General features: G+C 34.1%; 20 protein-coding genes, 1 long non-coding RNA gene and 1 other non-coding gene across 33 annotated transcripts; 12 read left to right on the forward strand and 10 right to left on the reverse strand.

Moving 5' to 3' along the window:
* Positions 1 to 1,349: 1,349 nt before the first annotated feature.
* On the reverse strand, positions 1,350 to 4,116 carry LOC123201524 (30S ribosomal protein S10, chloroplastic-like). The gene is made up of 3 exons (XM_044617073.1): positions 3,685 to 4,116; positions 2,790 to 2,840; positions 1,350 to 1,882 (listed from the first exon to the last, which is right to left on the reverse strand). Exons 1-3 carry the CDS (start codon positions 3,892 to 3,894, stop codon positions 1,571 to 1,573), a joined length of 573 nt encoding a protein of 190 aa, XP_044473008.1. The 5' UTR covers positions 3,895 to 4,116; the 3' UTR covers positions 1,350 to 1,570.
* Positions 4,117 to 5,175: 1,059 nt separating this feature from the next.
* LOC123201257 (pectinesterase QRT1) lies at positions 5,176 to 7,635 on the forward strand. The gene is made up of 5 exons (XM_044616673.1): positions 5,176 to 5,641; positions 5,890 to 6,085; positions 6,700 to 6,903; positions 7,007 to 7,242; positions 7,341 to 7,635. The coding sequence occupies exons 1-5, from the start codon at positions 5,340 to 5,342 to the stop codon at positions 7,486 to 7,488; spliced, it is 1,086 nt and encodes a 361-aa protein (XP_044472608.1). The 5' UTR covers positions 5,176 to 5,339; the 3' UTR covers positions 7,489 to 7,635.
* Positions 7,636 to 8,305: 670 nt separating this feature from the next.
* Positions 8,306 to 12,802, reverse strand: LOC123202161. Of its 2 annotated transcripts, none has more exons than XM_044617950.1 (6): positions 11,744 to 12,802; positions 11,503 to 11,579; positions 11,276 to 11,395; positions 9,865 to 10,656; positions 9,545 to 9,761; positions 8,306 to 9,234 (listed from the first exon to the last, which is right to left on the reverse strand). In XM_044617950.1, exons 1-6 carry the CDS (start codon positions 12,036 to 12,038, stop codon positions 8,735 to 8,737), a joined length of 2,001 nt encoding a protein of 666 aa, XP_044473885.1. In that variant the 5' UTR covers positions 12,039 to 12,802; the 3' UTR covers positions 8,306 to 8,734. The 2 variants fall into 2 exon arrangements, with proteins under 2 accessions (XP_044473885.1, XP_044473886.1); XM_044617951.1 differs by having other exon boundaries at positions 11,503 to 11,561; positions 11,744 to 12,801.
* A 2,573-nt stretch (positions 12,803 to 15,375) lies between these two features.
* On the forward strand, positions 15,376 to 19,918 carry LOC123201985. Of its 2 annotated transcripts, XM_044617673.1 has the most exons (7): positions 15,377 to 15,779; positions 17,615 to 17,699; positions 17,878 to 17,964; positions 18,070 to 18,212; positions 19,143 to 19,230; positions 19,354 to 19,434; positions 19,566 to 19,918. In XM_044617673.1, the coding sequence occupies exons 1-6, from the start codon at positions 15,672 to 15,674 to the stop codon at positions 19,428 to 19,430; spliced, it is 588 nt and encodes a 195-aa protein (XP_044473608.1). In that variant the 5' UTR covers positions 15,377 to 15,671; the 3' UTR covers positions 19,431 to 19,434; positions 19,566 to 19,918. The 2 variants fall into 2 exon arrangements, with proteins under 2 accessions (XP_044473610.1, XP_044473608.1); XM_044617675.1 differs by having other exon boundaries at positions 15,376 to 15,779; positions 18,070 to 18,225; positions 19,354 to 19,760.
* Positions 19,919 to 21,089: 1,171 nt separating this feature from the next.
* LOC123201984 (mitochondrial import inner membrane translocase subunit TIM50-like) lies at positions 21,090 to 25,071 on the reverse strand. Its single transcript, XM_044617672.1, has 10 exons — positions 24,736 to 25,071; positions 24,048 to 24,136; positions 23,923 to 23,959; positions 23,572 to 23,633; positions 23,355 to 23,468; positions 22,650 to 22,754; positions 22,465 to 22,560; positions 22,142 to 22,298; positions 21,638 to 21,740; positions 21,090 to 21,465 (listed from the first exon to the last, which is right to left on the reverse strand). The coding sequence occupies exons 1-10, from the start codon at positions 24,956 to 24,958 to the stop codon at positions 21,420 to 21,422; spliced, it is 1,032 nt and encodes a 343-aa protein (XP_044473607.1). The 5' UTR covers positions 24,959 to 25,071; the 3' UTR covers positions 21,090 to 21,419.
* A 5,143-nt stretch (positions 25,072 to 30,214) lies between these two features.
* Positions 30,215 to 30,865, forward strand: LOC123201777 (protein MNN4). The gene has a single exon (XM_044617330.1). It carries the CDS (start codon positions 30,215 to 30,217, stop codon positions 30,863 to 30,865), a length of 651 nt encoding a protein of 216 aa, XP_044473265.1.
* Positions 30,866 to 36,910: 6,045 nt separating this feature from the next.
* Positions 36,911 to 38,188, reverse strand: LOC123201921. Its single transcript, XR_006498885.1, has 4 exons — positions 38,075 to 38,188; positions 37,853 to 37,952; positions 37,034 to 37,293; positions 36,911 to 36,958 (listed from the first exon to the last, which is right to left on the reverse strand). It is a non-coding gene; the product is annotated as an uncharacterized LOC123201921 (long non-coding RNA).
* On the forward strand, positions 37,164 to 37,235 carry TRNAC-GCA. The gene has a single exon. It is a non-coding gene; the product is annotated as a tRNA-Cys (tRNA).
* Positions 38,189 to 39,716: 1,528 nt separating the features above from the next.
* LOC123201916 (two-pore potassium channel 1-like) lies at positions 39,717 to 42,206 on the forward strand. 5 transcript variants are annotated; one of them, XM_044617520.1, is made up of 4 exons: positions 39,718 to 39,900; positions 40,634 to 40,680; positions 40,910 to 41,816; positions 41,903 to 42,206. In XM_044617520.1, exons 3-4 carry the CDS (start codon positions 40,918 to 40,920, stop codon positions 42,060 to 42,062), a joined length of 1,059 nt encoding a protein of 352 aa, XP_044473455.1. In that variant the 5' UTR covers positions 39,718 to 39,900; positions 40,634 to 40,680; positions 40,910 to 40,917; the 3' UTR covers positions 42,063 to 42,206. The 5 variants fall into 5 exon arrangements, with proteins under 5 accessions (XP_044473457.1, XP_044473455.1, XP_044473453.1 ...); XM_044617518.1 differs by lacking the exon at positions 39,718 to 39,900 and adding an exon at positions 39,907 to 40,413; XM_044617522.1 differs by lacking the exon at positions 40,634 to 40,680 and having other exon boundaries at positions 39,717 to 39,900.
* A 2,898-nt stretch (positions 42,207 to 45,104) lies between these two features.
* Positions 45,105 to 45,707, reverse strand: LOC123201920. Its single transcript, XM_044617526.1, has one exon. It carries the CDS (start codon positions 45,538 to 45,540, stop codon positions 45,205 to 45,207), a length of 336 nt encoding a protein of 111 aa, XP_044473461.1. The 5' UTR covers positions 45,541 to 45,707; the 3' UTR covers positions 45,105 to 45,204.
* Positions 45,708 to 49,307: 3,600 nt separating this feature from the next.
* LOC123201919 lies at positions 49,308 to 51,246 on the reverse strand. Its single transcript, XM_044617525.1, has 3 exons — positions 51,002 to 51,246; positions 49,878 to 49,978; positions 49,308 to 49,757 (listed from the first exon to the last, which is right to left on the reverse strand). The coding sequence occupies exons 1-3, from the start codon at positions 51,054 to 51,056 to the stop codon at positions 49,476 to 49,478; spliced, it is 438 nt and encodes a 145-aa protein (XP_044473460.1). The 5' UTR covers positions 51,057 to 51,246; the 3' UTR covers positions 49,308 to 49,475.
* Positions 51,247 to 53,922: 2,676 nt separating this feature from the next.
* On the forward strand, positions 53,923 to 54,891 carry LOC123201917. The gene has a single exon (XM_044617523.1). It carries the CDS (start codon positions 54,029 to 54,031, stop codon positions 54,653 to 54,655), a length of 627 nt encoding a protein of 208 aa, XP_044473458.1. The 5' UTR covers positions 53,923 to 54,028; the 3' UTR covers positions 54,656 to 54,891.
* A 1,250-nt stretch (positions 54,892 to 56,141) lies between these two features.
* LOC123201915 (protein DEK-like) lies at positions 56,142 to 63,206 on the forward strand. 2 transcript variants are annotated; one of them, XM_044617516.1, is made up of 12 exons: positions 56,142 to 56,279; positions 57,327 to 58,112; positions 58,212 to 58,245; positions 58,931 to 59,010; positions 59,235 to 59,294; positions 59,489 to 59,599; positions 60,378 to 60,455; positions 60,546 to 60,629; positions 61,026 to 61,488; positions 61,586 to 61,698; positions 62,302 to 62,332; positions 62,723 to 63,206. In XM_044617516.1, the coding sequence occupies exons 2-12, from the start codon at positions 57,426 to 57,428 to the stop codon at positions 62,881 to 62,883; spliced, it is 1,902 nt and encodes a 633-aa protein (XP_044473451.1). In that variant the 5' UTR covers positions 56,142 to 56,279; positions 57,327 to 57,425; the 3' UTR covers positions 62,884 to 63,206. The 2 variants fall into 2 exon arrangements, with proteins under 2 accessions (XP_044473451.1, XP_044473452.1); XM_044617517.1 differs by lacking the exon at positions 56,142 to 56,279 and adding an exon at positions 57,192 to 57,208.
* Positions 63,207 to 67,581: 4,375 nt separating this feature from the next.
* On the forward strand, positions 67,582 to 68,703 carry LOC123201918 (nuclear transcription factor Y subunit B-3-like). The gene is made up of 2 exons (XM_044617524.1): positions 67,582 to 67,701; positions 67,956 to 68,703. The coding sequence occupies exon 2, from the start codon at positions 67,995 to 67,997 to the stop codon at positions 68,556 to 68,558; it is 564 nt and encodes a 187-aa protein (XP_044473459.1). The 5' UTR covers positions 67,582 to 67,701; positions 67,956 to 67,994; the 3' UTR covers positions 68,559 to 68,703.
* Positions 68,704 to 71,070: 2,367 nt separating this feature from the next.
* LOC123202056 (cleavage and polyadenylation specificity factor subunit 6-like) lies at positions 71,071 to 74,886 on the reverse strand. Its single transcript, XM_044617775.1, has 3 exons — positions 74,728 to 74,886; positions 72,276 to 74,652; positions 71,071 to 71,573 (listed from the first exon to the last, which is right to left on the reverse strand). Exon 2 carries the CDS (start codon positions 74,586 to 74,588, stop codon positions 72,489 to 72,491), a length of 2,100 nt encoding a protein of 699 aa, XP_044473710.1. The 5' UTR covers positions 74,589 to 74,652; positions 74,728 to 74,886; the 3' UTR covers positions 71,071 to 71,573; positions 72,276 to 72,488.
* A 790-nt stretch (positions 74,887 to 75,676) lies between these two features.
* LOC123201786 (non-classical arabinogalactan protein 31-like) lies at positions 75,677 to 76,540 on the forward strand. Its single transcript, XM_044617340.1, has one exon. The coding sequence runs from the start codon at positions 75,768 to 75,770 to the stop codon at positions 76,398 to 76,400; it is 633 nt and encodes a 210-aa protein (XP_044473275.1). The 5' UTR covers positions 75,677 to 75,767; the 3' UTR covers positions 76,401 to 76,540.
* Positions 76,541 to 77,661: 1,121 nt separating this feature from the next.
* LOC123201818 (protein TIC 20-v, chloroplastic-like) lies at positions 77,662 to 78,481 on the forward strand. Its single transcript, XM_044617382.1, has one exon. The coding sequence runs from the start codon at positions 77,745 to 77,747 to the stop codon at positions 78,363 to 78,365; it is 621 nt and encodes a 206-aa protein (XP_044473317.1). The 5' UTR covers positions 77,662 to 77,744; the 3' UTR covers positions 78,366 to 78,481.
* A 3,374-nt stretch (positions 78,482 to 81,855) lies between these two features.
* On the forward strand, positions 81,856 to 88,491 carry LOC123201819 (NAD-dependent protein deacetylase SRT1-like). Its single transcript, XM_044617383.1, has 14 exons — positions 81,856 to 82,130; positions 83,041 to 83,070; positions 83,167 to 83,259; positions 83,881 to 84,000; positions 84,256 to 84,356; positions 84,564 to 84,672; positions 85,040 to 85,119; positions 85,271 to 85,349; positions 85,691 to 85,744; positions 85,997 to 86,093; positions 86,787 to 86,869; positions 87,461 to 87,528; positions 87,825 to 87,927; positions 88,064 to 88,491. The coding sequence occupies exons 1-14, from the start codon at positions 82,032 to 82,034 to the stop codon at positions 88,334 to 88,336; spliced, it is 1,389 nt and encodes a 462-aa protein (XP_044473318.1). The 5' UTR covers positions 81,856 to 82,031; the 3' UTR covers positions 88,337 to 88,491.
* A 977-nt stretch (positions 88,492 to 89,468) lies between these two features.
* On the reverse strand, positions 89,469 to 92,076 carry LOC123201821 (probable L-type lectin-domain containing receptor kinase S.7). The gene has a single exon (XM_044617384.1). It carries the CDS (start codon positions 91,733 to 91,735, stop codon positions 89,735 to 89,737), a length of 2,001 nt encoding a protein of 666 aa, XP_044473319.1. The 5' UTR covers positions 91,736 to 92,076; the 3' UTR covers positions 89,469 to 89,734.
* A 3,493-nt stretch (positions 92,077 to 95,569) lies between these two features.
* On the reverse strand, positions 95,570 to 100,908 carry LOC123201822 (poly(A)-specific ribonuclease PARN). 2 transcript variants are annotated; one of them, XM_044617385.1, is made up of 7 exons: positions 100,437 to 100,908; positions 100,175 to 100,305; positions 99,407 to 99,735; positions 97,995 to 98,108; positions 97,483 to 97,609; positions 97,134 to 97,404; positions 95,570 to 96,736 (listed from the first exon to the last, which is right to left on the reverse strand). In XM_044617385.1, the coding sequence occupies exons 1-7, from the start codon at positions 100,844 to 100,846 to the stop codon at positions 95,935 to 95,937; spliced, it is 2,184 nt and encodes a 727-aa protein (XP_044473320.1). In that variant the 5' UTR covers positions 100,847 to 100,908; the 3' UTR covers positions 95,570 to 95,934. The 2 variants fall into 2 exon arrangements, with proteins under 2 accessions (XP_044473320.1, XP_044473321.1); XM_044617386.1 differs by lacking the exon at positions 100,437 to 100,908 and having other exon boundaries at positions 99,407 to 99,716.
* Positions 100,909 to 104,303: 3,395 nt separating this feature from the next.
* On the forward strand, positions 104,304 to 120,953 carry LOC123202435 (E3 ubiquitin-protein ligase UPL1-like). Of its 3 annotated transcripts, none has more exons than XM_044618379.1 (16): positions 104,304 to 104,631; positions 106,946 to 107,041; positions 107,135 to 107,341; positions 107,577 to 115,562; positions 115,640 to 115,957; positions 116,133 to 116,334; positions 116,422 to 116,708; positions 116,877 to 117,166; positions 117,404 to 118,529; positions 118,620 to 118,766; positions 118,897 to 118,977; positions 119,149 to 119,374; positions 119,459 to 119,598; positions 120,096 to 120,202; positions 120,314 to 120,485; positions 120,604 to 120,953. In XM_044618379.1, the coding sequence occupies exons 1-15, from the start codon at positions 104,599 to 104,601 to the stop codon at positions 120,414 to 120,416; spliced, it is 11,349 nt and encodes a 3,782-aa protein (XP_044474314.1). In that variant the 5' UTR covers positions 104,304 to 104,598; the 3' UTR covers positions 120,417 to 120,485; positions 120,604 to 120,953. The 3 variants fall into 3 exon arrangements, with proteins under 3 accessions (XP_044474314.1, XP_044474313.1, XP_044474315.1); XM_044618378.1 differs by having other exon boundaries at positions 120,314 to 120,481; XM_044618380.1 differs by having other exon boundaries at positions 107,580 to 115,562; positions 120,314 to 120,481.
* A 5,230-nt stretch (positions 120,954 to 126,183) lies between these two features.
* LOC123202437 (transmembrane emp24 domain-containing protein p24beta2-like) lies at positions 126,184 to 134,102 on the reverse strand. Of its 2 annotated transcripts, XM_044618382.1 has the most exons (12): positions 133,816 to 134,102; positions 132,522 to 132,840; positions 132,296 to 132,436; positions 132,070 to 132,201; positions 131,771 to 131,983; positions 131,457 to 131,681; positions 131,030 to 131,377; positions 130,424 to 130,921; positions 128,354 to 128,563; positions 127,395 to 127,581; positions 126,814 to 126,921; positions 126,184 to 126,522 (listed from the first exon to the last, which is right to left on the reverse strand). In XM_044618382.1, the coding sequence occupies exons 1-12, from the start codon at positions 134,085 to 134,087 to the stop codon at positions 126,389 to 126,391; spliced, it is 2,787 nt and encodes a 928-aa protein (XP_044474317.1). In that variant the 5' UTR covers positions 134,088 to 134,102; the 3' UTR covers positions 126,184 to 126,388. The 2 variants fall into 2 exon arrangements, with proteins under 2 accessions (XP_044474317.1, XP_044474316.1); XM_044618381.1 differs by lacking the exons at positions 130,424 to 130,921; positions 131,030 to 131,377; positions 131,457 to 131,681; ... (3 more) ...; positions 132,522 to 132,840; positions 133,816 to 134,102 and adding an exon at positions 129,414 to 129,565.
* Between the last annotated feature and the right edge of the window lie 3,633 nt (positions 134,103 to 137,735).

A 137,735-nucleotide genomic window follows, 5' to 3' on the forward strand; every position in this document is an offset into this window, starting at 1 on the left:
CACTTTGGCCGCCTACTTATTGGGGTATGACGTCTTCAATGTTCGAGGACAAGTTAAATGCACCCAAAGAGTTTCAAATAACAACAAATACATCCAAAAAAATCAAATGGTTTACCATGTAAAAGACTTTAATACCCTTTGTCTAATTATATATTTTTTCAATTTTTGTTCTTTTAATTTTATTTTACATATATAAAAATCAAAGAAATAAATAAAAAAGGAAGCTAAAACTTGATTTCAAAAATACTTGAATTCTATTCTAGCCAAATTCAAACCAAGTCTAAATTTATATCAACTTAAATTAAAAAAAAAAAGTTTCAAGATTAATGAGTTAATGTTCAAACTTAACTTAAAAATAATTTAACTTTAAATTTAATCTAAAATTTGGTTTATTCTCATATGAGACAAAGATGCCAGAAAAGGCTATTGACAATATCAGGAGGAGTTGACCGGGAAGGAGAGACACAACGGAAAGAGAGAGACACTGTTGAAGAAATGGAAACTTAACGGAAGTGAAAATATAATTTTTTAAAGTTTAATTATAAAAGAAATTGTTAGTTTTTAAAGTTTAAATTAGAATATGAGATAAATTTTTATTTTTGTAATATCATTGATTAAATAACAATTTTATTTTTAAAATTTATGAATTTTGTTAATTTTAATAATATATTTAGGTTTTTTAAATTTAAAGGATAGAGGTGATTTGACTAAACTTTGGGTGGGAATCAGTTATTTGGCCGTTTCCAAGTAAGTCTTCATCCTTAAAGACACTTCTTCGCAAGTGACATTGAACATGGACCCAGTGGCAGATTCATGGATCCAAAAATGGAGGCGATGCAAAAAGGACAGAAGAACAGCAACAGAGAAAGGGTGGCTCAAAAGTAAAAAGCTTTACTGGTTCAGTCAAAATTGCAGGACCGTCAAGTCACTATCACTTTGTGGGACTTTTTAAGATCCAAATATGGCACCGTGAGTAGATTCTATCCCAATTGTTTGAATAAGAATTGATACTTGGCTTGAAATGAATCTGAGTCTGAGTTTAAAATTTTTACAAGCTACTTGAATTTGAGTCTAGTTAAACTTGAACAAAGATCAATTCAAACTTAAATTAAATCCAAAAAGGCTAGCTTGAACACACGATGAGCTCGCTAAGGAAGAGAAGCACCCAGAAAAAAACATCATCAAAAACCCAAAAAAAAATCAAAAAAGAAAAAAAATTTATGAAAATGATGAAAAGTTGTCAAAAAAGATAGAATTTATCAATGACTTTCTGATAACTCATTCAAACCAAGCCCAACTAGTTTGGCTCAAATCCAACTCTGTTTGGATTATGTAACATACTCATAAGATGCATGAATTCCCAGTTAGAGATCTAGATATTATGAAGAAACGTCAAGAAATTTGCCAAAAAATGGAGTTTGGCATTACAATGAATGCAAGAGAAAGAAAAAGCATCTCTTTCTATTACATGGTTCAACAGGCAAATCTACAACTGATAGCCAACTGTGAAATGGAAATTTACATAAAACAATTACAGATATGCAAGAAGTTTTACAGCAGCGCTGCTTCTTTAGAGCTTGACCTCTACATCAACTCCGGCAGGAAGCTCGAGTTGCATCAAAGAATCAATAGTTTGGGCAGTTGGGTATAAAATATCAATAAGACGTTGGTGTGTTCGGATCTCAAAATGAAATCTAGCATCCTTGTGCACATGAGGGGATTTGAGAACACAGTATATTCGCTTCTTGGTTGGTAACGGCACAGGGCCCATGGTTTTTGCTTTGGTAGTCCTTGCAGCATCCATTATCTTCTTGCACGAATCCTCGATCAGGGGCACCCAGTAGGACCTAAGTTTGATTCTGATATTTTGCTTTGGAGAGATCTGAGAACAAAAGCTTTTGGAAAATGATAAATATTCTCCTTAACCAATTGTAAGCAACAAAAATGGCAGAGTGTTAGGAACCTGGCCAATTGTTCAAGCAAAATAACCAAAAACATAAACAAATCATAAAACAAAGATAATTTTATCGATGAAACGGGGATTTACAATGATAAACTAGTAATTCAAGGAGTCAAAGCTTGCCAATTCTAGCCATTCAAAGCGGCATAAAGCTCCCTAAACAACCTTAGGACTGCTCACAGCCTAAGCTACACAAACCCTATTTTTCTTCTCCTCCCCCTTTTGACAACCCTAACTTCCTTCTAAAATTAGGACAAGTGTCTCCCTAGGTCCTAACACACAGCGAGTAGAGAAAATAGACAAACATTTATGCCAAAGAAAACTCCAGAATCCATTGATTACTCCAAAAAGTTTCCTTTCCATAAGCAATGACTCATGGAAAATTTTATTAATAGCAACAAGGTTGGAAGTCCATTGTTGGCCAGAAACTATGAGTTAAAAACCAACATTTGACAATAGGAGTTGATTATTTCCAAGCTAAGCCTAGTGCCCAATTTGAGCTCATGCATGCTGGTAATGGTATACAATGTCACAGGAATGCTGCCAGTGGTGTGAACAGTATTAGTGGAAGGATGAACGGTATAACCAGATGAACAAACAAACTGATCTCAATCCGAGCTGTCAAATATGGTAGGTGAAATCACATGTAATCCTTATGCAAGTAAAAACTTTAACATACCTAGAAGATCACAAAGAAGAGACATAATCAGAGAGTAAGAGAGAGAGAAGAAAAGCAATTGTCTTATTTTCAAAATAACAGATAATTTTTCACTATTTTCAATTGATTTGGTTCTCTCAAAACATAAAACAAATGTTAGCTTGAAAATACCTTGTCTACATCTGTGCTGATCGAGGTATCGAGTGTCTCAGGAACTTCAACCTATAACACCCCATAATAAAATGCAGCAACATTAAGCTCTGCATTTGATAGTTGATAAAACACATACATAAATCAAGATGAAAAGTTAATTCTGAACTGCAAATTTCACATTGCTTTGGAGTCTAAATTAAAAAGGCCAGCACCATAGAAAAAGGGACATATTAGGCTCCAATCTTACTGCGAATACTCTAGTTTGTTCTTTTGCCACATTTCATAAGCCCAAAATGAAGGCATAATGTTAACCCAATTTATGATGAGCACAATCAAAGTCTTCTTTATTTCAGAGATTTTTCTCAGCAGCCAAACAAAATCTTTCAACCAGATAAATAAAACCTCCGTCCCCACAAATTCAAATACTTACATCAGGCCCATATTTTCTCAGAAACCAAACAAAGCATCAACAAAGTTCTCTTAAAAACAGTTGCACTAACCCCAGCAGCTAATTAGCTCTAATTGAACCAAAAAAGATATCAAAATTTTCCATTTTCCGCACATTTTCCAGCAACCAATTGCTTCTTATTACCCAATTTTCTCAGCAACCAAACAAAGAATTTGGAGAGTAAACTTAAGAACATCCACGCTAACACACCCACAGTTAAACTAGCTTGAACGGAATAAAAAAAAGATATTAAAAGTTTCCATTTTTCCCCTCATTTTCCAGTAACCAATCTTTTCATTCGCATATTTTCTCACCAACCAAACAAATCATTATCATAGTACACTAATCATATCCCAATTGAACCCAAAAAAACCAAAATTTTCCATTATCCCCACATTTTCAAGCAACCAAGCCAAGCATTAACAAAAGCATATCTAAACCAAAAAAAATCCAACAAAGACAAACCTTAGGAGACGAAATTTCAGTTCCATCTAAGGTTTCAGGAGCAGCGAAAATCCTCGTTGAAGAAGAAAGTAAGGGCTGAATGGCAGTACTAAGCTTAAAGGTACTAACTTCACAGGGTAGAGAACAAGAGAAAGAAGACAACTTCGGATTTGAGGAACTGGGTATTGTAAGAGAAGAAAATATTGTTGCGGATATTGAATTCATTGTCATTTTCAATCCAATTCTTCTCTGTTTTCTTCTGAAGAATTTTGAAGAAGCTTCTCTTGCTTGCTCTCTTTCTAAAATTGTAATCTCGAGTGTAAGAACTATCCAATAAATTTATTTATTTTGAAATCATTCATATTAGTTCAATCGATTAATCGATCCGAGTTATAAAGCAATGCTCTAAACTCTAAAAGACTCAAACCCCCACCCACCAGTAGCAACAAAATTAATCATAAATATTAAGTAGCCCTTTGTGCATTTTAAACATTGTGATTAGAGTTGCCTTAACCAAATTAATCATAAATATTAAGTAATTAAGATTCATGCAAAGAGATCATATTCTTCTCTTATTCATTTTCAATGGTCGGACCAAGAGGAGTCAAAGGTGGTCAACTAACTCCTTAAGTTTAAAAAATAATTAATTTAAATATATAAAAAATATTAATATGTTTTGTAAAGTTTTACATATACCTTTCTTTTCTTTTTTTTATAATAAAAAAATTTTACTTGAGTTGAACAGGTTAAACCGATCACACCAAATAAATAAAATATTGCTTTCAGTAACCATTTTATAATCACTATATTAAATAAGTAAAAAATTTAATCTTAAAATATTATAGGAGATGATTTAAATACTTGTTTTCATATTTGGGATCATAGTTATCAGTATCCTATAATATAATATGATATAGGTAAAAAATAATACATATCATAAGGTATATCAAATTAACACAATACAATGAATATATTATATATATCCTTCGATACGATATATATTATAGATATAAATCGATATACTTTTAAAAAATGATAATATAATAAGAGTGTATATAAAAAATCTTAAATTTTCAAAAAAATTTATAATTTTTTTTAAAATGATAACGTATGAATTAAATGTTTTTATTATTTTATATTTTAAAAGTTACATTATATAATATAATAAGATACTTAATACATAATATAAAAAATTAAAATTTTGATATAATATACTATTCAACTACCATGTTCAGAATGACTCTCATTTGCACAGACTACCATGGACACCACTTCTTAGGACGCCAAAGGTTTTATCTTTTTTCAGTTTCTTCAGCTATAAAAGCAGCAGCAGCAGCAGAAACCGTTGTTTTCCTTTTAAATGTTTCTTTAAACTTTTCATCCACATACCTCCATTCTTTCTTCATGATCACCCCCTTAATCTATCTTTTAATCACTCTCTTAATCACCCTTTAATTATCCTTATATACTCTTCATTTTCTTTCTTCTTCTGTATTTACTATGGTTTCCTATGTCGACAATCTTCTCTTCACACCATTGCTTATTATTATTACCATTATTTTTCACCATGCAAGCGCTCCTGTATTTATTACTCTCATTTCTTTCACGCCCTTTCAGCTTCAACACCTGATGTAACTTCTCCTTTTTCCTTCTTCTTTCGGGGCCCTTTCACATTCATGGACTGTTTTTGCTTCACAGAAAGCGCTTTTCTTCTTTCCGGGTTGTTTTTTGTGGCCTTTTTGGCTGGTTTTCAGGTGGGTAATTGTGATGAAGCTGTCAGGTTTATCAGTTGGGATGATATGAGAGTTGATGTTCAAAGAGAAGGGCTGACAATGGAAGAGAATTCTAATCACAGTAGAGTGATTGTGGTGGACAAAAATGGTGGAGGACATTCTGTAACAGTTCAAGGTGCAATAGATATGGTCCCTGAGAACAATTTAGAAAGAGTCAAAATCTGCATTCTTCCAGGGATTTACAGGTATGTTTTTGCAAAGTTTCAGACTTTTTTTTTTTATACATATAACATCTCCGTTGCCATTTAAGCTATCTCTTTGGAGAATGTTTCCGAGTGGTTATTTTCTACCGGCTAAGTGGGTATTCCAGCGGTTACAGCCATCTTCTGGGCTGATAACTGCTCAGACTTTACCCTTTTTTCCCAGAAAGTTTTGTGTCTTTTCATGAAGATTTCATAAAAACTTACGCGGGTGTTTAAGATTTTTTGTGCAGGGAAAAAATTATAGTGCCACAATCTAAACCTTTTATCTCCCTCATTGGGAATGACAGTGAAGTCTCTGAAACTGTAATTACTTGGGGAGATAAAGCATCAGATAGGGACAGTAATGGCAACGAATTAGGCACTTATAACTCAGCTTCAGTGACCATTTTGTCTGATTATTTTTGTGCCACTGGGGTTACATTTGAGGTAATTGAAAATTTGAAAGCATTGCTTAGGTGAGGGATACCCAGCTAAAAAATAAGAATTATATTCAGAATCAATCGGTTCCTATGAATTAAGAATCGGAACTGACTAGAACAGGTTCCTACTTGGAGCTTATCTAGACAACTCTGGTCGGCTTTGATTTTTAAGGGTGTAACTGGAATTGGCTAGTTCTACAAAAATTAGAATCAGAACCAACTCAAGGTAGGTTTTTATCACTTGGGTTACTTTTGAACAAACTGAAAATTTGGAAGCATTGCCTAGATATTAAGGGTGAGCGACTCTAGATACTTTATTGAATAATAAGAATTGAAACCAGAATTGGCCAGAATAGGTTCCCACCTAGAACTTGTATAGTCAGTTCCAACTGATTTTGATTCCTTAGAGATGGAATCGGAACTGAGCTAGTCAGTTCTACCAAAATTAGAACTTAAACCTACTTAAGGTGGGCAAATTTCAGATAGAAACCAGAACCGAAAGTTGCGTGCTCGACGGTTTTAGTTACTACCTGATATTTTGCTCACGCCTAGTTTAGCAACATTTTCTTTTGGGGGTTTGATTGAATTAATGCAAAATTCTGATGGGTGTGTGCTTGACAGAATTCAGTAGTTGCAACTCCAGGAGAAAAAGGGATGCAAGCTGTAGCATTGAGAATTGGTGGTGATAAAGCAATGTTTTATAAAGTTAGAATCCTGGGGACTCAGGACACTCTCTTGGATGACACCGGATCACATTACTTTTACCAATGTCACATTCAAGGCACTGTAGATTTCATTTTTGGCAGGGCAAGATCTCTCTATCAGGTTCTCAATTTTTACTCAAATTTCTTTCCAGGTCCAGCATGTAATGTTTCTTCATAAGATTCCAGGACTTAACGAGGGTTTTGAATCTGAAAAAATTCTGCAGAATTCTATGATTCATTCTGTTGCTAAAAATTCCGGGGCCATTGCAGCCCACCACAGGGATTCACCAAATGAAAACACAGGCTTCTCTTTTGTCAACTGTGTCATCAATGGAACAGGAAAAATCTACCTGGGAAGAGCTTGGGGAAGGTATTCCAGAATAGTGTATTCATATTCATCCCTGGAAGATATTATAGTTCCTTCAGGATGGACTGATTGGAATTTTCCTGACAGGCAAAAGTAAAACAAAACTTTTTCTTTTCTTTCAGCTTTTTATTCTTTGGCTGAACAAATTGTGCAAGATTTAGCTGACATAAACACCAACTTTGTGTCCTCAGGACTGCTGTATTTAGTGAATACCAATGCTGGGGAAAAGGTGCTGATACAAGCCAGAGGGTAACATGGCTGAAATCTTTCAGCTTTGAGGAAGTACAGCCTTATCTGAACATGACATTCATTGATGGAAATCAATGGCTAAGACTATAAAGTCGTCTTCTTCTTCTTCCTCATCAAGCCCCAGAAAATTGTTATTCTTTTAACCATCTCAATTCTTTGTCATCCTTAGAAATTAAAAGATAAAAATAGGAATAGAAAGTTTGGATAGTTCTTGATGTCAATAGTCGATATGTTACTAGAGTTTAAAAACAAGAAGCAATCAGTATTATGGAGGTGTGTTTAAACTGTACTCACTGCCAATATAATCAAATGCAAAATACTTGTTTTCTTTGAACTTTGATTCTGTTCTGAGCTGGGCATTGATGTGTAACCACCCACATCAACTCATATATGAGCACATAATAAAGGTAACTTTGAGCCGAACCCAAACAAGGACTAACTTAAGTTCAAGCTTGATTTAGCTAATAAATGATAACATTGAAGAAAGAGAAGAAAAATCATAGATAAGAAAAAGAAAAATATCACCATTGAAACAAGAACCCTGTTAAGGTGTCAATCTCAAACTAAACTCAAACTTGATGAGCTGATATTTTTCAATTCAAACTCACCTCGTTTGAGATAAGCCCGAGCCAGATCACCTTGTGCAATAGTGAAATTATTTGCTCTCTAAAAACTGCCCATCCTTATACTAATTGTTACCAAATAGTGATTATTTTGGTATGCATATTTTAGTTTAAAAGAAATATGCATTTTTCAATACATTAAAATAATAAATTTTTGTCATACATTGACACATTTATTTATTAAAAGACTTTAAAAAAAATATTTTTCTACTTTAAAATGATAATTTTTTGTCAGATACAAGAAACCAAATACTTCACTACAGAATGAAAGAACATGATCTGAGTAGCGTTTAAACTAGTAGGACTGCATTAAAATTATACTTGTTCACAAGAAATACAGAGACAGTTATAGTAATTCTGTCATTATGAAATACAAATTTGCAGTTACAAGGAACCTTCAAGAAGCAGTAATGGGAGTCAACAAGACACAGATTTGACTCCATTAAAAGGCTTCTTACCCAAGGAATCTAATGCCAGATTCAATTTTTCTAAATCAATCAGGCTAATACAGATTGCTGAAATTCTACGCTCATTACTGTACAAACTACTAAGGCCACTAAGTCAAACGCAAAACATGACTTTCCACATTGCCAGAGCCCACTATTTACAAACATCCTTCCTCACCACCAAGCTATAAACCCCATCAAATTAGACAGCAAATAATATAACTTAACCATTCTTATTCAAGGAATTTCTACCTTCTGTATTACATTTCATGCTGGGACATCGACAAGTTCTGTAATTTTGCAATTACGCTCAGAGGTCTCAAAATCGTCTGCATCTGACCTACTTCCACTGTCATCACTATCTTCCTCCGTCTCATTGTGATCCTTTTCATCGTTACATCGGACACTGTGTAATTCATCACCACCTTCCCCTTTAACTTGTTCTTGTGATGCAGGCTTCTCCTCGTTGAAAGGATCCATGTCTTGAAGGTTATCACAAGTGGCTAAAGTGCCTAACTTTGGTTTTTCCTCTTCAGAAATGTCGAGTTTAGTACTATTAGGAACATCAGTATACAACACATCCAAACCATCAGGCTTGACATCCTTGGCAACAGTTGAAGACAAGGAATTTTTATTCTCTGGGTTAATAACAGCAGATATCGCTGAGAGTACGTCAGGTTTTGCCCCAATATCAACCCACTGGTTCCCCACCCAATCTTTGGAAATTCTGATATCCTTTTTGTGCATGTTCAAGAAGAAGCTCTCCCCTAATACACCATGACAATTATGTTTCATAATCAAAATAAGAGGAACAATAAAACTAGGTGTACTTATTTTTTGTACATAATTTATATACATAGATGATGTGTTATCATGTGATTGGATGTTTCTTTATCATATGATGACATATGTTTATAAATCACCTAATTACATCATGACACATCATTGTGTACATGAATTGTGTACCAAAAATAGGTACACGTAACATTGCTCATAAGAGGAAAGTAAAAACATTAGTAACAACAGTACATAACATCATATACTTTGAAAATAAACATACAAGTAATATACACATACCAGGAAGATAAACTTGAAGATAGTCATCGCTACCACTGTCAAATCCAGTTACAACCCCTTCCCACCAGCCATCACTCCACCACGCATCAACTGCAGCCCCAATATCAAGTGAGAGGGCCGCCAGATCATTAGAAGGAGATGGTCGGATTGTTGGGCGGTCAGAGCACCTCATACCAAGTTTATCAGGCAAAGCTACTTTATACACTGGGACCCACTCCTACACAAAGGAAAATAAATCAAGCTACTAGTATAACTCTATCATAGAGTTCACTAAGATAAGAAAATATTGTAGACACTGCTCTCAAAGTAACGAAGCATACCTCAAGATTGCCATATCCATCGTCATCTAGTAGATCATCATATTGGACTTTAATATGCTTCCGGGATACCTGCAAAACTACACACCTGAACCAGCAACCTCGAATGCTACTGTCTTGGCACAGCAACTCTATCTTTTCATCAACCTTATACACTGGACTAGACCAAGGCTGACACTCAATCTGCTTTAGGGAAACCAACCTTAGGCCCGACAAACCATATTTCAAGTTCTTGCATGATGGCTCATACCTCATCATATTGTAACCCCTACCAGATCCAACTCCCAAATTATCTGCTATTTGACTCCCCCTACCCCGGCTTGTCCTCTTGGTTCCGAGCTTTACATTCTCACCAGGAGCCAGTTCACTTTCTTCCATGTCAGTCTCCCAGAAGGGACTTGAGTTCAAGAGAGAGATAAGTGGTTGATCATAATAGCCATGCAATTTACTCAAATTAAAGGGCTTCAATCTGTTGCTTCTAAACTGTCTTGAGCAAAAATGTATTCTGGCTAACAAAGAATTTGGTAATGCAGGCAAGCATTTCTCAAAATGTTCACGAGTTAAGACTGTAGCAGGACCATCAACACATTCTGCACTAATGACCTGTGCATGGGCGGTGATGAAAATTTCTTTTGGGTGAGGATTACGTAGAGACACGGCACCTTTGACTTCCTGACAGTGGTGAAACCATCTCACTTTGACCTTTTTCTGCCCCTTTTTGTCTTCATACATATCTTCTAGATATGCAACATAGTGATTTTCTCCGTTAGCCATGACAAAGACAAAGGATTGAATCTGAATATCAGAAAAAAAGACAAAAATATGTGAGTAAAAGTAAAAAATAAAACAGTACAAAAGTTTTTAGATGCCTTAATGCTTGAAAGGCCAGCAAGATTTACACCATCAGGTAAACATAAGTCAGCTCTTGATGAGAACTCATCAATACAAAATCAATTAATTGAGACTTTAAGGCTCACAAATAAACTCATCTTTTGCTGATGAGGCATAAACTAAATATTATTTTTCTAAAACAGGTACTAAGTTAGTCAAATACGTTCTAGTAAACGTATCACTTATTTGTGACTCAGCAATCACATTTCCATTCTTGAGATGTATATTCAAAATATGACTCTTACATAGTTTAGGTTCCTTTGCAAAACACCCATCAGCCCTCTTCTGCCGTCATCACTTTTTTGCAACATGGTAGAGGCCCATTATCTCAAGGTTCCAGATAATGATGCATTAAAATTATCATCTTAATTCTACTCACTCTACAAAGTTGTATCCAATATGTTACATAAGAGGTTTTGTATACAAGAGAGATTTTAATGAAGTAGACTTGGGACATTCACCTTTTGTATTGAAAGTTTAATGCACCTTTCTGTTTCCTTTTATTTAGTTTGCAGGTGCTTACCGCTATTGTAGTGCCATTCCTGCAGAAAGTGGGGTAATGTTTGAGCTGTTTGCCACATGTCCATGCATTGCCTGACCACACAATATCTGAATTTCGTCCATTCACATTCCTTAACCGACCCTGCAAAGGAGATCAGCTGACTGTGAAAAGCTTTAATTATCAATGATTCAAAGAACATCAAAGGCATATACGGTCTCATTAGGTACTTGAATCTTTAAAGAACTGACCCCATTCTTAGGATACTCAGGAGAGCCTGACGCTTGTGCTGATTCATGTTTTGGCGATTCTGTCACAGAAAATCGTTCTAAATGTATTATTTTTTGCAAGAAATATTCTGCTTATCAATTCATAATCAGGGTATTCTACGTTAAGGTAGAGCTATGATTCTATAATAACATAATATTACAAATTCACTAATCTACAGTGAATGAATTTATATTCATGAGTCCGAAAAGGGCCAGTACATACTAGAGTGATCTCCCTGAAGATGCTGCTTAGATAGCATCGATGTGAGCCAATCCACAACTTCTCTTCGCGACCTCCATTTGTAACCCGTGTGTATCGAATTCTCAGCACCATAAACCCTCACAAACTCCTCAGCCACAACATAGAACATATGCCTAACACTTCTCTCAGTGCCAACAACAGCAAGTGTAGATTCACCATTTGAATCCTTCAAAAAATAGTGAACCACACGGTTCCCACGCTCCTGTGAGACAAACTCCTCTTTCCACTCCACAAAATATTGACTATTTACAGACATTTTGAGACAAATCACCAAGAGCAGATTCAAACAACAACCAGATGCATACTTTAAGCCCTAATTACAAAGCTCAAAATGCCCAAACGGTCCAAAACCCAACTAAAATGGCCAAAAATGCCCAAAGCAAAACCAAAATTCACTCTTTAGCAACAATGATGAACAAACTTAGCTTAGCATATATAATCAAAGAACAAAAGGGCAATTAACAGGTAAACCTATCACTCATAAGCCTCAAAGTCAAACCTTACAGAATTCTGGCAAATAAGAACTGAGAATTAGCAAAAGCTGACCAGAACCCAGGGAAATCCAAATTTTGAAGATCTGAAAGCAGATCAGAGACCAACTCGAGAAAACTCAAGTCCAAGCTTGAACGCCTGGAGAAACACCAAAATATGGCTTTGACTGAGTTAACTAAGAGAAACATTAAGAAACTGAAATGGGCATATCAGTTTTGACCAAAAGACTCAAGCTTGATCACAAGGATTGAATTTTGAGAGGGTTTTGAGACACAACTAGAGTTGGTGAAAGTGGGTATCAAAGGTTCAACAACAAGTTGAACACATGAGAAATTGTGAGTGCTTTGCTTTGAAGCATGAAAACAGAGGTAGAGACGAAGAAAATGAAGTGAACTGATACGAAAGAGAGCAAAAAGAAGACGTTTTGATTAGCAGTTTTAGAGAGTTGCAGAGGGCATTTTGTCCGTTGGGCATGTAAGTGATGATGGAGTTGAGAAGTAATAAAAGGAAAAACAGGAATTTGATTTGTAATAATTAAATATAATTATTCTTTTACAAATATTATAGTTCTTGGGTTCTTGGTATTCCATTCAAAAAACATCAAATTCGGGTTACCTAGTCTGAATCAAGTTGGTTGAAATCCAATTTATTGTCCAAAAAGTCGTCAAAGAAATTTGATGACTTCTCAACTTCTTCAAAAAATTTCACCACTGTTTTAAAAATCTGATTGGATTGATTGATTCAATTGATTGAGTTATTGATCGATTTCAACTTCAATTTCAATCTGGTTAATATTAAAAAATAATTTTTTTATTCATTTGATCAAAATTAGTATATCAAATAAATTGATCAAAAGTAATAGCACTGAGTTTAACTAAAATTTAGATTATTTTTAGAAAATTTTATTATTTTTGAATAATTTGATTAATTTGTATTAGATTTGATGAATTTTTAAAGGTTTGTAAAAGAAAAAACATAAGTTCAAAAATAAAAATGAAAAAAAAGAAAAAATCTCACATCTGTTAAAATATTTTCTATACACAATAACTTTTTTCACCTAATTGCTTAATTAAAATCATGTGAATAATTATCACTTTTTATAAAAGATATAGTATAATCACTGTAAATATGAATGTTTTGATTGATTTTGTTTTTTATAAATTTTTAAATAAAATTTATTTATTATAATTTGATAATAAGTTAAACTGACTAATTCTCAATCGAACGTAAACCAATAAACTAATCAATTCGATCAATAGTCTAATTTCAAAAACATTAAATCTTTTTTTCAAGATTTTTCTTATTTTTTAAGTTTTTTCTTTATCTTCTATAATTTTTTTTTCTTTAACATTATTTGATATTCCTCTCACTGAACGGGTTCAAATTGGACTTTTTAAATTTAAGGGTACCTCTTCGTACTTCATGCTTTAACTCGATTTCAATATGTTCATGTCAATTGTTAATTAATAATTTTAGTATTTCTCTTTAATGAATATTAATACCCAACCTTTACCAACAAATACTGTGGGCTCCTTGTTGAGCCCATGAATTATTCTCATAACAGTGGGCTTTGGGCCCATTGAGTCACTACCCACCGATTTCATTGTGACAATCTAGTTTTTATTTGAATAATATTTATTAATTCATGAATCATAAATTTTAATTCCAATGTTCTTAAGAAATAAGTTTAATTATAGTGTCAACTAATAATAACTTTTACTTTATAAGTATCTTTTCTACCATTATTATTTCTTAACAACATGTTCTTCCTAGCTTAGACGCATTCAAATTGATTTGAATATTCGAATTAGAATTGATTCAAATCAAATCAAAAATTAAATTATTTTTAACAAAATACAAACATGAATTCATTGATCTCAAATTGGATTTTTCTTTGAACTCACCTAGATCAATGCTAAAATGTGACCTTCTATCAACTTTTCTAGCCAAATAATGTCCCACAAAAGCTCGCTCAAGTACATTGTCAAGATTATATTTGCACCAAACTTCTTTAAGTTTAGCTTAGTTTAAACAAACTTGAAATAAATTTGGGTAAAATAAATTTAAGTTCAAACTTAAGTCTAAGAGTTAAATAATTTTAAATTTAAGCTTGAAGGATATTCGATTCATAAAATTCATGAGCTTAAAAAATTTTAATACGAATAGAATAAAATAATATTGTTTTGACTAATATGTATTAAAACCGTATCATTTTAGTTTTTTTTATGTGACTACAATATCAAACTAACTCAAAACTCAGTCTAGCACAATATTGTAATTGAATTAAAACTCAACTCTTTTCTAATAAGACAAAGGCCAAAAGGATCATTTCCCACCCAAAGTTTAGTGAAAGGACAGATTCCCATTTGTTAATTTTTAAAAACCCAAATACTCACCTATTAGTTAAAACTCACTGTTGAAATTAAGGGTAAAATGGTTATTTTGCCCCCCAAGTTTAAAAACTAACATTTTCTCCCACCCAAGGTTTGAAAATTTGCCATTCCCCCCTAAGGTTTGGAATTTTTTTTTGGTTTCTTCCGACGGCCAAAGAAGAAGGTTGATGGATCTCAACCACGAGCAAAAACATTTCCTCGATGTCGTCATCGCGCTATTCGTCTCTCCAGTGTCTCTTTCATCGCACGATTTGTCTCCCCAACATCTCTTTTGTAGAGCGATTCATCTTCCCTATGTTTGGAGGGAGAGGGAGTGTCAGTGAGGGAGAGAGTGCTAGGAGGAAGAGATTGATAGAGACGGAAATGGCGACAAAGAAGCTCGTCGAAAAAAAACTAGAAAAAAATTCCACGCCCTAGGGGGGAATGGTGAATTTGCAAACCTTGGGTGGGGGGAGAAATGTTAGTTTTTAAACCTAGAGGGGGTAAAATGTGAAAATTTTTTAGTTTTTTAATATTTTTAGCTAAATGACCATTTTACCCTTAATTTCAATACTAAATTTGAATTGATAAATAGGTATTTAGATTTTTGAAAGTTAACAGGTAAAAAATCTTTTTACTAAACCTTGGGTGGGACATAGTCCTTTGGCCTAAGCCAAACTTAAACTAATTTGAGGCAGCTCTTGGCTGCTCCAATCCTAAACAACTTATCCATGACCCAAATTTTATCATGTTTAAATAATTAATTAATTAAAAAAATATATCTTAGATTGGTCAAGTTCAGTACCAAAGTGGAGCACTTTGTGAGTTGTTGACGGCTCAAAGTTTAAAAGTTATTGAAAAGATTGATCATTTGATCTTTCCGGAGACGATAAAAGCAGAGGAACAGAAGTAGCCGATAAACTTCATCTGGGTTGTGTTTGTTTGTTGATATAAACAAGTAAATTCAGTCCAAGTCTGATGCTTTAGAGTGTAACAATGGCGGGAATAGCAATAGTGTTAGCTCTATGGAGGAAAAATCCAGGCTTTTGTACACCTCAGACCGATCACTCTTCTGGATTCCTCTCAGCCGCCTCTGCTGCCTCCGCACCTTTTGCCTTCCGCTTCTTGTTTGGGTATCTCTTGCCCACATGATATTCATTTATAAAAAAGGTTATATGTGTAAGTGTACTTGTATCTCCCTGTGTATGCCATAGTGGCAGGTTTATATTGAGGTGAAATTAGCTTATGGCTGTTTTGGGTTGGTTTGATTCGATTTGATCTAGTTTTTTAAGTGATGGTGTATTGGTTAGCTTGAGATTAAGTGAATCTAATTATTTGTTTAACTATAATACATGAGTTCTTTTATGTGTTTGTCTATGATGGTGGACAAGTGTATATTCAGGTGAATTTTGGTCAATCTTGGTTGTTTAGTGTTGGTTTGATGTGGGTCAAGTGATGGGGTTTTGTCATATGTGAGCCTAAGTGAGTGTGACTGCTGGTTTCATAGATTTAGGTTATCTTGATTGTCATATAGTGTTCTTAAACATTTTGATGGTAGATATCAACTGGGTCTTCTATGGAATTTAACGAGCCACAGTTTTCTTGTTGAGGTGTAGCTTGGTATACTTCGTTTCGATCACCAAGAATCTTTTTTTCTCAAGATTAAACACGAATCATTTTTTCTTTCTCTTCTTTGATTAGAAGTGGCCTGACTCTTTTGGTTTTTCCTTCTTCGCATTCCGTCCCTGGGTAGCAGTAATGATTTTATAGTTTATTTGTTAATTGATTTCCCCTGGGTGTTTTCCGGAAGCCAAGAAATGAATAAGAGAGGAGAGGGAAAAAAAAAGGAATATGGGGGCGGAGAAATAAAAATATATGGTATTTGGGACGAAAGAATGTATGCAGATCAACATTCATGTTAAAAGTTGTGAGTAGTAGCAGGCATAGTTTGGTATTAGGAATTAGTTGTTTGGTTGTTTGATGTCAAATTTCGGCTACCATTGTCTTGTTTAAGGTTACATTGCAAATTGGTGTTGTGTTATTTTAGCATGCAATTGAGTGATCTTTGTAGTTCCATTGTTGTAGCTTTTAGAAACAACAGAAATTAAGAGAAAGGATTTAAGAGTTTGTTTCGTTTTCTGTAGTTTCTTACTTAAACAAGAGAAGCATGATGTCCGAGATGTTACACATGCATAATTTAAGTTGTTGAAACAAATAAGAGATTCAGGAGGGAGTAGGTTTTCGGTGCTGTTGACAATTTCAAAATTTTCATCCAATGAATCACATGGCCAAATTTCAGCATAAAATAAACTTTTTTTTTTTGCTAGTCTTTTTATGTCATTATTTCAAATCAGCTATTAGTTTTTTTTTCTTGGTTGATTAATGGTACATTTGCAGATTCAATTTTTCTCTAGCATTTCTTGTTCACGTATGTTTATGCTTCCTACTTTTGCTACAGTTCTCCCAAGATTCCAGTAGCTTAGTGTGATGCTGGTGCTGCAATAACTGACAAATACATTTCTAATTTACGAAAAGTACCTGGAAATATTTTTCGGCCTGATGCTATTAAATATACTACCAAAGAGTACGATATCCAGTTAAAACCTCTTTTCTCTGCTTTTGAGTTGAGGGCATTTGCTATGACCTCCGTGAGGTCATTTTTAATGTATGACTTCCGTAAGGTCATTTTTAATGTACTATTTGCCACTTCTGGAGCCCAATTTAAACACAGAAGTGGATGATGACAACTTCCTGCAGGAATCTCAAGAAGAACATGTGGATCTGGTTGTTCCCTTTAAAAAATCGTTGAAGCAAATTGTCCGTGAGATGAGTGTGGGATATAATGAGATGCTTTGAGCAGTCACCTTATATGTCTATTGAAACTGCTGAAACTTTTGTTCTTTTAGAAGTTGATAATGTTTTTAATTTGTGCTAAGATAGTTGACTTTTGCTTTCTGTAAAATCTCAGACAACAGTTGTAACTACTAGACGGATTTTGGAAAGACTTGGCGTCCAGTATGTTTCAGAGCGGACAGTATGGAAACTTCTTAAAGGTACTTTCTTTCTGTCATGTTGTAAACATGTTTTTGCTTGAAACCCTACTGCTATAATAGAAGAGCAGCCACAAGTTACTAGTTTATATGTAAAAGAGCTGGTTATTAATTTTTTACTTTCTGCCAAGCTTTTTCATTTGATAAAGCAGAAACTAATGGGCTTGATCATTGTGTAAAGATGCTCCTAAATCCGCTATGCAGAAGGCTGAAAGAGGACTGCCTACTTTCGTTTACTTTGTCAGAGTTAGCCAAACTACTTTTAGAGGTCAGATTTCTTATGCATATACGTAATACATCTCTATTAATTGCCTTTGGTTGCTTGATCTTTCCAAAGCATGCTTTCCTAATAATCTTTATATGCTAAAAACAGGACACTTTTTAGGAGTTGCAGCGACATGGATTGTCCAAGTCGGCCTTGAAGTTTACCTCTCTGTTTCTTGCATTATGAAATCTGGTGAAGAGAGCAACAAGTTTAAGTCTCAAGAAGCAAAGCTTCTCGGAAAAAGGTTTCTGGTGTTACCATCAGGTGTGGTTTGTAACACCCGGATTCAGGTATGCCAGTGAACTCTACTTCCAAAATTACCCCTAGAGTTGATTTTATAACTGGAGGTTCTGGAAATTAGGGAGTTTATCTAGGTTTTTTGATGAATTTTGCTTGAAGGAAAACTTTAGCTAAAAATTATGGAGATTCTCGGCTAAGGAAGAAGAAAATGAACAATTGGTTGGTTTTATAAGCTTTTTGGACCAATTTACTCTTAACCTTTTTCAAAAATGACTATTTTATCCTTAGACAATTACTAAAAACCCTTAACACCACCATATAATTTCAAGTGTGTCATTCAATTTTCATTCCCACTTTGTCTCTTAAATCTTTCTAAAATGACCATTTTACCCCATTTGAAAATTATTGCTTATTTAGTAGTTTTCTAAAATTCTTTTGTAATTTCTTTAAAAATGTAACACCCGGATTCAGGTATCTCAGTGAACTCTACTTTCAAAATTACCCCTAGTGTTGATTTTATAACTTGTTATTTAAAGAAATTATAAAAAAATTATAGAAAACTACTAAATGAGCAATAATTTTCAAAGGGGGTAAAATGATTATTTTAGAAGGATTTAAGAGACAAAATGGGAATGAAAATTGAATGGTACACTTGAAATTATATGGTGGTGCTAAGGGTTTTTTGTAATTGGCTAAGGATAAAATAGTTATTTTTGAAAAAGTTTAAAGAGTAAATTGGTCCAAAAAGCTTATAAAACTAACCAACTATTCATTTTTTTCTTCCTTAGCCGAGAATCTCCATAATTTTTAGCTAAAGTTTTCTTTCAAGCAAAATTCATCAAAAAACCTAGATAAACTACCTAATTTCCAGAGCCTCCAGTTATAAAATCAACTCTAGGGGTAATTTTGGAAGTAGAGTTCACTGGCATACCTGAATCCGGGTGTTACATGGTTCCTCTCTAGTTATTGCTTCCATCGGAGCAGGGATCGGTGTGACCATCATTCGCCCTTCAGTCGGTCAGTGGATAGGTAAGAAGATCAACTGCCCTTACTTTTAGTTATTATTGTTAACAAAATAAACCTCTATAAACATCATCCGAACCCCCACAGAATTAGAGATGTGTTACTATTTGTACTTACTATTTTCTGCAGGCTGTGCTGTCGGTGATTTGGCTGGACCAATTATTGTGACATTTTGCCTTGACAAAGCTCTTCATTTGTACCTTTAACAAGGTAAGTTGATGGAAATTTCTTCCCCCTGATTCTGTTGTACTCAAGCAGCTCAAACTCGATAGCTCGCTCAAGATGTATTTGAGGCCTTATTAAATGATATTACCTATCTATCTGGTGTTCGGTATGATCAGGTTCTGATGTAGAAGCAGTGCTTCTAAAAGCCAGTCATCAAAAGCTTCCCAATTCTGAGGTCACTATCATTTTCTCTGATCATTGATGAACTTCAAAATAATATACCTTCTTCTCCCTTTTGAGTCAGGTTGCATAATTTATGAACATATATTTGTCTCATGAATAAACTTAGACAAACAAACATTTCTTTCTAACCTATGCATATAATTCGATATGACAGTATATGTGATTGGGAGATATGATTGTTTACTTTCTCGCTTATTTCAAAATTTCCCAACCACATATCACGCTAGTTTGTTTGTATAAGTTAGTGAGAAATATTTGTACACTTAGTATTACTCTTTGCCTCGCACTCTATTGTGTCTGTCAATTAGCTTTATGGTGTCACAGCTTCATGCCACGGTGCCACGTCTTGCTTGTCATATAACCGTGCACTAAAGGGTCTTGCTTGTCATATAACCGTGCGCTAAAGGATCTGGTTGTGCTGATACGAATCTTTTTGATCATCTCCCTTTGGCATGAAGTTTACCATGAACAAGCTAGTTGAATGCCATATAAGTTGAATGCCTGAGATATTGACACTCAAATCATTGGTTAAATTCTTGATGTTAGTGGTGAGAAATAGGGACAAAAGAAATGTTCATCATCATTTTAAGATCTAATGTACTGGAGTCTGGTTGTATCTACCTATGTAATTACGTAATAATCCCTACTTTTTGTTCTATAAATATAAAATTTTATAATGACAGGAGATAAGAAATTGTATTCTCCTACCAATACTTAGCGAATTTTCTCTGAAAAAAGAGTCAATAACATAACGATAAATATAGATTTTTGTATTCATAAGATAAATCATTTGAAAATTTTTATTTTTTTGTTCATTGTTTGCGTAGAATTACATATCTAATTTTATATACGTCTTGTTAGTAGATATTTAACATCAATAATTAAATTAAATGAGAAATAATTGGTAGGAAAGTAAGGCCAAATAAAAGATGTTCATAGATTTTGGGTTTAGTTGTGTGTTGATCCTGAGGAGGAAAAAATAAAGAGATGAGTTACTTTAAACTAGAAGGGTTTAAGGGAAGTCTCAGGTGGGATCTAGTTAGAACTCAAACTCGAAGAAAAAAAATCCTTATTATTAAAAAAAAAAGTATAGGATAAATGAATATATCTCGATGTTAATATATGTATTTAGCTTCATTATGGGCATTAACTGAATTAGAAAGTCAGTTTAAGTTTTGACTGATCCAATCGATTATTAGTCTGACAATAGGTTAAATAAATATCAAGATAATATTCATTCAAACATATTATAATGTGACATTAGCAGGGTTGGTCTGATGGTTAAATCAGACTGTCCATGCGGTCTTGGTTCAACTGGCTAATCCAAATTTTAGATTGAACTCAATCAAACCAAAAAAAAAAAAAAAAAGTGTATAAGTCAGAAAGAATATTGTGGCACCGGGCAAAACTTGATAACATAGTTGATTTCTACAAGCCATCATCAAAATCTGGTTTCCTGCTGGTAAATGTCTGTCAACTAAATTATTATATCAATATTGGAAAACAATATCCACAGATAACCAAAATTCTGGGTTTTCTTGACAAACAATATGATCACAGGGAAAAAAAAATTATGTCTACAGCCCAATTCTCATCAGGCTTTTAAATGAGAATGTGAGAAAATGAATTCATCATTTTATAGTCAGTTTGCAGAAAATTGAATTGACTTGCCAGGAAAAAGATGGACGGATTCCTAAATGATGACTCTCATATTCTTCAGTTTGGTACTCGAAACTACATGCACATCTCTTTAAGTATCTCCAATTACAATTTACATAACTCTATCTTCAACGTCGCCAGAAGCGACCTTGCTGCCTTTGTTCTTGCATCCGCCTGCACCATTAAAAGTTTGCTCAAACATAATAGTCAAGCTGATGATCTTTTTTTTACTCATGATATAATTATGCATTCGCCTAATCATTGTTCTTCTCATAGCTTCCTGATCAACATTATGTGTATCACCAAAGGAGATCCAACGACCCGTAAGACAATGAATAAACATTACCTTTGATAATCTTTGGAGCGTTCAAGAAACTCTTTCGCAATATCCTTTCTTTCATAAGATCCTAATACATTTCTGATGTCAGCTGGACTATTACGAGCAACATCTGCATGCCAGTAGGAACGAGAATTGTTGAAACTAACATATTGAGAGATCAGTCAGCCAAAATAACCATAAGCAGCTACGATATTACAAGTTTCTTCCTCTTGCATCACATTTCATACAGATCTATACAATGAAAACAGTAGAACAAAACAAAACTACAGTGAAATGCGGATTTCTTATGTAACCCCGGAACTGGCACTTGCTTATGAACAAATCCAACATCAGAAACCGGGCAATTCAAGAAAGGAAGCCACAAAACTACAAAGAAATATGAAAATATAAAGTGTACTAAAATGTTTGTCTCTCTTCACTTAAGCAGATTAGTCAAGCTTTTTTCAAATACCCCATAGAAGACAGTAGGTTTTGTGTCATTAATGCATCTAAATGAATTAGAAAGCTTACATTCAAGGAACGGAATAAGATCCAAAAGTTCTGTATCATCTGTCTCCAGCTTATATGGCTTAATTGGAACACAGTTTTCTGGCTGAAGGCAAGACTCAAATGCATGACCACTCACGTATAAGATCTTGGCTGGATCTCTATTAAGTTTAGAAAGATCCTGTCAACAAGAAAAAACATCATATTAGTAATACGTAAAAATTAATACAGTTAAAAAGGGCACACTGAAAAAAATGTCAAAAACAATGAAATAACAAAGCAACAAAAGTGAAAGTAGAATATCGCTCAGCAAAATAATGTAAAGAAAGTGACAAATCATAGGATACCCTATAATGCTTGCCATCTTGATACTTAGTAGCACCTCTTGATAGCCTATACCGTATGTATTTGTTATCCAACTTTTCACAAACAGGATCAACATACTGTCCAAGAAAGAGATCACGGTTTTAGCACCAATCAATCAAAGAGTATTAAAAAATGGTAGTCATAAATGTAAAAGAATCAGACTTACCATATTCAGCTGGTCAGAGTATATGACAAGTTCATAGAACTTTGCCATATGTTCCAGGAAAGCATCAACTCCTGGTCGTTTGAATGTTCGCCACCCTCTGTCACGCTTTATGTACAAAAGAGGTAGAAGCATCACAAACAAAAAAAAAAAACAGTTAGAGCTTAGAAATTAAACCATTCATGCTCATTGAAACATGACAAAGGCTGAGTCATTTTAATAGAAAACTAATAGGCTAAACCAAACCAGACAATTTCTCAGTTTAATGCGATTGAACTTTACAATACTCATGCACTAATTAAGCTGGTTCAGCTCCTATTACTGAACCAATCTATGTACAGTTTTTAGAAATCAATTTGAAAAACAGTAAATAAAAATTTATAGCTTCTTTACAATATACGTTAGGCTATACACAACACAAAACAAAGTTAACTATGTTGGATTTGTATGGAATCTATAGAAACTTGTTCAAAAATTTATAGTTCCAAAAATAATATGTAACCTATCCCAACTGGCCTAAATCACATCTCTAGAGAGGCATAAAAGAAAAATCATTGATATTGCCATGATACTGTTACTCACAGGTAAACATGAAAGTATCATATGACCTGTGCAATAACATGTCAACCAAATTTCAGAGCCACTAAAGGTTCTGAAACAAAATTTACAGGAATACATCAGAGGACCTCTTTCCAATCAAATACTTACATTCCAATCAGAGAAAATTAAAGTCTCGTTTAGATCTAGAACAAGTGTGAAAACATGCTGCTCTGCAGGATGCAAATCTGGAAGAAGCTTATCAGAGGTTGGTTCAGTAAAACCCTGACCAAAATCAAGAACTTACAGTTCAAAACAAGGAGCAAAAGCAAAAGCAGTAGGCAATACAGGCAAATAAGATGATTGTGGATAAGCATATAACACTCACTTTAACTTGTTCTTCCAATAGGGTCCTCAAATCCAGGTAAAGTTCAATTGCTTTAGCAGGAACTGAAATAGCATAATTGGTTATTAGCATCAATGATACAAGACAATAAAAAATTTCAAAAAATTGATATGTTGCTATTAGTAAGCTGTACAATCATTCCAGACACATTAATTAACAAGCCAAAAACAATGTCTCAGTTCCACACAAAACAACAATTAAGATTTTGACTCGGTTGACAAAATCTCTCACCAGAGATGGTTCAACTACAACCCAGTTGTTCTGACAACAAAGCATAGTGAGAATAATGCACATTCATTAATTATAAACTGAAGTATAGTTTAGGAAACCCACCTGTCATAGCAGCATTGTACAGCATAGCCCGATATTTCTGCATAGGATATTGATAGAAGAATGTTACCATTTAAATATCAAATAGAAAATAATGCAGTCAGAAAGCACAGCTCTGTAACTCTTACCTCAACAGCAGACGCATCATCCCCAACAGAGTAATTCAATGATTCTCGCAATGGTTTTGTCTTCTCCTCTATTTCCTGTGTACTGTATGCTGCGGACATACATCAAAAGTAAAGTTTAGAACATTTCTTAAGCAAATTGAGAAACCAAAAACAGCTAAGAGGGGATTATAGATTGAGCACTTAAAACGTACTCATCCAATTTCCCACTAGAACAAAAACCTAATTAGACGAATTGCAACAACAATTCATTCACAAACATGGCTGAAATTAAGTACTGTTTGAATCGATCCAGTATCATCAAAATTGCTCTCAAGAAAACGTAACAATGAATAAAAAACCCCACAAATAAATTTGCAATCAATAATCCATAATTCCCTTTAGTAGCTTCATTTTGTCCCAAACCAAATTAATTAACTGTTTTACCTTCAGAAGATCTTAACTTAGCTCAAAAACTCTATGCACTTGAACAAGCATTGGCCAAAAAATTATAGCGTCTCTCTTCTTCTGATCAAAAACCAAAACTTGGCTTCCAAACGTCAAATAAAAGACTTCCAAAAATCAACAAACGCTTCCCATAACAAATATGACTATTATGTTAATATTCGATTATTTATTCCTCCAATTCCCCAAAAACCCAAAATCAAAACCTAAACTTCACCACAAAAATAAATAAAAACCAAAACTTTACCATAAGTAACAAAACCAGCACCGGCTGTGACACCAGTCAAAGCCACCACAGTTCCGTACTTGAGAAACCGCCAAGGCGAGTTACGCCCCGCATCCCCTGCCGCTGTCACCTCCGGCTCCTTTTTGGGGACGTCGGAGCTGAGAAGTCTTCTGAAGCCATTACAATTTTTGCCGCCACGACTGAGCTTCGAAACGATTCGAGATCGCACAACATTCAAAGACATGTTTTATTGGAAACAAAATCAAAATTTTCTGCTTTTATTTGTCTTGGTTTTGGTATATTTTTGAGGTTTTGAGGTCTTGTAGTAGGGTTTTGCAATGTCTGTGAAACAGTGAAAGAGAGAGAGACAGTAAATTTAAAGGATGTGTTTGGGAGTCGGTTTTAGGAAATATCTACTTGGAATCCGCTAGATCCTTTTCCCAAGCACTCCTGAAAAAGTTAAATTCCTCGATTGTGAAATGACAATTTTTATTTATCGGTTGCCAATTTAACTAATAATAAGATTTGAAAAACCGGTGGATCATTTAAATAAATATCAGAATAATATTTAAAATAATTTATATATTTACTTATTAAATATAAAATTTAATCTAAAATGAGCTTCAATCCAAGAATTAACTCATTTTGATTTTAAAAAAATCGAGTTTTAAACTAATTTGAACAAGTGAGTACGATTGTTTGAGGCAATTCGAATCAAATTCAAAGTGAGAATATTTTCCAACTAAGATTGAGCTTTAACTGGTTGATCTTTAATCAATTTAAAATTGAGTTTTATTCAAACATAACTTGAGTTAAATCTAATTCTAAATTTTGGAGTAGATTCTAACCCTAATTTTTAAAGATTGATTTCGAACTAAGTCAATTCAGTTTAAATTAACATTTTAACTTAAATAAGTCAAACTCGAGTTATAGTTTTAATTGGGAAGCTCATTTCATTTGTCCCTTAAACGACCTTATTCATCTCATTCACAACATTATTTATATTATCAAAAATCCTCTAATAACATTATGTAACAATTTGAACAAACTCAATTTATCTTAAGCTCAACTCAATTTGGTTTAATTTAAATTAGCCCAGTTCGAATCTACCCATACTAATTATAACAAGAATTCAGTAAAAAAAAAAATTGTTGTAGGCTTATGGTACTGAAACGGGCTTCATCTGAAATCAATTGAAGCCCACTTCACAATATTGGCCCTTCCAAAACCATGGGCTGGGGCAGCCCATTACAAGTTTAAAGCCCATAGTAAAATCAGCCCAAAAAGGCCTGCAAAATCTTTTCTCAGTAGGCTTCTACCGAATGAATTGGTCAAATCAGAATCAATAAACCCACTAACTCTCTTTAGTGGGTTTCAACTTTCAACCAATGTTTTCAGACTAGACCGGTCCTAGACCCAGTTAACGCTTACCAAAGATTAAAAAAAAATTTAGAAGTCATGTTGCATCAATAGGTTCATTGGATCAAGATTGGTTTGCGGGTTGGACTAGAACCGTTCAAAACAGCCCAATATCAAGTTGGCCGATCTTGAACCAATATTAAATTGGTTCTTTTATATTCGAAATAGACACGTCAATTTGACCGATTCCAATAGTGGTCTACTTCAAAATACGAAAAAAGAACTTGGCCCGACACTATAGAGTGTCTGGCCAGGCTAAGAGCTTTGTCTTATGGCAGAAGCAAAAATCTGCTTCTACCACTTGACAAAAGATGCTTCTGTCAAATGGCAGAAGCCGTTGACTCTTGTAACTAGTAGTTGTTGTTTAATTTTTTTTAATTTTTTAATTAATTTTTTTTATTTACAAAAACCTAGTCAATTTTTCATTTTCGTTTTCATTTACAATTACAAATCTCTCAATTTCAATTATTTTATTATATTTTTAATCTTATTTTCTTTCATTAACTTTCATTTGAAAAATATCTGAATTCACAAATAATTATATTTTGTGTTTATAATTTCCAAAAATCTGAGTCGTGGCATTATGTGTTTCGAAGTCTTTTATCAATGATGTGATGATGTATAGTGAGATTTCTATCAAGTCTTCACTTGTGAAGGGTACCGTAATAGTTAATTTGAGGGATTATAATTCAGTACTTGTTTAAAATGTTCAAATTTCGGATCTTTTCATTTCAGAATCATCTATCTAATATGCTTAATCGAAATAAATTATACAATATAAAGTCTTTCATGACAAAATTTTTCATCTTCATAATTATCTTTCTAGTTAGGATTCGATTTGATTTGGATCAAACTCAAACATGACCTAACTTAATATTAGTTTAAATACAAAAAAATTAGCTCGAGATTGTCAAATTGAGATTCGAATTTGGTTTGAAATCAATATAACTTTGAATTCAATTCAAATCTGACTCATTTAATTCAAACTAAAACAACTTGAATCAAATCTTACATAATTCGTTATGTCATGGATCTCATAACAAGATTGTACATCTAGTATTTTCATGAAATAGTAATGATAATATCTAGGAATTTCACCTTATTACTTATAGTCCCAATTTGGGGTTTTTACGAAAACTGTCTATGTTAGGGGTGTATCTGAACCAAGTTAATCCAGAACACTAATTGGTTTAAGTTTTGTTCAAATAAAAAATAGTTTTATTCAAATTCGTTGAATCAACATTAAAAGTAGTTTAGTTCGATCCATAAGTTTGAAATTCAAAACTCAACTCCAATTCATGACTTAAGTTCGTGACTCATTAACAAAATGATATTATTTCACCTAATAATAAGCAAAATAACATCATTTGACAATTATTTGACATGACTTGAATCGAGTCATAAACTAAACTCGAATCAAATTAATTTACTAATTCGGCTCATGATCCAAACAGAGTCAAACTCTATCTAACTTAAATTCTATTTGATTTTAAAAAATGAGTAAACCCTCTCAACTCAAACTGGGCTTAAGTTTAATCTAAGTGAATTCAAGTCAAACCAAACTGAATTGAGTTAAACCAACTTTTAAGACCGAACCAGCTCAGTTCGAATTTAATTTGACCTATTTACTTAATTTTGATTAACTTTTATCTTGATTTTATTTTCATTGATTTCCCAACTCTAACAGAGAACGTAGCTATCTATAACGATACTTAGACAGAAGTTACACCTCCCAAGGAAAGAATATGTTGAGGGATTGTGACCATGAGAGAAGTAGCACCTTCTCATTAAGGAAAGAATCTCAAGAGATTGTGACCATGTTATACACAAACAATTCCATGGACAAAATTGTCCAAAATGTGGAAACTGCTTTATGTGATTGAAGAATGAAGGTAAAAAAACAAAAATTAAAGGATTTTTGAGATTCCTTTTGCAAAGAAAGATGCATGGGATTGGAATATAAATTAAAGAGATGGAAAAAAAGAAGAAGAAGCTCATAAATTTTTTTTTTTTAAACCTCCATGAAGTGACAAAGAAAAATTATTTTTGAAAAAGCCAAAAGGTTTTCATATGCGGTTTATAATAATTAGTGGTAAATTTCAACTGAATTGACTTAAATTTGAATCCATATTCGATTAAAATGAATTTTGAGTTGAAGTTCAAGTTTGACTTAACTTCAACTTGTTTGCCCTTACAACAAAGCTAGTCACTCTTATGACGAGAAAACCTTTGTATAGTAATGTAATTATTTGTATTTTTGGCTCATATTTTAAGTCTACAAACTTAACAAATAGATTAAACTTGTATTTGAAAACTAGGGTTAGAATCCACGTTCAATTAGAATGAGTTAAAATTAAATTGAAGCTCCAATTCAACACATTTTTCCCTTCGATGACATTATCATCCAATTGAATATACCGTTCACCCTTATGATTAGCTGAAGTTTATATAATTAATCGTATTTTACGTCTAAAATTCAAGTCTAAAAACATAAACACATAGATTAAACTTGTATTTGAACACTATTGCTCAAGCTTTATTATCAATTTGATTCGATCAAACCCAAAACAAGTATCTATAGCTTAAGCTCAAGCTTGAACCATCATATTGAGTTGAGCTCATATTTTTTAAAACTCATTAAGAGAGACCTACTCTTTTCTGTCAAGCTCAAACTGATTTGATTCAAATCCACCTATATTAAAAACTTTTTGATATAATGTCAACCAAACTCATGAAGCCAGTACTCAAGCCTCGTTAAAACACAAAAACTTCTAATATTCCATGACAAAAATTAGGTAGAGAACTATTCCCATTTTTAATCACAAAGTTCTTCTACCAAAAAAGCCCTCAGAAAAGTATAAAGTATAATCCATTACAAAAAGCTAGAGTGTCTTGTGTTGTAGAATATGGACCTTTTTCATCCATCAAATCATTTGTTCAGTATTCTTTTATACCAGAGTGGAGGTGAAGGTGACTTAGCAAAAACATCTATCCAATTTTCAATCTTTTTTTTTCATGAGTTTGGTCCCAAACTCCCCTGAGAATGCCAAGATAGACACTCATGCTCAATCATCTACCTGAAACTTCTACTAGTCAACCTCAAATATAAAGGAAGTAGCCAACTAGAAAGTTCAAAACAATCAAGTAATTCAATGCATGTAACATGTTAGATATCCCTTATCTTAAAAGAGAAATCTCCTATATCTTTGTTTAAAATCTGAGGACAAAATATTATCTTTATAATAGAGATATGTATAACTTTATTTTAATATCTAAACCCAAAAATATCATTTTTATATAGAATGATATAATTATCATGCTTTATAAAAGTCAATAACTCTTATTTAATCGTAATTTGAGTTTAAGTCAAATCATCTTAAGTAAGTTGTCAAAAAGTCATTGATAGATTCATCTTCTACAACGATTTTTCAATTTTTTTTTTATGACTTTTATGTTTTTTTCTCTTATGATCTTTCTTCTACTTCATTAGCACTTTTTAATGATTCGTAAACGATCTTATTCATAGCTTAAATTAAAATACGAATTAAAATTTATAAATTTAATTTAAACTTAAACTAAATCCTATTCAGGTCTCTACTCAACTTAAATCTACCCCTTCTTAGAGCCAGATTTTGAGTTAGAGAAAAGCGTCAACAATTTGTCTTGTGCAAAACGTTGTCAAGGAATATCATATTATATAGAAGTATATTTTTTTATTTTTTGGAATTTTGACCCAGATACTGAATTGTCTTCTAGCATAAAACATCCTTAGAATTATTTGCACCTGAAAATTTTCTCTGTAGTTCCAATAAATCATGTCATAATTATCCAAATATCCGTCTCTAAATTGCATGCAAACGAGGGCATTTTTGTAAACCTAACTACAACCCATGTATGCCTATCAATTTTAAAACCTCTATATAAGGATGTCCATAGTTTCTTCTTTGACACATAACACACCAGCACAAAGCTCTCCCATTGCATTGCATGTTTCATTTCCTTCCCCAAATCTTGCTTCTTCAAGAAACCAATAGTGAAGAAACAAAGAGAGATATATACATATATATATCAACATTCAACCATGGATCACCAAAGCCATGAAAATCAAAACCAGAAGACTTTGAGTCATAAATTTCCAACAGCAAAGTTTCTAAAACAAGTAACCAAATTACTCCTTTCAGTCTCTGTGTTTTCCCTCTTCTTTTCCCACTCAACTTGGTTTTCTTTGCCCATAAGACTGATCAGCCACAACTTAGACAAGAACTACATATTCCTTCTCTGCAATGGACTTCTAGTTTTCCTTGCAAAGTTCTCAGGCTTGTTATCTTCTTCCTCATCCAAGCACAACAACAATAACAATACTACCCTCACCAATGAGTACTATAATGATTTCAAGCCTTACGCAGACGAGTCGCGATCCGAAGGGATTTTGATGGAAACAGAAGATAATTCAGCAAAAGAGAATGCTTCTGACCATCAAGTGGTTGAAGGAGAAAGTCATGAAGAAGTGAAACAAGAAGAGCAAGAAGTTGCAGAAGAAACTAAATATGTCATTGAGGAAGATGATGAAGAAGAGATTAAAGAGCCAGAGGCAGAAGATGAAGAAACTGAAAGAGAAGAACATTATGGGATCTTGAGTACAGAAGATTTGAACAAAAAGATTGAAGATTTCATCAGAAAAAGGAAAGAAGAACAGAGGATTGAAGCTAGGCAGCAATTAGTCATGGTTTAATTTCATTAGTGAAATATATTTTCACTATGAAGTTTGAGAAATTAATATAAAGTTTTCTATATTTATTTGTTCTGTTTCTGTCTTTTTTGAAATTATTTTCTTTTTGGTATGGAAGTCAGGGATATCCTCGGGCTAGCCTGCTAGCTTTGATGTATATCTAGACTAAGTTCCCTATTTGGTCCGATCGAAGGTTGAATCAAAATAGCTTACTGTAGTTTTTTTTTTTTTTTGGGGTTGGCTGTAATTATATGTTTATTGCACAAATAGCAATAATTTTTAGAATAACAAGTATATAATTTCGTTTAAATAAATTATGTAAATGTCAAAATTTATTAAATGTGAAATTATTATTTTACCCTTATATAGTTTTTTTTGGTTTTTAACCAGAGTTTGGTTTTGAATATTATTTATGTGATCTTGTTAAATTTCGTTTGAATATTATTTAGAGATCTCTTCATTTGGACAATGACAATACATCTAAATGATTCATTTAGACGTCATCATCTAAACAAAAATAGTTTGAATTTTCAAAGAAAAGTCATCTAAATTTTTAAATAATTTTCATTAATCCATGATCAAAGAGAAAAGAGAGAGATAAAGTAGGAGGGATGACGACCGACAGTCAAAGACGACAGATTATTGTCAGAGAAAAGAGGAAAAAAACTCTAAGATAAAAATTATCACTTTTCAAACTTTGAAGGAAATTTTTGAAAGTGAAATTATGAGTTTTTGAATTGAGAGGAGAAAATGTGATTTAAATTTTAGTATTTAAAATTTTTTTGTTAAATAACAGTTTTATCACTAACCTTCTCTAAGATTTTTAACAAAAATTATCTTATGAATAGCTATTTGGATTATTTTAAGTTGGAGAATAAGACTTTGAGATTTTACTATATCTTAGATGGGAACAAATCTTTCGGCCTAAAAAGAATATTATCAACCAATAAGGGTTACTTAGAGGTTAGAAAAGAATACTATCATATAATATATGATACTAAACCCTTATACTATTACATTGAATAAATTAGTTAATGCTTTTGATAAGGTTGAGCAAGAAAATTAATTAAATGTTGTTTGAGATTGGACATTGAGGCCCATTTGAAAAGGGCAATACTTATTTTTAATTAAAAATAATCTATTATGATAGACATATAGTAGGTTTTTTCAATCTACGGTTTCCCGAATTGTTGTTCAATGAACTTGTTTGAGAAACTTAGTTTTAAATTTTATAAAAACCCAAATGATTTCAAGAGAATCGAACTTATTCTTATGAGCATATAGTAGGTTTGTACAAGTTTATAAGAGTTATCAAACTTATTGTTCAAATGAATCCCAATAAAAAATCAAAGTCCAAAATTGAAAGCAAATCAATTTATATAAAAGAATGATATTATATATACAAATAGTGAGTACTATTAGATATAAACAAACTGGCTATTATCATATAACATCTAATTATTTATTTTACCTGTAATTTAAAATCATTTAATCTTATAATAATATATCAGTTGTTTGTATTCATTACTACTTAACTATTCATATATAAAAGTATGATTGGTAGGAAAATCAACCAAACTTCTCCACCCACATATTGCACATACGAAGGTTCATGCTTCAACAGAAGATCTATTTGCCTTGTGCAGTGGAATTGCAATAAGATCATAAAAATGGAATCTTTCTCTACTTTAATGCATATATTAGTTGCAGTATATAAATAAATACGTATTTATATGTATTATCATATTATCAGATTTTTTTATCTTTAATTTAAAATTATTCAACTATATAATTACACACATCAAATATATATATATTTATGTATTTAAAATAAATACATATAATTTTATTATTACTCTTACCGATAAAAATACATATATATAAATATTTAACTACGCCAGGTGGCAGAAGATTCCTACAAGCCCTTTACACCTCCACGGCTATAAACTCAACCTTTCATTTTCACCCCTGGGAAGATTTACATCAACAAAAATAGGGCCCTCAAGGAAATCATATATATATAAATATATGGATGGGCCAAAGGGAAATTGATTTCATATTTGAACGATGCAAATTTGATTCACTCCACAGATCTGACAAATCAATTGTTCGTGTAAGATCTAGAACCCCCCCCTCCCTACTCAATTGGTGGGGCTGCAGATAGTTATAATTGCAACCTTTACCGACACTGCTGTAACCATGGGTGCAACCCGAGTGAGGGCCTGCTCTATATCAGATCTAGTGCAAAATGGTCAGCTTATAACTTGGCTTGGATCGCTCGAATGGTGAGTAAAAATATCGGGGAAATGAAACAAAGTGGTTTGAATCTAGAAGAATCACGGGAAAAGAATTAAAATTTCTTCAGAAAAAAAAAGAAAAAGTTTGCAGCAACACCAGCTAAGCATCAATTTTGAGTCCCGTTCAAATTAAAATTTCTTCAGAATTTGATTTGATTTAAGTCAAATTTGACCCGACTTTGATCACATCCAACTTTGTCTTAGAAGTAAAAGTAAAGAATTTGCCAAAACAAAACATAAAGCCTTTGTAGAATGATAGAACAATCACGTCGAAGAAAAACATATTAATTGTATTGCATGAAAATACTCGGGTGTGGATCTAAAATGTTGTTACATGTCTAAACTTTCATCAAAAAATTATCAACAAATAATTATATTTATTAGTTTAAGTTTGGAGTTGATTTATACAATAAGATAAAGTAAAGATGGATTCAACCCTAACTAGCTCAAACTCGAATCATTATTTGTTCAGATAAGTTAAACTCAAACTAAAAACTCTAATTTAATGCCAAAGCTTTTTTTTTTTCTCTAATAACTCCTATTCTTCCCAATATTATTGTTCACTATTCGAACTGACTTAAATTCAAACTTAAACTTAATATTTTATTTCGAACCTAACTCAAATAAATTAACTTATATATGCATAAATTAACTCGAACAACAAGTATCGAAAAGAGAACTACTTATTATAGATTGGCCTACAACAACAAATTGTTGCAAAGAGGTTAGTCTGAACTTTGTTGGAGGAGCTTTGAGTTAAGTCGATGTTTACAACAAACAAATGACTGAAAGGCTAATTGTTGTATAGAAGTGATACGGATTTTGTGAAAAGGTTCTCTAAATTCAGAAGATGAGTTCTCAAGGAGATATACAAGGGGCTACTCGAACTTTGCTCGCTTATTAACCTTGTTGAAAAGAGCGGGTTACAATTTGTAGACTCTAGTGACCTATTAAAATGTAGGTGTGCCTCGAGTGACCTATTAAAATGTAGGAATGACAAGTTCAACAATATGTCATGAAGGGCTTGTATGTGAAATGAATATATGTGTTACAAAATAGAATGAGCTAAGATTAAAATTTTAGGCAAATCGAACAAAATAACATCTTCTTGAACTTGCATTGTTTTTTGTTCATAAGTGAAATGTTCTTCGTTTTCCACCAGTTGTTTTTCCTAGATTGGGTTTTCTACGTGAATATTTATGTTTCTATGTTAGATACTTGTGCATTTTTTATATTTGTTTTGGTTAAATTTCATAACATTGATGAATAAGCATGGACATGAAGATATAATAACTTGAATATGGTAGTTTCATCATGTATGGTATCATATATAAAAAATCTAATTTTTATGTTATCTCTCATATATCATATCATATCGTATGATATAATTTTAAAAATATAATAAGAATATCTTCAATTGTTATATTATTATATTAAAAATTATTACAAATATTTTCGAAATTTTGAAATTTCTCAAATACATCCTCACCCTATTATCACTTTTTTAACAAGTATATTAGTGTATTAGTTTATATCGATAAAATTATTGATACGGATCAATATATATATTATCATATACTATGCCTAATATAATGTATCAAGTTTCAATACACCTAAGGTACAGATAGTTTTCCATGCACATAGAGTAGGGCTGGATTCAAAGCGAGTTTGTTCGGACTCCAAACGAGCTTTGCTCGAACGAGCCCGAGCCCAAACACACGAATCCAAATACTTAAATTATGAAACGAGCCGAACACGAACATGTGTTTAGCGAGCTCGACGAGCTCGAATCTGAGCCCGAGTTTGGGCTCACTAAAAACGAGTTGGGCCCTATTCAGACTCGACTCGGCTCGGCTCGTATCCAGCCCTAACATAGAGTGCCAACAAAGACAAATCAAATTAAGTTTGTCATGATCCTAAAATAATTCAATCTATAATCATTGATGAAATGGGGTCTATGATTGGGTCACAAACTGACCCAGACAAACCCAGATGCATCATTTTTAAGGTCCTGGCAATATATGTTTCCAGAGAGATCTAACCTGGATGATGGGTTGATTTCTTGAGATGAACAAAGCCTCTGAATGTGAACCGCCGACACATCTATCGAAGGATTCTTAGCAAGGACCTGCAATTTTCATCTGATAGTTTCCTAACAATTAGTTAGTGATGAATATGACTAATGCTTTAATATTCACATACTGATTCTTTGAACTAAGCCACAGAAACAATCGGGTTATATCAATTCAGAAGACTAAAGTCCAATGGCCGACTCAAAATGTGCTGTCCTGGTGAGATTGGTACTGATAAAAGTACTAAGAAATTGATTGTAGCACAACAGTCCAATGCCATGATGTGATTTTTCCTTGCCTAGCACCTTCTGATCATCATTTCAAGCACAATTATAAGCTTTCGATAGAAGATTTATATGAGTTTGGACTTTTTAATCTAAACAATTAGTTTTTTAAAAATATTTCTTTCAAAATTCATATTATTTGGTATTAAAGTTATTATCACCTCTTTTAATTGCAATCGTATAACAACTCCTTTTGTTTGAATTATTGAATTAAAACTACAGTTTGATATTAATTTGTTCAAGATGAGTTGAACCTCTAGCTCAAACTTGACTCATTCCAATCAAACCACATATTCAAGCCAGCCAGCTTAAATCAAATTCACCCCTAAAAATGACCCCAAAGATTGATTTTCAAAAATCACAGACCTGATGACATGCACTACACTGTTCGTAGGGGCTGGAAGAGCGCTAGCACACCACCGACCCCAATTGATATGCTATAAACTCAAGTCAAAGATGCGAGACTTGGAGGACTCTGACCATTAAGAACTGTATTAATGTTGAGTGTCGTAAAACCCCGTTTTAGCCATCAAACAGGTCTGACCATTGAGGACATGTATCAATTGTGACTTTTGTGCCACTACATAACAATCAACTAAGCAATAAGTACGCAAATGCGAACTCTCCATAAGGAGTTGCAGAAACCTGATAGAATAAAATGTGGCATACCTATGCATTAGAGACACAGAGGAAACAGGTTAAAGGTTGCAAAATGGGCCATTCAAAGAGATTTTTCTAACTTCTTGTGGAGTTGTCTGGATACCTTTTTCCCTGTATAAACAAGAAAAAAATTTTATTTATAAATGAACTTGAATAGACAGTACAGGCAAAGTTTGAGCTTAATTTGTTACTGACAGTGATGACAATGCAGCGGTTTCTGTCACAGAACTGGTGCTTGGCTAACCGCTGGAACACTGATTACCAGGAATTAATAACAGGAATCGATCACAAGCAACATTGGCAAGGATTTGTTATAATAATTTTAGGTACACAGTACACTTAATAGTTAGTCCAGTCAAACCGGTTTGAGTGGCTGGCTTAGGTCAATGTTTAAAGTTTAATAAGTCATTGGACCGGATCGCCTATGATTGCGAAACGTCCTGCTAAATGCATTTAGACACAATTTTGTTTGGTATGTTCACCACCTCAACAATTGGGAGAGAATGCACAGGAAGACAATTTGGTTTGTTTATTTAATATGTCATGAAGTTGGCCAAGATGAGAGAAAAAAAATTTACAATTAGTGAAAAACGAATCAAATTCATCTTGTAGGAAATATGTATTCCATACCACCCCTTGTTAAATTTTGTTTGATTAAATATTTCTTTTTGTTTATTTAATCTATCAACAATCCAATCAACGGTTAAATCAATCAAAATCCAAACAAACCCCTTGCCTTGGTCGGCTTTGATTTTCCTCAACAGGCACAGCAATGTGGTGGACCTGCGAAAAAATAAGCTAAACAATCACATACTAGTAAGGCGCAACCGAATCATAAATGTGTTGTGTCATTCTTACAGTGTTAAGATTGTTTATACGGTCAAATTTCCTTCCAGCTTCCACGAATCTTAACCAGCCTGTCAGCAACCGTCAACAGATTCAAATGAATTACTAAATGCTAGTATTTTTGACACTAACCAAGCGAATCGGGTCCATAGCTCAGTGGTAGAGCATTTGACTGCAGATCAAGAGGTCACCGGTTCGAACCCGGTTGGGCCCTTAATCTTATACTCCTATTTTTAATCTCTGGAAAATATCCCAAATCCTCATTTTTTAATCTGGAGAAAATATCCCGAACCAAAGTACATTCAGAAAATGCATATTATTCGCCAACCAAGAAAGGCAGACATCCCATATGCAAAACACGATCTCATCATATGTATAAAATTTAGAAACCAAAAGGCTCGAATATCTTCACATAAAATTTAATGCCTAAATCATCTACTTTACCTACTGTTATTTGTAACAATACAAAAGCACCCATAAAAGGACGTCCAAACAGTTGCTTTGCTTTTAATCTCAATTAACAACTACTCCACCACAAAATTTAAGCTATAAATTCCAAATTTAGTAACATTTTTTAGTAATTCTCATATAATCATGATCACAAACCAGAAGGTCAAATCTAAAAGAAGTTTGCATAAATATTTTTTGATCTCAAAATCAACTTTATCTACCGTATGGAACACTTTTAACAGTATGAACAAACTTCCATACAACACCTAAATCAATAGACTACTTTCCTTTCTACAAAATTTCACTTCAATTCTTGAAAAATAATTTTTATTCAATCATAATCTTGTAATGATAAACCAAAAAATTAAAAAGAAACCGAACCAGTTTGCATCGAGATTCTTGCAGTAGTTTCTCAACCGTTCGATGAAAATCAAAGGTGATAGTTCCTCGCTTAGGTCTTTCACAATTCATCTGGTGAATTCTACAAGTAGAAACAACAAAGTTAAATTCAAAATCAGAAACAGAAATTTAAAAAAAAATCCATAAAAACAATAAAACTACATGTGGTGAAATGAATATGTTTTTTGTGCTTTGTGTTCTTACTTCTGTTTTCGATGACGTTTGATTTTGAAGGGAATCGCGATGACACTGTGAGCTCGAACAATTTCCCTCCATTTCTTTTTTCTGATTTTGAACTTTTCGTGTTGAATCACGAATGTTCAAAATGGCGGTAAATTCGAATATATACTTGTACTCGGGCTAGAACATTTGAGCTTGGGCTGGAGGCCCATTGTTGAAAATCAACCCTATTACCAAATTTACCCCTTAAGTAATTTATTAAAATATGTTGAAACATATTCTAGTTGAGTTGAACCCAAACAAAGTTCATCAAAGAAGCCACTGAAAAAAAAAAAAAGGAAGGATTGTAAAAAATGAAAACGAAGAAAAATAATTAAAAATGAAGTCAAAAAATAAAAAAAAAATTATTAGAAAAGATAAAACTTGTTGACGAATTTCTGGCTCAACACAATCTTGAGGTCGGACTACCCCTACTAGAACTTGATTGTTTGAGGAATAACGATCCGATCTCAAGTAGCTCAAATTAAACTTACAAATATAAACATATAATCACATGATAATATATTATTATTAGTATCTAAATTTATATTCGTTATAAATGTACATAGCATTACTTTTTTTTACTAACACTACACAACATTTGGGGTTGGGCTAAAGTAACCCCAATACCAAATTAAGCACTTGAATAATTATCATAAGAGCAACGACATGTATACACATATTTGGTATATAATTTAGGTATAAAGACGATGTGTCATCATGTAATTAGATATTACTTTATTTTTAATTTAAAATCATCAAATCACATAATGATATATCATTTGTATACCCAAATTATATACCAAAAATATGTACGTAATTTTTTTTTTGTTATTAAAAACATGTAATTTTTAGAAAATAACAATATGACGGTACCAGACTATTATTTTCTTCATAAAAAAACTTTATTTCTCTTGTTAAAAGACCAATTTATTGAAGGGATAATTTTTTTATTTTTTTATTTAAAATTATTTAATTATATAATAATATTTTTTTTATTATTTATTTATATAGAGTATTATTACAAGTTGATTGGTTCCTTTAATCTCATAAAATTAAAAAAATGGGAAGCATCATATCAACATTTATGGCCCAACCAAATGGGGTCATGAACAAACAAATTATGCATCAAAGCATTATCTTCTACCAAACTTGATTCAATTTCAAGATTTGTGGAAATTCCAAGCAATGAAATACCCTTCCCTCTCACTTGGAAACAAATAGAAAAAAGGCACTACCCACATAGACACACACTCCTTGTCTACCAAAGAATTCTATTTGCTTGAGCTTGAATGCTCATTGTCTTTTTCTTTTTAGGCAATTTTTTTATTTTTTGATTTTTTTTTTGCTGATGTCACTATTTATTATTCGAATCGATTGTAAGTGTAAATTGATCATTTTGAATTCTAAATAAGTTTTAAATGACTCTTATTCGAGATTTAAATGAACCAAGTTAATCCAACCAGGATAATTTACTTTATTTTTTAAAAATAATTATTTTTAAAAAATAAAGTAAATTATCCTGGTTGGATTAACTTTTGTTTTGATCCTTTCGCTACCGACAAGCGTCAGGTTCTCAATATTTCCCATATTCTATCTCGAACAAAGTATAAGCTTGATGTTGGCAGTCAGCTCAAACCATCACAAAACAACGCACCTTTTCCAACTCTACAGGAGTGCATAGAAGCTTAACTTGCCTAACTGCTAAAGTTCTGAATTTTCCTGGAAAGTTCAAGGAAGTTTCTCGCTGAATTCCTTCTTCCAAAAGCACTTCTGAAGTGGGTTTAAAAGAAGGTGCTTTAGTTCAACTGGTAAGTGCCACAACACACAGAATACTCTCTCTATTACTCAAGTAATGTGTAGCTACATCTGGGTGGAGTTGTTTTTAGTTTCAGCTTGTTAGTGAGAAGTGGAGTTCTTTTAGTGGAAACCCATATGTTGTTTTGTGTTGATAATGAAGCCATCTAACTTACTTGGTCTGATTATGGTTTCAATTCTGTTCCTTTGTTTGCTTCTTATTGAGGCAAAATTGATGTTGCTATCATGCATTAATTAAGGAAATGATCTTCATCATCATCATCATAAGTTCATCATGTTGACCACCACTGTTGAGATCTTGCATTTGTTGGAAACTTGCTTGGTTAAGGTTTACTTTGTGTTTAGACCCATTGTAGTTGTTTCTGTTAATGTTTCCATGGAAAAAGATTGAAAAGAAGTACCAGCAAATCATAGATTCAATCAATGTTGACAATTTGCTTGTTCTTTCTGATGCTGTAGAGGGTTCTTTAATTATTTGCAGGGGTTATTCAGAGATACTGTCACCTGTGAGTGTTCAAAATTTGTTCTTTTTCCACAATGTACTAGGTTTTCATTTCGAAGAATTGTAGTTTACATATAATTGGTGGTGCACTTTTGCTAGATGAACAGAAATAGAGCTTAAGCTGATGTCTTGACAATAGATTACTTTGATAATTTGAGAGGGGTCTTAAAAAATCATTTATTCAATCAATGCTGACAATTTGCTTGTTCTTTCTGTTGCCCCAGAGGGATCTTTAATCATTTGCAGGTGTAATTCAGAGATAGTGTCACTTGTGAGTGTTTAAAATTTGTTCTTCTTCCACGTTGTACTAGGTTTCCATTTCGAAGAATCATCATTTACCTATAATTGGTGGTGTATTTTTGCTAGATAAGCAGAAATAGAGCTTAAGCTGATATCTTGATTGTAAATTACTTCGACAATTTGAGAGCTTATCCCTTGAAATGAGCTGCATCCTGACTGGTGTCATTACTTAAACTTTTGATGTGTCTGATCACTTGCAGGTTGTTTAATGGCCTCCAAGGGTACAAACCAGACCTTGCTCCCAGGACTAGCAGATCCACCACCTCCAAAAAGTAATGAAAAAGTTTCCAAGATAAGGCGATATCGTCGCTGTAAAAGTGCTCCGACAGCTGATTTTCTTCCTGCGGAAATTGGCTTAAACAACCTTCGACGCTCCGAATCCATTTTTTGGAAGCCTCATCCTCATTATCTGAGGTTGGCTGCATACTTGGGTGTGTATCTGAGTGCAGGCACCATGTGCTTCTTCAGCATTCAGGGACAAATCAAAGGAAAGAAAACAAATGGAATCTTGGATTCTGTTTATTTCTGTATTGTGACAATGACCACAGTTGGATACGGAGACCTTGTGCCAGATAGTGTTCTTTCGAAACTACTTGTCTGTGCTTTTGTCTTTATAGGGATGGGTCTAGGTGGTCTAATGCTGAGTAAAGCAGCCGACTACTTGGTAGAGAAGCAGGAAATCTTTCTGATTAAGGCCCTGCATATTCCTCAAAAACTTAGTCCAATGGATATGCACAAGGAGGTTGAAACACACAGAGTCAGGTACAAATGCATCTTGCATTTGATCATCGTTTTGGTGCACATCATTGTCGGGACAGTTGTCCACGCCTTTGTTGAGGACATGGACTTCGTCGATTCCTTCTACTGTGTTTGTTCTACCATTACAACACTGGGTTACGGTGACAAGAGTTTCTCAACGACTGGGGGTCGTGTTTTCGCAATCTTTTGGATCCTCACTAGTACCATGTCTTTAGGTCAGTTTTTCCTCCGCATTGCTGAGCTAAACACTGTAAAGAGGCAAATGAAACTGGTCAATTGGGTTCTTAACCGGAGAATGACAGCCGCCGACTTGGAGGCAGCTGATCTTGATGGCGATGGCGATGTTAGGTACATAATCTCTCATTGTTTCTAAATTCTTGTTTGCTAATGTTTTCTCCAAAAGTACTCTCTCATATTGCCTATTTTTTCAACAGTCCAGCGGAGTTCATCATATATAAGCTCAAAGAGATGGGGAAGGTTTGCGAAGAAGATATTTCACCGGTATTGAAGGAGTTCAAGGATCTTGATGTCGATCAATCAGGAACATTGTCGACTTCCGATATAATACTTGCTCAAAACCCTCAAACCAAATAGCTGAAGTTGATCCTCTTTGTAACATAAAACTAATGTCAACTTCTTATTGCCAAATGTATTCTCATAGACCGAACCTAAAATAAAATTTAAGAGACTAAGGTTAAATATAAAAAGATCAATAAAAAAATAAAATTTTATGAGTTATATCGATATTTTTCAAATGCTTCAATGAAAAAAATTCAAAACGAAGGGAGGCTCGGCCACTGTAAATCATGTTTGTGCTTGATGTTTGAGAGTTCCTCTGTCCCTTTTCATGAGGAGATAAAGTTTCTAAACCTTGACTTTGTGCTTGCTTACTCTCACAGCCACCATGGATTTCCAATATGATATCACACTTTTTGATTTTAACCCACTTGCCAACCTTTTAATTTCAATACGATATGATTTCACGAGATTACTCATTTTGACCGTTTTCGTTCATTGAACTTTACCTTTTTACTGTTTTAACTAAAGGTGTATTTAAATTAAACTCAGTTATCCAATTTGAGTTTTGATTAACTCAAATTCAGTTTAATATGAAGAGAGTTGAGTTTAAGTTTGGTTATGATACTTAATCGAATTTTAGTTGAGTTTAGTTTAATATTGTAATTGGATGAGAATGAACCAAAACGACATTATTTTGATTTATATTAGTCAAAACGATATATTTTAAATTTTATTGATAAAATAACATTATTTTAATTAATACAAATCGAATTTTTTAAAACTCGTGAGCTTAGCAAGTTGAACATCCTCAAATGCAAACTCGATCTGGAATATATAAACCTCATAGAGTCGACCTTGGTTTAAGTGTGTTCATTTTGAGTTGAATTAGCAAACAAAACAATATTGCTTAGAATCTAATCCTACTCTTAACAACCGTTATGTTATATTACTTTTTTAGGCACCAACAAGGTTAGATTTGATTGTATAAAACTTGAATAAACTCAATTTGAGATCCGTTTTGATTTTTAAAAAATGGCAAAGTTAGAAACAAAACTTGAAAGGATCAAAGTGAATAACAACAAAATATAGGGTGGTACAAGATAATAAAATATAAAAAGGCTCAAATAAATTTGAAAGTTTATTGATGTTTTACCTTTATTATAAGTTAAAAAAATTAAGTTAACTCTTTAATCTCCTCTTTTGTTCACTGATTTATAAGAGTTTGCTTGAAATCAGTTGGGGGTTGACAAAATAAGATTTAAATTTGATTTGAGGGTAAGTTTATTTTAGATTTAATTTAAATTTACTCAAAGTTAAATCAAATTATTTTATAAAAATTAAAAGTGTACATAGTTTAGTTTAATACAGTTTAAAAGTTTTTTTAAATTAAATTAAAAAACAACTTAAAAATTTTCAAAACTAAACCAAATCGTTTGAGATTTCAAATCAAATTATACTAAACTAAAATAAAAAATATGATTTGATCCAATTTAAATTATAATTTAAACCATAATATTAATATGCTATAATATACAAGATATACTATATGATAAAAATAAAAAATAATTTATATAATAAAATATATAAAATTAATATAATATAACAAACCTATCGTATAATATAAAATTTAACTAGCCTACCCCTCAATGTTAATTCAAGGTGAAAAAATCACGCGCATGGTCTTGGGTTGGGCGGTTCGTGGTCCCCCCCTAGGTCATAAAAGGTGTCGACATCCAAGACCAAGTGAAAATCAGTCAATCAATCGACCATGATGCGTGAATCTACTTGACCTTTTTATCGCTGCCAGCGATCATCAGAGTGGCAGTGGCCCACAATACCCACAGATCCACTGTTAACCGTACGAAATAATCAATTAAAGTCGGTTGATTATCATATATAATCGCCATCTCCGAGGCCCACAGAGCGAGTGGCGAACGTCCCAGATTCAACCTCCGATAATATTAGAATACATTCGTAGTATTTGAACATGCGTCTGCATGGCCCACTAAACCACTGATTAAACGTGTAAACTCAGTAAAAAATTTTAGCAACTTTCTATTATTAGCATCAATTAATATAATTATAGATTAAAAAATTATTAAAATAATTTTAATTTTACTTAAAAAATAATTTAAATAATAAAAAAATAAGGATTCAAAATTTTTCCCATAATATATTAAAATTAAAATTTTGATTTATTTTTCAATTTAAATAAAATTTTTCATTACAAAAAAAACAATATTAATTTTTAAAATAAAACTACATTCACTTTAATTAATATAATAACATGAAAAATACTTAGAGTTATTATACATAAAAATATTTAAATAAATAAATAAATTTAATATTTTTTATTATATTCAATCAAACATAATAATTATATACACCCACCAATTTTTATAAAATATAATAATAATTAATACCCAATAATATTTTATATAATATACCGATGTATTAATCCTTTATATTTTATAATAAAATATTAACGAAAGGACTATTCTCCACCTGAAATATAGAGTTTTATCAAGTTTTTTTTTGCTAATTTTAAAGATCTCATTTATTTATCTATAGACTGTTAAATTTAATTAAGTCCGTTAGTTATATCATTTTCTTTCTTATACCCTAAAAACTAACAATTTTATTTTAACCTAAGTTTTTAAAATTAGTATAGGCCCCCCTAGAGTTTTCAATTTTCATATTCAAATTTTCGATGCCATTTATTCTTCTCCGACGATCTCTAGACGATGTCTTTTTCTTTCCGATGTGACTTCCTTCTAAGGATTCTCTTGGGCATAGTCATCGGTGAAGAGGACCACCAAAAGAAGACCGTGCCAAAGTCAAATCAACAATCTATTAAGAGACCACACTAGGTAGTTCAGCCTCTCTATAAATCTAAACTCCACCCAAACATAAGTTGATGCTACCCAACTTAATTTTGACTTGTACTATTAAGACATTAAAACAAAGTTGGATGATTTCGGACAGATCTTAGTTGGGCCTTTTTCGGCTCTCTCGGTTCAAATTCTCCCTGATAGCCAAAGTCAGATCATTTGGTATTTCACTGCCTAAGTTATGATAAATTGCTAACCATGTCCCCACCGTTCATCACAATCAACATAATGATAAGCTTTTTTATTCTGCCGCAAATACTCTACAGTTCAGAACATTCGAAAAACAAAAGAGAGTTAGAAGAGATTATTACACACAAAATCTTCAACTAGCTAGAGCTTCCAGCAACTGGTTCACCTTCATCTTCACCTTCAGTTTCCGGGTGTTGATGTTGTACGGTTTGATCTTGGCCGGCAACGTAATTAAGGAGGTCTTCGGCGGCGGCTTTGTGGTGTTCGACGTGGGAGGCGTCGGAGGTGGACGGCTTGCCGAAGAAGACGACGGCGACAAGGAAGAGAGCAGTGGAGAGAAACAGAGGCCAAAAGTAGGCTAAAAGGGTGAAGAAACTTGGAGCGAAAATGACTAAAGAAAACAGCAAGCCTAAGAGAATGAGTGGGAACAATATGTGGACCTTGAACTTGAGAAGCTTTTCTTGGATCCCCATGGAGGGTTTTGCCTGAAACTGAAGACGGGAAGAGAGAGAGAGAGAGAGAGAGAGAGAGAGAGAGAGAAGGGATGATTGTAATTATTGTTATCGAGATTTCTGTTTATGTGAGATTCCCTCTGAGGTAAAATATGATTGCTTTCTTTGCGTGAGAGAGACGGGTAAATAATTTTGATCCCTAAGGTTTGACAAAGGATTTCTTAGTCTGCTAAATTTTGGAAATGCTTTTTTAATCCCTATTAAATATTGATGGATTCAAGTATGAGTTAGTTCGGGTTTTAATTCACGTTCCAATTAATCAAATCAAACTTGAGTTAAAGCTTCAATTTTAAGGGTGGATTCGATCTATTCTAAACAAAGTTAAGAATTTATTCAAGCTCAAATAAAAAACATAATATCTAATTTAAGCTCGAGTTTAAACTTGTGGATAATATCATCAAAAAAAAAATTGTTGATTGTGTGACTAGTATTATCGGATGAGTAAATATTATTGTCAATTGAATAAATAATGTTGTAGATAGACAAAAACACTTGTTTTAAATCAAGGTATTAAGCTAGAATGTTTAAACTCGATTCATTAAAGTCATGGATTCAATCCAAACCAATTTAAATTGAATTGATCTTTATCTAATTCAACTTGTTTGCTTTTTCAATGATATTATTCACTCTATCAATATTCTTATTCATTAATTCAAATAAACTTAAACTTAATATTATAAATTTGAACTGTTTTTTATTTAAGTTCAATTTAAATCCCGTTCTTAAAAAAAAATACAAGTAAGAAATTCTAAACTCATCTATTGTATTCGAAATGAAATACTTGAAAAGTAAATACTACCTTTTTACACCGCAATAAGATAAGTGAGGGCGTTACAAGCACTTCGTTTCAAAGTATTTGACAGAGATTTAAATTCTCTGGCCATAATTGATAATTGTCTACTAGGGGGGTTAAAGAAATTTTTAAATTTTACTGGACTGAATTTCTCTTCAATAGTTATGGGATGAACATGTGATTAACTCTCAATAGTATGGTTGACGTTTTATTCTTTCCAGATGCGTCTTCTCAGGTGGGTAAATTTTTTATTCCCACCCAATCTCAAGTCGCACTCACAGGAGATAAAAAAACTCAAACTTTCATCTATGACCAAATTATCGTCTAAATTTTTAGTTAGAAAGAGAAGTAAAATAGTTATTTTCCTATAAACTTTGAACTTCAAAATTTTTATCATTTCCTCCTGCAAGTTTAAAAACTAATATTTTAACACATCCTCAAAGTTTGAAAAATTTAATTTCACCACTAAAGTTTACTTCCTTCTCTGACCACCACCGACAGTTGACTCTTTCCATTGATCTTCCTTCTCCGGTTACAAAAGACAATGAAGGACAAACTTCGTCACCCAAATCTGGACGACAAAGTGTCATCTAGATTTAGAAGAACAGACAAAGAACGATGTTTCGTCGTCCTATCTAAACGACACGATGAGAGATAAAGCGTCGTCCTTCATCACCTAGGTTATGCAACGAGGAGATGGAGATCTCTTTGTCGCACCATCGCCTTTCACCAAGAGAAGAAGGAGGCCAAAGACAACTCCGAAGACGACGCTAGAAGATGAAGTTGAATGGTGGGGGTGAAACTGCTGTTTTTGAAAGTTATGAGAGACGACTACGTTTTGAAAAATATGAAAACTCTAGGTTTGGGGGTAAAAATAATACTTTTCAAAGTTTAAAAACTTTAGGTAAAAGTGAAATATTAGTTTCTAAAACCTAAGGGGGGTGAAAAGTAATAAGTTTTATAACTTTTAATATAAATAGTAAAATAACTATTTTACCCTCTCTTTAACAGAAAAAATTAACAAAAGTTTGGTCATAGGTGGAAGTTTGAGTTTTTCATCTCCCGTGGGTGTGACTTTGAGATTGGGCTAAAATTTGGGTGGGAAATAGTCCTTTTCCCTAAATTTAGTTAATAATTTACTTTCAAAGCCCCTCAATGGCAGCGTCGGATGGATACGAAACTTTAAATATTGTTCTGATAATTAATAAAATAAATAATATAAAAAATATTTTAGAATAATTACACCTTTAACACATTTATACAAAATAAAATATTATTATTTTTCTATTATTTCTATCTAAACATAATAATTATTTATATTTCTTAAATTTTATCAAACATAATAATCGTTTATATTTAGTAGACTTCTAAATAACTTATTTTCAAGGAATCATTACCTAAACTAAACATCTCCTAATAATGTTAATTTTTTTTTTTGCTTTAAAGATAGTTTGAATGTTAAAAAAAGAGGTTTCATGTATAAGTAGACATTGATTCAAATCTTATCCGATAATATTTTACTATTAAATTTTTTATTTACCTTGTTCAGTAGTTATAGGGTCAGTCACTAGTCTTGAGAATTGACCTACACGATATGATTAATTTCATTTTAGCCCCAAAAGGACAATCTAACTTAAATAAGATTCCTCATTACCAGAAAAAAAAAACCTCAACAACCACGTTGGTTGGTTTTGTCATCCAGGGATTGTGACTTTTATACCAAATTATGTGAATCTTGAGATAATCACCTCCCAAAAACTAACCTAGAATCAAAATATACCCTAATATAACGTCATGAGCTAGTTATGTCATTGGACAAACACTGTAGTATCAACGTTATCACTTATATAACATGATTACAACTAAAAGTCGTGATTATGGGTAAGATACCAAATAATACAAATTTGAGGAGAATCACAACCTAAAAATTAATTTTAGAGATTAGAGACCAAAGTCATATAAACTCTCCAACAAAAACTCATACTTTTTGACTTGAGATCCAAATAGCATATGTTGGATGTAAGATAGATATTCATATTTCACAATATATGAACCTGTAATTAAGATTATAGATCTAAATGGTATCTAACCATAATAAGATAGGTTTAATATCATATGAGTAGGTTTAAAAGATTTGCCTCGATGAATCAAAACGATTCATTTTGGTTCAACATGAAAATTCAACTACATTGCATAGTTAGAATCCATGTTGTATATTTGAATGTAAAGATGGATTTAAATTGAGTCGATCCTGAAGTTGACTCGAGCATGGATTGAATCTATAACATCCAGTTTGAATTCGATCTTATTTAAGTTGATTTACAGTGTCACTAAAGAGTTATTGACAAGATGAACAATGTTACCAATATAATAAACAATATCACTAAATAGATAAACAAGCAAATGTTGATCCTAACTGTCAAGTTAAAGCTCCAACTCAAAATTAACTTATTCGAATTGAAAAATAAATTCAAACTGAACCAATTTGGATCAGATGACATTCTTGTTCGAGTAGTTAAATCTTACAGTTTGTATATATAAAAATTATTCCCCTACATTCCACTGAAGATGTAAGAGTAAACTTTAAAATTTTAAGGGTTAACTGATATTATACTAAAGCTCATTGAGCTGAATAACGTGAACTCAGCTTGAGTATAAGACTCAAGCCACTTAAGTTTGAACTTGGCTTGTTTGATCAAGACAGTACTCAAACTGCATCACTTCCAAATTTACCTGAATCTTAATTATTTCTTTCATAGCTAATTAAAAAAAATATAAGACCGGTTTAACAGACGCATGAACTCAAGAATTTGGACATATTAAACTGTCCATTCAAAATAAGGGTGAAAAATATTAGTGTGTACCTTATGCAATATTGGCAACACAGAAGTACAACTTGATGCCTCAACATAAAACCAGAAACCAAAACAATGCCTTGACTTAAAAATTTTACTTTTGTCATTGCAGAAGGTTTAACTAGGCACTTACTGTTGAAATACATGAGCTCAATAAAAGTTACCTCCAGAGAGATTTATGTTTGTAGGATAGTTATTGCCACCAAGTCTGTCAACAGATAAATATCTGATGCTAACAAAAACTCCACTCACTGGGGGTTCCATTTCTCAAACTGAGACTCATGGCAATGTTGGTCTAGCCAGTCTTTGGAAGTACCCTTTGACATGTTGATGCCTACTTTTCCAGCGCCCACAAGCTCTCTCAGAGTTTCAACCTTATTCTCCCGGCCTGTCCCACCAGACTTCCTATCTGCTTCCTTCAGTTTCTGCTTAAATCGCTGCTTACGGCTGGATAAGCTCAGATCTTGCTGCTTTGATTGTGAAGGTGGAGCACCATGGGGTCCCAAGTAGATATTCTCTTCCTTCTTGCCCTGGACATGTGGAATAAACAAATGTAAGATTTGATCAAGTGCTAGTATGATGAAAACTTCATGATATAAACTACGTTGCCTAAAAATGATCATTTTAAAGATATACAAGGCACAACTAACCTTCGAAGAAAGAGGTTCTGATACTTTCTCTTCTGCAGCACCAGGTTTGCTTTCACCCAGGTCTCCTATTCCCAAGCTTGGAATCACAAATCCATCAGTGTCTAACACATCAAGAAGAACAGGTGAACATTAACGTCAATTAATGGAAAATAACATCAATCTAAGGCAAAATTAAATTACTACTTGAAATTGTTGAAACATAACCCAAAAAGGCATTGAAAAAATCTACCCATTTTCATATCCAAAAAATGTATCCTAAATATTTCAAGTAACACAATCAGGAACTTTACGTGTTTCCATGCAGCAACTGTTATCTCATCTAAAGGGTTCAGAAAACAAACAAGCCATAAACTTAAAGGAAGAGCAGCAATTGGTTATATAAAATCCCTATAAGTAAAACTAAAAGTATAGATATTTTTTACTAATCTACCATACAAACTAACGCAACAACATGTGATTAATTGATTTTTAAGTTAAAAAAAAAATTATATTATCCAATCACATATTATAACGTCAATTTGTATGAGCACGTTGGTAAAAAATGTTCATATATGTAGTTTTATTCAATCCCCATAGCTTCAATTTGGCCCAACACAAGAAAAAAAAAACTGTATAATTAGAAAGACAAGTCAAGCAATGTTAAATGTTCAATCCATGAAATATAAACAATCATATATTTACAAAAAATCCACCACTCAATTCTCTCCAAAAAAAAAAAAAAAGGCTGCCATAATGCACTGTAAACAACAATATTACTTTGAATTCTTTCAAGCGTCAAAATTATTGCATTTGGAACACGAATTTCACATATAAAATCAACAAAAAAAAGAAAATTTCAGAATCAGAATCAACATACCCAATCACCCACCAATTAAACTCAAATCAAAGTTTATCAAAATACAATACACACAACCTAAAATTCAAACTTGAACAAATAAATTCCTTCAAATATCATTTTTATGCATTAAAAAGGTAAAAAAATAACATAGAAAAAGTATCCATATAAAATATAATCCAATGAATATATATATCAAACAAAGATTTTTTTTTTTTTTCCAAATTTTCCAGCTTTTTTCTCGGGAACCAGATGGAAAATAGACAAGGGCATAACTATAATTACGTACCCCACTCATCTTCTTCTTCAACTGGAGGAGTGGTGTGCACTGGAGAGTGTTCCATGAGACGCTGATGATCATGGATTTCAACGGCCAGAGGGCGCTAAAGCCCAGAGAGAGAGGCGATCAGATCAAATCAATCACCCACACTAAACCCCTGAGCAAGCAATTTGTGACCGTCGGAATTTATAGGAGCTCGAATAGTGAATCCAAATGAAATTACAAATGAGGAATAAAATTCCTTTTCTAAAAGAAAGCATAGGGACCGCAAGAAATTTTAACCTTTTTTTTTTTTTAACATCACCATAGTTCCCATATTGCCCTTTTGCTTGGGATATGTTTGGTCGTAGGATGGCGCGGTGTTGAGGGTAATTTTGTCATTTTAAATTTTAAGATTTGGGGGAGATTTATTGGTTATAGAAATGCGGTGAAACATTTCTTTGAGGTCCCAAAGTCTTTGAAGTGATTATTTTTATCTAATAAATTTAAAAAACTCAAATAACTAAATTAATGTTGTTTATTATATTTGGCTAAAGGTTTTAGTGAGTCTAAATAATTTAAAGGTTTGTGTTTGACTCATTTTTAGCTTTTTAAATTTTTGCAAATTGTTAAGAGCTTACTTACATTTCTTCTTAGGCCAAAGGTCTATCTCCCATCCAAGGTATGTTGTATTTCTAAGTTTATTTTCTTTAACTTTAATAATATCAAATACTCACTCATGAATAGTTAAAATTAACGGTAGTAAGAGCAAAATAGTTATTTTCTCTATAATATTAAAATAAACTAAAATATAATCTCTTTTTGCCCCCTAAACTTTAAAAACTAAAATTTTTTCTCAGTCTAAGTTTTAAAAAATAGCAGTTTCAACTAAGAGTTTCGTTTTGAAATCTCTGGCGTCATCTCTGACTCTATTACCGGCGACCTCTCCCTCTTAAAGCATTCTCTCCCTTCAACGGTCTCTCTCCTCCTATTTGAATGCTCGATCGGTGTCGAAGAAGCGATGAAAGACGAAGAGCTTCGTCGGGGAAGACAAATTCGTCTTCATCTTCCCAGAAGTCAGCTTCGTCTTCGTCTAGGAAGATGAAGAGCTTCGTCTTCCCCTATGAAGCTCTTCATCTTCCACCACTTCTTCGACGCCGATTGGACATCCAAATGGAAGGAGAGAGACCACCGGAGGGAGAGGTCACCGGAGATGACGCTAGAGATTTCAAAATAAAATCCTACAGTGAAACTGTCATTTTTTAAAACTTAGGCTAAGAAAAACTTTTAGGAGGGCGAAAAGAGATAAAATTTCAAAAGCTCAGGGTTTTGTTAATTTTAATTGCTTATGAGTAGTTATTTACTATTATCAAAATTTAAAAAAAAAAATTTAAGAATGTAGCATATCTTAAACAGGAAATAGTCCTTTAGCCTTCTTCTTATAAGAATCCAATATAACTCGTCATACTTTCGAGCCTCGATAAGACTCATAAAATTTTCAACCGAGCCAAAGTTGGCGGTGCCAAAATTGTGTGGCTGTGTCGGCTGCCCAACAAACATCATTTCATCCAATGCACGAGAGAGATCATTGATTTGGGGCAAAGTCAATCTTCGCATTATAATACTTTGGTTTCTTGCACTTAATTTGCCTTCCACTAAGCCACCAACTCTATCTAGTAGGAGACAATAAAGCAATTTTGACAAACTTTTGACAAGGGTTGCCAAACATGAATAAGCTTGTACTCTAAATAGTGAATTTGAAATTAATAAACTAAAAATAAAACTAAACTAAATGTTCGAATCAACTCAATCTTGACTCTTTTATGAATATGAGTTTAATTCTTAACTCAAACTCAATTTATTAGATTAGAGCTTGAACAATTTAAATTGAATCTAGCTTTATATATAAAACAAATTCATTAAACTCCTCGTTGTTATATCCTCGAGTTATGTGTTATTTGTCATAATTTTATATTATTTATTATTAATTTAGAATTACCTTATCTATAAACGCCAACGTGACTCAAAATAGTATGAATTTTGTTGATTTGATTCCCGACATTACCATCCAAAAGGTCTGTAATGTGCAATGGGCAAACATTGTTATCTGAAGATTTTGAGCTCCTTCATGCCCGAAAAAAGGGACCTCCTATGCCATTTATATGATTATGTTTTTGTAAGTTTTTATTGCAGACAAAAGAGAACGGGTTGGCCATTATTACTGAGGAACTTTCGGTTTTTTGGCAGACAATTGGTCTTGTCTTGACTTTGTGTTATTTCTACCTTAAATTTATTTGATAACATGAAATGGCATTTGAGTTAGATAATTTTTCAAGGGTCAAATTAATTATATCGAATAAAATAAATTTTAAATTTAATAATTAGTTTCATAGTTATCGAACCAGGTAAATTAAGAGTTTGATTTTGATATATTATCATAAGAGATTTAAACTCATATTTTTTTATACATAAATTTTTTTTTTTACCACTTAAGCTACATCTCAAGGTATTTTAACTTAAATTTTTGTACTCCATAATATGACCGTCTTCATGTGAGTGAGATTTTAAGCTTAACGTGTGTTATGTATAAAACTGCATGAAAAATTTTGGATGGTTGATTGTGAGAGGTGTCAAACTAACGATAACTTAATGTGTGAGGGAAAGTTGTTGGATTGTTGCATGTTGTGAAGGTCCGATTAATAGTGTATTGTTTTTATTGATAATTGGTTAAGAAAAGTGTCGAACCACTAATGACTCGATATGTGAAGGGAGATTATTAGATTGTTACGTTTCAAAAGATTATTGGATTGTTAAAAAATTAGTGTAAGTGTGTGAGTGTGAAAGAAAATTAGACTCATTAAACTAGTTGAACAATCCAATAAAACTTACCGATATGTTAGGTTTCTTTTCGAAAAAGACCAAAATTTTACTGGGTTTTTGATAGATACTCAGAAGTGAAAAGGGCTTTGAAATGCTCCACCGCTAATTGTATTTGCTTTCTTCTTTTTGTTTAGTCTTTATCAAAAATCTTTTGAGGCCATTTTAGGATCTCTAGACATGGAAAAACTAGCCAAAGTTGAAAGCTTTTCTTCACTGGTTTTGTCAAAACCTTCGTTGTCTTTTGTTGCAGCTGTCTTTCTTCTTCCTTCTTTAGTCTTCACTTATCTGCCAGGCTCTGGCTTTTCTCATTTTGTAGTCACAGTCACAATCCCAATCCTGATTCTCTCAACTTCTATCCTTGTCACATTCACCAAGAAGAAAAAGGAGATAACCCTTTTGGAGAATCAAGTTCAAGATGGAAAATCCAGATGGGATTTAGCAGGAGACCTTGCTGAGAAAAAGGCTGAGAGGAAACAACAAGAAGAAATACAAAATGTTGCAGAAGAAAAAGCTGCAAAAGAAAGGGAAGTTGTTGGCCTTACTCGTGAGCCTGCTGGGATTCTGATGAATTCAAGAGATTCAGTCTCAGAAGGTGATGAAGATGAAGATGAAGATGGGCTCATTGAAATTACCATTCCAAACTCAAAACCTTCTGAATTCTTGCCTCAATCCATCTTCTATCAACAAGGACTAATGGAGCTTTTGGCAGACATCAATGGGGTCAATGAAGAAGAAGAAAACTTGATAGAAATTGACATTTCCATGGGCTCCATCAAGTATTCAAGGTTTGAAATTGAAGCATAAAATCCCCACTCAGATTTTGTTTGTATTGTTTTGTAGCATTTTGTGTGCTTTGTTTTAGATTCCTTTGTTTCTAAAGTTCACACTAGATTTTGTCACAAAGAGCACTTTGTGACCAGTTTTCATTATTCAAGTGAATGGCTCTACCCCTGATATGGCATACCGTTAACACCATGGGCTGCAAACGAGTTGGGTTGACTCAACCATTATCGAATAGAGTTTGAGTTTGAGAGGCTTGAGTTTGGTTTTCGAATTGAGATCAGGCTTTCTGCTGTTTGGCTTGGTGAATTTATAAATCCATGACATAGGGCAAGTATTATACCAATAAATTTTTAAAAGTTCAAAATAAAATACTTATATTTTTACTCGTTAACTTGGAATATATAGGGTAATTAATAAATATATAAATTATAAAATTTAAATGCAGTTTCTCAAGTCAAGTTCAAGTCAATCATTCTTATCTCGAACTCTAGTTTAAACCTACAGCTTCTGAATTCGTCAAGTTTTAGTTTAAACTTTGTATAAATCTAATCGAGTTGATTGCAACCCTAATGACGCCCACATTTTAAGTGAATAGGAGTTGAAGTTAACCTATTTTTTTATAAACAAGCGCAATTGGTATAACATAGTACTAAAATTCGATATAATCAATTTAATATAGATGAACTACTTGAGTATTACAACTAAATTTGATCTAAGTCGAGATTGATGAGATAAAGTTTGAACTTAGTTTAAAAATAATTTTACTTTAAATTTGACCAAAATTAACTCAAATTCAAATATTCATACCAGTTTAAACTTTGTTGATTTTATAAAATAAACCCGATACTTGACTGAAACCAACTTGTCCAATCTAAGCTAGAATTTAGGTTCGAACAGCTCAAATCACATCCAATTATAATAGTTAAATGGTTTGTATTTGAATAAGTTAAAACTGTATTACTTAATTTAACATGATGTGTATCTGATACACCAACTCCTTTCATCATCATCTATGTATATTTTCATAGGGATCTAAATAGCAATAAAATTATATATACTAATTATGAGTATTAATTTATGTATCAGTGGTATTATCCAATTAAGTAATTTTAATTAGAGATAAAATAATATTAAATTATATGATGATTTTATTTTTTACTTAATATTTTATTATAATATCCGAAATATTGATTATTGACTTAGCATAACATTTTATTATCATTTTAAAAAATTAAAAAAAGAACCACATTTTTTAATTAATAATTGTCATTTTATAATTAAATTATAAAATTCCCTAACCACATTCTTCCCGTGGGCCACGCTATTCCCATAGATGCCTGAAATACAACTGAAACGAATATCTACCCACAGCCGTCAATTTTCCCGATGCCCTCCAAATGAAATCTCAACCGTCAAACTGTTTCCCCACCTCGAACTTCTCCCTCCATCCGACGTGGCAATTAACTGTATTTCAAATCCGGATTTCACGTCCGACTATATAAAGAATTTCACGAAAAACAAATCTGATTTCTGAAATAAATACTAGACCAAAAAATTAAAAAAAAATGTCGAACACTGAAAGGGAAGCAGAGAGAGCTCAGAGACCGGTTCGCCTTCGAGATTTGAATTTTAATTTTTAAAATATGTAAGTAGTTTTTTACTTTTAGCATCATAATTATTTTTTTAAAGGTTCGATTGGCTTGCAATTTGTGTAATTTTGATGATTTTTGTGAGTATTTTATGTGTATTTTTTTTAATTTGGTTTTGTGGTGTTATGTGTATTTTTTTAAGGTTAAGATTAGGGTTTCTCAGTGTGTACTTTGGATTTTTGTTATTGTGGTGAAATTGGTGTTGAGGCAGTGATTGGTCGCTAGAAAATGTGGGATTTGAAGAGAAAATTTTGACGTTTGGGAAGTAAGGTTTTCTCTGGTCTAAGGTGTGAAAAAGTTGATTTTTTTTCGAAATTCAGCTTGATGCGCTTGTTCTTAGCTTTGGTACAGTTGGGTTCGGAGAAACAAACCCTAAAATTTAGGTGTTGATGTTTTCTGAAGTTCGTGTAACTTTCTTAGTAACCTAACAGAGGTTTTTTTTTCATTTTTTTTTTTGGTATGGGCTTCAATTCCTCTGGTTTTCCCTGAATTTGAATGATTTTTGTGTGTTCTTTTTCAATTTTGGTTCTGTGGTGTTTTGTGTTAAATTTTTAGATTAAGATTAGGGTTGCTCTGTGTGTATTTTGGGGTTTTGTTATTTTGGTGAAATTAGTGTCGAGGCAGTGTTTGGTTGCTGCGAAATGTGGAAATTGAAGAGAAAATTTTGACATTTGGGAAATAAGGTTTCCTGTGGTCTAAGGTATCAAAAGGTTGAATTTTAAAAAAAAAAAAAATTCAGCTTGATGCACTTGTTCTTAGCTTTGGTACAGTTGAGTTTGGAGAAACAAACTCTAAAATTTGGGTGTCCATGTTTTCTGAAGTTTGTGTAACTTTCATAGTAACCAAACAGATGGCTTTTTTGGCATGGAGTTTCAATTCTTTGGGTTTTCCCTATCTGAGAGCTTGTTGAAGCTTTTTTGGACAAGTAATTGTTTTTTATCTTTATTTTATTCAGTGTAGTAGTCCTTTTTATAACATAAATTTTCAGTTACTCTGTTGTCTTGATATGAATTTAATTGAGAGATTATTACTTTTTTATGCAGCTTTTTGTGGCATTGAGTTGAGGAAGAAACTTATCAAGTTTGGTTGGAAGTGTAAAGGGGAGATCACTTATTTTAGCAATTACTCTGATTTGATTGAATATGGGTGAGGAAGAAACGAAGAATGATGTTCCTGAGGTGACGGCCAATGGAAAGACTAACTCAGTGGAGAAACCGTCAGAAACTGTGGTGGAGAAAAAAGAGATTAAGGAAGACAAAGGACTAAAAGAAATGGAAGAAGATGCAAAAGATGATGGAGTGAAGGAAATGGAAGAAGATGCAGAGATGGGTAGAATGAAAGAAATGGGGGAAGATAAGAAAGATGATGCAGGGAAAGAAATGGAGGCAGAGAAGAAAGATGCTGAGAGAGCTGGTGAGAAAGTTGAGACTGATAAAATGGAGGAAGACCCAGAAATCAAGGAAGAGAAAGAAGCCAAAGGAGAGATGGAAAAACAAGTGGACAGTGAAAATGAGGAACCGAAAACTGAAGATGGTAAAGAAGAAAATGGCTCTAAAGAGAATGATGAACAGAATGTTAAGGAAGAGGATGTAAATGAGAAGGCTGATGGGACAAAGGAGGAAGAGCGTAAGGTAGAAGAAAGTAAACAGTTGAAAGGGTCAGCAAAGCGTGGGTCAAAAGTTAAAGGACAGAAGCCAAAGGTAGTAGATGAGAAGGAGCCTGAGCAAAGGACTCCTTTTACTGATCGCCCTGTGCGGGAGCGGAAATCTGTTGAAAGGCTTGTGGCCACCATCGAGAAAGATGCTGTAAAGGAATTCCAAATTGAAAAGGTTTGGTTTTTTATTATTATTTAAAATTTGTTTTTATTTGGTTAATGTATTTTCTTTTTTCTATAAATATTTGATTGTAATGTAATTTTAATATGGCAGGGACGTGGTACCCCATTGAAAGATATTCCTAATGGTATGGGCTCTATTTCTTCTTTTGGATTTGTACTGGCTATGCTTGTGTAAAGGTCATAATAAATTTTCTGGGAAAATTGTAAAATATTTATTGGCTCCAGTGTATAAAACTATTATATGATGCTGTGGAAATTAAAATAGGTTTTTCTTCTTTTAAAGTGAATGTTTGAAAATTTGATTTACTTTCATACTCAAAAAGCTTCATTAGTGGAGATTGGACTCAATGTGGGAATAATAATAATAATTCGGATGACTTTTTTATTGTCCCATGGTAACATGGTGACAACTGATATTGATTATGCTCTACCTTAAAGGTGTTAAGTTTATTTAGTGGATGAAAATACCTTTGCTATGGATATCTACATGGTACATATTTTTCCAGGTTCCTTTCCTCTGGGAATTATTTGTAAGGGCTCTGAGAATTATTTTTAAGCTCTTTTTTCAATATTTGATATCATGTTATCAATCATGGTACAATTGTTTGTTATAACTCTAATGAGGTTGTAGTTATGTCGTCTTTATTGTTATATTTGTCTTTCTGTCCATCATAAATCTTATTTACTGGTTTATCAAAGTGCTTGTAAATCGATGGAAACTTGTCTCTTTGCATCTTTTCCATATGGATATGTATGTCAATGCATAACTGTGGATGAACCATTTGACATCAGAAATCTTTTCTGCTTCAGTGGCATTTAAGTTATCTCGAAGGAAGACTGAAGACACCTTCAGACTGCTTCATACAATTCTCTATGGAAGAAGGGGAAAGGTAATTTGAGAGTTGTTCTTTAACTTTGCTCCATTGTCAATTTCTTATTAGAATGCATATTGAGTTGTTGACAAGGATGTTGTAAACAGATGCAAGTGTTTGCTCACTTCATGAAAACCTAGAACAAAAGATGGTTTTGGAGCTCTTTGTTTGTGTGTCATAGCAGATGATTTATTGACTGTGGTAGACCTATTTTATGTGATTCCCATTCCTTTCATTTGCAGGCATCTCAGATGAAAAGCAACATATCTCGTTTTTCTGGATTTGTGTGGCATGAAAAGGAGGTAAACTACAATTTTATGAAGTCACTCGGTTGTTTCTATGTACATTTTCTCAGTTTTAAGCTATAGCACATCTTAGGGAATTAATTTCAAAAAATTATTATGTAATGTTTAAATGGTTGGTTTGGCTTTTGACACGGTGGTATGATAATTGGATTTCACGCACTTTGATAGTTCTAATTGTTTTGTTCTTGCAGGAAAAGCAAAAGATCAAAGTGAAGGAAAAATTTGACAAGTGTAATAAAGAGAAGTTGCTGGAATTCTGCGATGTGCTAGACATTCAAATTTCCAAAAACACTAGGAGGAAGGTTTGTTAATTTTCTAGTTCTGCCTGCTAGTTCCAGACAATCTGTGTGGCCCCATTACTTTATTTTTTGTCCATATTTTATCCTGTTAGTGGAACTATGTCATTGGTTTAATTGAGGAAAACAAAATATTGTTTTTTTATTAGTTAGTTTAACTACTGTGTTAGGATCCCAAGTGCAAGATATGAGACTTGGATCCCACATTGAAAAGTATGGGCAACTAGTGTAGGGTTTATATGGCTTGGACTCTCCCATCTCAATAGCTAGCTTTTGAGGTGTAGTTCTCCTAAAGTTCATATCATTTGGTATCAGAGCCATCACCGTGTCTCCTAGTTGCAATTGTGCGGCACGGGTGGTGACACTGGCATTGTAGTGTTCACCCGGGGCTAGCAAAGAGCTAGCGCACAGCCAGCCCGCGTGGGCACCGGGGCTGCGGAGCGCGATGGTATGTTAGAATTTCAAGTGCAAGGTATGAGACTTGGATCCCACATTGGAAAGTATGAGCAACTAGTATGGGGTTTATATGGCCTTGGACTCTCCCATCTCAATAGCTAGCTTTTGAGATGTGGTTCTCGTAAGGTTCGTATAATACTGTCTTTGTGTGCAGTACTCACAGACAATCATGTGAATAGAATATCCAGCTCTTCTGTGGTTTTGTCCATGATTCTGTTTGATAAATTTCCTTTAGGAAGAGAGTTTAGTGATTTAGCCTGCCTGAATTTTATGTTAACATATGAGTTGATTGCTTCTTTAATGAGCTTAAATTAAATTGTATGTGCAGGAAGATATTGTCACAAGTCTGATAGACTTTTTGATGGCTCCTCATGCCACAACTACTGAGCTACTCTCTGAGAAAGAGGTCTGCTGCTTTAAAATACTGAAATTTAAGCTTACATGTGGTTTCTGGTCTGGCATGCTTTTTATTTGGACTTTTCTGTTGGTAATTTAGTCAAGAGCAAGCCAGAAGCGGAAGAGGGTAGGCAAACAAAATTCATCAACTTCTGAGAATGCATCTTCAAAACGTTCTGCGAAGGTACCATTTTTTTACAATTGAAATCAGAAAGGTGATTTTTTATTTTTACATTGTACTATAATGGGGGAAATTCCATGCTTGAAATTTTTTCTTTTTTGGCTGTACTATATATAGTCAGTTAGTGTATCTGTGGGTACTAGGTGGCTGTGTTGTAATAAAGGTCTAGGAAGGGGTTGGTGTAAGGGTTAAAAGAAAGGCAGATCATGCTTACTATCGTCTTACTTTTGTGCTAGTGGTAACTGAATTATTTTGTCTTCAGATAGTCTGTAGCTTATCTTAGAAATGAATGAAATAAGCTGAGAAAAAAATAAATTAGGAACATCAGAGGGTTTGTACTATGCAAGAATTAAGTGTTTAATTCTGTCTATTTGTCTTTTTTCATTTCTTTTTTCATAGAGTCGAAGAAAGGCTGAAGATTCTTCAAAGAAGAAGAATACCTCAGACTCGGAGGATGAGTCTGAAGGTGAAGAGGAAAAGGAAGAAGAATCTGAACAAGAGGAAAAAGAAGAAAATGGTGTTCCTGAGCCTTCTGATGATGGGATTCCTGAGCCTTCTGAAAGTGAAGACAAAAGTGAGTCTGAGGATGAATCAGAAGAAGACGTGAAGAAACGCAAAAGAAGTTCAAAGACCCCAACTAAAAAGGTATCTGCTGGAAAAGCTGGGGCCAAGAAAATTACAGTCACTAGTAAGTCCAGTCCACCACCGAAAAGAACACCGAAGAAAGCACCATCTAAACAATCCAAGGCCGATGAAGTCAGTCATACTAGCCCAAAGGTATTCTCAAGAAAGAAGAAAAATGAAAAGGTCACCAAGGAAAACACTACAACTTCGACAAAAACTACTCCCAAGGAAAAAACTGGTGAAATAACAAAATTCTTCTCAACCTCATTTGGTTATTTATTGTTAACTATATCTTTTTCTAATTTATGCTGAAAAGCTTCTCCTTGTTTTTAAAGGAAGAAAAGCTGTGAAAGGTAAGGATAAAGCTGAGGATGAGAAACTGAAGCCAAGTGATGAGGATATGAGAGATGCAATATGTGCGATTCTTAAGGAAGTGGACTTCAATACGGTAAGATTTGATTACTGCAGTTCACTATTTTGTTGTCTGTATAGATTTCCTTATTTCTTTAGTTCTTTAGTTGGTTCTGAAACTTTGTAGGGAAATAAATATGTAACTAGGGGTTCAAATGAACCAAGCCATGTAGTGCTTGGCTTGAGTTCAGCTCAAGATAGAAACAGCTAGCTCGAGGCTAACCAAGCTGATAAGATCTCAGTTCGAGTTCGAGACAGAAATGGCTAGCTCTGGCTTGAGCTCGACTCAAAAAATTACATTTTAATTTCTTAATTTTCAAAAAAATATTTAAATTTCATAACTTATATATTTATCCCCAATGTTCAAACGTCAAAGCTAAAAAAATAAGATTTTAAAGTGGTAAATGTAAGATTTGAGATTTTTAGGGGCTTATTGATATTTTATGCAAACTGAGCTATGAGCTGGCAAGCTCATTGAGCTAGCCAACATCAAGTTTGAGCTCGGCTCAAGAGCCAAACTCAATCTGCCATCTCCTCAGCTTGCTTGCAGCCCTGTATGTCACCAAAATTCCTGCTTTTTAATATGCAATAATTTACTGTCTTGAATTGTCTTCACTAAGTTATTTCTTTCCCCTTGCAGGCTACCTTCACAGACATTTTGAAACAACTTGGTATGCACTTGTCACTTCTATTTTGTTGCACTGATTTTGTACTCGTTTGGATCCTGTCATCAGATGGTAACAGTTAATGGTCTAAAACTTGTAAATTTGTTGCTGACAACTAGACTTGGCGCTTCTGTGCAACAAGCCTTAATTGCTCTAGTAAAGTGACCAAAGGCATTAAACAATGCTTCAGTTCTATAAGTCTCTCTTCAATATATAAATCTATAAGTGGCCCACTCCTTCAACCATCGCAAGTCCAATTAAAAAGGGTTTTAACTCTGATAACAAGATTTGTTTGTGCTGTCTATGTTTACTCTGAATGATAAAACCTTGAAATATATAGAATGGGAATGTTGATAAACAGATTTTAGGATAATGAGAAATTTTTCCACTTTTCAGCTATTCGATTTGACATGGATCTCACTTCAAGGAAGTCATCTATAAAGCTCATGATCCAAGAAGAGCTCACAAAACTAGCCGATGAGCCTGATGATGAAGATGAGGGAGGTGATGCTGAGAAAGATGAAACCCAGTCTACTGGCCAAGAGGTTGAAGCCTGATGATCTTCGAATGGGAACATGACTGCAAGAAATTGTTGTAGGTATTTAAGCCTCTTGGATCCCTCTTTTGAATTTAGTTGTACCACATGTAATATTTAGCCTGTTTCCATAAAGCTGGCTGTAATTTATTATATTAGCATTAATTTGCTGGCGGTTAAGCTAGAGATTAGTGAAAACTAGAGAAGATGGTGCTACTCAAGTCTTTTGTGCTGCAGAAATGCTGCATGTTGTGTACACTATAACATAAACATGAATCTGTAGGAATTCTAACCAACCTTTTGTGGAGTATAAAACTAAGACATTGAGAAACTTTGCCATTGGTAGTTGCATATGTTATGTCTTGCTTTATTTATTATTACATCTTGACACATGATGGTTCCTCAGTCAGCTGATTTGTGACACCTTTGATGGATACGAAAATTGCTCTTGTCAATTCCCACTAATTTAGCTGACAATTGTTTGTTGCTTTAGAGAATAATGTATTAAGGCATGGAAGGTGATTTAAAGTGCCATTGACTTGGTATTAATTTTTTCGGTTATACTTATTTAGTATTGTATGATTGAATTATTTTGAATTAAAAATAAAATAATATTTAATTATATTAATGATTTAAAAAATGGAGCGGATTAATAGCTGATAGTTACTTGATGGAGACCTAATGACTAGTTTGGTCTGGGTGTTCCAATGTAATGGTTTGAGTCATTAAGACTGTTTTGGACTATTAATCAGATGGATCACATCGATTTGTGGTTCTATTGCGATTAAAAGCTATCTTTGATGTTGATGTTATATTGACATGACATATGTTGATGTAGACATTAATATGATGTCATATTGATATAAGCGTGTCTTTGTAAACCATGGTGCCCCACTGTCCAACCACAAGTTTGATGCATAGATGAAGCACTAATTCTCCACACTTCCCATCTTCTCCGGCTAATAGAGAATAGCAAGACAATGGCATTGATGCCCACTTACTAATATATTAGGTGTACAAATGGTAAATATTAATAGATATAAACAAATTAATGTTATTATATGATTAATTGATTGAATTGTTTATTTAATTTTATTACACATAAGAGACTCTGATGATATCTAAGATTGTATTATTAAAAGAAAGTATTATCTATAAAATGTTCATTTGAATACGTTGACGTTGGTTTTCAAGTAATATTCGAGGGTATTAATGTTAGTTTTTAAAATTTAAGAATATGTATTTCTTTTTGGCCAAATGACTATTTCCCACCCAAGGTTTAGCGTTTTCTCAAATGTCCCTCCTTTAACTATGGAAACATCAAACATTCACCCATGGTTGGTTAGATTTAACAGAACCCTAACGCCTAAAAATTTTATCTCTTTTTGCCCCCCTAAACTTTAAAAACTAACATTTTTCCCCAGCCTAAGTTTTAAAAAACCACTATTTCACCCTAGGGTTTGGTTTTGAAATCTCCGATGACCTCTCCGACTCCGTTGCCGACGACCTCTCCCTCCCGAAGCAACCTCTCCTTCCGGCGATATCTTTCCTCCCATTTGGAGGTTCGATCGACGCCCAGAGACGTCGTGGGAGACGAAGAGACGAAGTTCTTCGTCTTCCCAGACGAAGACGAAGCTGGGAAGACGGTCGTCTTCCTAGAAGAAAACCTTTGGGAAGACGACCGTCTTCCCAGACGAAGTTCTTCGTCTCCCACGGCGTCTCTGAGCGTCGATCGGACCTCCAAATGGGAGGAAAGAGATCACCGGAATGAGAGGTTGCTTCGGGAGGGAGAGGTCGTCGGCAAAGGAGCCGGAGAGGTAGCCGGAGATTTCAAAACCAAACCCTAGGGTGAAACTGCGGTTTTTTAAAACTTAGGCTGGGGAAAAATGTTAGGTTTTAAAGTTTAGGGGGTAAAATTATTTTTATTTTAGTTTATTTTTAATATTATAGCGAAAATAACGATTTTACCCTTACCACCGTTAGAGTTTTGTTAAATCTAACCGGTCATGAGTGGGTGTTTGGTGTTTCCATAGTTAAAGGGGGGACATTTGAGAAAACGCTAAACCTTGGGTGGGAAATAGTCGTGTGGCCTTTCTTTTTTAACAAATAATACTTTAATTACAAAATTGAGATATTAGTGTGTGATTAATGATTTTGAATAAGAGATCAAATAAATAATTAGAGTATTTAATTATATAATAACATATTAATTTGTATAGATAAATTATTAAGAAAAGGATGTGCAAACATAGTGTTACTCTTTCCCAAAACCTCAAGTATGAGAATCAAATACACATTCAAACTTAAAACCCAAAGTGGGGAAAAATGACTAGAATCAAAGGTTATACTTAGAGGTGGATTTGATTCGAGCTTATAATTAGTTTGAGCTAGGGTTGGATTCGAGCCGAGCCGAGCTCGAGCTCGAGCTCGGCTCGGTTCATGTATAGTTGACTTAATTTCGGACTCGAGTTCGACTAAGATTAGCTCGTTTCGGACTCGAATTCGGTTCGATTCATTTTTTATTATCAAAACGACATCGTTTTAATATATATTGGTCAAAACGATGTCGTTTTGTATCAGAAATTTTAATTTGAAAATCTGACGAGTAGCTTGAGCTCGACTGAGCTCGGCTAAGGCTGGCTTCTTTTGGTCTCAACCGAGCCAAGCTTGAGTTGACTCGGCTTGAATCTAGCCTTAGTTTGAACTCAATTCGAATTAATGAGTTTGAGTTAGTGTATAATATCATAGGAATATAACTAACAAAATGAACAGTATTAGTGACAAGATAAACGATTTTGTTGGAATGATGAACAGTGTCAACAAAAAATGAGTTAGATTTGAACTAAATTATTAAGCTAGAGCTTCAACTTGATCTCAATTCATTCAAGTCCAACAATAGATTCAAATCGAAATAACTCAATTTGAATTCGCCCCTAGTTAAACTCCTATTCCTATATGATTATATAAACAACCATGAAAATCTCAAGTTCTTGAAAAAACTAATGACAAATTGCTCCACCACTTAGAAGTGGAGCACTCATTTGACCTAATACTCAAATCTCCAATTGGTTATATAAAGTTAATCCTATATATAATTAAAGAATAATATTATGTGAATTTAATTTTAAGTATTTAATTAAAATTTTAGATAATATGTCATCTTCTAATTAGATATCATTTTATCCTTAACTTAAATTTATTCAATCATATAATCATATATCATCTGAATATTTAATTAAATACTTAAAACTAAATACACATAATTTTTATTGATAATTAAATTGCAGGAGGTTGAGTGATATGTTCTATCACCATTTTAGCTCTTCCCTTTAGGTGCCAAGTGAGGTGGCTCATCTTTCAAAGGATCTTATATTAGATTTGGATAACAAGTTGATACTTATAAAACATAAAATTTAGTTAATAATTTTTTCCAGTACATGTGAATTAGGGTTTTTATTATCTGGTCCTGTTAACATTGGTGGAATTATTTTTAATTTTCTTATCATAGTGCAAAAGTCATCTACATCTCTTAGGCATCGACTCGAGTAGTTATTATTAGGGTTTTACTACTTATAACATTATTTAAAGTATAAACTTTCGAATAATTTTTTAGAGGTTGATTGTAATTACTTGGACCGTATTATCTGGGTAGGTAATAAGATTCGTTTATTAATAAATATCCATATGCATTTTCATAGAAAATAACTTTATCAAACTCGATTTTACCCTAAAGAGGTTTTGATTATAGTATTCGAAAAAAGAGTAACGTTGCCTCTAGTGTTGTAAGATATGAAGTATAGAAACATGGTTTGATTGGAAAAATAAATTCTCAAATTTATATGTAGTGGATGTTGAGTTAAACTTAAATATAGACTAATTCGAATAGAAAATTGTCATGAGAATTCAAACTTAAGTGAATTCGAATGATGAATTATGATATTGAAAAGAAGAAGGAAAATTGTTAAATAATAAAAAAAACTATTAAAAAAGAAAATGACGAGAATAAGATGAAGAAGACAAAAGTGTCATCACAAAAGTAAAGTTCATATATGGTTATATCAATACATGTTCGATCCCAAGTTGAATTGATGCTTCAGTGTAAGTTCAACAACATGAATTCAAGCAAATTCATGACCTCATCTAGGGTTAGATTCGAATTGAATCGAGTTTGAGTTTGGTTCAGTTTATATATAACTGAGTTCGAGTTCGAGCTTGTGAAAGTCAAACTTGAACTTGGTTTGAATTCAATTTGACTCATTTTTTGTTATTAAAATGACACCATTTTAATATATATTAGTCAAAATAATATCGTTTTGTATCAAAATTTTTAATTAAAAAATTTGACGAGTAGTTTAAACTTGAGCTCTATTGAGCTCATATAGGGGTGGCTCATTCAAGCGGAGCTCGTATAGGGGTGACTCATTAGAGCTGAGCTCATATAGGGTGGATCGTTCAACCGAGCTTGAGCTCTAGCGCAAACGGACTCAATTCGAGTCCAACCCTAATCTCATCAATAAATCATATTTATTTTTCTTATAAAAAATTAATTTTAAATTTAAAAATGAAAAATCCAGGTGCTACACACTGAAAGTCAATTCTCCTGACTGACCAATTGGATGGCTTAAACTCCTCCAGTACAACTGCACACACTTATCGACAAGCAACGGTTGAAAATCCGCCACGTGTTCAATCTCTAGTCGATATAACCCATTAATCTAACGGCCCCAACTCACTGTCTCCCAAACTCCTTCTCCTCCATCGCTCTCTAGCTCGAAAAGCTCTGCAATTCTAACAGTCAAGAATCAAAGTCACTTCAACAACTGTTTTTCTCCAATTTTCAGTAACCCTTTATCGAAATTATTCAGTTTCTTCTTTCATATATTAAATTTTATCTCTTAAAATTGACCAAGTTTCAGCCTTTTCAGCTTTTGACCACTGGTTTTCATTGCTTCAAGCTCTGTTGATTCATCGATGGCTTCTCTGTTTTTAACTTGATAAAAAAACAAAACTCGCCATAATTCTCATTAATTTATAATTTTTTTTGAAAATTATTTGCTCAATTTCATTACTTTTTACATGTTTCATGCACTGTAGCGAAAAAAACTACCCCAGAAGCTCAAAAACTCGTCTTCAATGGCGGACTCAGACAACGAGTCAGGCGGAGAAAGAGACAAGACTCAGAACGCTGGAGCGAACTCAGCCGGCGAGTTATCTCCGAGAGAACAAGACCGGCTTTTGCCGATAGCAAACGTGAGTAGGATCATGAAGAAAGCTCTGCCGGCGAACTCCAAGATATCAAAAGATGCGAAAGAAACTGTACAAGAATGTGTATCGGAGTTCATAAGCTTCGTCACCGGCGAGGCGTCGGACAAGTGTCAGAGGGAGAAGAGGAAGACGATCAATGGGGATGATATTTTGTGGGCCATGGCCACTCTGGGCTTTGAAGATTATGTGGATCCGCTCAAGGTATATTTACAGAGGTTTAGAGAGATAGATGGGGAGAAGGTGTCGCGTGACAAGGACGCGCCGCCGGGTAGTGGTGGTGGTGGTGCGATTGGTGAGCAAGGGATGGTGATGATGGGGCATGGGAGTCATCGGTTTCATCAAGGACAAGTGTACACTTCTGGTGGGTTTCATCATATGGCTTTGGGCGGCAGCGGCGGCGGTAGCGGTATAGGAAAGGGAGGCCAAATTTAAGTAGACCACCCAGGTAGAAAATGGTGGTGCTGAGATTGAGCTTATTGTAATAGTGATGGACTCCATTAATTTTGAGGTTTTGGCATTTTTTGTGGAATGTAATTTGTAATCTATGAATAAAAAAATAAAAGTGATTTAAATCAAATTAAATTTAAATTAAGATTAATTTTAATTTAAGTTCATTCAAATGGATACATTAAAGAAGGTAAAGAATCTCTGTTTAAATGATCTCTAATAATAGAATCTATCTTGAATAGAATACAGAAAACAGTATCCACGAAGAAGAAGGAAAAAATAAATTTTCCGTCAAGGCTATCTCTGATCTGATAACAGCATTGATCTTGAACAGAACACAGACAACAGTAACCACGAAGAAGGAAAAGCGGAATTTCCGGCGAGACAATCTTCATAGATTCGAGCTTGACAGTCTTTTGAACTTTTTAAAATTGGTCCTCTGTAGAACTACTGTATCTGGGCTTAAAGTCTCCGTCAACAGACCTATTCGACAGTTCTTCCAACTACGCAATTATGCTGGTACGACTAAAATGAGAAAGGGTTTATCTAAAATCATAATTTAATAATATTATTATATAATTAAATATTATTTTATTTTTAATTATATAATAATATTTTATTATTTATACATAAAATATTTTATATAATATTATTCTTATAATTCCAGTGCCAAAATAAATGGACGAATATATTTTATAAACTAAATATAAATTAGGTAAAAAATAGGCCAAACGACCATTTCCCACCCAAGGTTTGATGTTTTTTCAAAAGTCCCTCCTTTAATTATGAAAACACCAAATACCCACTCATGACCAGTTAGATTTAACAAAACTCTAACGGTGGTAAGGGTAAAATCATCATTTTCACTATAATATTAAAAATAAATTAAAATAAAATCTAATTTTACCCCCCTAAACTTTAAAAACTAAAATTTTTCTCCAGCCTATATTTTAAAAAATGGCAGTTTCACCATAGAGTTTGATTTTGAAATCTCTGACAACCGTTCTGGCTCCATTGCCGACGGTCTCTTCCTCCCGAAGCACCCTTTCCTTCCGACGAATGTTTTTCTCCCATTTAGAGGCTCGATCAACGTCGGAGACGCCTTGGGAGACGAATAACCTCGTCAAGGAAGAAGAAGTTCTTCGTCTCCCTAGACGAAGACGAAGTTCTTCCTCTTCCCTGACGAGGTTATTCGTCTCCCAAGACGTCTCCGACGTCGATCGAGCCTCCAAATGGGAGAAAAGCATTCGTCGGAAGGAGAGGCTACTTCGAGAGGGAGAAGTCGTCGGCAATGGAGCTGGAACAATCGACGGAGATTTCAAAACCAAACCCTAGGGTGAAATTGCCATTTTTTAAAACTTAGGCTGAGAGAAAATTTTTAGTTTTTAAAGTTTATGGGGACAAAAAGAGATAAAATTTTCAGGCGTTAGAGTTTTGTTAAATCTAACCGACCATAGGTGGGTATTTGGTGTTTTCATAGTTAAAGGGGGGACTTTTGAGAAAGCATCAAATCTTAGGTGGGAAATAGTCATTTGGCCTAAAAAATAATATATCTTAAAATATATTAAAAATTAATTTAATATGATTGATATATCATAATATATAATACATATTAATTTATATTAATATTTTAATAAATAATTTTTTTTTTAACATGACAAAAGTATAATAATTTTATTATTGTTATTATTATTTTTTATATAAACATCGAATGATATGACATGAAAGGTTACATTTCCAATAATACAAAATACATGATTTGATTAGCATGATCCCTAAAAGCATATGAGCTATTTCAAGAGATTAGAGGGCATCCCTTAACTTGATGAAAGATTCCACAATAGGTTAGAGTAAGCAATCACCATATGAGTCCGGCTGGATTTGATTAGACTAAGCTGAACAGAACAAAACAACGTTCTAGATTAATTGACCCTAATCCCAAAAAATAAGTTATTTTGAAATCAACTCAAAATCAATGAACTGAAATTCAAACTCAATTTGGAACAAAAAAAATTATCTTTAATTTGATCTAAACCAATTTAACATCATATGTTCAAATCAATTTGACTTCAGCTAGTTTGTTCTAACTCATACAACTTAGATCAAATCGAATTCTGTATACAAGGAAAAGACCCAAAATAATTGGTTCAAAAACTAAATTTTGCTTTTTGAGAAAGAGCAATGCTATGTGAACATAAGTTCGAAGATCCAATTGAAAAACTCAGATAATATATTATTATATAATTAAGTATTATTTAACTTTTAATTTTTTATCACCTAATCATGTGATGAAACATAATTTGGATACCTAATTGTGTATTCAAAACTAAATACACATAGTTTTAGTGTTTGAGAAGAACTTTAGAAACTCACCATGCCTCACATCAAATTCCAATAATCAGAAGAACACAGGCCTTCTGGAGGATGCGAAGAAAAAATGAAGTTTTGAAAAGCCACAGCAAGGCAAGAAATGTAAATTTGAGAGAACAGAACAAAATGCAGAGTATAACAATTCGTGTGATTGATTTTCAATATATACAAGATCATAGTGTACAGTTCTAAGGCTAAAGGTACTGCATTAATCCAGTGATCAGACTTCCTACATCCCCTTTCACAAAAATTCACATGAACAACATTGTGGTATAATCAGAAACTAAAATGGGGTTGAAATAATGATACAACAGCTAGCCAACCAACCAAGTTGAGCAGGCACATGAGAAACATTTCTGGGCTAAATCCTATTACATTACATTCAAACAGTTGAGTTCTGAAGCAATCGACCACATCCAGACAACAAGAAGTTCAAGCCATCATCCACAACATTGATCTGATCAAATGTCCATAAACTAAAACATAAAAGTGAATAGAAGATAAAGACTAAAAAGCAGAAGTTTTGTCTTCAACATCAATGTTGGCAATAAGTCATGAGGTCCTCCTTATCTGAAAAGAAACACGGTTCTGCTGAACAGCTTCATTTCTCAAGATCATACATCCTTCAAGCTATTAATAAACAAAGAAACAAGTAAGCAACGCGGCAATCCAGGTCTTAACACAGCGAAAAACATTAACAGGCTTCAGATGATAAAGAGCGGAGTTAACTCAGTAATTGTTAAAAAATAACCATAGATTACATCCAATAGGTGAGTGAATCACCCTATTAGGCACTTTGAAAAAAAATAATGTGATAGCAGCACAACCAACCCAGTAAGATTATGTAACCACTTAGATACAACTCTCAAATTTTGTGTGAGACAAAAATGATCTAAAAACTGGTGCCGGAAATCCACTGCAGCCCAACAAACATGTAGAAAAATCACTTTATTTGGAAAAAGACCAAGTTTTCTTCAATCACTTCATTATACAACCTAAAATGATAACTTTCTCACTTTTATGAGTGATTTCACTAGGGTAGACATAAACCAAAGTAGATTCCAACTTCAGAAAAATTTGCCAATAGAATGGAAGGCATCTGTTAGCTCATAATATTTTAACAACGTAAAGAAAAAGATAACACAAAAGCAAAACCAATTTGAGCTGGTTATTTACAAAGCAAAAGCATCTAACTGCGAATAACAGACTACAGACACAAGACAATTATTATTCCCTCAGAAAAGATCCATTGAAAAAGTTTTCTGGACTTTTGTTGGAACTGAAGATTGCAATAAGAATCAAAACAGCTGACTTGTAGAATTAAGAACTTACTTCTTTCATGCGGTCATGAAACCATACTCCTGGTGAAATGAAGCAATTGAGAATTTGCAGGCAATAAACTGAGAATGATTGTTCAGCAAATAAGGACCCAAAATACCAGTTGAAAGAGAGTCTGGATAAGCATGAAAAATCAAAAGTTCAGCTGTCTTCTGGTTTTTGTTGAAAATGAAATGTGGTTCACAAACTAATAAGCAGTAGACTCAGTTATTCAGAAGTAAGCCGTCGTCTCCTCCCATAATCAGGATCCCTTGATCTTGAGCGATGTTCATCCTCTTGAGACAACCGTGACTTACTGTGCCTTGATGACCGCCCCCAGTCCCATTCATCATCATGCTCTGTTTCACGGTCTCTATACCTATGATGATCTGGGTATCTTTCTCTTTCCTCCCTAAACCGATCACGTTCCCTTTCTCGATTTCTCTCCCTATCACGGTCACGATCTCTGGAACGTTCACGGTCTCTATCACGCTCTTTGTCCCTGTCTCGGCCAACATCCCTGTCCTCACGATGCCTTCTCTCAGCCCATTCATGATCATACCCAACATCTTTTTTTCTAGGCATGTCCCTTTCATACCCAGGTTCCTTGTCATCACGATACCTTTTCTCAGAGGAATCAGACCAGTCCCTTTCTGAAGCTCGATCCTTTTCCTTCAGGGAATTCTGCCAACCTCCTCTCTCATGACTCACCTCACCATATTGCTGATCGGAAGCAGCTTCCTCACCGTAACTAGACTCTCCAGCTCTTCCACCACCATGCTCCTCTCCACCCCATCCTCCCATAGCAGGATCCGACCACATTCCCATATTAGGCCCCTCAACACCACTTGTAGGCATCATACCACCCATCCCATTCATTGGCATCCGACCATTAAAAAACGCTGGATTCAGATGTGGAGCTACACCAGGCAATCCAATACCTCCTACAGGTGGAAAGGAAGATAAAACCCCTGAAAACGGAGGGGCCGGAGCACCGGGGAAACCCCCATAACTGCCCATCCTACCCATAGGTGCACCGAACATTGGATCAAATCCCATTGACTGAGGATTCATAAAAGGAGGGGCCCCACCAATGCCTTGCCCAAATCCATTGCCACCATTCCCCATCATACCTCTTCCACCTACTGCACCAGGTCCCCTATTCCTCATTGGACCAGCTGGCCCTCTATTCCCCATCCCTTGCATATTGCCTCTTCCCCAATTCCCTCTTCCATGGCCGCCTCTATTATTGTCCCCACCTTGATAATTCCCACCAGTTGCAATATTATTTCCTCCAGCCTTACCCCCTCCGTCATTTGCTCCCCTCCTACTTTGCCCAATGTTAGCTTGTGACATTTGCTGATTCCTATTAACTTGAGCCTCCCCCATCTTCTTAACACTGAATGGTGATGCATATGCTACCACACACGGTCGCCCATTAAATACATGTCCGTTCATATTCTCTTTACAAGCAGTGGCTGCAACTGGGTCATAAAACTCAACTTGACAATACCCCTTTGATTTCCCACTAGCCTTCTCATCAAAAAACTTCACCTCCTTTACCTGCCCATACTTGGTCAACTCTGCTTCCAACTCAGCATCAGTCATCCACCAATGCAAATCTCCCACAAATAAAATTGTCCCACCGCCACCTCCACCACCAACAATGTTATGACTGTTACCACCACCAACAACTACCCCACCTCCTTGTCTCATCATAACCTCATTCCCCATAGCACTGCCACCAACAGCGCCAGCATGACTTTGCTGTCCAATATTCCCTTGAACACCACCACTACCAGCAATACCAACACCATCTCCAGTATTATTGCCACTATTAACATTGTTATTATTTAAAACTTGCTCTTCAGCTTCACTCACCACCTTATTTGACCCTAACTCAACCCTAAGTCCTCCTCCACCACTCCGCCCACCCATCCCACCAGGCCCACTAAACCCTAAATTCTGCTTACTATCATTATTTCTATCCCCAAAATTTCCCACAGAAACCCTAGGCAAACTAGTATTACTACTCTCACCAACAGTACCCACCAAATTAGGCGCTGAGTCTAGTTTCTTCTCCTCATCATTACGGTTGTTATTACTCCTGTTATTATTATTATTATTATTATTATTATTATCATCATCAATTTCAGGCCCCAAACCGTCCTCCTTTTTTTTCAAACTTTGAAGAAATCCTTCACCGACATTAACATCATCATACAGATCATCAAAATCGTCATCCTCTTCTCCGAGAAACCCGTCATCAGCAACGGCTGAGATCGCTTCGTTGCGATGAAACTGCTCCATCTGATCCCCTTCCTCCATTTCTCTCTCTACTTTGTTATCCCTTTTTCAGTTTCGTACCAAAATTGAAACCAGAAACATGTCGCTGTGGGTTTCCCAGAAAGTAAATGCATCAGATATAATAAAAATGAAGGAAATTTTAAGCTTTATCAGATCTTACCAGTGAAATTGAACTGGAATGAACATCTTCGAGAACGAAACCCTAATCTGGAAAACTTGTAAAAATTTATTTTCTTTAAACTTTCTCTTTTCCCTTTTTTTTTTTAACTATTATTATTTCGTGCTGTTGTTACAATCTAGTGATCCCAATGTGGAATTGTACGCACTACTGTTCCTGAAACGTCTTCGTTTTGATGGCTATAATTGTTTGGAAGACTAAACATAACCATCAAACAAATTCTAGATTGGCCAACTGACTATTTCCCATCCGGGTTTGATCAATTTTTCTTTTTTCGTAATTATTAAAAATTAAAAATTTTATTTATTTATTAAATTTTATTAATATTATTAAACAATAAAATTATTATTTATTAAAATATTTTTAAAAAAATTAATGATATTTTTCTTTTTAAATTAAAAATTTTAATAAATATCTTTTTATCTAAATTTTAAAAATTTTATATATTTTTTCAGGATTTATGTATTTTCAATCATCATCAACCAATAAATTCGATTAATTAAGATATTTTTTCATCTAAACATGAAAACACAGTTTATGAGAGTTTCAAAATTAAAATAATAAATGAGGATTTAAGTTTTTAATATTTTACTTGGGAGAGCATAAGAATTCAACAAAACTTAGGGGGGACTAAGGGTTTTGGCCATCACTGGCATGGTGAATCACAGCGTAAAGCCTAGATATTTGGAAACGTAATAAGCTTCATAAATTAAAGGAAATTGTGATTTTAATAACCCAAAGATTCTAACCCTCGGATAATATCATCCAAACCGGACAAAAAACTGTCCCAGCCAGTCATGCACTTTCAAGTAACGGCTACTTCACTGGCTAAAGCAGGTCACACTAAGCCACAAAATCCAACGGTCACATTTCCACAGTCCACAATTCCCAACGTTTTGCTTCTGAAAAAAATTGCTATAAATATCCCTCACTTCCCCTTTCTTTCTTGCTCGCCAAACACAAAACACAGAACACGAAACACAAATCTGAGCTGAACCCATTTCAGATTCAGGCAATTTAACATGTTTAAACTTGTTGTACTTTGTTTTCTTGTTTTTTCCTTATCGGTTGCCGGCAATGTACAAGCAGACAATGCGCCTGCGCCATCTCCCACCATCGCCACTACAAAGCCACCGCCCTCTCCGGCCAAATCCCCTGCTACTCCTCCGTCGGGAAGTCCGATTGTTTCTCCTTCACAGTCCCCGGTTTCGCTTTCATCTCCTCCGCCTAAAGTTTCTCCGGTTGCAGCTCCAGTGAAGTCACCAGCGGTTTCCCCGGTGTCGCAGCCGCCAGCTACTCTTCCACCGACGGTCAGTCCCCCTGCACAATCCCCCGGGAGTCCTCCTTCCCCGCAGGCGGCAACTCCCGTTGCTGCGCCAACATCGCCTCCAGTCGCGGCTCCGCCAACAGTGGAGGGTCCGGTTCGTGCACCGGCTCCTGAGACAGTTCCAGTAAACATTCCATCGAGTTCAGCAACTCCGTCAGAGGCTCCATCCGTGTTCCACTCTAGCAGTAGCCCACCGGTTCCAGGTCCGGGGAGCTCTGCACAGAATTCGGCAGATAGTCCGATTAGTGATGAATCGGGTGCCGGGTCAATGTATGAGGTTCGGGTCATTTTAAGTGGGCTGGCAATTGGAGCTGCCTTGGCATTTTAAAATTTTCTTTTATTTGTTTTGTAGGCATGATTTTTTTGTTAGGGTTTAAATCATATTATGTAATTGTAATTGGTTGTAGTTCAGCTCGACATTGGTGTAATTGCTATTCGCCCTCTACTAAAAACTAATTTATTTTTTAATTTGATGAATTAAATATTTAAATCGATTTTAAATTAATTTTTTTTATAAAAATAAATACAAATATTAGGATAAATTTCTCTCATTAAAACTGACATTCATTATGAAAATTAATAACTACATGAATTTCGTCATCTCTTCCTCTAATTACATCCCAAATAAAACACATCAAAATTGTCATCTACTATGTAAACATAAAACTCAAAGAAGAAGTTCGTTAAAGAGCATTTTCTGCCACGTTTATAACAAGTTGTTTTATTTTGTTCAATTATAGGCCAAATCACTATTTCCCACCTAAGTTTAAGTGTCATCGCAAAGACACATCTATAAGGTTTGAAGACACTTTGATCTCGGGTGGTTGGAAAGTGATCAATAGGAAAAGTTGAGCTCAGACGGAGAGCTAACTCCATCGAAGACGCCATCTCTAGTGACTCTAACCATGATTTGCAAACCGTAAGAGAGAAATTTTGATTTTTCAAACTTCAAATGAGGGTTGAATTATAAGTTTTCAAGCTGAGGGGGAAATGTAACATAATTTTAGATTTTTAAAATTTTTTATTAAATAACTATTTTACCCTAATCATAACTATGTGTTTTAATAGATGAGTGAGATTTTAGATTTTTTAAATCTCATTGATGTGACTTGGGATAACACTTAAACTTGGGGGTGACATAGTCCTTTGGTCTCAATTATATGTATAATTTGATCAAACTATTATACTAATTTTAAAAATTAAATTTTGTAAAATTATGTTACAATTTTATTTGGATATATATTGTTATTTGGTAGGAAATATACACCATATCATATCACTATAATTCTAGTATTTATTAATATGATCGAATAAAACTTAAATTGATCCTTTGATTGGGTCGAATATGATATGAGTCTAAAAGAATTGATTAAAATTTCATTGGAATGATGTGCAAGCTGTGAAAATTGGGAGCACATAATTTTATTAAATGTAATTATGATAGATTTTATTTGACATCAGAAATGTATTAAATTCAGTTTTATCTTTTCAGTAATTTTATTAAAAAAAAAATTAACTTATTAAAAGAGTTTAACAGATGGTGAAAAATGACCTTTTTAAACTTAAAGGATAGCCATTTAGTTCATCAAAATGTTGGGTGGTATTTCATTTGGCCTATCATCTTCCACAAAATCAAGTCTTCTCCGCCTCTCTCTCTCTCCCGCGACAGAACATGGCCATTTCTAATCTTTTCCTCTCTTCTCCACCTCCTCTTTTCACTTTAAGTAACAAACAAATCTTCAAACTCGGCCACCATACCAACATAACCAAACCCAGAAGAATTAGCTTCACTATTGTTGCCAAATCCCAAAACAACAATAACAATAACTCAGCTGACTATCAAGATCGGTTAATCTCAGCTGTTTGTTACTTTTACCCTTTTTTTGATGGCATTCAATATGGGAAATATGTTTTAACCCAATTTACTCCCATTCGAGTTCTTGTACAACCACTTGTACCAGCTATTAAAGTCTTCAAAAGCTTCCCCTTTAATGGGTTTTTGGTCTTTTTAACTTTGTATTTTGTTGTGGTTAGAAACAATAATTTTAGTAGATATGTTAGGTTTAATACTATGCAGGCTATTGTGCTTGATGTTTTATTGATTTTTCCTGACCTGTTTGAGAGAACTTTTAATAGTAGAGATGGATTTGGGTCGGATTTGATGATGAGTTTGGATAGTACTGTGTTTTTGTTCCTTTTGATTTGTTTGATTTATGGCTCTTCTTCCTGTTTGTTAGGTCAGGTGCCCAGATTGCCCATTGTTGCTGAAGCGGCTGATAGACAGGTTCTGTAAATGCCCATTTGGGTTCTTTTTGTGATTTTGTAATCATTTTTAACTTATTGTTTGATGGAAATGTTAAAGATTTTAGCTTTATATATAACACCATGCTGTTTCAGCTGTTGTTTTTATGTTTAAGTTGGTTTATGATTGCTAGTTTCTTTGAGAAATGATGGGAAATTGGGAAATGGTGTTGTGTTGTCAAATTTAGTGGCTTGACAATCCTGGAAAGGCCATGGTTCCACAATTCTGCTGTCTTAATCTGGTTTCATTTAGCTCTATACAATAAAATGCTGTTTCAGCTGTTGTTGTTTACATTTGTCTTATATCAAGATCGATGAATATTTGGTAGTTAATTTATGATTGCAAGTTTCTGTGAGAGCTGATGGGAAACTTGCATGCATTTGGTTCCAAGGTTATGTTTTCACATACATTTGGTTTGTTGTTATTGAAATTTTAATCATATGTAAACTTATTGTTTGATGGGAGTGTTAAAGGATTTAGCTTTGTATAACAAAATGCGCCGTTGTTTTGTGTTGGTTGTTTTTTGACTGTTAGTTTCTTTCAGAAATGTTGGGAAATTATGAAATGACATGTCTTCTATCTCTGTATAATGTTCATGTTTTGTGTACATTGCAAAATTTGGAGTCTTAGCAGTATGGCACATGCCATGGTTCACTCTTTTGATCATGCTAGGATAGGCAAACTAATCTAATGATTTCTTCATTGCGATGTTATGAATATGAGCGGATTCAATTAGAGCCAAGCCAGAGGTTGGCTCTAGATCATTTGAGTTGGTTTACGGTATCCTTGAAGGCCGCCATCAAATGTCATAGCTATTTGTCTAGAATGAGAGGTGGTCATACTCATTGGTGGCTTACTTTGTGTATCTGGGCTTAGGAATTTTTTTAGCCAATCTCGTGTGACTTTTGAACTGAGGTACTCATATTTTTACCTCTCTTTGAATGTCTCTCTTAAAGGAAAGACCTTGTTTTAGTGTGCTCAACCGAATTAGCACAATGGGAGACCCTTTAGTCATAGTCTCAGGTAAATCTAGTACTTATTTCTTTTTCAAACTTACAAATTAGAACCAAACCGTGACATCCTACTGAGAGCAAGGTTTGATCAGAAGAACTTTTACCCACAATTCAATTCTTTGGATCACCTTTCTCAACATATGCATAGTTCGGATCCTTCGAAGCCATTTCTTCACCAGATAGTCTAAACTCTTTGATTGGTGTTCTTAAAACTGAAGGGAGCATTTGTTGTTCTGATACGCATTTCACTAAACTTAAGAGATACTGCATACTTGCATGTTCAAAACTTTGGAATTTGAAATTGTGAAATTGCATCATGCATTGAATGTGCTTCCATGGACTTGAAGATACTTCAAAATGTTCATTCGCCATGTTTGCTCTGAAAACTTAAAATTTGTGGGTCACTACTCACTATATGAGCTTGTTTCTTGGCTTTGAAAAGGAATCATGATGGAGCCAATAAGATATTGCCGTATATCAGAAACCAAGTCTTTCAATTGCCCCACTTCTTATTTTCTCTCATGGATCCCATTAATTTCTTTGTGACTGGTACTAGCTTGCTTAATTTTATCATAAATCACAAGCTGGCTAGAATAGGACTGCAAATGAGTTATACGTTTGGCTTGGTTATTGTCAAATCAAGTTTGAGCTTGCTTTAGCTTATCTTGGTGAGCTTGTGAGCTGCTGGTTAGGTCACGAGGTTTGATTGTGATTTTGTGAGTTGAGTTTTAGTAGGTAGTTCTTATCTCAAACTCAAGCTTCCAACTCTTGCATTCGTGGAAATCAAACTCAAGTATAACAATATCGTGGTTGGGATGGTACAAATGAATGGATGGTAATAAATACTAATAAATGATACGTCATCACGTAATTAAATGATATAATCATTTATTTTATTTTCAATTTAAAATTTTTTAATTATGTAATAATATGTCAATGTTGTAATACCCCTTAGTAACCATCCTCTCCATGTCTATAAAATGTTATTATTGCCCTTAAATAAGGACCAAGGCTTCAAACTAGCCTTGAAATAATTTAATCATTATTGGAATTAGATTTGTTCGAATTAAATTTGAATAAAACTTAATTTAAGATTTAGTTTAAATCTAAAAGAATAAATTCAAAAACGACTCAAGATCAATGGATCGAGACTTGAAGCCTCGAACTACATTAGCATAATTTGATATGAGTTAGTTTAAACTTAAATATTTGTGTTCGAAGCAAGGACCATTAGTTGGATTGACAATTTAGCCCATAGTGATAAATGGCTTCTCAGGTTCATATGGATAGAATCAATGACAAACAAATACCAAGTTCATTCCCATTTAAAAAGAAAAAAAAAGCATCTAAAGTCTATCAATTATGGACGTTCTTTAAACTTTGGTCTAGTGCCTCATAGGCATCTTGAGCTTGAATTTGAGTTTGAATTGATGATTAGATTCATTTTTATAAACCAACTATGTTTGAATTGATACGAATATTTAAATTTTATTTGGTTTGAATTGAATTCAAAGTTAAATTAATTTTAAATCGATATGAACATTTGAATTGTAATTGATTTAAATTAAATTCTAAATTAAATCATTTTTTAATCAAATTTAATATCAATCTATTAATCTTGAACAATCTCTTTTAGATTCAAACCGCTTGCTAGTTCATTTTTGTTTGTGCTCAATTTGGATTGAATCAACTACTATGCACGTAAGAAGTAAAGTTTTTATAATAAGAGGAAAAATCAATTTATAAAGTAGATTTAAATGTTACAATTTAATCTTAATCAATCTCGGTGCGCCAAGGGTTAGCAACCCTTGGCAGAGCATTAGAATTTTTGGTAGAAAATTTGACTTCGAATCTTTATTACACTTGTAAAGTCTAGAGAAATTACTTATTAAAAAAAGGCAACACATGTATCCTTAGCTAATACATATGTGTTGTAATTTATATAAAAATATATATGATTATTTTTATTAATATTGATATTAATTTATATATTAATAATGATATGTTACTATTGATTAAATATGAATTTATCTTTAATTTAAAATAACTCAATCATACGATAATATAATATTATTAATATACAAATTATTATTCATTGTTAGTATATATGCTATTATTATTTTTTCTTTGTATATATTATGTTCGGTAGTCAATAAATTGAATATTTATATATAATAATATTTCACATATAAGTGATAAAAACTAACGTATACAAATAAAATAATATATAATTATATAATAAAATAATTTTAAATTAACGATAATATTAATAATTAAATAATTATGCTAAACAAATGGGTATAAAAGTAATTTCAAATGATTAATATATACCCTTTTAAATATTTAATTGAGTAATTAAATTTTGTTTTAACCTTAATTAAAATAAAATATTATCAAAATATATAATTAAATACTTAAACCTGAGTTAAATTGTAAAAAAGAAATTTCTTCGTATGCAAGTTTGAAGCTTGTTGGGTATTTTCGCTTTTGGAGTCTCCATGGCAACTATTGCAGGTGCTTATGAGCAGCAGGGAAAAAGATCAGAGAAAAATTAAAAAAAGGAAAAAAGAAAATTTCCTTTCACTCACTCTTATCAACTTTGTATAGAGAGACTCAACAATATACAAGTACAACACAAACAACCATGTCTTTGGGCTACGCAGAGAAGCTCTCTTATATAGAAGATGTGGGCAACGTTGGCATGACTGAATTCTTTGACCCACCTCAAGTTCTCCAAGAAAAAGTTAGATATATCTCTCCTTTTTCCCATTTGAGTTCTTGTTTTAGTTCATGTTTTAAATGTAGTTTTGTTTGGTTCTATAATTTTGTTGTGTTTGCAATGGTGCCTTTAATGTTACTTAGGTTTTAGAGGTTCGAACCTTGGTTGAAGTATTGCTGCAATATGGGGTTTGAGAGTTTGTTTATTTGTGTATTGAGTTGTTTGTGGAGATCTGGCATTTGGGTATCGGCGATTTCGATGATCATGACTTGGAGAAATAAGTTGGAAATTTATGACTTGTTTTGTCTTGCCATTGTCGTGTGTTGATTGGAATGATGTTGATTAATTGCATGCAAGTCAGTGGAAATGCGTATTTGGGGAAATGTGTCAACTGGAGAAATAAGTTGTGGCTGCAGAATTTTATATTGGAGTTAGTTGAGGGTGGTGTTGATTGGAGTATTGATAATCAACTTTATAGAAGTTAATGGAAATCTGTATTTAGGGAGGTTTATTGACTGAGTTATAAGTTGTAGTTGAAGAATAGCCATGGAGTGAATTGATTCTGCCTGAGACTTTGATTGTGAAAGAAATGCATTACAGGTTTGCTTGCAAGTTGTGATTTTGCATGGATGAGACCTGTGCATTGAATGGTTATGTTATTCATATATCTGCTATGGGAGTTACCTAAGTAGAGTGGTCTAGTGTCCAGTTTTAGGCTCAAATGGTTAGGTACTATGCAGCGAAATATGATGAAAATAATTATTTTTCCTAATAAAAAACGATAGGAGGACCACTATGCTTTTGTAATTAATCTGTGTATACTCAACATGCTTTTGGTTCTGCCCCAAAGGTTTTGATTTTCTGTCAAATGAAATTATATGTCATGCTCTTGTTTGTTATGCTAACCAAATTTGTTTCATGTTTGTGATGGCAGATTGAACAGCTTGCTAAATTAATTCAAAAGGTTTGAACACAATAACCTGCTTATGGTAGTGGTTATGGATATGTATCTGCTATTCCATCCCAATCAGCCTCTTTAAGTTTTTGTTTGTATTTGCAGAGTAAGCATCTAGTAGTGTTTACAGGTGCAGGAATTTCTACTTCTTGTGGTATACCTGATTTTCGAGGTCCAAAGGGAATATGGACACTACAGGTGAAAATTGTTAACTCTGTTTGCTCTTATGAATCAAATGAAGTTCTTGCTCTTTTTGAGGAAAATATATAGGGTATAATGATTTCCTCCATTTCTATATTTATAAAAGATAATGAGATAAGAAATATGTGACAATAGTGTGATGGGCCTTTACAATCAAGATCTATAATAGGTGCAATTTTTTCTTATTCCAGTTAAAGATGATGGCTACTTCTGTGTGTGTGTGTGTATAAGTATTTTTGTCAAACCTATAAGTTGATGATGAACATGCTTCACCAGTTAATTATGGTATTGATGTTGGCATTGATCGATGTGGTAACTGATGTTTGACCATGATGAAATTATCTGAAGTTTTATTCATTTCCTGCATGTTCATTGTTTTTATAGCTCTTATTATTGCTACATCTTTCATAATTTCTTATAGAAAAAGGAAGAAAAATATATATGATATAAGCAGTAACAATTACTTATCCTTAAAGATGCTTCTGAAATTATATTGTAAGTCCTCTGAATCACTGACAAGCTGTCTGCAAGTTACTGTTGATTGCATTGGCAGTGCAAATTAATTCTTACTATATTAACTTCTTTTCATGTTTTTGTTCCACTGATTTGCAAATATAGCGTGAAGGTAAACCCTTGCCTGAAGCATCCCAACCCTTCCATCGTGCAATGCCAAGCAGGACTCATATGGCTTTGGTTGAATTAGAGAAGGCAGGCATTTTAAAGTTTGTTATTAGTCAGGTATGTCTTTGTTATTCCTTTCTTTAGGCTTATGCTGCATATTTTCTACATATTGGAGGACCGATAGTATGATGATGAAGTCAGTTATTCCTTGCTGCAAACTTCATGTTATCGTTTAGGTTTTTCATTCACTTGGGAATGCATCAATCATTTATATATTGTACCACATGCCAATGAGTCATTAATTTTTCAGACTTGTACACATTTCAGCTTAGTTTTCTGATTCGGTATGTTATCATCACTTCTAAATGTTAGAACATAGATGGCCTCCATCTTCGCTCAGGAATACCGAGAGAGAAACTTGCAGAATTGCATGGGGACTCCTTTATGGAGGCTTGTCCTTCATGTGGAAAAGAGTAAGACATGATCTTATTTGAAGCATTTGTTCTAAATTTATATTTAACCATTCTTTACAAAACAAAAATAATTTTCTAAGTCCTTTTGATATTGGTCATGTTGATATCCTGGTTTTGAAAAGCAATGACTTGTTTCAATGCTTGCTGTTTCGTTGGATATTCTTCTGCTTTTCAAATTTAAAATATAATATTGTTTGAACTTTGAAGGTATCTGCGTGACTTTGAATTGGAAACAATTGGATTAAAAGAGACATCACGGCGGTGCTCTGATAAAAAATGTGGAGGAAAACTTAAGGACACAGTTCTTGACTGGGAGGTAACACTTTTTACTGTTTCTTTGTTGTATATTTTTCAAGACTGAAGGAATTATTTGTTTTTCCTGATGTGTTTTTATTTAATCTAGTCATTTCTTTCTAGCAGAATCTATATGAACTTCATTCACTGAAGGCATATTGAATGAATCTTTTTCTTTATAGTTCTCTTATAATTAAATGTAAAATGGTAGTCAAATTGTGGAGCTTTAGTTTAAATATTAAACTTTTTAGGCATGAAGGGTTTAATAAGATAAGCTTTCAATGTTAGCGAAATACTCAGGACAACAGCTGATTTATGGTCCTATTTTAAATCTTTAAAATCTTTCAAAATCAAAATAATATATGTTGAAGAGTTTTCTCTCTGTGCAGGATGCTTTGCCTCCCAAGGAGATGAATCCAGCAGAGAGTCACTGTAGAAATGCTGATGTTGTACTATGTCTCGGAACTAGGTAGTAAAGATTGCCTTATTAATAAGTTTATTATTGCAGTAATAAACTTGTAACACACTAAAGACAGATGTTGATTTTTTTCATGTACTGACTATGTATATTGTTTGCTGCGTGTTCTGCTTGATGATCATTATGTGATTACTCCATGCAGTTTGCAGATAACTCCTGCATGCAATCTGCCTCTTAAATGTCTTCGTGGTGGGGGAAAGATTGTGATTGTGAATCTTCAGGTACTTACTCTTGAATAAAACTATGTGCACTAATAATGGATATTAATTTGTGTAATAAATATGATGTGTCACTATGTGATTGGGTGATAATGAATTAGGGATAAAGTAACACATAATCACATGGTGACATGTTATTATTAGTATACAATTGGCATTCACTGCTAATGTATAGTCTTACTCTTGCTCTAAACCTAGTTTCTTTCATAACATGTCCTCTCCATACATGATGAATAGATAAATGAAAATGCTTCAAAAGTTGTTATAATTTTTCTAAGCCTGTTTGCTTTCATATCTGCTTTTTTACTAATATCCTGGTAATATTTGATTTGTGTTCAATTCAGAAAACGCCGAAGGACAAGAAAGCAAGCTTGATTATCCATGGACTTGTAGATAAGGTACTGGGATTTGAAGTTGTTAGTGCCAAGTGATTTTAATTTCTTTGTCTCCTTTCTTATTTGCCTTAATCTGCTCAAGGTTTATACTTGCCCTACTGCTAAGCTTCTTGAAAATTCATTATTATATCAATGCTAATATATTTTCATTTCTGTTTGCTATCTACCTGAAGCTTATTAGTTCGTATGTATGCATGAAGTTCTTTGACATGATTGTCTTTGGTGATGTATGATTTATTAATTTGAAAAAAACAGGTTGTAGCAGGAGTCATGGACTTGCTGAATATGCGTATTCCTCCATATATCAGGATTGATCTTTTCCAGATCACCGTAACTCAATCCTTGAGTGCAGGTGTGTTTTGCCCACGTGTACTTGATATATCAATCATCCTGTCCAATATACAATGTGTTATACATACATTATACATATACGGCCATCCACTAGATGTAATGTCCTTATTGGAGTGTGTTAGGACCTAGGGTTTTGGCACACATGTCCCAATTTTAGAGGGTTAGACTAATTATATTAAGTGTAGTTACGGTTGTAAAAAGGGGAGGAAAAAATTAGAGTTTTGGGAAGCTGATTGTGGGAAGCTTTTTAGGCTGATTTGGGAGGTTTCCGGTTCCTTTCTGCTGTTTATTCACACTTTTCCCCTTGCCAAAATCACATTTGAAACTCCACATCTTACTGCTCTGATACCAAAATGTTAGGAATCCTGCCAATATTCAATCAATCAATGGTAGACACACTCTAACACAACAACTGAAATGAAGGAAATGACTTTTTTATTAATAAAGGAATTCAATATTTACGATAAGAAAAGGACATCAATATTTAAGAATGAAATCACGTCCGTAGCAGCAGTGTTTGGATGTGAGAACTTTTCTAGACCTTGAACCATGAACCTTTGCTGGCTTCTCACATTACTCAAATGAAGGGTGCCAAGATTGATGGCAATCAGAAACTGTAGAATTTATTTGTAATGCCTAGCAATATTGGTTTGGTTTATTGCTTTCTCACATGGTTTATTAATGTGCTTTACAGATAAAAAATTTGTGAACTGGACCCTCCGGGTAGGAAGTGTGCACGGACAAAATGCCCCACTGCCATTCATCAAATCTGTGGAGGTGAATTCACTTTCAGACTGCATTCTGATTATTGTCCGTACAAATCAATGCCTGAAGTTCTTTGATATGCGTCAAGGACTTTTTTGTTTTGCCAAAATTTAGTCTGTAGTGGGCTTTTATAATCAAGCAATTACTGGCTGTAAATGCTGATTTTTCTTGTGACTGTCAACACTGGGTCACTTTTTTTTTTAAATTTTTTGTCTTGATTCCTGACCTCAATTGCCTATTCATTGTGTTGTTACTTGGGCCTGCAAATGAGGCAGGTGCGGCTCGATTATTGTTGAGCCAAGCTCAAGCTTGTTGTCGTTTGGTTTGGTGAGTTTGCAGTTTGGCTTAAATATAATATTAATAAACCTCTAAAAATTTAAAATATTACATTTACATTTTTCAAATCTTACTATTTGACTTTAAATATTGGGGATATTAATAAATGTAATTTCTTGAGTTGAGCTTGAGTCAACTATTCCTATTTCAAGGTCGATTCGAGCTTTAAATAAATGAATCGAGCCAAGTAATACTCGACCGGCTCAATTGCAGCCCTAGTTGTTAACAAGCCTAACTTTTCAACTTTCTTCTTTATCTGCTTCACAGGTTTCCTTCTCAGACAAGATTAAGTACAAAATAGCCAGTTTAGATAAGCAGCCGTTTCAGCTGAAGAGGTAACTTTAAATCCTATTATATTGCATGTGTAACTTCAGCAACATGGAAGTGTGCCCTGTTCTGCATATAGTACAAAAAAATATCTAAGTTGAGTTTTATGAACCTGGTTAAAGTGTATGAAGAAGACATGGTTGATTTCATGTGAGTGCATGATAATTTATTTCAACCTAAGAATCTTGAGCATATGGAATTGAAATACTACTTTCTTCACTTTGCTTTCCCAGTTAGGACGAGTGTCTTGGATGCCCTGGCATTCAAGTTATTCAAACTTACCCTCTCATTCTTTATGTATCAGGAGAACTATTACAACTGAGCTGTTCGACATCGTGTTGAAACTCAATTTCAGTGATGGGGTTGGTCGTCCATACACCCAAATCACTATCCCTTTCAATTTTAAGGTGAGAAGAGCCATCACTCTGCTCATTAATTAATCAATTATTTGCCTATATTGGTTTAGTCCTCCGTTATTCTTTGGCTAATCTTGATGCAATAAATCAGTACAGTATTTGGAATAACATGTTGCCATTTTTGCAGCTTTCAGCAAAGAGCTTCGAACCTGACAAAGAGGTGATATTCCAAAAGCTAAGAGAGATGGCAATGCAAGAATTTCACAGTGGGCAGAATTTGCCTATTGAGAGGAAGGTTTTTTCATCCCCCAAAAGTGAGGCCACTGTCTATGCCATCGTTACTAACATCAAACGTTTTGAAACTCATCCTGGCGATCTGAAGTGGCAAAAAGAGAGTGTGAACGGTATCAAAACATCCGGGAAAAGATCAAACAGTCGTAAGCGGAAATCACATCCATAGACAATGAAGGCTAGCTAGGGATTAGAGGCTTGTACATATTTTACTCTTCATTGGAATTACCGAAACTCAGAGGTCACAACATATTTTGCTGAGTGAATTTTGTTAGATGTTACACTCAGTTTCCCCAGGCAGATTATGAATACATTAGTTCTTCATATGGCAGGCTTTTCTCTCTATGTACATTTTATATATATATATTCTGCTACATATATATATATATATATATATATATATATATATATATGTAGCAGAAGGTTTTTTTTTTATATTTTTAAATTGACAGTAGAGGAGCAATTCTATAAATTGCTAGTATAGTAAGGTCTATCAGTTCTTTCACTAGTAATAAGGGATTTTATTTTATTTTTATTAATCATTTCAGAGACTTTAGGAACAATTTGTTTAAGAATCAAACGTTAGGGAGTTGATTTCTTTGAACTCTTTTTTCAATCGTAGTGCTCAATCAACATTGTTGAATTAAGTAGGACGGAAATCACTCTACACCCCCTAATGTTTATTAAAACATCAGTTGGAAGGTAATTGCTACACTTTTAAACAATTAAATCCACTAATAACGTGACATGTCAATTTTTTTATATTTTTTTATTATATTTATACATTGAATATTATACAATGAGGAGAATGTCCATATTTTCTTTTCACCTTAAAAGAGAAAAAAAAAATATATATTCAATAGTAAAATATACAACTGAATTTGATTGAAGTCAAGTCTGAACAAAGTCAAATTTAAGATTAATTTGAATCCAAAGAGATTAGTTCAAAATTGATGAACTAATGTTTGAACTTAGTTCGAAAACAATTTAACTTTACATTTTGATCCGAGTTGGCTCAAATTTAACATATATTTGAAAACGAGCACACAATCTTTGATTCAAACTTAGTTGGTTCAATTCCCACATATTGGATCAAATCCAGCTTAGTGAATGACCTAAATAATCTAAGCATATGAGAACAAGGCTGCATTTCTTTTATATTAAAATTTAGGAAACTAAAGTCTATATCAAGCGCATTGAGGAGAAAATTTTCTGCTTATACCAAACTAACAGAATACGGAAGCTTAGATACATTCAAATGGTGTTCATGAATGTCCAGAATAGGAGCCAGCCAAAACCAATTTCAAAATAAGTTGCCAGATCTTAAATTGCTATGAAGAAGATAGAGATAGTGAAGGTACAATGTGAGACTCAGGCCAAAAATGCGGCTGAGACCACATAGTTCAATAGAATAGCTTTGAACTCAGGCCACTGAACTCCTACAGTCTCTTCTATTGCTGAATTACAAACTAACCACAATACAATCAAGGAAAAACAATGAAAGAATCAAACAATCAAATTTAAATTTTGCATAACTAAACAATGAATGCTACCTCTATCAAGTTTATTAATCTGACCAGCGATCATCTTCATCAGAAATGATGTCGTCTAGTTTCAGTGACACTTCCCTGGAGAATGTGAGACTTGGCTTCATCTTAGGCACCATTACTGGTGCTGCCTCATTGTTCAAGATCTGAAGGACTCTTCGCATTGAAGGCCTCTCGGTGCTATCTGGGTTTGCGCAACCTAGCCCTAGAAGTAACAGCTTCTTCATTTCTTCCTCGTTAAACTCCCCATTCAATCTTTTGTCAGCTGCTTCAATGATCCTTCCTTCAGCATGCAATCCCCATACCCAGTCAACCAAATTCACCATTTTGTAACTATCTCCATCCCTCTCTATTGGCCTCCTCCCACAAGCCACTTCAAGTACAACCACACCATAGCTAAAAACATCAGTCATATCAGTTGCTTTCCCATACTGAAGATACTCCGGCGCAAGGTACCCCATCGTGCCTGCTGTCAGCGTCGAAACTGGACTTTTATCATGATCCATCAGCCTTGCCAAACCAAAATCACCGAGCCTTGCATTGAAGTTTCCATCTAGCATCACATTGCTAGCTTTTATGTCTCTATGAATGACTTGCTGCTCACATTCTTGATGCAAGTAATTGAGAGCAGAAGCCAATCCAACCACAATGTTAATTCTATAATCCCAACTCAATAACACTCCATGGCCAGGTTCTTGATATAGCACCTTATCAAGGCTACCATTTGACATGAACTCATAAACAAGTAACAATTCACCCTTCTCAGAGCACCAACCAAGGAGCTGAACCAAATTTTTATGCCTCAAGCAAGCTATAATGGATAATTCAGCAAGGAATTCAGTTTTACCTTCATGGGAATGCTTTGATCTCTTCACTGCAGCTATGGAACCTGTAGAGACAAAGAAGGCCTTGTAAACATTCCCAAATGAACCACGGCCTAAGATTCTACTTGAGTGAAACCCTCTTGTTGCTGAATGCAACTCTTTGTAACTAAACTCTTTTGGTCCCGGCACAAGTTCTGCTTTCAGGCAAGTTCCTTGTCTCATGCCTCTCCATTTCTTGGCAACAATGTAACCAAAAACTGCAAGAACTACCAAAAACAAGGCTGGACCAGCAATTCCAAGACCTAAACCAATCTTATTGTGATGTTTACTAGAAGAATTTGATATAGGCAGATTACCAACTGTATTTACTGAATTATCAGACACATTGTGAGGATGAGATCGCGGTCTCACTGGCAGGAACCCAGAAGTTTTGAAACTCCAATTCTGAATCAAGTGAAGCTCAGTACTGCCTTCTGTTGAAGCAGAGAACCCCACATACATAACGTCCTTTAGGTACTCAGAGAGGTCAATATCCACACTTAACACCGGCTTTTCAGGCTTCAAAATCGAATAATTCATGAAAACTCGCAAGACCCTCAAATCATTCTTGTAATCAATCCAAACTGTAATGGAATTCCCACTCTTTAAATCAAGCCCTTGCAACCGTGGATCAGCAGTCTTGATTGAATTAAGGCTATCAATATCCAAACCAACATGGTGGTCATTTGGATCATTAAAATGAGCATCAAGCCTGGTATCAAACTCAATAGCCACAAATCTATTCTTAGTCAATTGTGAAGAATTCACCAGGCCAAGATACCCTCCAGGGCTGCCAAGAATCTGATCATCAGGAGAAATAAAAAAGGCTAAGCCATCACCATATGAACTGGGGTTAATATTATTGATAGAAAAAGTAAACTTTGTGTTGAAAGAAGCTGTGGTGTTGGTTTCTTGATCGAAAAATGGAACTGGGTTGTTGTACACAACAGTGCCTGCACTAGAAGAAGGCACACCAACCGCTCTTGTGAGACCAATTACGCCATTGCGGAGATAGGCGTCACCGAGTAGCGTGAGATTTCGGAGATTCAGCGAAGGGAAATTGAAGCTCACATTATTGGCCAAGACAAGATTAAAGCTTAAGAAGTTGAGAAAGAAGAATAATAACACGAAGAAATCAAGAAACTTTCTTGCAGGCATTGAGTTTGTAGGGTGGTGCTTTAGTTTCTTTTTCCTCGATCTAGTTGAAATTTGATGACTGGAAACGATGAAGAAGATGTAAAATCACAAGGGTTTAGATTTTTATTTTTTCTTGGAAGAGGAGTGTTTGAAAGGTGGGAAAATGGAGTCTCAAAGTTTGTGGGGGTTGTTTTAGTGGCTTCCTTTTCAAGAAAGTTGAGATTTTGATGAGAGGAGATGATGAAGAAGATGCAAAAACAAAAGGGTTTAGATTTTTTTTTTCCCCCCCTTTGGAGAGAGAAGTGTTTGGAAGGTGGGAAAATGGAAATGGGGTTTAAACGTTAGTTGATGATGAGGTTGAAGAAAAGAAAATTAACTAGAAGGGCCTGCAACGGTTATCAAGAAAATTGGGATGTGAAACGACGACGTTTAAGGGGTGGAAGCATGTAGCGTTTTGTATTTGTCGGGTGGACTGGCCATTTGGTCAAGGATCAGATGTGGTGGGCCACATGGAGAACTTTTTCAGAACACAAATTCAAAAATGACCGTTTTATGTCTTGTGTTTGTGCGTTTTTCTCTTTTTAATAATGTTGCAATAAAGGCACATTCATACACCCCTACTACCTAACAAAGAGCATTGCGAGCTATGTTATAGGCACCTCAAATTTGAGATAAGGTTGCTCTTATTCGATATAATTAATTTAATTTTAAATATGGTAATTTAATTTAAGTAGAATTTTTTTAATATTTTATTATATAATTAAATATTATTTTATTTTAAATTTAAAATAATTTAATTATATAATTACACATTAACTATATAATTAAATTTATAAAAAATAAAAGTGTAATATTATTTCTTTATTATTAAAATATAATTCAATTCATATGACAATTGATTAGACATAATATTATTAGAGTTAAATTAAAAGATTTCAAATAATTTATTTATGATTATATTTTAATCTTCCAAACATTGATTTAAATCAAACTGAACGATAAATTTTAATCAAACTAATTTGTTTAATCAGTTTGATATGGTTTTAAAAACACTAAAATAAAGTTGAATAAAATCAATTGGTTTCTCTCAAGATCTATGTTAACAATTCTAAGATACAATAATAATCGAATGGTTACAATTTAAAATATTTATCAAGACAATGAAATTATGTACACATTTTTGAATATTTGAATATATAAATAATATATTATTATGTGATTATATAATTTTAAATTAAAGATAAAGTAATATCTAATTAAATGATGACACATTTTATAATACAATTTTTTGAACCAAGAAAATTGATCAAAGCCAAGTAAATTAGTTTGGGAAGAGAAGCCATTGGCAAAATCTAAACCCGACCCGACTCTAAAGTACCGGCCTATCATAGGATAAAAAAACTCTTGTTGGAGGCCCATGTTGAAAACAGGCCTATAAGGCCTTGGCAACCCAGTTGGCCCATAACCCATAATGTCGCGCTTGAGAATGGGCTTCTTGTGCATTGAGGTGCACTCAGTCTCACCCTCATAATAACGGCTCAGAAAGAGAGTAAGAGGCTCAACATAGTCATCAAAGCTCAATTTTCCCATGACCCAAATCACATCTTTGACAACGGTTGTCTTACGTTTCTCAAAGGGCCAAAGGACTATTTCCCACCCAAGGTATATTGGTTTTTCAAAGTTTCTCTCATAAATTTTAAAAATTTCATTTACTTACCTATAACCATTTAAATATGTTAATTTTAAGGATAAAATCATTATTTTATATTTAATATTAAAAATAAACTTAAATATGATTTTATTTTCCCCCCTAAATTTATAAAACTAACTTTTCTCTCATAAACCAAGTTTGAAAAAAATCACATTTTCCCCCTAAGGTTTAGTTTTAAAATCTGGTGCCAATGTCAATAGTCTCTTCTTCCTAATAGCTCCCCTTCCTCCGATGACTTACCTCAACTCCACCCCAACCGCTCCGGTGTCTAGAGACGTCGTTAAGAGGTTGGGGTAGAGTTGAGACAGGCCCTTAAAAGAAGGGGAACTGTCAGGAAAGAGAGATGATTGACAATGACATTGGAGAAGGTAACCATATTTTGAAACTAAACCCTAGGGGGAAAATATGATTTTTTTCAAGTTTGACTTGAGGGAAAAATGTTAGTTTTTAAACTTTTAGGGGGCAAATGAGATAAATTTTTCAAAGACTATGGTTCAGTTAATTTTAATTAGCTATGGGTGGGTAAATAAGATTTTCAAAGTTAACGAGAGGAACTTTAGAAAATCAACATACCTTGGGTGGGAAATAGTCCTTTGGGCTTCTCAAAGTGACAATGTTCAATAGCTTTCATAGTAATGACGCTAATGTAGACATACTCATGGACAGTCCCCTTGGCATCATAAAAAATCTTGGTGTCCAACACATGATTTGTATCACATTACAGAGAGGCAGGTATTGGTCTAGCTCGTGAGTAACACATAGTGGCGGTCGAGAGATTTGTTGTCTAACTGAGTTATTATTGTAATTGCTAGTAATATTATTGTCGTTGATGACAGTGTCTGTGGCGGCAGCGGCCAAGGTGTATCCATTCCTTGAATGAATGTCCAAATCTTAATCCAAAAAGAGATGTGAGAATAGCAGTAAATATGACCATATGATAATAAAACTCCATAAAAAGTCATTAGAACAAATTAGAGGATATTAATTAAAATAATTTTTTTTTTAATCTTTTATATATATATAATCTCCTTTGTTTTTACTATACATATATACCTATTTTTTAGTTTGATTTTTCCTTTAAAAAAAGAAAAATCTCTCTTCAAAAATCAACGGTTAAAATACTGCAATTAACATCAATTTGAAATAAAAAATTAGTTGGTCAACCGATTTTTTATTTAAAAAATGAATGGCCAACCAATTTTTCTAATAAAGAATTAATAGTTAAAATATTGGTTGATTGCCAACTAACTTTTTAAAAGAAAATCAGTTGGTCGGGTAGACAACCAATTTTATTTAATTAAAAATTGTTTGATCGGATTGTTGATTGATTGACAAACCAATTTTTAGAAATTTTAAAATTTAAAATTGATTGGTCAGGTGATTGGCCGGCCGGTCATGCCCTGTTGGCCAACCCATTCAACCAATCCCAAATTTCAGAATCTTCTCTTTTTAAAGACAAAATCAAATTAAAAAGTAATTATATTTGTATAATAAAAAAATGCAGCTATATATGTATAAAAAACAAAAAAAATAGGTATTTTAATTAACATCTCCCAAATTAACCCTTAAAAAAAAGCTCATTAATGTCACTAATAATTGAATTTGAGTTAAATTAAACTGAACATAAATATATGTTGGTTCAAGCTCAACTCATATAATAAAAAATTTGTTATCCAACTTTTTCTATAAACTTGAAGATTACTTGTATTCAAAAACCGATGCCGATCTAGATAAAAATGATTTCCCTAAATAGAACTCCATTTGATCCAAATTACTCGAATTTGAATTTGAATTTTCATCAAACAAGAAAAGTTCAAGTCAAATATTAGAGTTGTCTTCATAAATAAACTGAGTTTAAATCGATTCAATCATTCAAGTTCAAATTGACCCAAATCAAATCTAATATTAAATTATTTTCAAATCGAGTTTAAGTCGTAGTTTATCAATCTTAAACTGACTTTCTTATGTTCAAACTTATTTTAGGCTCAACATAGATCAAATCCATCCCAATCTCTAAAGCTACAAGGGTGATATATAAAGTTGATCTAGCAAGTACACAAGAACAAGCTCTCAAGGTGTAAATAGAGAACAACTTATGTTGGTTTTTAAATAAAGCAAAGCCGTTTGAATAATACTAGTAATCATACAAAAATGGAAGCTTATTAATTAAAAAGAATAGTAAGAAGTTTTCATAGATGTACATACTGTTACAATCATGGCATTTTGTATACAAGATTTCCGATAATTAGGAATAGGATTTGAGTTGAACCAAACACAAATAAGGGTTAGCTCAAATTCAGAATATCTAAGTCGAGCTTGAGCCAGTAAACAAAAACGTTATAAACCCAATAACTCGAGTCGAATTACTGAGCTAGAGTTTCAACTTTTGTTCAGCTTGAAGCTCTTTCAAGCCAAACATGAATTTGAGTCTGCGTTTACTCAAATCCATCTCTACCTATACCTTCATTGTTGTACCAGCTCGAAAGAAATAATTAAATCATAAATTAGTTCATATCTGTTTGATTTGTGCAGCATAAAACAAGTCATCATCAATCTCACCAGAAGATGCTTGGCCGGGCAATGGATCATTTGTATTTTCACCAGAATTCAGTGAATGTTCTGCGTTGGAACTTTTGCTGTTGTCTTGAGCCCCCACCTCTACTTTGGATTCTACCAATTTGGTCTTCCATTTGATTCCAACCGCTGCTGCTTGATCAGCGAACAAGACTTTAGAGATGGGTGAACTGCAGATTTCTTTGTAAATTTCATAACTAGAAGCACGAGTATTTCCACCTTCCAACAGTTTTGCGAGAGGATGCAAAACCAAGACTGTGTCGTTACTTTTCTCCAAACTTTCCTTCAACTCCAGAAATTGGGGAACCATTTCTTTCTTTCTGAACTGAACAAACACTGCAGTTTCATCAATGTGATACACAGTAGTCACGGAGGTTGAACCGAGGGCCTTAGAGATGCATTCTCTAATCTCCCAAGCCTTGAGTTTGGATGGGAATCCCCATATTAGAACAATGTGACTGAACAAAATCAGTGGGTACTGGTACTTTTTGTTACTAGAAACCAAGGATAAAGAACTCCGTTTCCCCGTGCTTAGATTAATAATGTCCCCATTTGTCCAACTAAGATATAGAAGGTTGATGTGCTTCTGGAGTTTTTCGTTGAGTGCCAAATTTTCTGAGGATGAATGGAGTGTAAAGTCAATGCCAAGATGACTGCATGCTTGAGCAAAGACACACCCTGTCATGAAAGCATCATATCCAGCTTCATGCTTGACTCCAGAGTTCCAGTTGGAGGATCTGCAGATATACAATCTCAGTGTAAAAGGACTTCAGATGTCTATTCAATCCAAACAAAAATGACAGTAGCATTTAATTCATTTTTTGAAAAAAAAAAAATACCAGACAAGTTAACATGCCTGCCAAAGATACCATATAACTTGAAGACACATCATCCACACACATGGCCACACGTATCAGAAATAAAACTGGGAAAAATTATAAAAGCATAATGTGCCTTAAATTTTGAAGAATTGAATTCTAGACTTCCTAAATTTATAATGATAGTAGGCTATATTAAACACCAAACACAATACCTTTTCAAATTGCAGCTGGTGCATTTTAATGGAAGCAAGCAATACAAACTTTCCAATTAGAAGAGATATCAATTGAAGAAAATGAAAATGGAAAAGCTAACCTCATATCATCCACTTCAACCTCCACTTTCACACGCTGTTGAACAAGTAGATGAGAGCTTTTAGAACCAAGAGCACTCTGTGGACATAATATAGAAAATGCCGAGGATAATGAGGTGCTGGATTTCTTCATCCGTTGTAGTAGTAGATTATTGGAATTCAACAATATTTTGGTGTCAATGATGTGAGGAAAGTATTTGTTAACAGAAGAAATGAATTCTTCAGCAGTCAAAGGAAGAGCCCCTAAGAACTTGTCGTAAATATGTGCAACATCTGTATCATAAAGATTAAATATCTAAATCACAAATTGTATAAATAACTGCCTTCATGATCTCAAATTGATATTCATACCTAGGAAGCAATTGTGACCAACAATCAACTTCTTTTCAGAGGAAAGGCAGTCGATAACATGGCGAAACCCAATTGCAGCCCTTATCTTCATCTCTATGTCTCTATTTCGCTCATCCTTCATCTCTTTCTGCAGAAAGATTAAGGAAACACTAACTTCAATAAGATGCATATGAAAGCAGAAACAAAATTGGGAAAACAAAGATTTTGCAGTCAAATTTTCCTTTTATGATCTCCCCACAACTATCAGCACAAATATTATCATCAGTGAGATGCCTAAATCCCAGAAACTTCACATCCTAGTTTTGCATTGACTTTTCACACCATTAATCCATCCAAATTATTTACTATGAAAAGATTTCAGCATTAAAATTTTAGTTCCACTGAATGGAAGCTATTCAAACAAATTCACCATATAAAATTTTTCCCTATATAGATAAAAGTTTGCATTGTAGAAACATCTAGAACATTCATGTGTATGTTATCCAGGGATCTTCCTAAAAAGTCATTCTTACCATAAATAACTTCTTATCATCATCTGAATCAGTATACACCACAAGTTGCTGTGAACACGAATTTTCCCCACTAACACGAACATAAACAAGATCTTTGAAATGCTTGTTTACCACCTGCACATTTTTAGCTTCATTTATTAGACATGACAATATATGCAGTAACTCTAAGGTAAATCCATTACCAAAAACGAAGAAGGAAATATTATATATAGTAGAGGTTAAGAAAATCTTAGGAATGGATGATCATTAGGAAAAGCTAAACCTGTTAGACAAATTCAAGAGTAAACTGAGAAATAAAAAGACTGGCTGGCTCCCAGCTCAAAAAGATTAGCAAATAGTTCAGGAGTAAATGACCAAATTGGCAGGCAGTGTTTTGCAACATGTTGGTCCTTATTGGTTACTAATTAACACTGCATAAGATGAAAAGATAGGTGGTGCAAGCAGAATACTCTAGGACAAGGGAAAGACAAATGTCCCACATTATAAGTAGAGGACCCTCCTGTAGAACCATAAAAAAAAAGGGTAAACTACGAACATAACACACTAGATTTCTCAAGTAACCAACAAGATCAGAATGAGCTAACAGACTCTAATAATGATGTTCAACAACAAATTTTGGAACTTATGTGAAGAAAGCTTAACACTCGAATTTAAACATTGCAACTCAATTTGGAAGGCAAGAGTTCCTCCCAAAGTTTAAGTGTTTCCATGGATTCTAATTCAAGGAAAACTCAATAAAGCTGACATCATCCAGGTAAAGTATCATCAAATGTGCCTCCCCCCTCATTAGAGTGTTATGTGCAACAATATTGCAGAATCTTCTAACCATTTGTTCCTCTATGCCCAATGGCTTCACGACTATGAGCAAAAGTTTGAAGAGAAGACAATTTCCAATGAGTTACTCCTAGTTCTTGTTATGATTCACTTATGGAGAACTCTAATTTTGTTGGTAAAGGAAATAAAGACCAACACTCAGAAATTGTGTGACTCACGTTTTTGTGGGCTATTAGGAGTGAAAGAAGAAGAAACTGAATTTCTATGGGACAGCATCAAGTTCTTGGCATCTCTTTGGGCCTTTGTTTCAAAAGACTTCGAGGACACCTCTTTTTTTATTTATCCAACTTAATAGGTTAGGTGCAGTAAGATAATTCTGGTTTTTAGGACTTGTCCATGCCAAAGTATCTCTCTTTTTTGGGTATCTTTTTACACAGGCTCTTGATACTACTTGTAAAGTTTTAGCCCCTTTTAGATGGGCTATCTTGGTAGGAGTGAATTTCTGGTCCACTTTCTAAGTTTTTTCATTAATATACATTTCTACATCTCTTATCAAAAGAAAAGAAAAAAAACCAGACATTTTGGAAATAATAACTCACAACTACATAGGAATTAAACAAAAGATAAGAACACAATACCGATTGAATCAACTTTAGTTGATGAGAAGTGAAACCATTAAGACTAACTGCTGGACGCATCTTACAGAAAATCGTTTGAAACTGTTGTTTTGAGTCATTTAAACTACCCTGAAATTCAGACTTTCCGTTTCTATCTCGTAATAACCGATCATGCCATTCTCTCAATCTGTTCTTCATTCTTTCAGTAAACAGAACATCTGCTATGTTGACCAATTGCATTTCTCTAGCTTCTTTCAAGTCACGCCATGAATCGAACAACTCATCCTCATATAAAGAATTCATGGATCTAAGAGCTTCCTCTTCTTGTTCTCTGGATAAATAAGATACCCCTGAGATTATTTAAGCTTGTGAATCTCATACTGAAAGCATCTTAAAAGACTAATTACGACACATTAGCAGGAGCTCATTAAGTCTACTTTCTACTGTTTAACAAATATAGACAAAAGAATAGAGCTTCACTGGATTAGAAAAAAAAAAAAAAGACATTTGGAATTCTTTAAGAAGAAACACACGATAATTTTCTCTCCTAGGAAGAACCGTATAGGTATTATTTTGCAAAAAGCACTTGCAACAGGCTCGTTTTAGTGGCTTTCCCGAATAGAATTTTTATTCGGAAAATGACCTTTACAAGCACCCCCCAAAAAGATATTTCCCCGTAATTTATACCAATCCTCAACCTTACCTCAAAACCCAAGCTTTAAAAATTTTCAAGGAAAACCCGCAAACTATACACGTACATGCATCAATCACCAAATAAAAAAAAACTACCTTCATGAAAACAGGCGTTGAAATCAAACTGGTACTTTGCCAAGAAATCCATTGATGATGTCTGACAAAGGAACTCATAAGCACGGCCATCAATCGAAACCTCTTGACGAGGAAATATGAAGAAATTGTGCCTGCAAAAAAAGACATCGTACCAAAATTGATCCCTTGAAATTTAATGGCAGTTTTTGAATATTATTTTCTGCTTACAAACCAAACAAGCGCGAATTAATTAATACTGAGAAGAGAAAAAATTTAACATTACGGGTGCGCGATAAAGGAGTGGTTGATTGGGTCCCATCGGAAGGGGCAAACACCGAACTGAACGACGGCGAACTTCTCAGCGGAGTCCTTGACTTTGAGGTAACGGACGTCATAACGGTCGAAATTGAAGGATTCGCGCCAGGGCGCGCTGGTGACGCCGGTCATTTCGAGGTCGACTGCGACGAAATCGGCGGAGCGGATGTGATAGCGTAGCGAGCTGAGCACGGAGTCGAAATTGGACTTCGTTACGTGTTTTAGAGGAAACGGCGTCGTTGACGCTGCCGTGGATGAGCAGTATGACTGATTCAGGGCGAGAGAGAGTGACGTCACCGGCCATCGTTTCTTCATCATCGTGTTGAATGTGGAAGAGGCTTGCTGTCTGGAGGTTTTAGAGAGGGATATGGAGACCATTTTATCAGCTAAACGGCATCGTTTTTCACTTTATTCAATAGATTTTTCCTATCAAATCCTGGTCATCAGTACATCGGGTATCTACCTATCTCATAATATTATATTATAAGTATGTTAAATTAATATAATATAATATGATAAATATTATCAATATTTATTAATATGTCCTTTATACAAAATAATGTAATAAATATATATTTTAATATTATTTATAATATTTTTTAAAATAATAACACATTAAAAATATTTTTTTTTAATAAAAAATCATGTAGTGCCTACACATCTTAGTTCTCTAACTTTAGAAACAAAAATGTAACCAATTATTTTTTACTCTTGTTGTGTTTTATAACCAGAACCAAGCCAATCCAATGAGACTTAGTGCCAAATTCAATTTGAATCATGATTAAAACTCATCTACCCATTAAAATGGATTGATTTATGAGTGAATCTAATAAATCGTGTAAAACATATGATGGATTCGAATTGAATTAATTTAATTCAAATTCATTACTCAACTTACTTAACTTAAGTTTGATTTGTTTATTTCTTGATAATATTGTTTATCGATCTAACGATATTGTTCACTCTATAGACAATATTATTTATTACGTTGATAACCTTTTAATGATACTATATTTCATTTTTCAATAAACTCAAACTCGAGTTAGGTATTAAATATTTAATCTAAACTTAAATTAACTTTTATCTTAACTCAAATGTATCTCTAATTAAATCATGATTTAATCATCGGTCATACTAGTTTAATCATCATATTGATGTCAAAATATGAAATGTCATAGTTTACCACAAATATTTTAGCTACAATTCAACACATCTAAGCGAGCATGGTGATAAAATTTACCCGCAAACATAAAGATCAAGTTCATAATGGATTGATAAATTATATTGAAGTGCACCAAGAGTACATGAGTTCGTTACTTAATCTTAATTTAATAATATGTTCCCTTATAAGGATTGAAGTAGATATGTAATAAAGGCACCATCCAATGGATGTTTTGCTATGTTAAAGCAACGAATAACAATATTTAATATAAATATTCTCCTTTCAACATCAAGTTTGAGTCTTATCTTATCAGTTTTGAGATAATCTTATACTAATTTTTTTGTATTCAAACCGATCTTGAATTAGATCTTGTTGTTGAATCTTGGGTTGTGTCGAATCTAGACCAAATACAAATAAACTTCATAATGGGTTGGGCCATTGGGCCAAAAGGCCCATATCTATTTCTAGTCCAACAAAATTTCAAGTTGATAAAAGGTTAACATTGAATAGGAAATGAGAATCCAATGGCAGAATCCATGTGCTACTTTCCATTATAATTTTGCAAGCAATGTGAATTGGAGCCAAAGAAAGGAATAAATAAATAATAACACTTTAATTTCTTTCCATCAACTTTTTCACCATTGAAATTAAAAAAGTAGTCTTTCTGAGGAATCTTGTTTTTCCAAAGTAACAAGGAAACCTAATGGCTTGGGCAACATATTTCTTAATATTTTAATTCAACAAAAAGAAGATAATGACATTTTTTTTCTCTTGAATGGATTGTTTATTGAGGGGATCAAACTTTTCAAAATTTTCAATTAAATAAATTAAATCTTTTATTTTTTTCATTAAATGTAATTGAATAAATAAAATTATGATTATTATTCTGTTTTATTTAAAAAATAAGATGGTTAGCTTGATATCTTTAATGGGAAAATATTAAAAATTTGGTATTTTAAATAGTCGAACTGAAAGTTTGTTATATTCAATAAGAAAATCTAAAAATTTTATCATTTCAATAAATTAAAATAAAGTTAGCTTATTTCAATAGAAAATAGAGAATAGTTCAATACCCAAAAAGGTGAGTTTGGTTTGATAATATTTTATTATCAACTATGAAAGAACACCGTAAAAATATATTATCTTGAAGATTATTGAATATAAATTATTATTATATTTGATAAAAATAAATACATATAAATAATTATTATATTTAGTTAGAGATAATAAAATATTACTATAATGTAATTTTATTTAAATATTTTTAGGTATAACTATTTTAAAATATATTTTATATTAATTGTTATATTAATTAAAATTGAGACTATTTTAGTTTTAAAAAATTAATAAATAAGAATAAAATTATAATAAAATCAAAATTACCTTAATAATATTTTAATATATAATGTGAATGTAATAATCAGATTCATAATTGATAATAAAAGATTATTATAATATTTTATTATTGATAAAATAAATAAGATAATATAAATAATAAAAAATATATTATCAAAATAATTTTTATTTATCATAAACCAAACTACTCCTAAGTGATATTATTCTCAACAAATACCATATTTTGATATTTAGTTTATAACTATAAATATTAGTCTATATTTAAGACGTTACTTTATGATTTTGCGTATAGAAATGGGCGACTCAAACTAAACTAAAATTAATTACAGTTAAATTTGATACTTTATATATTTATCAGTTAAACTTCATTGCTTACATACTTATTACTTATCATTTGTATTTAAAGTTATGGAGTGAGTCAGTTTTCGACGGTGTAAATTGTAATATTGTAATATTTTAAGAGTTTTATTGATATTTTATTTGAATCGAGTTATGAGTTCGTGAATTGAGTGAATCGAAGACCAACAACAAGCTTGCTTGAGTAACCCAATTTTGTTGGAATTAACTATCACCTTAATTGCATTTGGGGGTATTCTTGTACAATTAAATTATTCTTTTTTCTCCTATTGATGTTGGAAATGTTACTGATGCTCTAAACTTCCGACACTCTTACTTCAACATTAAGTAAAATCCCAACAAGCCATATGACTAAAATTACCAATTAAACCTCCTAAGGGCACAATTGCACAAACTTTGGCTCTCATGCGTTCATCTTTTTGACAAAATTAGTGACATGGAAGGAGTAAACAATTTAGTAGTATGAATAAATGAGTCGGTTTCGATTCAAATCACTAAATTGAAATTTTAATTATTGACATTGATTTATAAATTTGAGTTAAGAGTACTTACATTTGATTTACCCTCCCATGTCGATTAAGGTAAACTCAAATTGAGATGATTTGTTCTTAAAAATCAACTCAATTTAATTTGATTTGAATCTATTTAATTTAAATTCGAATTGAATTTAAGTTTAAAAAATCTGGTTATTTTTTAAATCAAATCAAATTTGAGTTAAAAAAAATTTAATTCAAATTCAATTTAAATTTATAACTTATATTTATAATTTAATTTTGATTAAACTAATTTAAACTAAATAATTTTTATTTAAACCATACTCAAATTCATCATGCTCACAATGCCCTTTGAAAGCCTTCATTTATTCACTGTCACTTCTCTTTTATTTTTCTCTATCTATATAAACTCTAACCCCAAACACTCCTCACTTGCACTTCTCTATTCTAGTTCTCTTCTTCTCTCTCTTTAAAATTTTCCCCTTTCTCTCTCTCTCTCTCTCTCTCTCTCTCTCTCTCTCGCGATCTCATCGCAATTCCAAAACCCTAATTTTCATATTCAAACCCTCAATTTCGATTTCTCATCAGGATCCGATCACCTTCTTCTGTATATATATACCGGTACCGTCGCCGATACCGATACTTACGCCTCTCACTCTCTCGAAACCCTACCTCATCCCATTTCGATCAGTTCTCGATTGGTTGAGAATTGATCGGCTTTGATCATCGCTCCCCGTTCTGGCAATGCTCTTTGTTTCACGATGAAGCTCAAACGACGGAGGGCTTTGGAAGTGGTCAGTTTTTGATAGTTCTTTTTTGTGCGCGTGTGATTGTGCTGCGCCTATGGTTTTGCTTGTTACTGTTTATGATTATACGGGTTATTTTGATCGTGTTGGTGTATTCGTATTGTTACTTGTGTTCGTCGATTAGTGTGGAAATTGACAGCTTGGGCAGTATTTAATATGTGTGTGAATGTCTTTGTTTTGTTTTGTTTAGTTTAGTTGAAACACTCGATTTTCAATTCATATCTAGTGTGTTCGTTGTAATTTTAATAACAGACGAGTTTGGAAGTAGATATATACATATTTCTATTTTAAAAATTATTTTACACCTATGATTGCACTTGTTACTGTTTATGATTGTAGTTTGTTTGATCGTATTTTGTGTATTTGTATTGTTACGTTTGTTTGTTAATTGGTGTGGGAATTGATAGCTTGGGCAATTTTTAATATGTGTATTAATGTCTTTGTTTTGTTAATTTTAATTGGAAGACTAGTGTATTTGTATTGTTACATGCGTTTGCTGATTGTAGTGGATGTTGATAATATAGGCAACAGATAATTTGTTTGTGTTAACATGTTTGTTTTGTTTAATTTAATTTTAAGGTTTCAGATTTAGATTCTTTTTGGATGCATTCCCATAGTTGTTAAAGGCGAAAAACACCAAAAGGCAATGAGAGGTCTTATTGCCTAGACAAAAAAGGCGAGGCGAGGACGTGACTTTTTTACTTAAAGCGATTAAAAATTCCATTAAAAAAATTATCATTTCCATTATATTTAACTTAATTTCTACTACACCAACAATAAAAAATTGATTGACAACTTTATCGGCTCTCAGATCAGACTGACAACTGGTTTTTATGCCTAGACCTTTTTGACAATTATACGAGGGATTAGTGATAGGTAACCTAGCCAACGATCTTAAATTTCTCCACCAAACCCTCCGACAATCTTAAAACTCATTGATAATCTCTTTGGCGACCTTGGAACTCACTGTCAACCTCTCAACAACCTTGGAATTCGCTTGTGATCTCTCCGACGACCTAAGAATTTATCGGAGACCTTAGAAATTGCCAATAACCCTCATATATGGCGGAAAATTGGCCAAAGACTATGCCAAAGATTGTTTAGAAATTGCTAATAGCCCTCAAATATAGTCTATGATAGCCAGTTGATAATAAAGCGTGCTTTTCCAATGCCTAAAGCTTCTCCAAAGTCGTCATAAAAGCTCTAAAGGTGATCACCTTTGAACCATTAGTCAGCTTAACCATACTCAACGCTTAATTTGTTTGTCTTAACCTGTTTGTTTTGTTTAATTTAATTTTAAGGTTTCAAATTTACATTCTTTTTGGGTGTGTTCCTTGTAATTTTAACCAGGAAGTTGTATGGTTATGACCATGTATGGTTATATGCTTTGTTTTATTTATGTGTATTTGTGAATTGTGGTGGTGGTTGATGGGAGAAGTTATGTCTAATCTGTCTGAATTATGCTTAACGGGATTGTTTGTGTGTTAATGTGTTGTTTTATTTAGTTTAAATGAAACATTCTCAATTTAGGTATGTTTATTTTAGTTTTTGGTTTCTTGAAGTGGTATTTTTTAAAATGTTTTTTGATACAGGTATAATTCTTTTTGTTAGTCTGTGTTGTTGTAAGTCTTCAGTCCATGATGAATTTTACACTTCATTTTGATCATATCTATACTTGTGTGTTGTTATAGTAGGTGTTCATGTGTGTTAATTTTATTGGTATTTGATACCTCAGGAAACAATTGATTTAGGTGAATTTTGTTCTATGGGGTTCTTGAGTGTTGTTAATGTGTTTGTAATTGTTTAGTTTATAGACGGATTTCCAATTTAGATTCCTTTTTGAGTGTTCCTCAGGTCATTATAGTGTTTACATTAGTTTGTGCTTTGTTAAAGTTTCACGCTGGGACTGGTTGAACTATTTGATATTTTAAGTTTTCTATGTCAACTATTATAGGTTAATTGTCTTTACAAATTTAGGTTTGGGCTAGAGCCTTAGATGTATCTTGAGTTTCCTATCAGGTGGAATTCTGGAACTATATTAGGTTTGGTTTAAAGGCAGACGCCAATTTTTATTGCATCTAAGTTTTATTTCAATTAATTGTTATTCATACTGTACAAGGTAACCAAAAAGTTGTCTATTAGTTGGCAGTTTCTTGTGTAAGAGTTCTCATTTTTCTAACTTGTTCTTTTGTGTATTTTTTAAATTTTACCATGTATTGTATTAGTGAGATGTAAATATGAAACTTGGAATTTGATGGTTGTTGGAGTTTCATACCTATTTATTTTCCTTTTATTTTTTCAGCCTCCCAAGATCAGATCCTTCATCAATAGTGTCACTTCTGCGCCGCTTGAGAATATAGAAGGGCCCCTAAAAACTTTCATATGGGAGTTTGATAAGGTACCTTTATTGCCTTTATCTCATTCGGTGTTGTTAATGTTTTTATGGAGTTTGATTTATGCTTAATTTATTTATTTAATTTTTTTGGTGCAGGGAGATTTCCATCATTGGGTTGATCTTTTTAACCATTTTGATTCATTTTTCGAGAAGCATGTAAAATCTAGAAAGGATTTGCAGTTCGAAGATAACTTCTTGGAATCTGATCCTCCTTTCCCAAGAGAAGCAGTTCTTCAAATACTCCGTGTCATAAGAATAATTTTGGAGAATTGTACAAATAAGCATTTTTATAGTTCCTATGAGGTATGTTTTTATGTTTCAGTAATCCTTTGCAACCTTATTTGTGTTTCAATTCTGGTTTGCTAGGATTCAACTATCACTAATTTTTTCTTCCCTGTGCCTATTGTGGGTGAACTTATATGATCGACATGTACTTTAATAATTAAAGTACTTGATAATGCTTCTTTGTTTGACATTTTTATTTTCCCTGATCTCCCTTCTTAGAGGTCTTTTTTTTGGGTTTCTCATGTTCTTGCAGCAGCATCTTTCATCCTTGCTTGCTTCCACTGATGCGGATGTGGTTGAGGCTTGTCTGCAGACTTTGGCAGCTTTTTTGAAGAAAACTATTGGGAAGTATTCCATTAGAGATGCTTCTTTAAATTCAAGGTTATTTGCTCTTGCACAAGGTTGGGGGGGAAAGGAAGAGGGTCTCGGGTTAATTGCATGTGCTGTACAAAATGGGTGTGATCCAGTAGCTCATGAGTTGGGCTGCACCCTGCATTTTGAGTTCTATATGGTGAATGAGTCATTAAATGAATTCTCTTCCACAGAGCAGTCAATCCAAGGTTTACAAATCATTCATTTACCTAACATCAACACTTGTCCGGATAGTGATCTGGAGCTTTTGAATAAGTTAGTTGGAGAGTACAGAGTTCCCACCAGTTTAAGATTTTCTCTTTTGTCAAGATTGCGGTTTGCAAGGGCTTTTGGCTCTCTAGCTGCTCGACAGCAATACACATGCATTCGCTTATATGCCTTTGTGGTTCTAGTTCAAGCAAGCAGTGATGCCGATGATCTGGCTTCATTTTTTAACTCTGAGCCTGAATTTGTCAATGAATTGGTTACTCTGTTGAGTTATGAAGATGCAGTGCCTGAGAAAATTCGTATTCTTTGCCTGCATTCGTTAGTTGCACTTTGTCAAGATCGGTCCCGCCAGCCATCTGTATTGACTGCTGTGACATCTGGTGGGCACTGTGGTATCCTATCTAGCCTCATGCAGAAAACTATTGATTCTGTACTTAGTAATTCCTCAAAGTCTGTTGTTTTTGCTGAGGCTTTGTTATCTCTTGTAACGGTTTTGGTTTCATCTTCGTCGGGTTGCTCAGCAATGCGAGAGGCTGGGTTTATTCCTACTCTTCTACCTCTTCTTAAAGACATAGATCTGCAGCATTTGCATTTGGTCAGCACAGCTGTGCATATTCTAGAAGCTTTCATGGATTACAGTAATCCAGCTGCTTCTTTGTTCAGAGACTTGGGTGGTTTAGATGATACCATTGCCCGCCTGAAGGTGGAGGTGTCCTATATAGAAAATGGTTCTAAGCAACGTGGTGAGGATTCTGATTGTAGTGGGAGCAGTTCACAAATTGTCTCAAGTGCTTCAAGTGAGCTTGATAACACCCAGCCTTTATATTCTGAGGCATTAGTTTCCTATCACCGGCGACTACTGATGAAATTTCTTTTACGTGCTATATCTCTTGGAACTGAAGCTCCAGGAAACACTGCCCGTATTTATGGCTCTGAGGAGAATTTATTGCCGCAATGCTTATGTATTATTTTTAGAAGAGCAAAGGATTTTGGTGGTGGGATATTTTCACTTGCGGCAACTGTCATGGGTGATTTGATTCACAAAGATCCTACCTGTTTTTTTGCTGTCTTAGATGCAGCTGGCCTGCCTTCTGCATTCCTTGATGCCATAATGGATGGTGTTTTATGCTCTGCTGAAGCCATAATATGCATACCTCAGTGCTTGGATGCCTTGTGCCTGAACAATAATGGCCTTCAGGCTGTGAAAGATCGCAATGCTTTGAGGTGCTTTGTGAAAATCTTTACTTCCAGAACTTATTCACGTGTCCTTGCAGGTGATACACCGGCGTCCCTGTCTAGTGGACTGGATGAACTTATGCGCCACCATGCTTCTTCTCTGCGTGGTCCTGGAGTAGATATGGTGATTGAGATCTTGAATACCATTTTAAAAATTGGATCTGGGGCTGATCCTTCTTGTTTATCCACTGATTCTTTTTGTGATAGTACTCCTGTTCCCATGGAAACTGATGTTGAAGAGAGGACCTTGGTTACACCAGATGATAGGGATTCTTCCAAAATGGATAGTAGTTCAGAGCAGACATCTGAGTTATCTTCTGATGCATCTTTAGTGAATATTGAATCGTTTCTTCCTGATTGTGTGGCCAATGTTGCTCGTCTTCTTGAAACAATTCTTCAGAATGCTGATACATGTCATATATTTGTTGAGAAGAAGGGGATTGATGCTGTCTTGCAATTGTTCACCTTGCCTTTAATGCCTATTTCAGCATCAGTTGGTCAGAGTATTCCAATCGCTTTTAAGAACTTCTCGCCTCAGCATTCTACCTCTCTGGCTCGGGCTGTATGTCAATATTTGAGAGAACATTTGAAATTAACAAATGAGTTATTGGTTTCAGTTGGAGGTACCCAGCTCGCTGCAGTTGACTCTGGAAAGCAAACGAAAGTTTTGAGATATCTTTCCAGTCTAGAGGGTCTTCTCTCTCTTTCCATTTTTTTGTTGAAGGGTACCGGTACTGTTGTTTCTGAATTGGGCGCAGCAGATGCTGATGTATTGAAAGATCTTGGGAAAACATATAGGGAAATAATTTGGCAAATTTCTTTGTGTAATGATACTAAGGCAGATGAAAAGAAGAATGCTGAGCAAGATGTGGAGAATGCAGATGTAGCTCCATCCAGTTCTGTTGGAAGGGAAAGTGATCATGATGAAAATATTCCGGCAGTGCGATACATGAACCCTGTTTCTGTTAGGAATGCTTCACAGTCACTGTGGGCTGGAGAAAGAGAGTTTCTTTCTGTTGTTCGTTCTGGTGAAGGTTTACATCGCCGTAGTCGACATCACGGTTTGTCTCGCATTCGGGGTGGAAGAACTAATCGACACCTGGAGGCATTTAACATTGATTCTGAAGTTCAGCCTAATTTTCCTGAGACATCTTCTTCGCAAGAATTGAAGAAGAAAAGTCCTGATGTTCTTGTCATGGAAATCCTTAACAAGTTGGCTTCAACATTGCGTGCTTTCTTTACAGCTCTTGTGAAGGGTTTCACATCACCAAATCGGCGTAGAGCTGATTCAAGCTCATTGAGTTCAGCTTCAAAGACCCTTGGAACTGCCTTGGCTAAAACATTTCTGGAGGCCCTAAGTTTCTCTGACTATTCTTCTTCTTCTGGGCTTGATATGTCACTTTCTGTGAAGTGTCGGTATCTTGGGAAGGTTGTGGATGACATGGCAGCACTCACATTTGACAACAGGCGACGTACTTGTTACACAGCAATGGTTAATAATTTTTATGTCCATGGAACCTTTAAAGAGCTACTCACCACATTTGAAGCTACCAGTCAGTTGTTATGGACACTACCATATTCTTTTCCAACATCAGGTGTTGATCCTGAGAAAGTAGGTGAGGGAAGTAAATCAACTCACGGTGCATGGCTTCTTGATACTTTACAAAGCTATTGCCGTGTGCTGGAGTATTTTGTTAATTCAGCTTTACTTTTGTCTCCGACCTCTGCCTCCCAGGCTCAGCTGCTTGTTCAGCCACCGGTTGCTGTTGGTTTGTCAATTGGGCTCTTTCCTGTTCCTAGAGACCCAGAAGCCTTTGTTCGTATGCTTCAATCTCAGGTTCTGGATGTGATCCTACCTATCTGGAATCACCCTCTGTTTCCAAACTGTAGTCCGGGTTTCATTGCCTTGGTTATTTCACTTGTTACCCATATATACTCTGGTGTAGGAGATGTGAAACGAAATCGTAGTGGTATTGCAGTGAGTACAAACCAGCGTCTCATGCCCCCACCACCTGATGAGAATACTATTGCTATCATTGTTGATATGGGCTTTTCGAGGGCAAGAGTGGAGGAAGCACTGAGACGGGTGGAAGCAAACAGTGTTGAAATGGCTACAGAGTGGTTGTTGAGTCATTCTGAGGATCCTGTGCAAGAAGATGATGAACTGGCTCGAGCACTTGCTCTTTCTCTAGGAAATTCGTCAGATACAGCAAAAGTTGACAGTACTGACAAGTCAGTTGATGTTCTAAGTGAAGAGGGACAAGTGAAGGCACTCCCTGTTAATGATATTCTTGCTTCATCTGTCAAATTGTTTCAGAGTAGTGATACAATGGCATTCCCATTGACAGATTTGCTTGTGACATTTTGCAATCGAAACAAAGGAGAGGATCGACCACAAGTTGTATCTCATCTTGTTCAGTACCTTAAAGAATGTCCATTGGATTTTTCAAAGGATACCAGTGCATTGTGTACAATATCACATATTATAGCATTGCTTCTTTTTGAGGATGGAAGTACTAGAGAAATTGCTGCACAGAATGGTATTGCAACTACTGCAGTGGATATCCTCACTAGTTTTAAGGCTAGAAATGAGTCACAGAATGAAATTTTGGTCCCTAAATGCATAAGCTCTTTACTACTTATTTTAGATAACCTGCTGCAGTCTCGGCCTGGAGTTGTGTCTGAATCCACAGAAGGAACCCAGATAGGATCTCTGCCTGACCCATCTGGAGAGCTGGCAGCTCCAGCTGCAGTTACAGAGAAAAAATTAGATTCAGATGTTAACGATAAAAAATCTACCTCACCATTTGACAAGATATTGGGAAAATCTACTGGTTACTTGACGATGGAAGAGAGTCATAAGGTGCTGCTTGTAGCTTGTGACCTGATTAAACAACATGTTCCAGCCATGATCATGCAGGCTGTTCTGCAGTTATGTGCTCGCTTGACAAAAACACATGTTCTAGCCCTGCAATTTCTTGAAAATGGTGGTTTGGCTGCCCTGTTTAGTCTTCCAAGAAGTTGTTTTTTCCCTGGATATGATGCTGTTGCATCTGCTATCATTAGACATCTCCTTGAAGACCCTCAGACACTGCAAACAGCTATGGAATTGGAGATACGACAACATTTGAGTCTAAACAGGCATTCTGGGCGTAGTCTTCCTCGGACATTCTTGACATCAATGGCACCTGTTATTTCAAGAGATCCTGTAATATTTATGAAAGCTGCAGCAGCAATTTGTCAGCTGGAGACATCAGGAGGGAGGACCTTTGTGGTTTTGTCAAAGGAAAAAGAAAAGGAGAAGGAGAAAGACAAATCAAAACCAACTGGTGGTGAACTTGGACTATCTTCTATCGACTCTGTTCGGATTTCTGAAAATAAGAGTCATGATGGGTTGAGTAGATGTTCCAAAGGCCACAAAAAAATTCCTGCTAATCTTGCTCAAGTAATTGATCAGCTACTTGAAATAGTATTGAAATACCCTTTGCCTAAGACCCAAGAAGATGGTATGAGTGACTTGACTTCTATGGAGGTAGATGAACCTGCTACAAAGGTGAAGGGTAAGTCGAAGGTTGATGAGACAAGGGACGCAAAATCTGATTCAGAAAGATCTGCTAGCCTCGCTAAAGTGACTTTTGTTCTCAAATTATTGAGTGATATTCTTCTTATGTATGTACATGCTGTTGGGGTTATACTGAGAAGGGATTTGGAGATGTGTCAACTTCGAGGGCCCAACCATCTAGATGGTTCTGGACAAGGTGGAATTCTTCATCATGTTTTACATTGGCTACTTCCACTTTCTATTGATAAATCAGCTGGTCCTGATGAATGGAGAGAAAAATTGTCTGAAAAAGCTTCATGGTTTCTGGTGGTGCTGTGTGGTCGTTCCAGTGAAGGGCGTAAACGGGTAATTAATGAACTTGTAAAAGCCCTATCTTCATTATCAAACCTGGAGAGCAATTCAAGTAAGAGCAGTTTATTGCCTGATAAGAAGGTTTTTGCTTTTGTTGATTTGGCCTATTCAATTTTGTCAAAAAATTCATCATCCAGCAACTTACCTGGTCCTGGGTGCTCCCCGGACATTGCAAAAAGCATGATTGATGGTGGAATGGTTCAATGCTTAACTAGCATTCTTCAAGTGATTGATTTGGACTATCCTGATGCTCCCAAAACAGTGAATCTTATCCTGAAGGCTCTTGAAAGCCTAACAAGGGCTGCTAATGCAAGTGAGCAGGTTTTTAAATCTGAAGGGGGTAACAAGAAAAAATCAGTAGGGTCAAACGGAAGGCATGATGATCAAGTTACTGCTACTGCTGAGACTATGGATCCTAATCAAAGTAGGAGCACTCAACATGAAGTTACAGGTGCTGAAGATACTGAACAACAGCCCCAAGGAATTTCTCGAAGTGAAGGAAACAATGAAGTGAATGCAAACCAGTCTACTGAGCAAGATATGGGAATAGAAGTGGAAGATGCAACAACTGCCAATCCACCTATTGAGATGGATTTCATACGTGAAGAAATCGATGAACGTGGTGTGTTAAACAATACTGACCAAATTGAGATGACATTCCACGTTGAGAATAGGGCAGATGATGATATGGGTGATGAGGATGATGACATGGGAGATGATGCAGAGGATGATGAGGACGATGATGAGGGGGATGATGAGGATGAGGATATAGCAGAAGATGGTGCTGGCATGATGTCTCTAGCTGATACTGATGTGGATGACCATGATGATACTGGCTTGGGAGATGAATATAATGATGAGTTGATGGATGAAGAAGATGATGATTTTCATGAGAATCGTGTCATAGAGGTGCGGTGGAGGGAGGCCCTTGATGGTTTGGATCATTTGCAGGTGCTTGGGCAACCTGGAATTGCAAGTGGTCTTATTGATGTTGCTGCTGAACCATTTGAAGGGGTGAATGTGGATGATCTTTTTGGTCTTCGCAGCAGGCCTTTAGGTTTTGAGCGCCGGCGTCAAACTGGTAGGTCTTCTTTTGAGCGATCTGTCACAGAAGTAAGTGGGTTCCAACATCCTCTCCTCTCAAGGCCATCCCACTCAGGTGACCTGGTCTCAATGTGGTCATCAGGTGGGAACACATCCCGGGATTTAGAAGCTCTGTCGTCTGGGAGTTTTGATGTTGCTCACTTCTACATGTTTGATGCCCCTGTTTTTCCGTATGATCATGTACCAACTAGTCTTTTTGGCGATCGTTTGGGTGGTGCAGCACCCCCACCTTTGACTGATTATTCTGTAGGTATGGATTCATTGCCATTATCTGGGCGAAGAGGGCTAGGTGATGGGAGGTGGACTAATGATGGTCAACCACAAGCAGGACCCCAAGCTTCTGCAATTGCGCAGGCTGTAGAAGAACACTTTGTATCTCAGTTGCGTACTATTTCTCCAGCGAACAATCTGGCTGAAAGGCAGTCCCAGAATTCAGGGGTGCAGGAGAGGCAATTATCAGATGCCCCTCCATCTGTTGATGGTCTAGCAGTGGTAGTGGGTGAAAATGTTGGTAGTCCTCAAAATGAAGTTCAGCATCAAGAAAATGGGAATGACATGGTTGATCGAGAATCTGATCCAACAGTTGTTAGTGTTCCAACTGGGGAGCAGAATAATTCTGGGACTGTTGTTGAAGATGAGCCTATGGTTGTTCAACCACTTTCTTTGAACTCTACACCTAATGGTCAGGATATTATGGAAATTGGGGATGGTAATGGTACTTTTGCTGAGCAAGTACAGGCAATTCCAGAGTTTGTCAACTCATCTGCAAACTGCCCTACTGATCTGCAACATGAAGGTGCAACAAGAATGCCTTCAAATGTGCTAGATATTTCAGTTCAGAATAGTAGCTGTGATGGATTGACAAGAGTGGATGAGCAGGCCAATACTCATGTGGTGATGGATTCTGGTTTGGAGATGCCCAATCTTGGAGATGTGCAACCTTCTTCAGTTCATGCAAATATTGATATTGATATGAGTGGTATTGATGTACAAGGAAATCAGGTTGAACAATCCATACCTGCTTCTGAACAAGGTGTAGATATGTTATCATCTGGGCAAAATACTGCGGTTTCTCAGGACACCGCACAGACTGATCAAACTAGTGGGAATAATGAGGCTCCTGCTGCTAGTGCTATTGATCCAACCTTCTTAGAGGCTTTACCTGAAGACTTAAGGGCAGAAGTGCTAGCTTCTCAACAAGCTCAGTCCGTTCAACCTCCTACTTATACACCTCCTTCAGCTGATGATATAGATCCGGAGTTTCTTGCTGCCCTTCCTCCTGATATCCAAGCAGAAGTTTTGGCGCAACAAAGAGCACAGAGGTTTGCACAACAGGGAGAAGGGCAACCAGTTGACATGGATAATGCTTCAATAATTGCTACTTTTCCTGCTGATTTGCGTGAAGAGGTCCTTTTTTTGAACTTGACCTCTTATTACTAATTGATTGTAATAACTCTTTCTAATGTTGCTTTTTGTTTTTTCAGGTACTTTTGACTTCATCAGAGGCAGTTTTATCTGCTTTACCTTCTCCCTTACTTGCTGAAGCTCAAATGTTAAGAGACCGAGCAATGAGTCATTATCAGGCTCGCAGTCTTTTTGGGGGAAGCCACAGGTTAAATGGTCGAAGGAATGGTCTGGGGTTTGATAGGCAGACGGTGATGGACAGGGGTGTTGGAGTTACAATAGGTCGAAGAACAGCTTCTGCTATTGCAGATAGCTTGAAAGTGAAGGAAATTGAAGGAGAGCCTCTTTTGGATGCAAATGCATTGAAAGCTTTGATCCGGCTTCTACGGTTAGCACAGGTAAAAGCATATTCTATCTTATGGTTAATGTGGCGGTAGTATTATGAGCAGGGGGAGTTGCTTGTGTTACCAGCTTACCTGTCAAAGGTTTATGTATCAGTTGCTTATTAAGGCATCTTTCTTTTTGCTGCATTTCAATTATTGTGCTGACTTTGTGCTTTCCTGTGTGATGTAGCCCCTTGGGAAAGGCCTTCTGCAGAGATTGCTGTTAAATCTGTGTGCACATAGTATTACAAGGGCAACTTTAGTTCGTCTTTTACTTGACATGATTAAACCAGAGGCTGAAGGTTCTGCAAATGGATTGGCAACAATTAATTCACAGAGGCTTTATGGTTGTCAGTCAAATGTTGTTTATGGCTGTTCACAGTTGTTGGATGGTATTTCTTCCATTTTATTTGTCATCACTATCATATGCTCGGTTTTGGGTTTAAAATATTAATAATTTTTTTGGGGCCTCCAAACAGGTCTTCCTCCGCTGGTATTGCGTCGAATTCTTGAGATCATGACTTATCTGGCCACAAACCATTCTGCTGTTGCAAATATGTTGTTCTACCTTGATCCCTCAATTGTGCCAGAGCTTGCAACTCCAAAATACTCTGAAACCAACGACAAAGGCAAAGAGAAAATTCTGGATGGAGATGCTTCATCAGAACCTCTGGGTGGCTTACAGGATGGACATGTTCCTTTAGTACTCCTTCTGAAACTCTTGAATAGACCTCTATTTTTACGCAGCACTGCACATCTTGAGCAGGTAAAATAGTTTTTTGCACGTGAACTTTTAAGATATCTTAGACCCTCCCATCTTTGAAGCTGTATGTGATAGAATGGGCTGCACTCTTCCCATTTGGATTGTTACATTGTAGTATAGATTTATTCTCTTCTTCTAATTTTTATATGGTCATGTCTACTTGTGGTTCAGGTCATGGGTTTGCTTCAGGTAATTGTTTATACAGCAGCATCAAAATTGGAATGTCGGTCACAATCTGAATCAACAACTGAAAATTCCCAAAAACCACCGATTGATGAAGCTTCTGGTGATACTCAAAAAGATCCTTCTTTGGCTGAACCAGCATCAAGTGAAGGGGATAAAAATGTCAGTGACAAGTCATCCACTGCAGATGGAAAGAGGAGCATTGATACCAGTGATATTTTCTTGCATCTGCCACAATGTGATTTGCGCAATCTATGCAGCCTTCTTGGTCGTGAAGGGTACCTTTTTTCTCTGAATTTTATCTGTGGATGTACTAAAGTTCTAAATTCTTTGTGCTCTATGTTGGCTAGTAATCAATAGTGTTTTGTGAACTTCTTACTAGTTATTATCATTAGCAATTTATCTACTTACTCTTACAATAGCCTTAAATTTCTTTTGAATTTCTGTTTATTTATTTCTCAGCAAGGCAGGTGGGAATGCATAAAGTGACTAATTTATTTTAGTAACTTGTTTAGGTTGTCAGATAAAGTTTATATGTTAGCTGGTGAGGTGCTGAAGAAGTTGGCCTCTGTTGCTGCATCCCATAGAAAGTTCTTTACTGCAGAGCTTTCGGAACTGGCGCATGGTTTGAGCAGTTCAGCTGTAAATGAGCTTGTGACACTGAGAGATACACATATGTTGGGTCTAAGTGCTGGTTCCATGGCTGGGGCTGCGATATTACGTGTGCTACAGGCACTTAGCTCACTCTTGTCACCTAGTGGTGGTGAGAGTCCAGCTCAGGATAATGATGGGGAACAGGAGCAAACTACGGTGTGGAATCTAAATGTTGCACTTGAGCCATTATGGCAAGAATTAAGTGATTGTATTGGTGTGACAGAGACACAGCTGGGTCAGAGCTCCTTCTGTCCAAGTATGTCTAATATAAATGTTGGGGAGCAGGTACAGGGGACTGCCAGTATGTCACCTCTTCCACCAGGAACGCAGAGGCTACTTCCATTTATTGAGGCTTTCTTTGTTTTGTGTGAAAAGCTACAAGCAAACCTTGCCATGATCCAGCTAGATCATGCAAGTGTAACTGCTAGAGAAGTCGAAGAGTCTACTGGAAGCTCAACTTCCGTAAGCACAAAATGCAATGATGATTCTCACAGAAAGCTTGATGGCGCCGTCACATTTGCAAGGTTTGCTGAAAAACATCGGCGGCTTCTGAATGCTTTTATCAGACAGAATCCCAGTTTGTTGGAGAAATCACTCTCTATGATGCTGAAAGCACCTAGGCTGATTGACTTTGACAACAAGAGAGCATATTTCCGTTCAAGAATAAGGCAACAGCATGAACAACAACTCTCAGGCCCACTGCGAATTAGTGTTCGGCGGGCGTATGTTTTAGAGGATTCTTACAATCAGTTGCGGATGCGGTCCACACAAGATTTGAAGGGAAGGTTGAATGTGCATTTCCAAGGTGAAGAGGGTATTGATGCCGGAGGTCTGACGAGGGAATGGTATCAATTACTGTCAAGGGTCATATTTGATAAAGGAGCATTACTATTCACTACTGTTGGGAATAATGCATCTTTCCAGCCAAACACCAATTCTGTCTACCAGACTGAGCATCTTTCCTACTTCAAATTTGTGGGCCGTGTGGTAATTTTCTTGGTTTAATGAATTTTTGAGCTATGTATTATTTGTGTTAACTTCTCAGCAAGTTGATTATGTCTATGATCTTTTATGCAGGTTGCCAAAGCTCTCTTTGATGGTCAGCTTTTGGATGTTCATTTCACCAGGTCCTTCTACAAGCACATCCTTGGTGTCAAAGTGACTTACCATGACATAGAGGCTGTTGATCCTGAATATTACAAGAGCTTAAAGTGGATGTTGGAGGTCAGTGGTTATAATTCCAGTCTATTTTGTTTTTCTTTTTAGAATTCTGGTTTTCTGTTGACATCCATCTGTGTAGCAATTATGAAAACTGTAAGGATTGACATCTTTCTGCATCTTTTTTTAATTTCAGAATGATGTAGGCGGCATGCCTGACCTGACATTTAGCATGGATCCAGATGAAGAAAAGCACATTCTTTACGAGAAAACTGAGGTATTTTAATTTGTATTTTGTTTTTTAATTAGTTCATCTTGAGCAGCCTTGTTTCTTTACATATCTGTGATTTTCTTCTATATGACTTGTTTTGTTATTTTTTGCAAATTTTTTTCCGACCTGTTTCATTTCGTGCTAATTTCTTTCTTCTTGATGTTCTACTATAAATAGGTAACTGATTATGAGCTCAAACCTGGAGGAAGAAATATAGGGGTTACAGAAGAAACAAAATTTGAGTATGTGGACCTTGTTGCTGATCATATCTTGACCAATGCTATCCGTCCTCAAATCAATTCATTCCTGGAAGGTTTCAGCGAATTGGTTCCACGAGAACTTATTTCAATTTTCAATGATAAAGAGCTAGAGCTTTTAATCAGCGGACTTCCTGAAATTGATTGTGAGTTGGCTCAACTATAATCCTACTTAATTTGTGTGGTTTCCTTGCATTTCCTAAATCTGATTGGCTTCTTTGTCATTGCAGTGGATGATCTAAGGGCCAATACAGAGTACACTGGCTACACAGCAGCATCTAATGTTGTTCAGTGGTTTTGGGAAGTTGTTAAAGCTTTTAACAAGGAAGACATGGCTAGACTGCTTCAATTTGTCACTGGAACATCAAAGGTATGTTGATGATCTACATCAAATGGTCCTAAAGTTGTTCAGGCACATATAATATTTTAGGATAAATGCATGATAACTAGGGGTGGACTCAAATTGAGTCAGTTCGGTTTGATTCGAGACAAATTTAAATTGAAGTTGTAGTTCAGCAGTTGGGTTCGAGTTCTACTTGAATCTCCTGCTGGTGGTATTATTCATCCCAGTCGTCATACTATTTATCTCGTTGATAACACTATTTTTCTTGTTAGTCGCACTATTTTTCTTGCCAATTGCACTATTTACCCTACCGATGACCTTCTGACAACATCTCTAGTTACTTCAAATTAGGTTTGAGCTGGCCATAATAGACTTGAGTCAAACTTGAGTTAGCTCATGTCTGAACTTGTTTTGGCTCGAATCCAGCTTGAATGATAACTATAATATGGCCTTTAGGTTCTTCTGATAATAGTGCTGATTTTAAGCCATTAAATTAATTTTGTATCTGGCATTCTGGATTTTAGGTTCCATTGGAGGGTTTCAAGGCATTACAAGGTATCTCGGGTCCCCAGAAGTTTCAAATTCACAAGGCATACGGAGCTCCCAAGCGTCTGCCCTCAGCTCATACATGGTCAGTGAAGATCTTTCGATGCATGCTATCATTCATTTGTTCTTGTTTTACAGGTCGGAGTTTTGTTTGAATCACAACATCTTTAGCTGACACTTGAATCTTATTTTTCAGCTTCAATCAGCTAGATCTTCCTGAGTATTCCTCCAAGGATCAGCTTAAAGAGCGTTTGTTGCTTGCTATACATGAAGCCAGTGAAGGTTTCGGCTTTGGTTGATATATTCTTTTCTGATAACTCTGCTCAGGCATGCCAGCAATTCAACTTCAATTCTCAATGTACATGTCAGTAAGACACTCATCTCATAATCTTGTACCGATTTTGATAATTTCAAATTGTGCCCAGCCATTTTTTACGAAGTTGGATCTGATTACCAACGAATAGTTCATTTATACTTTCTTTGCAGAGGGTTACTGATTTTGGTGGATAGAACTTAATTAATAACCGGAGGAAAACACCAAAGTAAATTAGGGCATCAAGACCCAGATTATAAATGGGACTTCTGGCAAGCATCGATCGGCAAAGCTTCTGATATTGAAGAAAGGGGAGCTCAGGTCTTTTTATTGAACAGTACTGAGCTGGAAAATGTTTTTTTTTATTTTAATTTTTGGTTTGCAAAATAGATTATTCTGAAGAGCGTATATAATATTATTAATGGTATCATTGTTCATATTAGGTTTTGACTTTGAGTCCTTACTTGGTCTTGTTTTACAAGGCATTTATATGAATAAAGTAGAACAGATTTGATTGCATCTATTTTTAATGATCTTTTTTTTTTTTTTTTTAAATTATACATTTCCAAGCATTAGCCACCTGACTCAATTAGAGATTTCAATCATTTGAGGTATCTCTGTTTTTCAAAGTGGGTAGGAGAGGATTCAATTTGAGTCTAATCGAATTTGAGTTTAAGTTTAAGCTCCATGAGCTCTCCTGAATTGTTTACTTTATTTGTGTTTTATCGTGAATTGGTGTAAAATCACCAGTTCAATAGGCCTGTGGGGTCCTAGTCGAACTGGTCAAATTGGCCGGTACAATCTGGGCACTAACTCCATGAAATGAATAATGTGATATGTTTGATGTAAACATTGAGTTGGTGTAATGTAAAGCAACTATTTGATATGGTTGAAAAATGAAGTTGAGCACTCGGTAAAGTTAGCCATGAATTCTCTTTGCTTGAGCTCAAATCATTGGCAGAAGATATTTGGTGGGAAGGATGTTGGTGGGATGAATGATGTGACTAACATAGTAAATAATATTATCGGTAGGATGAACAATATCATCAGAGAAAGATCTAAATCAAATTATTATATTAAAATTTTAATTCAAATTTAATTTGAATTAAATCAAACATCAATTGAATTAAACTAGCTCAGCTGGGTCTAACCAAAGGAAATCTTCAAATATTGAGTAAAGAGTTTTGATACAATCGAATATTGATTTAAATATGGTTAAATTCAATCAAAGTTAAATTTAAACAAGATTTTTAGAATTGATTTTCTTTAGCATGGACTCAACTCATCATCGAATATTCAATTATCATTTAATGACAATGTAAAATTATATATATATATATATATATATATATATATATATATATATATATATATATATTTTTCGATACGTGATTTATTTAAAGAATATTATACTAACAAAGTCCTTGTAAGTCAACAAAAGCTCATGTCACCGAAGACTCATAGTTGGTTGCCCAAGATTATGTTAATGGTGGGTCACCTCTTGTATTGTACCAAATATTACCAATATTATATTATATAGTTTTGAAACCATATCTTAATTTTATTATAATAATAATAATAAGAAGAAGAAGAAGCCAAATTGTCACAAATTGAGGCCAATTATTCATAGGCTTTTCTTGTCTTATTGTAATCTTACTAAAGGTAATCTTATTGAATCTTCAACTTCCTATTAAACAAAGTGCTTAATTGGTAATCAAAGTATTAATTTAAGGTTTCATCATCCTTTTGAATTTATGATAGTTTTTTCGAAAATGACTTATATGACTTTTCTTATTCTTCTTCTTTGAAAATATTTTTTCTTAATTAATAATTTATTCTTTTGTTTCTATGATATCACTATTTACTAATTATTATATATTTGAATTAATTTATTTATATTTTATTCAAATCCACCTTATTCCCATTAAGGGAGATAAATAGATAATATTTAAATAATTATTTATTGGTGTTGGGTTGCCTTTATCAACTATTTTCTTAACTAACTAACTAATAATAATAATAATAATAAAAAAGTAATAATGGACATTTGATTTGGGGCAAAATTCATACAACGGTAATATGAACACCACCCGAATAATTTGTTGGATTTTATCTTATCCGAATAATCATTAAAGAATTAATTAATTAAAAAAAAGGCCAAAAGACTTATTCCCATCTAAAGTATAGTGAAATCTCAATTTTTATTTATTAACTTTTAAAAACCTAAATATCCACCTATAATCAATTTTTTGTTAAAAATTTCAATTAATGTTAAGAGGTAAAATTATCATTTAGTAAAATATTAAAGTTTTACCATAATTTTTTTCTTTATATTTAAAAAAGAAAACAAACCTTGAAGGGTTTTGTCATTTTTCAAACTTTAGGTTAGAGGTAAAATGTAAGTTTTTAAATATAAAAAAAAATTTTTAATAAAATTTTAATTTTTTATTAAATAATAATTTTATCTCTAATATTAATTAAAATTTTTAATAAAAAATTGATTGTGGATCGGAGCATAAAGTTAGTGGATGGGATTTTACTGACTTATATGGGAATAAGTCTTTTGGCCTTAAAAAAATTACTGCGCCGTAACACTCGACTCTTTAAACAAGGCTCACTTGCCTCTGTGCAACTCAAAATCCGTTCCCCTTTTTCACCCCGTTTGCCAGCTCATCCTCCGTTGTGTTTTCTCTCTCTTGGGTTTCAGTCCAAAACGCCGTCGTTTCACTCTTTATTTCACCGTCAAATACAGCTCTCAATTCTCAATTCTCAATTCTCATCTCTCTATTACACAGTTTTACACATTTCTTTTTTCTCCCACGACTCTCTCTTATTTTTTCCTTTCTCTCTCTAAAAAAAATTCATTCATGTCGGTAAGTAATCGCTTTCTCTCTCTTAAAGTTTCCATTTTTTTTGCCAAATTAATGATTTTTATTGCAAAGTTTCAATCTTTAGACTTCACTTTTGGTGGGTCTTGGTTTGTTTTTGTTGTTTGATTGAGTGGTTGGTAGATTTTGTTTTATTGATCGATTGGAGCTGGAAAAAAATTTGATTTTTTGTTAGTTTGTGATTTGGTGAAATGGGTGTGTTTGTTTGTTTTTATTGATGTGATCTAAGGTTGATTTGGATGCTATTGAGTTATATGATTAGTGCTGAATTTTGGTTAATTTTTTCTGCTTTCGAAGTTTTTTGTTTCTTTAGCGGCGTTGTGCTTTCTTTTGGTTGGACTTGATTATGTTTCTTTTGTGTGTGTTTTTATACATGTGAATTTTCTGTTGTTTTTGTGCGAACTCTTGAATCTGTTTGAATTTTGAAGTGGAAAATTGGTTGATGTTAATGGGAATTTAGCTATTTTTTTGGTGCTATGAGATCTGTAAAGAGTACATTGATGCTAATAAGTGAAGAAGCATTTAACAGTGAGTGGTAATATGGTAGAGGCAAGTTGAATTTGAAGGCATAAAGGTTTTAAGTTAGTGGGTTGTGATCTGAATAATTTGTGAAGGGCATGTTTGGTTGTTCAATGGATTCAATGAAAAGTTTGTTTCTGGTATTTGATCAAGTGCTTGAATTGAATTGATGTCATGCATGAAGAATTTTTGTAGAATTAAACTGTGTGCACTAACAATGAGTACTGATTTGTGTACTAATGATAACGTATCACTATGTGAGTAGATAATTTTGAATTAATGATAAAATAACATCCAATCATACGATGACATGCCATCATTAATTGTAAACTAGAACTCATTGTTAGTAAACATAATCTTACTCTTTTTCTTATTTGGTCATTTGTATTTCATTTAATCTTTATTTGTGGTTTACATGTCATTATTCTTATTTCATAGTTTGGATTGGACTGTAAAGTTGATTATTCTGGTGATTATAAGTTATCAAAAATCCACGTCTGTGAAGTGACATCTTTTTACTGGACCAAAAGAACCTGTTACCTCACTTACTTGGCTGACAAATAGATGTTTGTAGTAGAATGGTTTTAATCCACACACCTTTATCATGGATACGGACAGTGTGGAACTTAGCTTTTAGTGCTTGCTGTAGTAGTTGTTGTCTTCAGAGTACAAATGTCATTAGTGAACCATAAGTTAGCTATCTTACTATTTCAATTAGGTTTAAATCAACAACAATTCAATTGGATCATTTACTCTGACTGCCAAAAGCATCAAGTTATTTGATAGCCCAAAGAATATTTACTTTTTTATTCAAATGACTTCTTGCTGGCTGTGTTAATTGTTGGCTCTGTTTTTCTGTTCCTGATGATTGCTTATTGAGGGTCTTAATTCTTTATACTTGAGTCAGAAAGTTTAAATTACATGTTTCTCAATCATTAAGCATATTATTGTATGGTTGTCTCATATGGTTTCATCCTGCTGTTAAAACATCTGTTATAGTTTGATACCAATGGAAAATCTTCTTTTCCCTGAACAGGAGAAGGGTCACCCATTGCCTAAATTTGGCGAATGGGATGTCAATGATCCTGCCTCAGCTGAGGGGTTTACTGTGATCTTTAACAAGGCAAGGGATGAGAAAAAGACGGGTGGCAAACCCGAGTCACCTAATAAGGTTGATCCTCCTATTAAGCAGGGAGTGGATCCTGGCAAACCGCAGCCTGTAAGTTCTTCCATTATTTGCCACACACACACACACACACATATATGTTGGGGTAAAACTACCAACAAAACATCTGTTTGCATATTAATGGTTTTGCGATTGTGAAAATGCACTGTTCACAGAAAAAATGGTTTTGCTGCTTCTAGAGCGCAGCTGCAGAATCCTGATGAGGTTCTGCCAGTGTAAAAGCTTCAATGGAAGAGTATGTTCATGTGTAACTGGCCTCATTTTCTCTATTTAAAGAAATATAGGAGCTATAGAGCTGTGATCAGTCCTGCTGGAATTTGTTTCTGTGCTGTAAAATTTAAGTAGTTGTGGGGGAAAGCTGCAAAAAAGAAGGGAAAAAAATTACTGTATCTATATGTACTGATTTTGTGGGTTATTATTGGAAACCAAGCTATTTTCTGTTTTTGCCTTATCTGCTATATGGGCTGTAGAGCTTTTGTTGGTGACATATATATTCTTTATGCTTATCGTATTGGTGAATTGACCTTGTTTGTGAAGCAGCTTTTCTTTTTCTTCTTTTTTTTTTTTTTTTCCAAAAATCCTTATTTGTCAACAGCAGACTCCAATTCTTTAACCTAAAATTATTTGATGTTTCTGTTAATTGAAAAGAATGATCCAAAGAGAGAGTACTACATATTGGTAAGACCATGCCTAGGAATTAGAAGTGATTAAAGTTTTGAGCTTGTTTATAGTAAACAAGTAATTAGGGGTGGATATGAGCCAGCTTGAACTCTGCTCAAAGCAAACACATCATCAGTTGGAGTTGGGTTTTTAGGATTTGAACTGAGTTTGAACTGATCTTTATTCAGATTTGAATCCTCCTTTACAAGTAATAGAAAGATGCAATTCATCTGTGTAGCTACTCAGGTCACCTGTGGCAGTTGATTACAGTCCCGTTTGAAAATGGTAATTTTCATAGCACCAGAAGATCCTGACTTTGGGGATGAACCCAATTTTACACAATACAATTTAAATGATCAATTAAAGTTAAACACATAAGCACCAAATGAATCATTCATCTGAATTTTCATGGCATGGTTCAAGAAATCTTTGAAATATGCAGATTTGAGATCTGCTGCTGTGGCTCTGGGGAATAATTCAGGCTCCTTACTAAGGCCATATGAATAAATATGGATATATATTTCATCATCACCACTGAAACAAAGTATAATTTAGTTTCTGTAAGTGTTGTTTTTCCTGCAGAGAAATCACAGAACAAAAACCAAAACCATGAAACAACAGAGTAGGCTATATGATCCTACTATTTAGTGACTCGACAGTTAAATTAATCCTGCAACTCTGAATGTTTGGAGCCTGATGCTAAATCTAAACTCTGGAGATCCTGAGCTTCCTTTCGAACAGACGGCGAAGGAGGTAGACTTGGAGAACACTAGCACCAACAAGAGCTGTGGATTCACAAAATGCCTTGTAAACTGCCCTCTTGCTCATTGCTTCATTTACTGCATTTCCAGTCAGAAAGACAAACAAAAAATAATTCATGTTGCTTCGAAGACCAAAAACGCAAGAACTAACGCAGTTCTCACAACTTGTGTGCAAACTGATGATCAGGTTGATTACTTTTGCATACAGTTAAAATTCAGAATGAACTATAGCTGAGTCTGTCTTTGGGTGCTATGGTTTTCAACAGTTTGAATAGGCATCAATGAAGAATGAAAGACATCAAACAACACACTGCTGCATCTGAAATTAAACATAAACATAAATAGGGTTTCAATGAATTGATTACATACATATTGCCTGGCGTTCAGTCTCAGCTTCCAGCCAATGCTGTTCAAATTGGATGTTGTAAAGCATTTCTTCCAGTTTTGATATCTGTTCTAACAAGGGGTTGAAATGTTCTGCAAAAAACACATAGTAACTCTAAGTTCAATGTTTTGAGCATAGTTATGAAAACCATACCGGTTAGTCAGACTGATTCGATCAGGGCCTGGTGGCTAGTCCGGTCTAGTTGAATGGACTAATGGCTTTACTTGTTGGACCACTTTGAACCATGGTTCAACCAGGGGTTTACAACACCGATTCACAATTAAACCACTGTTTTACTGTACATAACATTTGCAAACGTTGGGACTCAACCTAAATACCAGCGTTTGAGAGTGATGTTGCAATACCATCAAACCACAAATTCATTTGTGGTATATTAAAAATAACATATTTTTAAATAGTTTTATTTTGGGTTCAAAAGGTCAGACTAGAAAAAACCCAAGCTGACCTTTGCCTAGGTCAAGGCCTGGTCTGATTATTGAAACATTTGTTTTGAAGACCTGAGCAAGAAGAAGAAAAGGATATCCACCAAGGAGCATTTGCTTACCATCTTTTGCATGCTCATCATAGTACGAAAAATGGCCAACATGCACATCAAAGTCCACAGTTTCATGATATGGAGATTGGTTAATAAAGCAGAAACGGTGGACACCCTTGTGATGAGCCACAAAATTAAATTTCTCACTAATTTTACCCCGGATATCCTGAATCTGATCACCACTTGGCCCCTTCACCTGAAAAATTCAAAAGCATTGTCACTGTTAACTCTAGCAGGAAAGTCAGGTAGAAACAATGCCACTATTATTGGGTTTACTCAAAATTTCAACAACAAAAACTATCATATATAAAATGAGCCAAAGTCATTTCATGCCTGCATAGCCAACAACACATAAGCTTAGGCAAATTATTGAGAATCACTAAGCCACAATAAACAAATCATCTGAAAACCCTATAAAATCTAAAAACTGATATGAACCTTGGGAGAATCACACCCCAAAAATTAGTTGAGATTGGAGGGCTCAAAATTGTATAAACCCCACACCAAAAGTCCATACTTTCTAATGTGATATTTAAATCTCATACCTTATAATTGGGATTGTAACATACCCCCCCCCACTCTACAGCTCTAGTGCCTATGTGGGTTAGTTATGCACTAGCTTCCTGCTAACCTTAGGTGAATATTGCAATCCAGTGTCACCATTTGCACCATACAATTGCAATTGGAGGACATGACAGTGAGTTTGATACCAAATGTTATGAACTTTGACAAAATTAAACCTCAAAAACTAATTGTTGAGATTGAAGAGCTCATAACCATATAAACCCCACATCATAATTCCATTCTCTCTAATATGAGACTCAAATCTTATATCTTGTACTCAAAATATTAACAAAAACCTATTCCTTTTAACTAAGTAAACTTTACTACATGAAAATTAACTAATGCATAGTCACAAAATCAACTGAACAAATAAATAGTCTCATTAGAAGAAGCACGAAGCTTACCACAAGATCGACGCCTTCACTTCCACCATACCAATATTTATCACTCTTAATGACAACAAAAGAAGCATGGACTGTATCACCTTCATATTGCACATCATGAGAAAAGCATTCCTCCTTATCAATCACAAACCTAATCCCAAAAACACCTTGTGGGTTTAACACAAGTGCCAAAAGCACAGCAAGACAAAACTCAAGTGCCCTAAATTTCATCTGCAAGTTAAAGAAAAAAAATTTAAACTTTATGAGATTGGATCAAACTTCACAATAACATGCAAAATAATTTGCCAACAGAAGAGACAAGAAGATCCTGTAGAAAACAGACCAAAGATTGTATACGAGATCAATAGTTCACCCAAAATCAGACTATGTCCAACAAAGTCAATATGATTCAATATTTTTATTTGCCATCAAATTGCTATTATACTCATACAAGAGAATAATATGTTTATATATATACTAGGATTATCATCCTTAAACTAAACCTTGCTAGGAATTATTATTAAACCAAACCCAAATAGAATTCTTATTACTAAAACAACTCTTCAAGTAGCGTTTAGCAAGTAGGACCCTATCTGTTACATGATAAGTGGCCGGTAACAGGTAGTTAAACACTGCTCACAGGCTCGGGGGTGCTGAACTCTGGACCCCGCCCAGGGAGCGGATTACCAGCCTACTAACGGGGCATCGGAACCTTATGGTTCATAAGATGAAGCGGTTGCCAATTCAAACAAAAACCACGCCCACAATTTGCTTTAAACAACAAATCAAGTGTTTTTTCCCCAATCTCCACAGAAAATTATAAAAATTTTCAAGCACAAAAGAAAAGAGGGGTATTTCATAAATAAGCATAAAACATTGCCAGATGCGTCAATATATAGAAATCAAAACATGGGATTGATCCCATTTTCTGTTTGGTTGCCAAGAAAAATCAGGACAACAGATAACGAAAATTTGCAAAACACTCATCGCAAGATAGCATATAAATAAACTCTGAAATTAAAAAAATTTAAAGACAAAAACTTGGATCCTAATAATATGAGAGACAAAATAAAAATTGCACCTTTGAAATTGAACCAAATCTTAAGACCCCTCTTTGAAAATTTTGAGCTCTTGAGTTTTGTCAGAGTCGCTATATATTAAAAGTGGTCGAACGTGATTGAAATATAGTTGGACTGGGAACGTTTTTGTCTTAAAAAACAGCTGCGATTCTCTGTGTCCAGATTCACATAACGAAATTTACACCCCACGGGGCTAATCCTTAACTGGTCAATCATACATACGAAGTATGATGTATTTTCAGTCGAGTTACTTTGGACTCGGGTCCACGCCCTTCTCAAATAAGCCGAAATTGAAGTGAAACAAATTTACTTTATTGACCTCGAGCTTTTTCAGTGATTATTTTTTTAATAATCCTTTTTCTCATTCATCTTTGTGATTATTTTCATGTATTAACAATATTATTTATCTTTCTCAGTATTATTATTTATCAATTTGAATTAATTATTTTAAATACGAATCAAATTTAAATTAACTCCTTTTCAAGCTTTACTTATACTATTAATTAAAATTAATTTGATTTGAATCAAACCTAAAGAAGAGTTAATTAGAGATTATTTGAGTATAAAATCGATTTGAGATTAATTAATAGAGAGTCAAATTCAACTAAAAATAATTTAATTTTATAATTGATCTGAACTAATTTGAACTTGAATATTTAAATTAATTTGAACCTAATTAATTTTTTTTATATAATACTTTCCGTAAATCAAATATATTTGAATTAGTTGCACAAAAATTAATTCGTAGATTATTTTATTACAAAGAATATAAATTAAATATAGTTATTAAAATTTTACGAACTATATGATATATATTGTAAGGTATAATATAAGTAAAAAAACGATACGTAGTTGAATTCCTAAGCCGAAGGCAGAAATACAAGATTTTTTTATTTGCATGCAACTTATATAATTCATACTACAAAACTGTAAAAAGACGGGGAAAAGGAAATAATCAATACAAGAATGTGAAACAGGTACAAGCAGACAGAGCTAATACAAGTGATTTGGCAGTTAAAGAGCTTGGTATCTTGCCATTGTCCTTCCTCAAGAAAAGGGCCTGGTACAATGGCCAGTTGATGAGGACTAAAGCACCACAGAGAAGAATCTGCAAGACCATTGTATCATAAAAGCTAAATAAGCCCTGATCTATGATCACTTTCTTCAACACCCCAATCAGGCAGAATAAATTGAGCAATGCAAGAGTTGCTAATACGGTGAACATTGAAGAGGAGGTTCCGAATTCCATCATCTCTTTCTCGTATCGCTGTGAAACATCTTCATCGGCCACTTTGGCTGTGACTACAAATGCTGATTCAGTAAATCCTAGTGACTTCAAAATGGTGTCAATGAAGGCAAAAAAGTAGGAGGTTGTTCTCTTATAGAGCCATATTCTTTGGTCATTCCACCAACCAGGAATTGTGCCACCAGACCACAGAAATTCCACTAGGCTGTAAGCGTACCTTGCAAATATCACATATGCAAATGGTATAATCCATGGACTTGAAAGCTGCATTCATAATATTTGATTCAGATGAATGAAAGTTGCATCCGTTTTAGGCCTTGAAGATTCAAGCAATTTAATTGCAGCTGGAAACGGAAAGCAAAGAGCTCATACCTGTGGAAACAAGGACACCCCTTTGAGAAGACAAAGTGAAGGAACAATGGAGTAATAAAATGTTGCGAAACAGTTGGAAGCCCACAAGCAATAGCAGCAATATGCCAACTGAAGGCCTGGGCTGATTCTTCCATGTGCATACCAAGCAGGGCTGTACTTGGAAAGCAAAATCTGAAAATCACCTTCAGACCATCTCTTGTGCTGCACAAGTGTCTGAGGCAATGTGGTCGGTGCAACGCCTAAGAAAGCTTTCCTTTCTGGATTGTAGTATGCAGATTTCCATCCTCTGCATTGAATTGTTAGCCCTGTTATTACATCCTCAACCGGACACCCGTATTGCAAACCAATCTGCAATCAAGGATAGATTCAATGCTAAGATGTAAACAAATTTGCAATTGTCTATAAAGCTAAAGGATAATCGACAGACCTCGCTTCCCCATTTTGTGTTTTTTTCGTAAGTACAACCTGCAAGGTCCTTTGCTTTTTCTTCTAATTCAAGTGCACTTTCTTGCCTTTTTGCATTTTTGTTTCTCTTCAATTCAATTTTATTTTCCTTACAGAATTTTCTTCCACAGATGATCTCTCTTCTATGGAAGCAGCCAGTTCCAATATAAAGAGGGCCCCCATAGCCATCCAAACCATGAAATTCCACCTTCGAGCAACATAAAAAAATCATCATCAACATCATTCAAAAAAGAAAATGCTCTTTCTGCAATTAGATTCTGGTTCATAATTTCTTACCTCATTTATTACTTTTAGTGAACTACTGTATACGTCATTCTTGGTGATATTTACAAAGTTCTGAGGAAACTGCACATAAGCAATCTCATGGCCCTTTTCTTCATCCATGAAGAAGCAAAGAGCATCTCTCACAGAATGTGAATAGTTTGAGTACATATCACAGTCTACATTAAGAATGATCTCTCCATTGCTAATCTCCGATGACACCCGTATCTGCAGGTATTCAGAACCATCAAACAAGTGACAGTTTTTCAGAAATGAAATCTTGATTTTCATTTAGGTCATATCAATGGATTTACCAGTGCATTCATAGCTCCTGCTTTATAATTATGGAAATGTTGAGGCCTCTTCTCACGAGCCAAGTAGACCAAAGTTGGCAATGCACACCCTTCAATGTCAATGGCCTCTGGATCTCTTCCATCTATTAATATCTACATAAAATTTAAAAAAAAAAAAACAAAGTAAATAAACCCAACAGCTTAAAAACCAAAATGCAGCCATTAGAGGCCATAGTGATTAATTTACTTGAAGAATGGTGTCATGATCAACTCGAGATGAGTATGAATCCCATTGAGAAAATCCTCTATGTTTCATGCCAATATCTTCAGTGATTCTACCTAGCTTGGTTGCAGTTTGGATCCTATTCTCCATGTCTTCATATAGTTTCTACAGTAAAGAAAAGCTATCAGGAAAAAAGAAACTACCCAACAAATTCTTTTCAAGTGTTGAGATTGGAGCTCCATTATTATACCTTGATGGCTGTGAGGTCTTTGGAGGGATTAGCAGCATGGGAGTCTGAGAGTGAGGCAAAATAAGCAGCTGGGGACCTAGGCTCAACTTTGAACTTTTTGCAAAAAGGTATCCAATGTTTGGAGAAGTGAGAGGCCTCCAAAAGAGCATAGAAAGTAAGGTCAGAACCAGCATCATCAGAGAGATACACACTCAGCTTCTCTGGTGGATATTCATATGCCATCACTGATAAAACAGTGTTGATCACCATCATTGGTGGCTCTATCTTGGGGTCTGCTGTGCACACAAATATGTCCACTCCAGGCAAGTCATTTCCATATCTGCTTACTCACAAGTCACAAATAAAGTTTGTATTCAAATATAGCCGCATGTGCATTCAGCAAATGAGAGAGCTGTTCAGGATTGTGATGAGTTTAAATTTACTATAGTAGAAATTCAGTTATACAAGGAATAATAATTCAATCAAGATGAAGAAAATATTTCTTAATAGAAAATGCAAATCTTTATTAGTTTATAAATAATCAAAGAGTTTATGGGAGAAAGTAGCGCTAGATTCAAGTCGAGTTGAATCCAAACATAGGCTAACTTAAATTCAACTTAAATCCTAAATAGTCAACCTGAGTTCACATTAACTGAAGATGGCATTGGAAGTCATTGGTAGGATGAATAGTATTACTAGTGGTGATAATATATATGAATAGTATCACCATAGTGGATTCAAGCAGAGTTAGCGAATTAAAACTCTGGTTTGAATTCAACTCAAATCTAACATAATGCCAATTCAAACTAAGTTGACTCGATCTAAATCTAGTCCTAAGAGAAAGAAATATGTGAGTATCTCACAAAATTTGTCGATATGCAAGGGAGTTTTGGTTAAACATATTTCAGGATACCATTTGTTTGGGGTTTTTGATAGGTATCCTATTTTTGTTAACCTAGTCTTATACATACAAGGTATTGGGGTATTGTTGCTGCACTTTCGAGTACCATATAGTGTGTTGTACTCATGTATTGTTTTGATAATAAGATATTCCTCTCTCTTTCCTAGATATAAGCGGGTTATGCCGAACCACAATAAACATCATGTCTTCTGTGTAATTGATCATCCATAAAACATTCATCAATTCTAATAGGAGTTAAAACACAAAAGAGAAATCAAGCACATGTATGTATGGCTAGTTTTTCTTACGTGCAGAAATCTGATATTGTAAAAAGGTGCAGATGAGTTAGAAAGCTAACTTCAGTAAGACTGTTTCATTAAATTTCAAAGGAGGGGGAGAGAAAGCAAAAGGAACCTTTGAGAGAGCCTATCTTTGAAGGTAACCCTGTAAACTACGTTCCATCGCATGGCCTGAGTGAGGACCCAGTAGAAACCAAACCAGAGCTCAGCAGCAAACATGCCAAACCAGAACCACTTCCCATGTTCTTGGTCATTTGGCAACTGACTTACTCTATAGCCCAAAATCAAACATATCCCCACAAACACAGAAGCTGCAAACAGCCTATACAGAACTCGACCGTTTGCTCTTCTTGTTTCAAACAATGGACCATTCTCACCATTTCCCATTTTTTTCTTCTCTCTCAATTGATTGTAATTTGTTCATCCGCAAGAGTTGACTATATAGAGATGTTGAGCCTCCAGAGTCCAGACCCACTAATATTTTACCGTTTGTTCTTGGTCTGCTCCAATTTGGACTGATTCTAACATTATATAATAACTTGTTATAATTTGTCATGACATCGTCAGCAATTAGGTGTCCAGTTACCTCCGGCTTTCGGGGTCCTGTGTTTGACATCATTGAGTGGCCAAATGACTATGTCCCATCGAGGTGTGATGTAAAATCAATTTTTTTTTTTTGTTAATTATAAAAAATTTAAATATTTATGTATATTTATTATTAAATATAAAATTATTATTTTTTAAAATATTTAAAAAAATTAAAAAATTATTATATTTTTTTAATTTCAAAAATCTAATAATTTTTTAATTTAAAATTTAAAAAAATCAATAATTTTCTCGTAAAATTTATAATTTTTCCTTACTATTATTATTTTGATGAGCAGAGTTTCTCAACCTTTATATTGACATTTCTCTCTTTCACAGAAGATAACAAACCAACGATATACAAATGGAAGAGTGAAGTAAAGTGAATAATATTAAAACATTATCCAATTTATTAAATCTGACTATCATTTTAATATCATATAAGTAAAACTTATTTTAAAATTTTAATTATATTATATTGATATCACCAATTCAATTTAATTAAATGGTTAAACCTTTTCGATCTATCAATTAACCATTTTGATTGGATTAATGTCAAATCTATATCTAAAAATATTATTGATAATAATTATATTATTTTTTAAAAAAAAGAAGAAGGTTGAGTGAAAACTAAATCTAAACTCCCTTGACTAGATATGATATACTAATTGTAATTTTTTATATCCAATTTTTAGATTTGGATTAAATATTAATCTAATTAAAAAGTTGATTAACCTAATCAATGATGTTAATACGAAATAATTAAAATTTAAAATCATATTTTATCCATACATGTCATGTCAGCTCGATGGTCGAATCAGTGCAACTTGATGATGCCGAATTTACTTATAATTTTATAAAACTGAAAAACTGTATGGCAATTTAAACAAGTTTGCAAAGGTCACCGACACGACAGATTGCTCTGTTTTCTTAGTCAACCGTCTAAATTGGCGGACCTTTTTTTTTTTTTTTAATTTATTTTGTTTTTTTGTTATCATTACCTTACCCAAAAGGAAAAACAATTACAGTTCATTAAAAAATTTTAGGAACAGTTTGAATGATTGGGTTGAGTAAAAAAAATTCGGATTTAACCCGATCAATGATATCTATTAATTTTGAATATATATTATTAAATTATATTTATTTTTATAATAATTTAGATTATATATTTAATTAATAATATTTAATTTATAATTTTTATATATAAATAATAATATATTATCATATGATTGAGTATTATTTTATCTTTAATTTTTAATTATCTAATCACATGATAATACGTCGTTATTTAATTTAATAGTTAAATATAGTAAATATAAACAATACTATACAAAATAGATATATAAATAATACATCATTATGTGATTGAATATTAATTTTAAAAACATGATAATCGAGGTATCTCTTTGATAGCTAACTCTCAAAATTGCAATTGTTCTTGCTAGATAAGAGATCTCCGTTGTTCCACTTGCAACTACACATGTCAATTAGATTGAGCCAAATGGAGGCTAGCCCAAAGCTTGAAATTTAGGCTCATCCCATGGGTATTCTAGGTCAGACTATGAGCCTAGATATTAGGCTTATGAATCAGTCTGACTCAATCTATCACTATTAAAAAATTTTAAAAAAAAAAAAAATAAATAAATGGTAGTTCGCTTTTACAGCTTTGCAATTGCTTCTGCCACAAGTAGAAGCCACAAAAGTTGTTTTAATTTTTTTATAAACAATCCAAATCTTTTCTGTTTTATGCATCTAATGTCAAATGAATTCAATTTATTTTAATCATTTAAATAAATAATATGTTATATATATTTTATTTATGTTTATAATTATACAGTATATAAATTAATTTATTTGTATTATATTATATTATTTTTTATTATATAATTACACTATTTTTTTACCATAAATAAAAAATTATAAATAAAATATTTGTGATACTATTTTCAATTTTAATAATTAAAAAATAATTTATATTTAAAATTTTTAATTAATATTTTTAGAAAATTGTATAAATAAGCTGATTCAATTAAGGTTCAATCCGACTCATACATCCAATGGCCGAGCCAGCCCGATCAATAGACATGTCTACTTGCTGGTCTACCACGAGTCGCATCAACTTCATGATCTACCACAAATCGCTTCTGTCTTATGCAACGGCGGTCAAATGTTGATGACTGCTGGCTTTGTTTGTTTGAAAGAAATAAAATGCCAAATCGCTAGGTCATATATCACGTCGCTATAAAATATCTTTAATTACCTAAAACATGATTTCAGAGGACACGCCATCGCCGCCGTGGCGGCAGCAGAAAGAAGAAGACGCCAAAAACATAAGAAAACCAGTTTGTGTGTAGAAATCAGCGTCAGCTAGCTTGTCTCTCATTGTTTTTTTATTACATAATATATTCAAATAAAATGAAATCAGGCCATGAGACTTATCGACTAAACGATTTCTATCTAGATGAATCCAACCCTTAAAAAAGGATCTTGATTACAAGAGATATTGACCATAAAGGCTTGCACAGCATGTTTTAATGGACAACCGGATACATACATACATACATACATACATATATATATATATATATATATATATATATATATATATATATATATATATATATATATATATATTAGAAGTGTAGACATTTGAAGTGGTCAGCATGTTGCTTGCAGCCATGGTTTCCATCAGCCATGGTCAGCATGTAGACATTTGCTCTTCTTCTTCATAACACTCTCTCACGTCCATCTTTATGGCTTCCTTGCCCTTGTAAATTCCTTGCAACATTTTCTTTTCTGGCTTCCTTTGCTGCTGCCTTGCTGCATTCTGAATCATCATCATATTCTTCTTTGATTGTTGCCATATTTTCTGGGTTTTCTTTTCCAAAAGTTTCACGATTATCATCAGAATTCAACCTAGCCCGCCCATTCGGTGGCGTAATCATAATGATTGACACATGCAAATTTGTTATGCTGATGTGTCAAACGATTTGACACGCGGCACACATGCAACTGAACTGCATTTGCCATAGGTATCCATCATCAAACTGCCAGTTTTAGCATAGTCAAAATCAGAGGTAGGTTAAGTCAACTCAACTCGGTTTGTAGACAATTAAATCATCGTGTTATTGATAAAAAAAAAAAATATCTTTTTGATCATTCTGAGCTAAGGTGCTCCTCCAAATTCAAACTCTACTTAAGCTCAAGCTTATTTCATGTTTGATAGGGGTGAATTGACAATTAATTTTAACTTAATTTGGTTTGAATTCAACCCAAGTTAAAAGCTTAAATCTCGACTCATATAGCCTTTTTTAAAAGCTTATAATTTCTCAAGTTATCTTGTCTTTAAGGATTAGATACAAATCAGGTTAAATCTAAATATGACTTAATTTAAAAAAATCAACTTAACTCGAAAAGAGTTAACTTGAGATTAGTGAATTAAGGTATAAA

Source organism: Mangifera indica, chromosome 18 (genome assembly GCF_011075055.1).
Source record: "Mangifera indica cultivar Alphonso chromosome 18, CATAS_Mindica_2.1, whole genome shotgun sequence".
In the NCBI taxonomy this organism is placed as follows: Eukaryota; Viridiplantae; Streptophyta; class Magnoliopsida; order Sapindales; family Anacardiaceae; genus Mangifera; species Mangifera indica.

What these genes read in the sequence shown, in the direction of transcription:
- LOC123201985 (XM_044617673.1), top strand. Translation starts at nt 15,672, where the DNA reads ATGGAGGAAAAATCCAGGCTTTTGTACACCTCAGACCGATCACTCTTC. An exon ending in GCCTTCCGCTTCTTGTTTGG is followed by an intron (nt 15,780 to 17,614) that starts GTATCTCTTGCC and finishes GTAAAATCTCAG; the next exon opens with ACAACAGTTGTAACTACTAG. An exon ending in TAGCCAAACTACTTTTAGAG is followed by an intron (nt 17,965 to 18,069) that starts GTCAGATTTCTT and finishes TGCTAAAAACAG; the next exon opens with GACACTTTTTAGGAGTTGCA.
- LOC123202056 (XM_044617775.1), bottom strand. Translation starts at nt 74,588, where the DNA reads ATGGAGGAAGGGGATCAGATGGAGCAGTTTCATCGCAACGAAGCGATC.
- LOC123202437 (XM_044618382.1), bottom strand. Translation starts at nt 134,087, where the DNA reads ATGGGAAATGGTGAGAATGGTCCATTGTTTGAAACAAGAAGAGCAAAC. An exon ending in AAAGATAGGCTCTCTCAAAG is followed by an intron (nt 132,841 to 133,815) that starts GTTCCTTTTGCT and finishes GTGAGTAAGCAG; the next exon opens with ATATGGAAATGACTTGCCTG. An exon ending in ACACAAAATGGGGAAGCGAG is followed by an intron (nt 131,378 to 131,456) that starts GTCTGTCGATTA and finishes CCTTGATTGCAG; the next exon opens with ATTGGTTTGCAATACGGGTG.
- LOC123201821 (XM_044617384.1), bottom strand. Translation starts at nt 91,735, where the DNA reads ATGCCTGCAAGAAAGTTTCTTGATTTCTTCGTGTTATTATTCTTCTTT.
- LOC123201786 (XM_044617340.1), top strand. Translation starts at nt 75,768, where the DNA reads ATGTTTAAACTTGTTGTACTTTGTTTTCTTGTTTTTTCCTTATCGGTT.
- LOC123201777 (XM_044617330.1), top strand. Translation starts at nt 30,215, where the DNA reads ATGGATCACCAAAGCCATGAAAATCAAAACCAGAAGACTTTGAGTCAT.
- LOC123201920 (XM_044617526.1), bottom strand. Translation starts at nt 45,540, where the DNA reads ATGGGGATCCAAGAAAAGCTTCTCAAGTTCAAGGTCCACATATTGTTC.
- LOC123201984 (XM_044617672.1), bottom strand. Translation starts at nt 24,958, where the DNA reads ATGTCTTTGAATGTTGTGCGATCTCGAATCGTTTCGAAGCTCAGTCGT. An exon ending in TGCTGGTTTTGTTACTTATG is followed by an intron (nt 24,137 to 24,735) that starts GTAAAGTTTTGG and finishes GTATGTCCGCAG; the next exon opens with CATACAGTACACAGGAAATA. An exon ending in TCTTATTCCGTTCCTTGAAT is followed by an intron (nt 21,741 to 22,141) that starts GTAAGCTTTCTA and finishes ACTGGCATGCAG; the next exon opens with ATGTTGCTCGTAATAGTCCA.
- LOC123201916 (XM_044617522.1), top strand. Translation starts at nt 40,918, where the DNA reads ATGGCCTCCAAGGGTACAAACCAGACCTTGCTCCCAGGACTAGCAGAT. An exon ending in GATGGCGATGGCGATGTTAG is followed by an intron (nt 41,817 to 41,902) that starts GTACATAATCTC and finishes TTTTTTCAACAG; the next exon opens with TCCAGCGGAGTTCATCATAT.
- LOC123201257 (XM_044616673.1), top strand. Translation starts at nt 5,340, where the DNA reads ATGGACTGTTTTTGCTTCACAGAAAGCGCTTTTCTTCTTTCCGGGTTG. An exon ending in CCACTGGGGTTACATTTGAG is followed by an intron (nt 6,086 to 6,699) that starts GTAATTGAAAAT and finishes TGTGCTTGACAG; the next exon opens with AATTCAGTAGTTGCAACTCC. An exon ending in AATTTTCCTGACAGGCAAAA is followed by an intron (nt 7,243 to 7,340) that starts GTAAAACAAAAC and finishes TTGTGTCCTCAG; the next exon opens with GACTGCTGTATTTAGTGAAT.
- LOC123201919 (XM_044617525.1), bottom strand. Translation starts at nt 51,056, where the DNA reads ATGGAACACTCTCCAGTGCACACCACTCCTCCAGTTGAAGAAGAAGAT. An exon ending in TGAAGAAGAAGATGAGTGGG is followed by an intron (nt 49,979 to 51,001) that starts GTACGTAATTAT and finishes TTGATGTGTTAG; the next exon opens with ACACTGATGGATTTGTGATT. An exon ending in CAGAACCTCTTTCTTCGAAG is followed by an intron (nt 49,758 to 49,877) that starts GTTAGTTGTGCC and finishes CCACATGTCCAG; the next exon opens with GGCAAGAAGGAAGAGAATAT.
- LOC123201915 (XM_044617516.1), top strand. Translation starts at nt 57,426, where the DNA reads ATGGGTGAGGAAGAAACGAAGAATGATGTTCCTGAGGTGACGGCCAAT. An exon ending in ATTGAAAGATATTCCTAATG is followed by an intron (nt 58,246 to 58,930) that starts GTATGGGCTCTA and finishes TTTCTGCTTCAG; the next exon opens with TGGCATTTAAGTTATCTCGA. An exon ending in AGCTACTCTCTGAGAAAGAG is followed by an intron (nt 60,456 to 60,545) that starts GTCTGCTGCTTT and finishes TTGGTAATTTAG; the next exon opens with TCAAGAGCAAGCCAGAAGCG.
- LOC123201822 (XM_044617385.1), bottom strand. Translation starts at nt 100,846, where the DNA reads ATGGTCTCCATATCCCTCTCTAAAACCTCCAGACAGCAAGCCTCTTCC. An exon ending in CACTCCTTTATCGCGCACCC is followed by an intron (nt 100,306 to 100,436) that starts GTAATGTTAAAT and finishes CTTTTTTTGCAG; the next exon opens with GCACAATTTCTTCATATTTC. An exon ending in AACTAAAGTTGATTCAATCG is followed by an intron (nt 98,109 to 99,406) that starts GTATTGTGTTCT and finishes AAAAATGTGCAG; the next exon opens with GTGGTAAACAAGCATTTCAA.
- LOC123201819 (XM_044617383.1), top strand. Translation starts at nt 82,032, where the DNA reads ATGTCTTTGGGCTACGCAGAGAAGCTCTCTTATATAGAAGATGTGGGC. An exon ending in CTCAAGTTCTCCAAGAAAAA is followed by an intron (nt 82,131 to 83,040) that starts GTTAGATATATC and finishes TTGTGATGGCAG; the next exon opens with ATTGAACAGCTTGCTAAATT. An exon ending in TTGCTAAATTAATTCAAAAG is followed by an intron (nt 83,071 to 83,166) that starts GTTTGAACACAA and finishes TTGTATTTGCAG; the next exon opens with AGTAAGCATCTAGTAGTGTT.
- LOC123201918 (XM_044617524.1), top strand. Translation starts at nt 67,995, where the DNA reads ATGGCGGACTCAGACAACGAGTCAGGCGGAGAAAGAGACAAGACTCAG.
- LOC123201917 (XM_044617523.1), top strand. Translation starts at nt 54,029, where the DNA reads ATGGAAAAACTAGCCAAAGTTGAAAGCTTTTCTTCACTGGTTTTGTCA.
- LOC123201524 (XM_044617073.1), bottom strand. Translation starts at nt 3,894, where the DNA reads ATGACAATGAATTCAATATCCGCAACAATATTTTCTTCTCTTACAATA. An exon ending in CTGAAATTTCGTCTCCTAAG is followed by an intron (nt 2,841 to 3,684) that starts GTTTGTCTTTGT and finishes GGGGTGTTATAG; the next exon opens with GTTGAAGTTCCTGAGACACT. An exon ending in TCAGCACAGATGTAGACAAG is followed by an intron (nt 1,883 to 2,789) that starts GTATTTTCAAGC and finishes TTTTGTTCTCAG; the next exon opens with ATCTCTCCAAAGCAAAATAT.
- LOC123202161 (XM_044617950.1), bottom strand. Translation starts at nt 12,038, where the DNA reads ATGTCTGTAAATAGTCAATATTTTGTGGAGTGGAAAGAGGAGTTTGTC. An exon ending in CTGAGTATCCTAAGAATGGG is followed by an intron (nt 11,396 to 11,502) that starts GTCAGTTCTTTA and finishes TCTCCTTTGCAG; the next exon opens with GGTCGGTTAAGGAATGTGAA. An exon ending in GGAATGGCACTACAATAGCG is followed by an intron (nt 10,657 to 11,275) that starts GTAAGCACCTGC and finishes TCTGATATTCAG; the next exon opens with ATTCAATCCTTTGTCTTTGT.
- LOC123201818 (XM_044617382.1), top strand. Translation starts at nt 77,745, where the DNA reads ATGGCCATTTCTAATCTTTTCCTCTCTTCTCCACCTCCTCTTTTCACT.
- LOC123202435 (XM_044618379.1), top strand. Translation starts at nt 104,599, where the DNA reads ATGAAGCTCAAACGACGGAGGGCTTTGGAAGTG. An exon ending in AGCCTTCTTGGTCGTGAAGG is followed by an intron (nt 117,167 to 117,403) that starts GTACCTTTTTTC and finishes TAACTTGTTTAG; the next exon opens with GTTGTCAGATAAAGTTTATA. An exon ending in CTGCCCTCAGCTCATACATG is followed by an intron (nt 120,203 to 120,313) that starts GTCAGTGAAGAT and finishes CTTATTTTTCAG; the next exon opens with CTTCAATCAGCTAGATCTTC.